The 121,896-nt window shown below is 37.7% G+C and overlaps 2 protein-coding genes across 2 annotated transcripts; both read right to left on the bottom strand.

Annotated features, from left to right (window-relative positions):
• Positions 1 to 662: 662 nt before the first annotated feature.
• On the bottom strand, positions 663 to 116,327 carry LOC306884073 (GDNF family receptor alpha-4-like). The gene is made up of 8 exons (XM_079439725.1): positions 115,899 to 116,327; positions 19,254 to 19,526; positions 18,890 to 18,970; positions 15,290 to 15,635; positions 12,348 to 12,457; positions 10,293 to 10,427; positions 3,544 to 3,725; positions 663 to 1,136 (listed from the first exon to the last, which is right to left on the bottom strand). Exons 1-8 carry the CDS (start codon positions 115,939 to 115,941, stop codon positions 1,008 to 1,010), a joined length of 1,299 nt encoding a protein of 432 aa, XP_079295851.1. The 5' UTR covers positions 115,942 to 116,327; the 3' UTR covers positions 663 to 1,007.
• LOC306884178 (uncharacterized protein) lies at positions 101,313 to 106,121 on the bottom strand. The gene is made up of 8 exons (XM_079439900.1): positions 106,048 to 106,121; positions 105,565 to 105,722; positions 105,276 to 105,360; positions 104,911 to 105,055; positions 103,824 to 104,014; positions 103,589 to 103,730; positions 102,932 to 103,047; positions 101,313 to 102,199 (listed from the first exon to the last, which is right to left on the bottom strand). Exons 5-8 carry the CDS (start codon positions 103,926 to 103,928, stop codon positions 101,894 to 101,896), a joined length of 669 nt encoding a protein of 222 aa, XP_079296026.1. The 5' UTR covers positions 103,929 to 104,014; positions 104,911 to 105,055; positions 105,276 to 105,360; positions 105,565 to 105,722; positions 106,048 to 106,121; the 3' UTR covers positions 101,313 to 101,893.
• Positions 116,328 to 121,896: the final 5,569 nt, after the last annotated feature.

Below are 121,896 nucleotides of genomic sequence, written 5' to 3'. Positions count from 1 at the left end.
CCATGTTTGTCATCACAGGACACTTGAGAATAAAAAAGAAACACAACTTCAGATGCCAAGTGCTCATAGGATGGGGACGCAGAAAACTGCCGTCAGTCACTGGAGAGAATCAACAGACCCTCGTTGTGCTCGTTTTGATTGGCGGACATGAACAGTGAGTAAGGAGATGGGATTAAGCTGCTTGAATTCACATGAACAGGAAGTGTTTTTTTGTTTAACAGGGCGTTTTGTGCTTTTTCCAATTGCAATAAGCAGTTTGATGCAGTATTTCAGACACCCATATTCACAGGTGAAGTATACAAGAACTGCTCGGTGATCAAGGCATTCATCAAGATACTTAAGCTCTTCATATCTGTGCCATTTTCTTAGCAAACCATGCACTCCAATACAGCCACATTACAAAAATAAAGACCGTCTCTGTAACCCATTGAAAGAGCTCTCATCGCAGACACTTTTAGTGCATTACATCAGTTTCCTTTCTCTTACCGCTTGTTCTTGTGCTTCTTCAAGCAGACATCACAAAACACACTTCTATCCGGGTGAATATACAGCACATGTACCAACACCGTCCATTTGAGAGAGCTGGGGAAAAATAGATATTAAATTATGGATGATGAACAGGTGGAAATTTGTTAGGTTTTTTTTTTTGTTCTTTCTTTTTTGTGTGAAAATTGTAGCGTAGGCATGACTCAGCCACCCGTCGACTACCTTTCAGTCGCTTGCTTTGAAGAAAGGGGGTTTTATCTTACACGGGCACCATCTTCAGTTCAAATTAAGAGAAGAGAGACACACAATTATTTAAATCCTTGAAATCAGTCATTGTGAACACCCAGACAATGAATCACTATGTTGCATTGAGGAATGGAGCAGGGTTTCATACATTTAGAGAGTTTGGTGGTTTTTGCGTCCTTTCCAAACAAGTTATTGTGATGCGGAAGTCGAAACTCATGAATACACGCACGCTGTCCCAGTTCTGTGGTGCTTTGATTGGTTGCTTGATTTTAAAGTTAGAGAGCCAGCAGCAGGAAGGGGAGGAGCCACATTACCATGGCCAGGTGGGCCGCTGTAGGACCGGCGTCATGGAGATCAGGGGACGGGAGGGTGGAGTCACCCCACAGTCTGTCTCTCTCGTTCATCTGCAGAACAAAAAGAGCAAGTGAGATCTGTTTTATCATCTCATCATTTCTCTCTGTTTGGTTCAGTCTTTTATAGGCATCACATCACAGACAGATACAGTACTAAATGGATTCATCCCTAATGGACCAGTGGTGTGTAGTAATAAAATATATGAACATATACTCTCAACTTTTAAAAAAGAAGAAAAAGATGCTTCCCATGTCTTTTGTTAGAAGTCTCACAACATTTATTTGATTAAAAAAACACGTAATGTGAAATATCATTACAATTTAAAATAACCGATAACTGTTTTAATATCTTTTACATGTAATTTAGTCCTGTGAAGGCAAAGCTGAATTTTCAACCGCCATTAATCCAGACTTCAGTGTCACGTGATCCTTAGATCTCTCTAATATGCTGATTTGTATTCCACATTTTTGTGGAAAATATTTTTTCAGGATTCTCTGATGAATAGAAAGTTCAAAAGAATATAATTTATATGAAACAGAAATCTATTGTAACATTATAAGTGTCTTGCACTTTGCAGAAAAAAAAATGTCTGAGAGCATGAAACTTTCAAAGTTCAGTTTTAAATAATAAACAATTTTGACATTTTGTTGTAATCACCACTTAAAGTCCGATGCAAAACCAATTGACAACCACAGCATTAGAAAATAACAAAACAACAAGCCAGTCTATAGGTCTTAAAAGGTCTTCTAGTCTGGTCCAGGTCGTATGTCAAATCCCAAATGCCCTCTAAAATCACAAAACCAGACTAATGTAGTAAGCTTGGCCAGGCAGGGAAACAGACAACAGTAGTCATGTAGGCTGGTTTACACTTTCAGCAGGGAGACTAGGGTGTATTCATTCACTAGGGTGTATTTTTTTTGTTTGGTGCGGTTCGCTTTCACACTGCCCTTTTTGCAAGTGAACCAGAAATTGTAAACAAAACCACACGTGTGCCAAGGTCATCCATTCATTGGACAGAAATTCTCAAGCAGGGAAAACAGGAAGTGCAAAAACAGGCTAATCATGGAAATCTTTCGTAGTGCAATTTTAATTTTTTGGGAATTTGCTGTTATGTATACTAACGCAATATGAAGAAACTTATCAAATGAGACAATGTCAGACGATGTAATTACGACTTGCCGAAAATAAAATCTATAGATATAAAATACTTAAAGCATATCAAAATGTTAGTTTAAACATTTAACCTAGATAAATGTGCGCTTCAGGACATCAGTGTAAACAAATTAAATACCCCGTAATCGTTGCTCATAAAGGTAAGAATAATACATCGTTCGGAACTGTAAAGGGTCTATTTTTATTTGTGTGCACTCACAATATCAAGAAAACATAGTGCTTTTCGTTGCATATTTTCCTTACAGACATGATGAATATATCTATAGAAAGCTGTGAATTACTACAAAACGAATTCTAAATATACTCTTTCATTATAATCCGTAAAGATGCATTTCTTTCTAAAGACGCATCCAATGAGGAGATGGCGAGTCAGGATTTTTAACTTCATCTTTGTGACACTGACTCAGAAAAGACTAGTTTATTAATAAATAATTCAAATATATCCGTACCATTTTCCCCAAACACATTCATTGTAACTTTTTATGGGGCTTTGCGGCAAGCTTTAGCCTATTTAGTGCACTCATGTCATGTTGCTGTGGGCGCTATGGTCATGAAAACTCATAATTTGCACGTGTTTTTAAGCATTGCGGTTTAAAAACAAGTGATTTAAGCGATTGAAATTTCCGATTCCGAGCATGCTTTCTGCAATTGGGTCGGATCGAGGCCGGTTCATATTCATACCTTAAACGGACCGTACCAGAGTTCGTTTGGAACCAAACCAAGACCACCTCTTCAGCTGGGTCTCGGTTCGGTTGTTTGGTGCGCACCAGAGTGCAATTGCTGTATTCACACGTGCCCAAAAGATCCGCACCAAAGGGGGAAACAAACCAGTTTGTTTTAATCGAACCAAACAAGACAGGTTTGAATAACATACATCTATGACTTTGTTCTGACAGACATGAAATGCATATCTGACTCCAATCCATTTAGCTGTTTGCACTCTGAACAGCAAAAAAAAAAAAAAGAAATCCAATTTTTACAAACCCAAACCATATCCATATGTGAATTGAAATCCGATTAAAACCGTATACATTTTTCCAAATGCGTTACAGTCTGGACAGTCAGAAAGGATTTTAAGTAATTTTTGCGACACAATATGTATGCAATGTCATACACAATGCAAATCTGTGTTCACTCACAAGAAAGCTCTAACGTGAATGAATAGGGAACATGAATGATCGGTTTTGCCTGGTTTGAAATCTAGCAGGAACAGAGCGAGTTAGATTTTCAAAAGGTCCTAAAATGCATACTGGCACTGAGACGGACCGGGATAAAGGCCTGTACCTGTGTGGGCATCTGTGGACGTAGGATGTTCTGCTCGGTCTCCATGCCAGAACCAATGGTGGAAGTGGTGGTCTCGGTGCTGATAACTAAGATCTGGTTGTAAGTGTTTGTGTTGGAGCCTGGAGCTTGGTTGGTCGCAGATTTCAGTTCTGTGTCGTTCCCAAAAGCCAAGATGGCGTTCTCTGTTTGAAAGGAAGGGAGAGAGTCAGATGAACACGTCTGGAAGGCAGTCATGCCTCAGTTGGCTTTCTCTTTCAGACGCGTCTCCCTTTCAAAATGGGTTTGGATTTCGTCAACATGCTTTCTTACAATAACAACAACAAAACACACTCGGAGGAACCAGAGAGGGACTGGCTTATATCTAAATTATCCAGCATAAATGTTGACAGAACAGCATTCAGGATCATAAACTCAATCTGATTCATGCTCTAAATATAGTTTGTTTATATAGTAGAATATACATCCTTATATTACCAATCGGCTAATCCTGCCCTCCAGAAATATTAAAAAACACTTGTGTTTCTTAACGGCTTGGCATTCGTCCTTATTTCTTAGCCCATGTCTTCCATTTTCTTTCTTATCTTTTATTTTCGTTCAGTGTGTTTTCCCTTGGGAAAGATTGGATGCATAAAATGGAGTGTGTGCTTGAGTGTGCCTCTGTGCATGTGGGTTTGAAAGAAGTTTGATTACTTCTTGTATCTTGATGTTTAAAGCAAATCTTACCTGTACTAAAACACCTGTGTATTAATTTTGAAATATTCCTTTACTCAAAATTACCTTCGATGTTAAACCTAAATACAGATTTCCATTCACAATCCTCTTCATTTCCCCCCTTGGCTATATAGGGTGTCTTTGAGACTTATAGTGACAGGCCATATGAATGATAATAATCTGAACTGATTAATTTCCATTTGTCTAGTAGGTCACTTGTCTGAAATTACTGTGGCATGAAAGTCGCCTCAATTAAGACACAGCTGTGAGGATGGCATGGGATATAACTCCATATTTGAGTCTGATATTCCTTTCTGGTGCTGAGAAAAGGGTTGTGGGGGAAAAAATGAAGATTAGATTTATGAATGGTGAACAGTGGAATGGTTGAGTTAATTTTCTTTCTTAATTGAAACACTAATTGCTTAATCTTTGTGATCTTACAGGGGTGATGGAGCTAGAGAGAGAAAGAGAGTGACTTCCACAGAATACTTTACTGTACGTATAATAGTGCCTCTTTAATAATATCAGAATAGTGTCATTGTAAAGCATCCCATAACCTGCCTTAAATATTTATAATGGATATTGCAGCTCTGGACTATGAGCATTTATTTTAGCATTATTTATAACGTATATACTATTATAGTATTTCTTAATATTTTGAATTACCTTTATTTTTATATTTTCAATTTAATTTTAGTTTTTACTTTAACTTAAAGCTGCAGTCTGTAAGTTTTGGAATTATCATCCTTATGTGGGTTGTGCACCGGCACGGCTCGAGCGCAGATGAATGTAATATTTTGTAGTATGAGTATGTGTGGGCTGTCAGTCATTGCACCGTGTGGATACTGTACTTTAGAATCACAGATTCTACGTCTTGGAATGTATGAGCCAAATAAGAATTTTCATGGGCGAATGTCATCTGAACAAGTAACATGTCTGCCACTTTTGTTCTGACCAAGGAAAAAAAGCATTACAATACATCGTGCTACCAATGGTGATTAAATCTAATGATCGCTTAGATCATATTACATCAAATTGTGCAAATTATTATTATAATTGTTATACTTAATTCTCAAATGTTATCAACATCAGCATTACGTGACTACCTGTATTTAGTGTGTGTTATTAGCATTATTAGCCGCCGATCTCTTTACGTATACAGACCTGATGTAATGACGCAAAGATGAATGGCGGCAAACTCGTATTTCCCGCGGATATACCTACTGTGCCAGTAATACTCAAATTACAACACATTATTACAAGCTTACCGTTGTGAATTGGACTAAGGTAAGGAGATAGTTTTGAACACTGGCTGGTTATGTACTTACTTTTGGATAAGTATGAACCAAAAAAAGGTTTGTTGACTGTTTATCAACACCAGCAGAAAATGTTTTTGCCTTTCTTGAGGTCCTAAAACGGGATCTGAAAAGCTGACTGTGCTGAAACCTTGATGCAAATTATTTTTAATTATGTTCTTGTTAAGTCTAAGTTTAATTATGTTCTTGGGGGAAATCGTGGCCTAATGGTTAGAGAGTAGGACTCGTAATCCAAAGGTTGCGGGTTCGAGTCTCGGGCCGGCAGGGATTGTAGGTGGGGGGAGTGAATGTCCAGCGCTCTCTCCACCCTCAATACCACGACTGAGGTGCCCTTGAGCAAGGCACCGAACCCCCAACTGCTCCCCGGGCACCGCAGCATAAATGGCTGCCCACTGCTCCGGGTGTGTGTTCACGGTGTGTGTGTGTGTTCACTGCTGTGTGTGTGCACGTTGGATGGGTTAAATGCAGAGCACAAATTCCAAGTATGGGTTACCATACTTGGCAGTATGTCATGTCACTTCACTTCACTTCACTTCGTTATTTACTGCTTTTCTATTGTCTATGTCTGGTAAATGCTGTCCTACAGGCCTTTCACCTGGAAACTTCTTGAACACCAATTGAAATGGATGAATTTACTTTCATTTCAGATGTCCAGCACATATCACTGTTCTATAAACACAAAAGACTGTTTAACTACATCCTTCATGTATTTTGAAAGGCAGCGGCAGGTTTATAGAAAAGCGTCGCGTTTAAGTTTACTGTAAAGAATATAATTTCTGTCAGTTAGCCTTCACCTCAGCCCACCTAAAGCCCTCATTATCCAACATTCATATCATAACAGACATAACACATCATAATCAGGGGAGTGTTAGCAGTGGAGTAATGTGGAGGAGTGTGAATGGTGTGAAGTTGATTAGTCTCTGAATGTTTAGCAAAAAGCCACGATTTGATGCTAATTGAAGCTGCCCACTCGTAGCGTTGCTGAATTACTGCAGGGAAACAAATAGTGGCTACATTCACACCGGAGCAGAATACGCACTATATAGAGCCCTGTTCATACACGGTTCATGACAGCTGCATTTTATATCCACAGTGAATTCATTAAAGTATACAATTCAATTATGAGAATGAGTTTGGTTGATATGTGATCTATACACAGAGCCACTAGTTGACAACCAGTGCTACGTTAATGCTAGCACTCTTGGAATGGCATTTAAAGGGATGGAACTGAAAGATGTGATATAAAATCTTGATATTTATTATAGCTCCATTTCATTTTTGTCCAATTTTTGAGTCATGTCTGTTTGTAAATGCAATGATCAATCTCAAATATGTAGAGGCGCAGTGTCACTCTCTATCACAGCTAAAAGGATATGTGTGGATGTTACGACAAGAGACTCCGAAACGGGGAAGCGAAGACAATGATTACAAAGAAATTTCATCAGTGATGCAGAACATTTGGTTAATCGAGGTGTGAATGGCAGCAGCTAATAGTGGGAAGTTTACGGTGAATGTTCAGAAGTGGTGATTCCTCTCTAACCCCTGCAGAACTTTAGAAGCGACTGAACCTTTGATAAGCTCAGCCTCCCGTCGCTCGCTCCGACCCAAAGCTACTGGTAAATTTACTATTCATTTTGATAGCAGTTGCTCAGCTGGCACAGGATGTCTTTGTCCATGGATGCTCAGTTTTGGACATTAATTTTTTTTGAGCCAGTTATCTGCCATTAATGTCATGTGACTAATTTCTCAGAAAAAATATTTCATGACAGCGTTGACTGGCTGATTAATTCACAATCCCTTCACTGGTGGCTCAAGCTAAAAAGATAGCAAAAAAACATGCATTTCTCCATTTAAAAAAAGTAAGGGCGAGTGCAGCCATTTGAAACTTAAATGTGCAAGGCTTCCATTGTCAGCAGTATTTTAGCTGTACTTAAACAGTCTGTTATTCTGCTTGATATTGCAAACTGGTATTTGTTGTTTTATTATTTATTATCCTAATCCTAACGAAACTTGTTTGTAATGCAAATTTTAGTTTGACCATTTCATGCACTTTGTTTTTCTTCTGATTATTTACCTACAGTGGCTATTGAAGTCTCACACATTTACAGAAAATAGCTTATGCACTGCAAAATAAGCTGAATAATATAATGTAATTACATTATTAAAGTAATATTAAAGATATCTTGCTAAAAAATAATCCTGATATTATTATAATATTCTTAGTAGTTGTTTTTATTCATTTTTTACTACAATTTATTCATTATTAGAATACATGGATCATGTGTTTTTCTTGTTTGTTTTTTTTCCTTGCATGCCTTTTAAGAAAGGAAATATTCCTTTGAGAAACTATTAAATTACACCGTAAACGTGATTAAATATTGCAGGCTGCTTCAGAATTTAAGTAAACGCAAACATGAGCACAAAACTCTTCTTAATGTTTTTGCCACTATGGTACAATGAATGTTCTAGTTACTTTCGCTTGAATCAATACATAAATGAATAAACATTGTTATTAGCATTTCACACACATACACTTAGCAGTTACTGCTTACTCACCACCCAGAGACAGGAAATGAGCCGTCACTCTTCCTTCACATTTCTCATCAAAACACTCATCACTCATTCTGGACCGCACTGAGGACACTCTTATGAAACATAAACTTCACGTGTTTACTACATTAGCGAATCACTGAATCACATCCGTCTAATTCCAGTTCTGCTGGCTGTTGGCCCACTGACTTCAGCGCTTTTTTTTTCGTAGTCCTACTGAATGAAGAAGTTCTTGTAATACTTGTCCAGTATTTCATGGTGGTCCCAGGGGTACGCTGATGGTTTGGGGGCTAGTGTAGCCAGCAAAACTACTTCAGTAACAGCTGAGGTGAGGACCAGCCTCAGTGGACTCACTCTCAAAAAGCTCTTTCAGCTGTTTCCTTCCATCCTGTGCTACTTCTGTCCTGTTTGCTACTCTCCGGCTGTCTCCGCTCCATTAGTTTTACTGCAGGGAGCCAAATTACGCTCAATTACCAAGACACCAGAGGCTGCGCTTAGGCTTGAATCAGCACACATACACACCGACCCAGCACTCCGGACCGCCCCAAGACCCTCAGATAGAATAGGGAGGGATGGCTGAAACTGGACGTTGCAATTTTGTTAATGCCGGAAATACCCTTGAGGAGCAAGATCACACTGAAGCGCTTATGAATCAGAGCTAAAGCTAATCTCCAAGATCTCAGGCGTCAGATGCAGCACCACCTCACCTGTGAGTGGAAACGAATGTGTTTACATGGTGTGTTTGTTATTAGTGGCTCAGAGATGCAGCAGGCCATGAGCAGTACACACCGCTGAAGATATCCTGTGCTCCTGATGACTGTTAATGCCTCATTACCGACACGCATTGAAACTTCATAACGTTACATCAAGAGACTTTTCTCTCAGCGCTGCTGAATGCACAATAATAGTGCTGACTGCGAAGAACTGGGCTGCAGATACGTCTCTCTGCTGACTCATGTTGCATCACCTGGGTCTATTTTCTATCAATTGGAGTATATGAGTGTACAATGAGTGTGGAACAGTCCTTGCGTCCATATGTGCATCCTTCTCCACACATGCAAAAGGAGAATGGGCTGTACTGATTATACACTAGGTGAACAAAACCCGGATGACGTCCTGCATCTGCTAGAATTCTGAAGCGAGGAAACAATGGACCCTTTGCTTTCCCGTTGGAGGCCATGGGAGCTCTCCAAATTAAAATTCATGGAAAATGCTATTATGGAATATAGTTAAGTCGTTCCTCATGAGTAAAAGAACCTGAGTCAGGGCCTGTCCCAATACTCACATTTGCTGTCTACTTGCACAACATATTTCCTGCATTTGGCCCTAGTGTTTAAGTGAATGTGAAGATGCAAGTTTTATGCAAAACTTCTGAATACCCGATTACAGTGATGCAAGTGAAGTTTAAAACCTTTGCAAAACATTTAGATTTTCAGTACTTTGAACTTTAAAAAACTTCTGAAAAATAGACCCATGTTAAGTGATTAAAAGGCAAAATATACACACCATATAGTCTAGAAAATTAGTTGCACCTGACTATAAATCACACTGGTAAATAAAACAATACATTTATAAGCCTTATGTATTTTATTTCCCCTAATGGTATTCAGAACAGAACAGCAATGAAAAATATGTTTAAAACAAACATATATTATAGTGGCATTCATTATAAACAACATTTATTATGAACACGAAGACTAAACGTATATTTTAAAATATATATATTTAAAGCAAAACTGAAACTACCAGCATGTGGGATAGGTTCTTTTTTTAACAGTAAAAAGGTTCTTCACATTTAAAATGTTCTGCACTAAGGCAAAAAATGGTCTTTTAAAAACTGTTTATTGAATGGTTCGTCAATGGCAAAACTGGGACAGCCTGCGTACTGTAATCGTGGGTTTTGGGACAGGCCCAGTATTGTTTTCACAGCTCTTGTTAGTGCGTCATGGGTCAAAGAACATATAGGTCAAAGGACATTGCTAAGGTAGTGGATGTGTGGGAATGATATGTGGAAATGCTACTTCTGCCAAGAAGTGATGAAACTGGCTATATGCCACTCCATGTGGTTTGTGTGCCTCCCTCTCATTTTTCCCTGCGAGCACAAAAGGGAATCTCCAGCAATGATGGTAATATTTATTTGTAATATAGGACAGGGGAGAGGTTTTTACTCACTCAAGCAATTGTTGTCATGGAAATGGCTGAGGAAGTGGTTGCACTGATCTCGGAAATTCCCACTAGCCACACAAGAGCACCACGGTCCCACATTGGATGTAGAGTTATCTAGGTAGTTTGGCGTGATTATGCTACCTACAGGGAGAAAGTGAGACAGAAATAACACCGAACAGAACATCAGTTGCCAAACAGAAAGCCAAATGCAGTGCAAGTCTACTAGTAGCAAATAAATGCAGCATCCATCTGTCATATCCGAGTCGTGTATTATGGAAAATGTTTTCTTTTTTAGACAAAAGGCAGAGATTCAAACTTTATTTGGCATTTTACACAAAAAGGATACAAAACAGAGCTTAAATTATAAAAAAAAAAATTGAACATATGGTCAGTCAAAATGAGAAATTTAGCAATTGTCAAACCATTATTTTTAAAGTGAAATAAACATCAAAATTAAACAGAATACATTTACAAAATAAAGAAAAATTGGTGCAAATTAAGCTGTCACTTAGCACTCAGATATTCTACCTTTTTATTTTTTTTACAACAAATGATATCAGATTTGTGCCATTTTACTCAACACTAGTCCACCCTTCTATCAGTGCAGAGACACTTTCACCTTTTTTACGTTAAAATGTTTGTTGCATTTTAAGCAATCCACCTTGTGTTATTCTGTTCGCCTTCAGCTAAAACGAATATGAAAAGCTCTGTCAATCTTTATCTTGTGTGTGGGTTACATAAGTGTGCTAGAACATTGATTGCAGAGGATATAGGTCCGTATCTCTTAGAGCTGTGTCTTTGTTCAGTAGGGAAGGAAAATGACAGTGCTTTTTCACCACGAGAGTGAGTTAGAGTAGAAGGCGACAGCTGAAAGCGGGAAAAGTGGAGGTGCTGCACTCTAGAACTCTATGGTCTGATAGGGAGCCGTTTAAACACATTGATTTCTTTTGTCCCAGAACACAAAAGTGCAACATCTTCACAACCGCTCTTGGAAAATACTGCTTTAATGACTAACAATCAGGGCAGAGAGCTTGGTCTCTTTTTTTCTTTATCTCTGTAATGCCGTGTCTGACTTGTACATTTGTTAATGTCATAAACTCTTTTGTAGCTCTCTTTACCAGCAAATCCCACTCACAATTCTGTCAAACGTTTGTCATTATTGACGTCAATCTTGATGCGTCTACCCTTACATGCCTTTTTGGAGTAGCCTATATGAACGGTGCAGGGGAAAACTTCTAGGGTGCTGACACTCCAATGTTTTGAGTCCATTTGTAATCATATTTCAGGTACTAAACAAAAGTGAGCCTCTAACTGATGACATATAATTTGCATCATTGCACACTCCTGGTCACATTTATTATAGTGAAATGTGTCTCCTAGCTACTTGTCTCCAAATAAATTGCCTTTGGAAAGCAGCCCACGTTGCTTTTCTTGCGTCTTTTGCAATACCTGCACAGACAAATGCTGCGAAGTACTAAACAAAAGTTTAGCAGAAGCTGGAATCTTCTCACCCTGAATCGTAACTTATTTATAGTAGTGATCAGTTGCTGCTAGTTATGGAGGTACTCAAGTTGAAGACACAAATGTACTGCAGATTAGACCCAAAAGTACCCAAGAATCCCAGATGCCATTTTGAAGTGCATTCTACTTTGTCAAGTGAATAGATAAAATTTATATGGACAGACCCTTGATCCCTCAATTTCAATTCCCCACCCCTCACAACTCTAATGTATGATATATATATGAATTATTTGCAGGAGCAGGACTGGACACCCATGACTTGAGCTAGCTTAGTTGTTTTGGATTATCTCCTTTTGTGTTCCACAGAAGTCATACATGTTTGTAATGAGGATTGTAATTGTGGTATATGCACCAATGCATTGTTGATAAGGTTTAATAAACCCCTGAGAGCTTGTATGTGTCTTCTTTTCTTAGAATTTCACTTGTCGGTGGATAAGATTGTAATGCCAAGCTTGATAAGATTGCAATGCCCATAATTTGAATCTCCCTGACTGGTGTATGCGATAAGCCAGGGTGGACTACATTGCCCAGAGTTCTCACCTATCAGGCCGGTGTACGCAACAAGGCAGGCTCCGTAATTTTCTTGCTGGCAGCCGCTGGCAGTAAGCTCGGAGGGTTGGCAGTCGTGCTGGAACTGAGCCCAGCGAGACCTGAGGGAACCACAACAGCACATCCATCATCCAGCCAGTCAGCAAACCCTCAGAAACACGCATTCCCACAAACACTCTCCTCTACCTTGTGTTATAAATGTAGATGGGGCTACATACTCTGTTCTGTTTTGTCCTCTTCTGTTCTGTTTAAAAAGCTTTACACCAACACTCTCCACTCCATTCTCAGTCATTTTCTCTTTTTCAATCCCCCCTATATATAATCTGTACAGTTCTGATCCATTCGTTTTGCTAATCAGAGACATAACTGCAATTCAGAATTCTGGAGAACTGCCAGATACTAAGCCGCCGGAATCTCAGTCGACAGCGAGCATTTACATGCAGGTCACATTCTGCCTGTCCTCTGGTGACCAATCAATCATTTAACCAGGTCAGTCTCAGAGGAATTACCCACATTCCCTGCTGATTTCTTATGCTAACTGGCTGTTGTGGCCGTAAGTGATCTCCTCTTGTGTAATGTGTTGTGTCAGCAGAGTGTTCGCTTGGCGTGTGAAAGCGTGATGGTTGATCGATGGCAAAGACCGATGAAGGCCTTTGTGTTTGTGATGTAAAAAGATCTCATATGCTTCAAATATGACCACTCAAACTCCGCTCTACTGAGAGCCTTGCAGAGTGACTGCAGCTGTCAGACTCATGTGTTTGCTGGATTTACGGTTTTCTGTTTGACCATAGTGAACAGATAAAGTAATGGAGTGTAAAATACTCCTATACTTTTATTACGCTTATGATGTACAGTCTTCTGTCTATACTGTATAACCTTGATTTTGGGCATTATTTTATTTTAAAAGCTGTTGACAGCAATTCATTTTGCATTACATTCTCAGCAATGCCATAAGGGATGCTGTAGCATAAATTATCGTCTTATATTTCCAGTTTTCATATATACTACAATTCAAAAGTTTTGGGGGTCAGTAAGTTGTTGTTTTTTTTTTTAAGAAATTCATACTTTTATTCAGCAAAATACATTAAATATTTAAAATTAATTTCCTTATAAATATTAAGCAGAACAACTCTTACATTGGTTTTCAACTTTGGTTTCTTGAGAACCAAATCTGAATGATTTCTGAAGGATCATGTGACTAAAGACTAAAGAAATGTCTGCTGAAAACTCAGCTTTGACGTCACAGAAATAAATATTTACAAATATTTTTACTATATTTTCATCAAATAAATGCGGCTTTGTTAAAAAGCACAAGACTTTTTCATGAATATTAATAAAATCTTACTGAGCCCAACATTATGAATGGTGTCAACCAGTTTTTTTTTAGCAAGCCTTTTTTTTACAAGTTAAAGTCATCATGTTTAGTAGCCAGCTATATGAAAAACAAAATATCCTATTTGATGTTACCAACATTTAAATGAAATCAAATGAAGAACGACTTTTGGGAGAGTGACAGCCAATAGGAAAGAAGACAATAGAGCTCATGTGATTGTTCTCCTCTCAGCCGTAGATAAACATACGCAATGGAAGAAAGTAGGTTCTGTTTCTCTTTCGTTTTTGTTTGTATGTACGGATTTGATTTAGATTATATTTAGTCTTTTGCCTCCAAAATGTTTGTACTTAGCGGCAAGAAACCTGATTCGCTGACATGGCAACCATAAATGAGAACGCCCACTAGCGACCTCATCGCCAGACATGCAGCGACAAAAGGGTTTTACATCTATGGGATGTTATGGAAAGACTAGTGTGTAAAGGTTGGAGAACTGGTTCTTATTTGGAATGGTTCCATTTAAAAAAAAAAATACTGCAATTTAGGCCCCGTTTACACTAATGCGTTTTAAAACGAAAACTACAGTTTTTCTTTTGCTACAGTTACACCTATCACTTACACTACTCTGGCATTTTCGAGGTCGAAAACAGGAAAATAGAGACTTTTGAAAACGCTGCAGACCCCGTTTTAGTTCGAAAACTCCGGGGTTGCGTTTCAGTCTAAATGGAGCAAAACGGAGACTTTTGAAAATGGCGTGGCTGCCCACATTCGCACTGCGTATCCTTGACGACCTTGTAAACAACAACATCATGCACATTGTTGTATAGATATGTATAGGTAGATTCCCCCCCTATTTGACTGCTTCAAGCACACTCCAAGACGCGTCCGCCATCTAAATAATAGGGAATCTACCTATACATATCTATGGTTGTAGCTGCATGAATGGTCATGTGACGTGTTTTCGGTTGTGTAGTGTAGACTAAGATCGTTTCTGAATCGTAGCGTAAATGCCAGTGTAAACGGGGATCGTTTTCATTCTAAAATGCTGTTTTAAAACGAAAACACACTAGTGTAAACGGGGCCTTGGTGGCATTGCTATAGAATAATTGTTTAATTGGAGTATATTAAAAGTATTGGTAACACTTTATTTTAAGGTGTCCTTGTTACAAGTTACATGTACTTATTATATCAACAATAAATTACTCATTATTACATGCTTACAACCCTAAACCAAACCCTAATTCTAAACCTAACCATATATTAAGTACTGTACATGTAGTTAATTAATATTACTCAGAACTTAAATGTATATTTACACTGTAACAAGGCTACCTTAAAATAAAGTGTACCCAAAGTATTTTTGTGTGATTAAAATAACACTTTTTATGTTACTGATATGACCAGAGTGTTTATCTCATGTGAATTTACATCGTTTTAACACGTCTAACATATTAATTTCTTCAGGTTTAAAACTTTTTTTTTTGAATGGGACAAAATGACTTTGTGCACCTTTATATAATACTCCCTACAGAGCCTCAATCTTCAGGCCCTTCAAAAGAGCCTGATTGTATTTCTAGCAGTCATTTTCACACACAATACCCACTTGCACACATAGTCGGCTTCACAAACTCGAAGTTGTGCCAGGCAATTGGGTTTTTCCCTTTCTTCATAAGAGCACGCAGGTACAATGGTCTGGCGCCGTCGCTCTGCACAAGCCGTGTCGGAGCATGGACAGAAGAGCAGCTCGTGCGTGTAGTCTGGCGGCACACGGTCGAAGAACTTTCTTAGTGCTTTGCTGCAGCGTGCTCGGTTGCAGGGCCCAGTTCGCGCCGATGGGGCGATGCACGCCGACACGTACTCCGTGCGTAGTTTCTGACACGTCTCATCCACATTACAGGCCTTAGCAGCATCCAAACAACGGTTCACTGTTGTCATGCCCACCTCAGACTCTGAAAGGAAGGAGAGAGAGAAGCAGACTTGTGATTCCTGAGTATAAAGAGATTAGCATGTTAGTTACACTTGCCTACTTTGGAGTACAAACAGAAATGTGGTTGGAATGGCTACAGTCGCTGTCCAGTGCTGAAATAGAAACCTGTACTCAAGATAACACAGAATACCAAACCACAACTGCAAAATGTGGCATTACTTACCATCCAACATAACATTCTTTGAACCCGAACCCAAAACAATGCAATGCACCAACACCAATCCCTTCTTATGTCCCAACCTTCTTTTTCATTTCCTATAAGCATCAATGGGGGGCATAATCTGATTGTCAGTCATTCCTTCCTTTCTTTGCTTGCTTGCTTTTTTTCCTTGTTCTTTCCCTGCTTTCTTTTCTTCATTTCCATCCTTCCCTTCTTCCCATGCTCCTTTCCTTCCTTTCTTTGTTTCCTTACATCCTTTTTTTGCTTGATTCTTTCCTTTGCTTTACTTTCTTTGCCCCTTATTTTCCATTATCTAACATAAGCATCAATGGGGCAAAAGCAGATTGTTCTTCCTTCCTTTCTTTCCGTGCTTCCATCCTTCCTTATTTGCTTCTTTCTTTCCTCTACTGCTGCTTATGTTCCATTTTCTGCCTTTCTTTTTTGTTTCACTTTGTTCCTTTCTTTGCCTGTCTTTTTTACTTCCTTCGTTTCTTTGCTTACTTGCTTCCTTTCTTTTTTACTTTCTTCTTTCACAACTTTATTTTCCCCTTGTTATCCATTCCCTAAACCTAGACACCAATGGGACATACGCAGATTGTCCTTCCCTTTCTTTCTTTCTTGCTTCCCTGCTTTCTTTGCTTCCTTCCTTGTTTTTCTTTACTTACTACTTTCTTTTCCGCTTCTATTCCATTTCCTAAACTTAACTGTCAATGGGGTATGAAATCACACAAATAAGATTGTACTAATTAGCCACTAATATCAAATGCAAAATAGTTACAAATCAAGTGTATAAAATGCCCCTTCCAATTTAATAACTAACATTGTCTCCGTCTCTGTGAATTTTCAGAACAGCCTTGTCCAACTGTCAGAGCAGCATGAGTTTTGGAGGTGTGCTCTGGCTCATTGTTCTAATGAGGGTTGAGGTTCATACAGAATGTCTCTTTCTCTCATGTCCTAACGAAGGTTTGAGTTGGTGTGCTCTAAGAGGGTGTGAGTCTGGGTGGCCTGTGTGTGCTGCTAATGAATAGAGCATGAGTGAGAATGAAAGTTGAATGAATCTGGTCTCTATCACAGAGCAGGTCCCAGCTGAGACTGGCTGCTGCTGCTGCTGCTGCTTCATATTTCATATCAGACTAATGTGGGCCGCAGAAAGCCTGCCAGCATTACACTGTCATAGAGCTCACGTTATCTCTCTCTCTCTCTCTTTTTCTTCCCCCATGAGCCGTGGACTTTTTTAACCACTGCCCTCTTCATTGTCATCTTTTTCTTCTTCACCTCTATCTTTTAACATGTCTTATTTATCTTTTCTATCCATCCATCCATTCTTTGCTTCATTTCTTCAGTTTTTCTTTTCTTGTTTCTTTCCTTCCTTCCTTTTTTCCACTCATTTATTTTCTCCTTATTTATTTCCATCCATCAGCCCTCCAATCTTTGTTTCCTTCCTTCCTTATTTTCCTTCTTTGCTTGCTTGCTTCCTTCTGCTTTCCTCCCACCTTCCTTCCTTCACTTGTGTCCTTACTTTCTTCCTTCCTTTTTTCAGTTTCCTTCCTTTTTGTAAATGCTTGTTTCCTTTCTTGTTCTTCCTTCGTTTCTTCTTTCCTTCTTCTCCACTTCATTTACATTCTTCTGTCCCTCCCTCCATGCTTGTTCCTCTTCATTTTGTTATGATCCCCTTGCTGTCTTTCTGTTGTTTGTTCATTCTTTCATTCTTTGCTCCCTTTCATTCTTCTTTCTTTATTTCTTTCATATTCAAGGGATTCTGCTCAGATTCCGTTTGGGCAAGATTACTTTCTCATCCATCATTAAGGGGTTTTGCTAGCTTGTGATCAATACTGAGCCAATATTCTGGATCCTGGTGCTCATTATATTGCTGTATACACAGATCCTAGATGTAAGTACATCAGAGTTTGTTTGGACCAATAAAACTATTACAGGCCTTACACTTCACACATACACTCACACTCACGAATATATATCTACATTATCTACAGTGAAATACTAGTAAAATACGTACATTGAAAGTTTCATGCCACAAGAATGAGAGTGTAAGAGAGGTAAACAAATACATAAAGTAAAGAGCAAAAGTTCCTGTTTGCATAAGTGGGCCTTTTAATTTGAGTCTGTAATTCTGGCAGAAAAGCCTGTTACAAGGTCATTATAACGTTAAGAATATATTAAATTTTTTCTTTTGTCTTTTTACTATTATTATTTCTATGTGTCTATCTCTCCTCCCTCCCCTTGCTAATTTCCACACTTTTGTTTGATCTTTGTTGTCTCTTCCGAGCTAGCTTGTTAAATGCTCGCAGTGTTTGAGAGCTGAGAGCAGCCATCATTAAAAGTCACGCATGAATGACCGACATTACTTTCATTACTTTGAGGAAATCGTTCTCTGTCCTATCCCCAAGAGTTTAAATGTTATTTTATGTGTGTGTGCTTGGACTCAAGTGTGTATATGAGTGTGTGTGTGCATGAGAGGTGATGAGTAAATGGATCATTATGTGCTGCCCTCCGGGTCCATAAAATTCAGCTCATACCTTAAGCACCCCATAAACTAAGTCTGACAAACTGACAGTTTTAGTCATGTGACACCTCCAAAAATAAGTTTCTAAACTTGGTACGGTGCTATTTTGAGTGAACGTAATGAGATGGGAGAGAGATGAGAAAGCAATGAGCGAAAAGCCTTGATTAGAAAATAAAATTCTGAGATAAATCATCCGACCGTTTAGTCTTTGTTAGGTCCATCTGAGAGTCTTTAGCCCACATCAAAATGTTTGTTCTGCTGCTGACAGGTCCCTAATGCATGCCTCGTTTTGTAGGAAACCCAGTTTATCATCAACGGTGCCGATGAACGCCAACTATGTTATATCCAAGTACATTAAACAAAGTGCTCATGTTTTGCTCATGTCTGTTGTAAGCTATTAAGCTCTGCCCTATTAATAACTCTTCACTGCTAATGTTTGGCATAGAAGTGACAAAACACATCGTGATCATTTCAAAATATCAATTCCAACACCACAGCACATAATCGGCAGAGTGTGTCTGTGCAAATCACTGACCTGCAGCGATGGAGGCCAGGCGAACATAATCAAAGCCCCGCTCGACAGGCTCATATGGGTAATTCTCCACCAAGCTCAGCCCTGTAAACGCACACACAAACAAGGTTTTCCGTGGCTATGGTAACAGAATATTTTGTGTCAGTGAATTAATGAGAGCGTCACAGGTAAAAGTTCAGTTTGAAGTAATGCTTCTATAATGCTAAACTGGTTAGCATATTAAAACACAGCATCTAATTGGCATCCATTGAAGTGGTTTCCGGGGGCCGCGTGGGTGTGGGTATTAGAACTTGTAATTGCATCATTGTGCGAGCGAGCGAGTGCTTTGTGTGTCACAAAGAAAAATTATGAATATGGATTTGCTCACCGTGCAGCACGGACTGCTTGAGGCTCCAGTAGATGCTAAGACAGTTCTTCTCTCTCTTCATACCCCGTTTGCACTGGCATCGGTGCAGAGGGCTAGACAGCAGGGCCGTCACGGCGTTCTCGCAGTGGTTGCGCGCCCCCGGACCCAGTTTCACGCTTCCACCGCCAGCGACACACTGCCGCAGCGTTCTCAAGCGCGGACTGCACGCCTCGTCACTGGAGCACGAATCCCCTGCAGTCAGACAGTCCCACCGACCCCCGGACACCAGCACCCCTGCACAGAACACACAGATCTGTCAGGAACACTTTACAGTAAGGTCCCATTAGTTAGCGTTATAGTTGATATTCACATTTATATTTAGTCATTTAGCAGACGCTATAACAAGTGCTATAACAAGTCTCAATTAGCTTAACGCAGTACACATAGAAAGTTTTTTATTATTATTATATAATAAATAAAAAGAAAAGCAGATAGGATAGAATAGAAAAAGAATAGAGCAAGCTAATATTAGAGGCCTTTTTGTATAATTTAATAAAAAGAAAACAAATAAAATACAAAAAGATTCGAAAAGCTAGTGTTAGCTTTTTTTTTTTTTTTTAAAGAATAGAATTAGAAAAGAGAGTGCTAGAGTTAGAGGGTGAAATAAAGATGTAAGAAATGTGTTTTTAGCCGATTCTTGAAGATGGCTAGGGACTCAGCTGCTCTCATTGAGTTGTGCAGGTCATTCCACCAGCAGGGAACATTTAATTTAGCAGTCCGTGAAAGTGATTTTGTGCCTCTTTGGGATGGGACAATAAAGCGACGTTCACTTGCAGAACGTAAGCTACTAGAGGGTAAATAAATCTGAAGTAATGAATTTAGGTAAAGGGGTGCAGTGGTGGATTTATAGGCAAACATTAATGCTTTGAATTTTATGCGAGCAGCTATTTGGTAGCCAGCGCAACTTGATAAACAGAGGTGTGACATGCATTCTTTTCAGCTCATTAAAAATTAATCTTGCTGCCGCGTTCTGGATTAATTGTAAAGGTCTGATAGAACTGGCTGGAAGACCTGCCAAGAGAGCATTGCAATAGTCCAGCCTGGACAAAACAAGTGGCTGAACAAGGAGTTGTGAAGCATGTTCCGAAAGAAAGGGCCTGATCTTCTTGATGTTAAATAAAGCAAATCTGCAGGACAGGGCAGTTTTAGCAACGTGGTCTGAGAAAATCAGCTGATCATCAATCATAACTCCAAGATTTTTGGCTGTTTCAGAAGGAGTTATGGTTGATGTGCCTAACTGGATGGTGAAATTATGATGAAACGATGGGTTTGATGGAACCACAAGCAGCTCTGTGGTTCAAGCAGTTAACTATAAGTTACACTTATAGTTAATGCATTAAAAGCAAAGCTTCCCTAACCTTCAATTTGTTCCAAATCTGTATAAGTTTGTGTCTGCTGAACACAAAAGAAGATATTTTGAAGAATGTTGGTAACCAAACAATTGATGGTAGCCATTCACTTCAATAGTATAGAAAAAAAATACTATGAAAGTCAATGGCTACTATCAACTGGTTGGTTATCAACATTCTTCAAAATATCATGTGTTCAACAGAATAAATGATGACAGAATTTTCGTTTTTAGATGAACTATATGATCTCTTTAACTGACATTATTACACACACTTTTAAATGCTTGATTCTAATTTGTCAGTCTGTCATTCCCTGATAATGACATCATAAAAGGGTACGATTTTAAATCCGTTTCAAGTTTCAACTCAAATACTTATTTGGTGAAAAGCCTTGAGATGAGTGATATGACATTATCCCTTAAAATGTTTGTTATTTAATTTGTTTGGCCGTCTTGTATCAAAGCTGCTTGTTTCATTTATTTACATTTGGTAAGTAGCCATGTAATGTACATCAAGGTGGTGGTTTTTGTTGTAAAATAAACCCCTTCAAATGAATACAAAATCCCTCCAGTTTGTACCAGTGTTCAGATCACCCTTTTGGGGTTTGTTCTCTTATAACAACTGACTGGATCTACGTTGTCCCTTACTTAACTAACAACGAGAATTTCATTTGAAAAAGTACTTATTAATCGTTCACTATTAGGTCATGTTAGCTCATGTCTGTTAAATAATCTTAGATGCAATATTTGATTTTAATAATGCATTAGTTAACATTAAGATTATTAAACACTTTAGAAGTTTTTTTTTTATTGTTAGTTCATATAACCTAATGTAAACAAATAGAATTTTATTGCAAAGTGTTACTGATCTGACATTCATAAACGGCTATACAACATTTATTGCTGTAAACAAAAAGCAATATTATTGCTTGTTTATGTGGGCGACTAAAGGAATAATTTACATGTCTTAACCTATGTCAACCTCATCCACGTTCCCTGCCTTTTCACAGCCATGCCACTTGTTTTCAGGAGGTCAGCAAGCAGCAAAGTGTGGAGGAATGAATGACAAACAACCTGAGCGCCAGATTTGTTCATCAAAGGACAATTTCATCCTTCCTGAAAACTACCTGTATATAATCACATGCGACAAAGCAAAACAAAACTGTTCCGTTTTCTGATTAAAAAAAAGAAAATAGCCCCTATTTAAATTAGAAGTTAATGGCTGAGAATATTTTTGAAAGTCTGATTTCCCATTATGCACTGCTGTTTTATCTCAAGGGCAATAATTGCATCTCAACATCTGTTAAGCTGAAACACCCATGTGAATAACTTCAGAAGGTAAAAAATATTTTCAACAGCTGTCTATAAATTTCCCAACACAATGGATGTACTAGCTAACTCAGTCTTTGTTTAGCTTGCTAAGTGTTTGATGTATGCAGTAAATATCTTCTATTGCTGTTTGCATAATGAGATCTTAAATATCACGATCTCAGCACTGTTTAAAGGACCTGAATGCAATAATGGTCTCTGCCTCAGACGTCCCACCCACGGACAACCCACCATCTGTGCCCTGACCTTTTGGTGCACACAAAACTAGCAAGCATATTTTACAAGTTTGGGTTTTTCCAAGCCAGTCTGTGATTGAAGCTGCCCCAGGAGCTGCTGATATAGTTCTCAGCCGTCTTTCAGTCTGTCCTGTGTACCTCTGTAACTATCTGGTTTGGTTCAGCTACCAAATCGGACAGAAGGAAACTGCGATGGACTGTCAGGACTGCTGAGAAGATTATTGGTGTTCCAGTGCCCACCCTCCAAGACCTGTGCATCTCGAAACGGGCAGGAGGAATCACTTCAAACCACACACACAGGCCACTGCCTCTTTGAACCATTGCTACAAAGAACTGAGCACTAGCACATCCAAGCACAAGTTTTTTTTTCCCCCTCAGGCCATCTACCTCATGAACAATTAAAACAGCCTTATGGGTCTCCCCATAGTGCTGCATTTCTATTGTGAACAATGTCAATTCAACTCAAATATGTATTCAACTTCATGTACATATTCTATACCTGTACATCATTGTGAAAAAGTCATACAGTTTAACATACTTTAAAAAGAGTAACCATTATGGAAATAATATACTTTAAAAGAATATACTGAAGTGGCAACTGAATGTAATGTTTTCGGACACTTAATTGCAATTTAATGAAAATGCATTATAGTTTAAATCAAGGGAAGCCAACCCTGCTCCTGGAGAGCTACGTCCTGCAGAGTTCAGCTTCAACCCCAATCAAATACATCTGAACCCGTTAATCAAGATTTTCTGGGTCACTTGAAAATTACAGGCAGGTGGATTGAAACAAGGCTGGAACTAAAGTCTGCAGGTAGCAGAAGGTAGCCCTCCAGGACCAGGGTTGGCTACCCTTGATTTAAATTTATACTGAATGCAATTAGGTGAACTTTAGATCCACTTAGTAGGACATATTTATATGTAATTTCATAATTACTTATATTGTCTTTGAAATATGGTTAAAGTGTATGCCGAATGAAACAACAACGTTTGTGGTAAGCTGACATGTATTTTAATGCCATTTGTATTGAAACTTGTAGCATGTATTAAATATTTGTAAATATACATTTGCAATGAAGTTGCAAGTAAGACTTTTTTTTAATGTAGTAACCAATGCATTTATGAAATTAACAGTTGGATGTGCCTGAACATTCTTCAGTTAAACAAGGAGAAAAATGAAGTCATTGCATTTGGAAACAAAGAAAGTTCTCAAGGTGAATGCATACCTTGACTCTAGGGGTCAAACAACTAAAAATCAAGTCAAGAATTTTGGTGAAATTCTGGAGACAGACCTTATTTTCAGTAGTCATGTCAAAGCAGTAACTAAATCAGCATACTATCATTTCAATAACATTGCAAGAATTAGATGTTTTGTCTCCAGTCAAGACTTGGAGAAACTTGTTCATGTCTTTATCACCAGCAGGGTGGATTACTGTAATGGTCTCTTCAGTGGCCTTCCCAAGAAGACCATTAGACAACTGCAGCTCATCCAGAACACTACTGCCAAGATTCTGATTAGAACCAGAAATTCTGAGCATATCACACCAGTCCTCAGGTCCTTACACTGGTTTCCAATTACATTTAGGACTGATTTTAAAGTACTTTTACTCATTTATAAATCACTCAATGGCCCAGGACCTAAATACACTGTAGATATGCTCACTGAATATAAACCTAACAGACCACTCAGATCATTAGGATGGAGTCAGTTAGAAATACCAAGAGTTCACACAAAACAAGGGGAATCCACTTTTAGCTATTATGCTGCCCGCAGTTGTAACCAGCTTCCAGAAGAGATCAGATGTGCTAAAACACCAGCCTCATTTAAAACCAGACTCAAAACTCAACTGTTTAGCTGTGCATTTATTGAATGAGCGCTGTGTTACGTTCAAACTGATTGCACTGTATTTTACGTATAATAATTTTCTATTCTAAACTGCTTTAATTCATTTTAAATAATTTTTAAAGTCATTTTAATGCTTGTTTTTGCTGTTGTGATTATTATTAATGATTATTTTACTTTGAATTACCATTGTGAATTACCATTGTGTATGAAATGTGCTATCTTGTGGTTTTCCTGTTTCTTTCACCAAGAGACAAGATGAGACAAGAAGAGAGGAGATTTGACATGATGAGAGGAGAGAAGACAGAACGAGATGAGACGTGACGAGATGTGACAAGACAAGAAAAGACGGCGGAAGAGAAGAGATGAGACGAGAGAAGAGACAAGATGAGAAAAGACGAGATGAGACGATCTGTGTGGGAACCTTGCACATCATATAAGATATATTCCTAAATGAATCGAAGTGTGTTACCACAATAACTAATCTCATTGTGCATAAAAAGAGACTAATCCAGTGTGGAAGATGAACCTGCTCAATGGATTATGTGATAATCAGATTATTTCTTCATGAAATATTGTACTGGTATGGTTGAAGACTGACAAGCAGCCATTCTGAGAACCTTGCCGCAGTACAGCTGCTACATCAAAGCAGTGGTGCCCAAAGCAATTATGGGAAATCATCTAGTTTGTCACTCACATTGGTTCCAATACTTTACACCTCCCATCAGTGTGCTAAAATTAAACACCCACACACTTCAACAGAATACCTACATGGACACACAGAGATAAAAGACACAAGCGCTGCCGTAGAGATGGGGTGAGAGGCATTAACATCTGGTAATTAAGTTGATTAACTACAACAATAAAGGCTCTATATGTGTGTGTGAAAGAGAGGAAGTCTCTCTGGTAGAGGTTGAGAGGACGACCAGCGCTCTCAGATCTTGCACCCTTGGGTAAGAAACTCTCACAGCTCTCGCACACTTCCTCACAATTAGACCTGCATAGAGACCTTGTCGGCACAGAGATGTGCTAATGGTGCGGGTGTGCGAGGGAGAGAGAAAGTGAGCACTGTCCCCTAGAGAGATACGGATCTACAATCCTCAGAGATGCCATCACAGAGAACCTCCTCGATGTCACCCTTTATGTCCTCGATGTCCATAGACAATTCTAGACCCCATTTAGGAGGATTTCAGCCACACTGGTTTTAATCTAGCCACCTTAAAAATCTGTCATTATGTGATTTATTTTCCCTTTCTCAAAGCAGGGGTTGCTGTGAGCTATTTTAGGGTATTGAGCTCTAAATCCCTCAGCAAAAAAAAAAAAAACTTTAAAGTTCATTATCCATTGCTCTAGTAAGTGGCAGAACCATGTTACCAAATGCTGATACTTGTTGGCTTACCAGCCATTACCACTCTCTCACCTATTTTTAGAAAGTCCCAAGTTCATCCATTTTATGTTTATTGTTGCCCTTTTCTGTTTTGATAATAATGACTGTATTTAAATAATGACCAAGTTAGTACGAAGAAAAAAAATGTAGCATCCACTTATATGCTTTCTGTTACAACTACTGGGCAAATGTTGCGCCACCTAATTAATATTTATGAGCCAGGCTTATAATGTGGCCCTCTACAAACATTTTCAGCTCTGTCCTTCAAACCTTTATGTGCTGATATTAATCTCCTGATGATCGGTTGTGATTTTTTTTTTTACAATTTTCCATTTTGTAGTTGCAACTTCTTAAGTTTATATTTTTCTTGGTAAATGTTATGCTGGATATTGCAAAAAAAGTATTTTTGTCTTATTTTCAGTACAAAGTTCAGTACATAGTTCTTATATCTAGATATGTTTATTTGAAAAGTAAAATGACATTAGATAATAAGCTTTATTTTCTTATTAAATTGATAAAAAATCAGTTTATGCTTAAAATGAGAAAAATATCTGCCAATGGGGGGAAAAATTTACTTGTTTACCTTTTGAATTAAGTTATTTTTTCTCTACACCACTGGCATTTTTTTTTTTTTTTTACGTAAATTTAATTTTAAAATAAAAATATAAAAACTAGTGATATGTCACTTTGCATCTCAGATTAATGTATCCTGATTTAAAATGATTATTTATTTGTTCTGTAAAGCAAGAGAAAAATACAGAGTAATAATTTTACTTTTTATAGTGCAATTAATTTTAATGAGCCAGGTTGACAAGGTTATAGTGTCCCCCCTAAACATCCATTTTCATATTGTTCTATTTTAATAGGTTTTCTTTAAACGTTTTATTGTTGATTTTGCACCTGTGACCTGTTATATCTTATGTATCAAATTTGTATATCAGGATGAGACAGATCTCAAGATATATACCTATGAACTAACATCTGATAGTTTGATAGAGAGCTGAGATTGAAATCAAGAATCGTCTCTGTCTCTATGCCTCCCCGGCTCTCTTTTTGATTAGCGATGGTGTTTTTATGCTAAACAAGGGGAATTTGGTTTGGCTGGTTATTGATTGGATAAAGAAATCAAATGAAATGTAGAGGAGTTCATAATGATGGAGCGAGCGGAACAGAGGAATGCTGATGACTCTCTGCTGTGCTCTGAAGAGCCTAAAGAAACTGCTGTCAGATCAGATCTCACAGCAGGCCTCAGATGGATCAATCAAGAGTCCAGCCTTTAAATCCGAGTGACTCCCTATTGCATTCACTTGCCTGTGTAAATCCGGGAACGTGCACTGCGGGTCTTTCTCAGTCCAGTTTGATTTGTCTCATTGTGACTGAGTTGCGTCAGTCTCATAGCCTTGTCACCCTAGCCTTGAAACACTAATTGGAGTCGCACACCCCACCCCACCACCCCCAAATCTGTAATGATTGCTTTTGAATGAAACAGGACCAAACCATAGTGCTTCCACCCGCAGAGCTTAGAAGCACATTCAGTAACAGATTTTTGTTGTTATAATTAATCAATTATTGTTTAATTAGGAGTAATTTATCCCCATCTGTGGACCAACAAGTGGAACAAGCAGGTTTGCATGCTGACCTTACAAAACTTTAAAGTTGTATTTAATCAATTACTTTTAACAGACTCGTAATGAGGCAATTAACTCTATAAATGCAAATTACTAAGGCCTCTAAATATCAGCATGATCATAACTTTGCTGAATAACCTGTTGTACACAATCTACTACTTGTCTTCTGTAATCTCACTGATAATTTATACTTTTTTAGTAAGTAAAAGTCCTCTTAGTGTAATTGTAAAACGACCCTTTAGATTGTGGTACAGTACACTTCTTTTTGCTGTGAGTTTTTTATAGTAAATGTAAGAATAACTTTTATATACTGTAGATCAAGAACATTTACTGAATTGGAGCAACTTGGGTTTACTTAATTATAAAATCATGTTAAAATGCAAAAATCAGATATGATACATCAGGCTTTTGAGGAACAATTATTTGTACATCTCTCAATCATCGGTGTATTGCATTTCATTAAAATGTTTTGCCCCCAAAATAAAAACTACAAAGCTTTGATCATAAAACTAAGCACTGAAATATTATCTTACTAAGACAGATTATTATGAGATATAGAGTGACAATTGATGTTTATATGCATTTTATATTTGTAGTCTGATATACTGTAATAAAGACCATATTGATTTACATTACAAGCTATCATAATTTCATTTTACTTTGTGGCCATATAAATTATTAGCAACTGCACCAAATTGCATATTTTTTTGCTCACTCTGGGCCTCTGAACAAAACAGAGTGTTTTTCGTCTAAAAGTTTAATAAACTGTTCTATTTCAGAAAATTAGATTCTCCTGACTATGATTTCATATGTCAAGCATGTAGCCTGTATTATGGTACAGTAAGTGTATCTTATCTGAATTAAACAGCCAAGTGGATTTAGTTTTGCAAGGATGAGAAGTGCAGATAATTGTCAAGTATGTTGTTTTAGTTAACAAAATCCAATAATCAACTAAATTACCTAAGCTAAGAGTTCGAAAAGATGCCAGGTAAGCAGCCTGAATGCACAAGGACTCTATATTATTGAACTTCTGAAGAAAGGCCCAGAAAGATCAATGTAATAATGAAGAGCAAGATGAGGCCAGCATTACTGCACTAACACCATAACCAGCCAGGTAGAGTCCACCACGAGAGATCAGTCACCAACAGTGACTTTACTGTTGATTAAAAACTACACTTGCTACTACTGAGTCATCGAAGAGGTAGGAGGATAATGTTTATCGATGCAAGAAAGTTACTGAACCAGCGTTGCAGATAATGCCGATATTGAGAGATTCTGTTTAAAAGAGCGGCAGCTCCATATCCTAACAAGAGAGCTCATTATCGAGCCTTCGTCAGGGTCAGTGGTCTACGAGGAGTGTGTCGCTCATTAATGAATTATTTACTCCGGAGTTATTTGAAGAATAGGCAGATAGTGTCAAGAGAGTGGCTTATGTACTTTCCCCATTATAAGGACGTGTGGTTTCTCCTGTAATTTTTTTTTCCTTCTCAAAATCCTGAAGGTTGAAAGGAAGTGGACTGGATGCTTTTATGACCAGAGGCCAAGAATCTCTTAATGACTGCTGATCAGATCTCCGGGATGACCTGACAGTTGATTGGGAGGAGTATTGACAGACGGACTGACAGTGCTATTCTAATGGGAGAGCAGGTCAGTCTTCACAAAACATGTAGTCTGTGAAACCTGCATATGATGCGAACTGACATAGAGGAATACTACAACACAAAACGATGTGGGGAAATACATGTCAAAAGGAAAAGGAATCCTTTAAATGTTTAGTTTAAAACATGTGTGCCACATTCTTAGACGTAATATTTGTTTAATCATTTTGCATGTCCAAATCCATTCATTTTCCAAACTGCTTGTGCTATGTAGGGTCGTGGAGCTGGAGCCTAACAGTTTTTGGCCGTAGGCAGGGAATCACCCTGGAAGGATGGCCAGTCCATCACAAGGCTAACCAATTTTAACAGAACAGCTTTACTACTTTTTCCCCCAAGAAATAATTTATATTCTTGTTAGGCAATTTGCTTCTATTTATTACACACATGCTTATAGGATTTAGGGTTGTTCTGTTGTGGCATTTCATTTGTATTAAGAAATAATAATAAAATATTATGCCAAACCAGTTAAGGTTTTCTGTTCAAGAATTTTATTCTTAACATAAAACTGGAAAACACAGATTGTCTGATTTACTCAGTCTTATTATTTGTGGTCTACACATCTAAAATGCAATTTTCTTCTAAACTTGATTACTTTCAAACAACGTTATTCTCTAAAATGTGCAGCACACTAGATTAAGTTATGTAGGGTGAATGTGAACCAATCAAGTACTCACAAATGATTTTGGAAAATGCTGACATCACTGAAACTGTAGTTCCCAGCATGCTTTCGCAAGGGACTTAATGAAGAGAGTAAAAATGTTGAAATTAGGTATTATTTTAAGTGTTTTTGAGCAAGATGAGAGACTTGATAGTGTTGAATGTTTCATTATGTTGGGATTTAGAAGCATTTCAGTTACACTAGGTTGCCATTGTGGTGGTACATTGTCTTAAGCTAAGGACATATAAGGATGTTTAAGCTGCTTTACTGAAGGGACATTGTCACAACCACATGAACTTTGTTTGTGATTTCACTGTTCCTGCCAGTTTGTTTGTTGTTATGGTTTCTGATTTGAGCTCTTCGTTAAGTTCAGGTGTGTCTAATAAATTATACTCTTTTGGTCTGTGCAAGTTCCTGTCCGTTCAGTTCAATTTGTCTTGTCTTGAGACAATAACGTGTTGTCTCTGTGCTACTCTGTAAGTTGGATTGTCCTTTGTTGAATTACCTTAATGGATTAAAGAATTTGAAACCATCATCTTCTTCGTCACCATGTGTTTAAGTCAAAGTAGCTGTGACGGGCATATAATATTTAGCAGTTCTTAACTAGTACAGTCTTATAATTTAGTGATGAGATACCAAAAGAAGAAGATAAGAAATTGAATAAACGAATCTTGTCAGAGAGCTATCTAAAATCACTGAGACTACTTAATTGGAGCGTTTAAAAATAAATTCATTCCATTATGTTGGAGTTATGTTTGTGTAACTTAGTTGATCCATAGAATCACAGTGTACATGATTAAATTATGTAAATATAACACATTTTCTTTCGTTATAATATCAGTACAGCTGTATCACAGAGACATGTCTGACTTTACGCCACCCAAAAAAAAACAAATCAACTTAAAAATGAATTTCAATTAAAAAATTAAAAACATGCACATCATAGAATCGTAAAGACATTGTAAGCCTGAAGTGCATTTTTAATGTATCATATAATAAATTATTCGATCTGGACAAAGAATATAATTTCTTGTACGTCAAAAATACATTTTCAGATTTTTTCCCTTATTTTAAGCATACTACATTTTGTTAGGCTTATCCTAAAAGCAAGAAAACACATTTCAGGTGGTCAAGATATATATTTTTTAAGATATATTCTCTGAAAAAAATAATATGCAATTTTGCTTAGATATTTTTTTTTTCCTGGAGAACAAGATCAAAATACTGGTTAAGAAATAATTTTTGCAGTGTAATCTCACAAGGCTCCATATAAAGTGAGTGTGTATATGTGTCTGAGAATCCATACAGGGATGGAGAGTCCAATCTCCTGTGGCCACCCAGCAACTGAGCTGTTAAATAGGTCAACAATGTAGGTCAGGTGTCCTCTTAATACGAGCATGTCTGCGCTTCAAAATTCGGATACTACACCTGCCAGCCCAACTTCTTTCACGAAAAAGAATTGCAGTTTATTTTTCGTTACCATTGTTTTCCTGTCACATCCTTGCCGTGTCTGTGCGAGTAGGTGTCTACATGCGTGTGGGCATACTTTCACATCTGGGTGCGTGTACAAGTTTGTAGGTCCACATCTCAGGAGACCATGTCAGTTTTAGGAAGAATTGCACTGCCTGTCAGAAACTCAGACACATTCGCTCGCAAGCTCTATTTACACAGATAGACAAAGTACGGATGAATCTGTCATAAAGCTGTGTTCCATCATCCCCCCTTCTCTGCATCAGGTTCAGACAGGAAATGCAACATCCCAAACACTGGGAAAGCAGCAATTAGCTCCGTCTGATGGGCACTGCTGGGATTCTTAAACACAGGCTCAGAACAGCCTCGATAGATCTTTTCAAGGTAACATGCTTGTTTGCAGGTGTGTATGTTTGCATTCCCGTGCGTGCTCGGAGTGATTATTTTTCAGTCTGAAGAATGAGGCCTGCCAGAAGCGGAAGAGAAAACAGTTATGTTGAAATGACACATACTGCAAATTGCAATCATCTTTTCTATCATGTCTCCAAAGCAGATGTTTGAAAGCAGAAGCAACATCCTCAAGAAGAAAAAGAGCATGGAGTGAAAAAGGGCTGGTGAGGAGCAGAGGACACACACAGATCTGGATTTAAATGGAACCGTTCCTCTGCTTCACTGCTTTTAAGAAAGAAAAGATCAGGCTCTTTACGGTGTCTCCACACACACACTAAGGAGGTGTGTGTGTGTGTGTGTGTGTTCGTGTGTGTGTGTGTGTGTGTGTATGTGTGTGCGCATGTAAATAAAATGGCATATTAAAGGTTTTATCAGTGCCACAGCTCAGTGCCACAACGGACATGGCTGAGATGCTTCATTCACGGTGTGAAAAGGGTTTAACTCAGCTTGCTCGCTAAGCCTCCTCCACGTCTCAAAATGCACACACACACACACACACACACACACACACACGCACACACAAATAAACAAGGCTCATTGTGTGAGAGCTGAATATAAATCAATGTGCTCAGACTGTGAAGATATGTGTTGTGTTAATGGTGCTGTGGGGCAGATTAGATTACATCAGGTTTCGCTTAACCTGATCAGAATGGCTGTTTCATATGAGATGTGTGTGTAATTACTCAAGATCACACACATTTTTTTGCCATTTTTTTTTCTTTGTTTAAAATTTGATTTAAGGTACTGTTGAGAGCAAAACGTGCTAAAATAGGATAAAATCAAAGAAAATCGCCTTATTACTGGGTATTTCTTGCAACAGAAAGCCTTCTTGCAACAGAAATGTGCACAAAGCAAATAGGAAGAGAACTGATAGTATCTAAATGAGGAAGTAATAGTACATAATGTGGGCCACTCTGAGACTGCAATCATTGTTGTTTTGATAGTATTTTCCAGTCTTATCTAATCCATATAATGTCTTTAGAATGACTTACAATGACTTATTACAGCAAATATATTATGATGATCATGATCAAAAGCAGTGGTCACAGTTAATGGCTCTAAAGCAGTGATTCCCACACACACACACACACACAGGGGAACTTCGAAATATTTTGATTTCAAATATTTTTGTCATCTTGTTTGGATGAAATTAAACACTAGAGTTTTAGGTTGCTAAGATTTTTTTTTTTTACATAAGATAAACAAGATTTTCAGCCTCATTTAGTGTAACATTCAGAAATCATTCTAATATGCTCATTTTCTGCTCAAGAAACATTTCTTCTTCTTATTATTATATTATTAGAAATAGAAAATTCAGAAGAACAGCATGTAAAATTGAAATCTTTTGCAACATTATACAGTCACTTTTGATTAATTTAATACATAATAAATGCAGTTGTAAAATAAAGGATTCTGTTATTATCAGCTTCAGTTTGAATTGAAAAATCTAGTGAGTCTGAATGGTGAGTCTTTTCACCAACCGTATTAACTGATTGTGAATCAATGTATAATAATGGCTGTTTAAATAATATTAGTGTAAATAATATGCAGTGTAATATGAGCTTAAAGGAACATATTTCACGTTAATGTACCTTTAATGCAAAACAAAAGTTTGGAAAATCTGCTCTAAACATTTATTGAGGTGTCTCATCTTGCCTCTGATGAGCAGTGGCGGAGCCAGGATATTTTCATAGGGGTGGCCAGCAACCAGCCTGTGGTGGCACAGATATCTTCATGATTTCAATATAAAAATAGTGCCTAAAATACAGCTGAATACAATTAATTTCTACTTAACTGTAATTGAGATATTTGTGAATTATTATATCAAGTAATAATGAGTGAATATGACAATTGTTTGTATTATTCCTCACCTCCTGGTATTTTAATAAAGGGGCTCACTATAGCTTTATTGCTCTGTCAGTTTGGTTCTGGTTCTCAAACCCCCCAAAAACTTGTTCTGTAACATTACATACTCATGGATGAGACATGCAGTTAGTGACAAGAATGTGAAAAAGGCTGGAAAACAACAGCACATAAATGCCAGAATGTAAAATGAGTTATTTTATGCATTTAAATGGTTTCATTTTCGTTTGTACTTTTAAAATTAATGAAAAAATAGCCCGTATTTTCTAGTATAAGTGCACTGTGCTCACATTTACTTGTGCATTAAATTACAAATTAAAATACATTTCAGCTTGCACCTTATTGTGATCTGGAATTGCATGATAGCCTATATTTTAGTATGCATTTGAGAGACGTTCTGAAATGTAATGCATACATGCATGCACAGTTTGCAGCTTTAATCGCCTTTTTGGTAATTTCATGACTTAACTGACGACAGAACTACGACGTATGCTCATAGTTTCTCGTGCGCTGAGGCAAAGCTGAAGTGCGCGTCTGAAAAGTCTCCCGTTTGATGTGGATGCAAAAACAAATACACCGGTTCCGCGTCTTAATAAATGCTTTTCTTGTCAAGAAAAAGGGGACAAAAACTGCAGTTTTGAGCAGGGTAGCCAAAGGGGTGTCCAAGCTTAGATCAGTGGTGGCCACGGCCACACCTGGCCAGCCCCTGGCTCCCCTGCTGATGAGTAATATTCACCACTGTGATTTGGGTGTCGCACCAGTTTGAACTCATGTGAGTCAGCGATGTGGAAAACATTTAAATTAATTTGTGAGTAGTAAGTCTGAGGTTCATCACATACATTTTTTTTAATCTCTCAGACAGGAGTATTCCTCTCGACGTCTCTCCCGGCAGCTTTGAGCCATGTACTCGCTCTCCACCATCTCACATTGCTTCTGGCAGGTGTCTTCCTTTGTATGGCAGGCCATGGTATTCATATTTCATATTACACTCGGTTTGTAATTTCTTTTCCTTCCCACTTCATTTTGCTCAGTGCGTGATTCAGTCTCTTTAGCCCCATATGCTGCCCTCTGGATTATAAAATGAAAATGCATAACGGAAGTATTGAATTTAGGCAAACTATGTCAGTCTGTTTTTCGCACTCTTTCAATATCTCTCGCTCTCTGTCTCTAGCTGTCAAATATGGATGCTGGCAATCTCTCTGCCGCTCTGAGGACACCCACAGAGACAGAAGCTGATTCCTGTCTCTGGCATTGCTGTGGAAGCAGGTTTCTGTGTGCGTGTCTGAGAAAGATACACAAACCGATGTGTGTACAGACAGACCAATGTCCTTGTAATGTCGTCCTACTCTAAGAGTAAAACGGCACTATATCTAACTAATATGTCCAACTTAACTGCCACATTTCTGTCAATGTTGTGGGTCTTTATTGTTGTTGTGAAGAAAATGAGACCGCTTAACCAAATCCAGAGAATGAGTCACAGCGGGTGTTTTAACGGATTCAAGTGTGTTAAAACTGAAATTGCAGTGATTTAAATAACCTCACAGAGTTGTTCGTTTGTGTCAAAGCTGTGGCCCAGTGGGCAATTCTTTCATGACACATAAATAGAGCTGTTGTGTTTGAATTTCCTGATCCTTACGCTTTCCTAATTAGGTTTGCACTACAGTTAAATAGATTCTATTATTATTTACTCCTTTGTTCCAAACATGTATGACTTTTTCTTCTTCTGTGGAACATGAATGTGGAACATAATATTTCGCAAAATGTCTGTGTATTTTTTGTCTGTTACATGGAAGTCAATAGCCCTATTTGGAAGGGCCTAGTTTTCTAAACAATTCTTATCACAAGTCTATATTTATGTTCCTTTTCAGATGGGACTAACATCTACAAAGGCAGGGGTGTGTGTTTTCTAGATGTGGCCATTGCAGAAAGCCATGCAAAAAGTTTCCATGCTTTGCTCTCCTTAATGAATTTCATTATATTACTTTTTCATCGGATGCAGTCTATATTGAAAGGTGCGGTGTGCAAATGGTAGCTCAGGTTAGTCAAAAACAAAGCGCTGGGATAATGTACAATCAGCAATCACAGACATTGACATTCAGGATTACATTTCTCAGTGGACCATTGAGTTTGTTGAAAAATAGTTGGTAATTTGCTATGGAATTTTTATAGAGGTGAGGAAAAACAGACTTTTAATCTTTAGGGACAGGTTAATCTTTAGCCCAATTTGGACGGTAATTGTTTCTCATGGGGACATCTGTACAAATACATTTGCATTGATAAATTTTATTCTCTGTGGAAAATAAATTATACCAAACCTGGAACTATATGCTTCTTACTTGGTCAGTCACATGGTCAGAATGATGAATTGAATAATGGGGGTGGGAGGGATCTTATGTATGTATGTATTTATCTATCATTCAAATATCATACTTAATAATAGGAACATTGATGCACTATGATTTAAATGAGTGTATGTCTTTTATCTCTGAAAATGACTGAAGCAATATCTTATGCACAAGGCAAACATTTAACTATTTGGTTAGTTATAACAATTTCCAATATTTCTGTAGTAAAAGTGTATGTACCATGCAAACAGTTAGTGTACGGTGCTTAGCAGTTTTCAAAAAGGATTTACAAAACAACTTTTGGATTGACCCCTTCTTGTAAAGTCAGAGATGTGGATTTGGATGACATTTGTGAAAAAAAGACAATAATTTGACCAAGATTTTCAGGTGGGTGGAGGGAGAATAACACTGACATTCTGGATTCAATGACACACAAAAAAAGAGAAAGAAATCAGAAACTAACCCCTGTGACTAACACCCGCTGTGACTCTCTGGACTCTCTGGATTTGGTTAAGCGGTCTCATTTTCTTCACAACAACAATAAAGACACACAACATTGACAGAAATGTGGCAGTTAAGTTGGACATATTAGTTAGATATAGTGCCGTTTTACTCTTAGAGTAGGACGACATTACAACAAGGACATTGGTCTGTCTGTACACACATCGGTTTGTGTATCTTTCTCAGACACGCACACAGAAACCTGCTTCCACAGCAATGCCAGAGACAGGAATCAGCTTCTGTCTCTGTGGGTGTCCTCAGAGCGGCAGAGAGATTGCCAGCATCCATATTTGACAGCTAGAGACAGAGAGCGAGAGATATTGAAAGAGTGCGAAAAACAGACTGACATAGTTTGCCTAAATTCAATATTTCCGTTATGCATTTTCATTTTATAATCCAGAGGGCAGCATATGGGGCTAAAGAGACTGAATCACGCACTGAGCAAAATGAAGTGGGAAGGAAAAGAAATTACAAACCGAGTGTAATATGAAATATGAATACCATGGCCTGCCATACAAAGGAAGCCACCTGCCAGAAGCAATGTGAGATGGTGGAGAGCGAGTACATGGCTCAAAGCTGCCGGGAGAGACGTCGAGAGGAATACTCCTGTCTGAGAGATTAAAAAAAATGTATGTGATGAACCTCAGACTTACTACTCACAAATTAATTTAAATGTTTTCCACATCGCTGACCCACATGAGTTCAAACTGGTGCGACACCCAAATCACAGTGGTTAATATTACTCATCAGCAGGGGAGCCAGGGGCTGGCCAGGTGTGGCCGTGGCCACCACTGATCTAAGCTTGGACACCCCTTTGGCTACCCTGCTCAAAACTGCAGTTTTTGTCCCCTTTTTCTTGACAAGAAATGCATTTATTAAGACGCGGAACCAGTGTTTTTTTTTTTGCATCCACATCAAACGGGAAACTTTTCAGACGCACACTTCAGCTTTGCCTCAGCGCACAAGAAACTATGAGCATACGTCGTAGTTCTGTCGTCAGTTAAGTCATGAAATTACCAAAAAGGCGATTAAAGCTGCAAACTGTGCATGCATGTATGCATTACATTTCAGAACGTCTCTCAAATGCATACTAAAATATAGGCTATCATGCAATTCCAGATCACAATAAGGTGCAAGCTGAAATTGGCTGTGTGCTCAGCCCGCTGCTCTTCACACTGCTGACCCACGACTGCACTGCCAAGTTCAGCTCCAACCACATCATCAAGTTTGCTGATGGCACAACAGTAGTAGGTCTCATCAGCAACAACGATGAAACGCACTACAGAGAGGAAGTGGCACAGCTGGCTGAATGGTGTGACACTAACAATCTGTCCCTCAATGTGGGGAAGACAAAGGAGGTTGTGATGGACTTCAGGAGAAACTCCGTTGACCACCCCCCACTGACCATCGACAGCTCGACTGTGGAGGGAGTCAGCAGCACTAAATTCCTGGGGGATCACAGAGGATCTCACCTGGACCACCAACACCATGTCACTCTCCAAAAAGGCACAACAGCGCCTACACATTCTCCGGCAGCTGAAAAGAGCAAGTCTCCCTCCACCCATCCTCACCACATTCTACAGAGGCACCATTGAGAGTGTGCTGACCAGCTGCATCACTGTCTGGTACGGGAACTGCAGTGCTGCTGACCGCAAGACCCTCCAGCGGACAGTGAACACAGCTGCAAAGATCATCGGTGCCCCTCTCCCCTCCATCCTGGACATCTTCCTTACACGATGCTCCAGCAAAACCAACAGCATCGTGAAGGACGCCACCCATCCCTACCACAGTCTCTTCCAGCTCCTACCATCAGAAAGAGGGTACCGGAGCATCAGAGCCCGCTCTGCCAGACTGCTCAACAGCTTTTTCCCCCAGGCTGTGAGAGCCCTGAACTCAAACCACCCCGCCCCCCTCTGAAACCCCATACAAACCCCTACCTCCTGAAACATGGACCACCCCCCACCCCAAACCTTACCACACCAAAGAAAAAACTGTATGGAACATGTGCAATTCGAAGTGTGCTACACACAGGTGAGTGGGCCTGTACAAACCCCCTAGTAACACACTCTCCTCTATGTGCACTAGACACTTTACACACACTGCTGCGTGTACACAATCCCACAAAGACTCAGCAATATATGTATGTTTACATGCTCATGCACTACAAATCATCCTGCACTGTTCCCCAGCCAGCTGCTTGACTCAAAATGTTTCTCTTTGGACATGTACAGTATTTGTGTGTAGCATTCGTATAGTTTGTATTTTTTATCTTTTATTTTTTTAGTTTGTATAGGGTAAATATTTATGTGAAGCATTCGTATAGTTTGTATTTTTTTATCTTTTATTTTTTAGTTTGTATAGGGTAAATATTTATATATAGTATACTTATAGTTAAAATCTGTCAGTAGGTTAGTTGTGTATAGGTTTATAGTATTGTACTTCACTGTTGTATGTCTGTATTTATGTAGCACCGTGGTCCTGCGCACGACATTTCGTTCCACTGTATGTCCCCACATGTATATAAATATTGAAATATTGAAATTATCTTATGTCCCCATAAGAAACAAACAAAGGGCTTTTCTCAAACATCCTCTGGGAAAATTTGTTCCATCCGAATAGATTTAATAGTACTGTTTGGTTACTGACATTCTTTAAAACATCTTTTTGACACCTCTTCAAAACTTTCTTTTTGACAGCTCTTATAAAGTCTCAGAACCATGAAGCCTTATTTTATCACATTTAAAATGAGTTGAGTCCAATAGTTAATTTAAGTGCATAAGTATGCGTTTCTACCATGTGTGCATTCCTCTGGGTTTTTAGTTTACAACTTCCAAAATTGATGTGACAATCTTATCTCTTTTACAACACCCCAGGTGTGGGTTGGTTCGGGGAGGAGGTCACACACCTTTCAACCTAACCAGTATAATTAGTAAGCAAAGTGTGAGAAACAAAGCAAGCCGCACTAATTCTATTAGGCAGCCGGTGCTGCCAATTATGCTGCATGAGAGACTTGATTAGACCACACCTGCCCCTCCCTCCTGCTCTTCCTCTTTTATCTGAGATATTACACAAGGCCCTAATAGTTCATCAAAAACATATTTAGGGGCCTTTGAAAACTAGGACGTGAGTCAGTGCTGGGAAGGCTTTTGTTGTTTAGACAACAGCAAATCAGATTTGACTGCATGTCGGCACGCTAATTTGCGTATCTGTGCATCTAGGTGGCATCTTGTTGTTCCAGCTGTATAAATGATCTGATTCCAGAGTGCCTTGCTTGACTTAGCATAACCCACGTAATGTGGAAGCCTGACAACACAAAGACTGTGATCGCGAACATCTTTTCAAAGTTTCAAGATCAACTGAAGCTATGCACTGCAGCTCATCGTGTTTGATATGCACAGTGTGGTCTTAACAGCTAGTTCTCCTACGTATCTCTGTTGTGGGATTTCTCTTGCTAGTTTACAAAGAAAGGGCAAAAGTTTATGCTCTGAGAGGTGATCGAGTCGTGGAGGTGCTGTCTGACACAGCTTGAGCTGTTAAAGATGGACACAGGGTGCAGAACTGCCACGCTTGGACTGGATGTTCAGGCCTGGATGTGGACAGGCGGAGAGAGAGATAGCGTGGAGTTAAAGTTGTTGAGTGTTCCTGACATACTCCATCAACAGATGTCACTTTTCATGGACATCATGGTTAGTAGTGGAAATGTTCCTGCAGCATATAAACACACATACACACACTAACAGTTATGGCCCGTTCACACCAAGGACAATAACTAACTGTAAAGTTTTAATGATTGTTTTAATGCTGTGAGAACAGGAATGTCATGACAATAGCAACACAGAGAAACAATACTGCTGGAATTACTTTCAGAATTATTTGTTCCAGATGATAAAGCGATAAAAGCTTTGGGAGTCAGAATTCACAGACTTTGAGCATTTAAGCTGCAGACAGTGCATGTTTATAATAAATGGAATATTTTTGTCTCCTAGTGTGGACGCTCTTATAGGTATTGTTAAAGTTATCGTTATAGTTAATCATTCTTGGTATGAACGGGCCTTTGCACAATAAGTTGATAAGTTGCTTTTCAGCTTGGCTGATCTGGGTTGAATCAACAAAAAATGATGGCTTTTCATATCAACAAGGACATTCTGAAAAATACCCTTTTCTTTGCATACACCTGAATATATATCCCTTTTAGGAAACACATGCATACACTGTAATTTGTCATGATTTTGGCCACTGTACTGTTGACTATTAGATTATTTATATTACGCTTGAGACAAAAATATCTTTATCTTCTAAAACACTGTCCTAAATAATAGACAACTTGATGTGGACTTGTGGTCCCGTTGCATTTGTCTACACGTCTGTGACGTCCATTAGACCATAGGGTGTTCTGTTTTTCATTTTATGACTCAAATGGGTGCTCAGAAATAGCCCCTTTGTGGCCACTGGTGCTGACAGACTATGTGATAAGTGTGGATTCGGAGGAACTCTCTTGACACAGAAACTCTGGAAAGAGTCTCTAATACAGTATAAACTCTGTTTTCAGTGAGTTTACACTGTTACGCCAGTAGGTGGTGACAAAAGACGGTCTTTGAGTGAATCATTGAATCATTAATTGAACAGATTCATTTAAAACTTTGATTCATTGAAGAACTAAACAAATTCCTTACGAATAAATCACTGCATCATTCATTCCACTGATTCATTCAAAAACACGAATTCATCCTGGAATGGAACAAGTAATTGAGTAACAGAATCTTTCATTCAAACAATCTTTCATTCAGAAAGAAACACCTCTGCGCAACAGTTGTACCTTTCTTTGGTGGAGCAAAACAGAGAGCGTACCTCAATATTAACTTTTTACTTGTTTAAATTAATAGTTTGTGTAAAAGCAATATATTCACAATCGTGCTGTTTTTCCTTGTTCTTTTTTTTAAAGGGTGAATCACAGCCGTCTTGACATCTGGAAATCTTATTTATTAAATAATTAAAGCAGTATAGAGATGTAAAGAAAGAAGTGAGAGACAGTAATAAGATGATTGAAAAAGGAGAAAGTTGAGTTTTCAGAATGCCATGTCATGCACGAAACTGTGAAAAATGGTCACAAATGTTGGTGTCGCTAAAGGGTAAAAGCAGCATATGTGAATGGCCCCTAACTTCTACACTGGGTGTAGTGCAGGTTAGTAATGATGTCTAATCAGTATGAGTGTGTTGTTATATGAGCTGGAGTGGAGAAATTCTATCTGGACTGCAGTCTCGTATTCAGTTTGTGAATCGTATAAGCTGTAATGAAGGAGCGGAGGTCCCCACAGAGCACTGGGACTTGAAGGGAAATTTATGAACGCAATTTTCCATTCATTTTTGTATAATTCTGTTTATCCAGCGCTATCTCAGTTTTCTCTGTGATCAATTTTCCATTTGAAAATCTCTAAGCAATTTGTACTTGAGTTTTACAAAAATTACTGCTATGAACACTCCCTCCAGTTTATAGGACACACACAGACATTCAAGCAGTGTCTGTTATAGTCTAAAAGCCTATATGTGACCCTGGACCACAAAATCAGTCTTAAGTGTCAATTTTTCAAAATTGAGATTTATAAATAATCTGAAAGCTGAATAAATAAGATTTCCATTGATGTATGGTTTGTTAGGATAGGACAATATTTGGCCGAGATACAACTATTTGAATATCTGAAATCTGAGGGTTCAAAAAAAAATCTAAATATTGAGAAAATCGCCTTTAAAGTTGTCCAAATGAAGTTCTTAGCAATGCATATTACTAATCAAAAATTATGTTTTGATATATTTATGGTAAGAAATTTAAAAAATATCTTCATGGAGCATGATCTTTACTTAATATCCTAATGATTTTTGGCATAAAAGAAAAATGTATAATTTTGACCCATATTTTTGGCTATTGCTACAAATATACCCCAGCGACTTAAGACTGGTTTTGTGGTCCAGGGTCACATATGAGTTATATGACGATGCTGATTTACTGAGTCAAAAAGCTAACCGAGTCGCACACTTTCACTTTCACTAAATGAAGACTTGATGCGGTCTTTCCATGTATGACTCATAATAAGATCTCTTTTCTAATTAACTGTGTGAGAATGCAATCAAAAGGCAGCTTGCAGAATAAATGCAGAATGCAAAAAAGAGAGTGATGCAAGAGAAAAAACTAGGCAGAGAGAAAAAGGATAAGGTGGGGGAAGAGGAGTAGATTTTGAAATCCAGGAATCCATTTTCTCTGCAACAGAACAAACAGACTGAAGAACTTACATTTCCTCTGATGTTCCTGCACTTTCCTTGAACCATTTCAGCATTTATTTCTTTGGACGGCATGTTTGTGACAGACTCAGACAGCAAAATCACTCCTGATGTACTATAATGTTCATGGTATGATGCTTATGTGCTGTTTTCTCCGTGTATGTGTCTCAACTGTCTTTCTGTTTGCTGTCCGTCTGTCTCCCTCAGTTTCCTACAGAGGAGTTAAACGCACTTTTCAGTTTGGGAATTATAGCCTAATCCCATAATCCAAAAACAAACACATCATTCTTTTTGTTTCCCGCCCCCAAGCCAGTCGTTCATTCTGCCTCTATCCCTCTTTTCTTGTCTCCTCTCGTTTTTGCGCCTCTCCTCATCTCAAATACCATGCTGAAGTACAGTCCCAATGGCATGAAACATTTTAGAACTCTTTGAAATTCCTACTTATTTCTGCAGAGATATGAATTCTCTCATCTATTATTCATTGGGATATCACACGTAAACTACATACTAAAATAAGATGGAGTTAGATGGCACACTCAAAAAAATATTTAGGCCTAAATATTCCATTGATTTGCATATACAGTCATCTATTTGGATTACAGTTTTAACAGAATAACTAATAAATTTAATGTGATTTGTCAGTCATGCTTAAATGAAATGGTTAAGATTTCTTCAAAAAACCATGGCATATTTTGTTATTATTTGCATCTATTTGATTTTGTTTATACAGTAATTATTTTTGAAATACATTTATTCAATCTGCTTAGAATCTTCATATCCTTTAGTGTGACAACAATTACATTTATTCGGTTAAAAAGTATGAACATGGTTAAATTGCTAATGGCAATTATTAATCAAAAGCAATATTCAGCAATATTCTTTTTCTTTGATCGAAATTCACATCAATATCATTCTCACTCTGCTCTCTGATGCACACACAGTGTATAAACTACAGCATGATTGTGTTTTTATCCATCTCTGGAGGTTCAGTATAAACAATAACCTGTAACCCATATTGTTTGTGTACCTCTGTGTCTCATTGCTCACGACACGCATGCAAAAAAAGTGCTGCATTTGCAGAAACGACATATATTTGTGTGTGTGCCTGTCTGAGGAAGAGCTGCTAGTAACAAGGCTCGCACGGCTGGATTATACTTCATCAGGGCTGTGAGAGATCGCTGAGCTAAAGGTGTCTGACAGCTCTTCCTCCTAATGCTGTTTATAAAGCTTCAAGTGTCACAACATGACATCCATATCCCTCTAGCCCACCCCGTCCACACACACACATAAAGCCCCTCTGTCACTCTGCCCTCTCTATAAGTGCTACTCAGTTTGCAGTTTATTTGTCACTATTGACAGCTCCAGCAGTGCAGCGGTATTACGGCTACAGGGGATATCTGTACATGTAAGCTCTGTTCCGAAACCTAGTGAGCTTACTGTCTAGACAGCATTTTAAGGCATCACAACCATGCTCCCGGCATTCCAGAAAGCATGAAGCAAAAATAAGGACTTTTTGCATGGTACACGGTCAGCGACAAGCTTTTCTTGCCACATCTTCTGAGCGCAGGGCTTTTCCTTATCCATGAGATGTGGTGTGGAACGTGGAAAAGCAGCGGTTGCTGTGGCAATGAACATTGATGCCCGCTTGTACTAGCAAAAGAAAACATCCCACATTGGCATATGAGGCTGTCTACTGTTGTAAATTAAAGCTAATATAACTAGCAAAATTAACACATTTACAAACCCTGATTATTAAAGGGATATTTCACCCAAAAATGAAAATTCTGTCATTTACTCACCCTCAAGTAGTTCCAAACCTGTATAAATTTCTTTGTTCTACCGAACACAAAGGAAGATATTTTGAAGAAAGTGTGTAACCAGGCTTTTTTGGGGGCACCATTGACTTCCATATAGGAAAAAAATATACTGCATTTCACTAGATTTGTATTTAGGCATGTTTTATAAGCCTGTTTTCACTGAAGCTGGAGAGTTCCTATAAAATAAAGGTTCTACTGCTGTTTCTGTCAAAATAAAAGCTTTAAAGTGCAGTACAAATTGCTGACAGTAAGCAGTTTAAATGCAGTCCAAATTCAAACTATCTCTTTCAAGTGCAGAAATAAGGAAAGAAGTATTGTAATTTCCCTACAGTAGTGTAACGCAAAAATAATACAGTATAACAATGAAATATTCATTTTAATTTATTTTACAGTGCAATTGTTTTACAATATGGCGATTACTGTCATAGGAATAGCAATAATATAAAATTATTATTATTATTATTATTAATTTATTATAATTTGTTTGGCTGCCTAAAAAAACCCCAATAAATATTGTACTGTGGACTTCATATCAAGGTATTATCATATTGAGATTGATCTTGTCACATCCCTAGTGCACTGTTGAAAAAAAATCAAATATCTAGATTAAAATGTATACATTTAATTGGAATGAGAGACTGTACTGCATGTTAGCTTGCTTATTGCATCCAAGAGCTTGATCTGTTTAAAGGGATAGTTCACCCCAAAATGAAAATTTTGCCATCGTTTACTCACCCTCATGTCGTTCCAAATCTGTATGAGTTATTTTGAACATGAAAGAAGATATTTTGAAGAATGCTGGTAATCAGAAAGTTGATGGTCCCCATCGACTTCCATAGTATTTCTTTCCCTATTATGGAAGTAAATGGGTATATAAAAAATCTTCAAAATATCTTCTTTTGTGTTCAACATAAAAAAGAAACTCATACAGGTTTGGAACGACATGATGGTGAGTAAATGAAATTTTTGGGTGATCTATTCCTTTGAGACCACGTCTTGCTAATTAAAAACTATACTTCTAATCACAGGTCGAGAGCTGTAGTTCCAACCACGTAAGTTTGTAATGCTGTTTTGTGAATGTTCATTTGAACTAAAATTTCAGGAAACACAGAACTATTGAACTATGTTGGTAATGAAGGAAACTTAATTGACCATAATTGGCTAATGATGCTTTTGGGAAATGCACTCCTGCAAGGGACCAGTGCTGGATGTGTCAAGAGCACTGCATGCCCACAATGCTTTGGCTGACACATTTATGCTTTTAACGCTTATTGGAGTGTTTAGCTTAGAGACATGCAAACATTTTGCCTACACATCTGGCAGATGCTTTTATCCAAAGTGACTTGCATACCAGTCAAGGAGTACCACTTTAAGAGTTCATTCATGATACTATAGGGGAATCAAACACATGGTCTTGCTAGTGCCCTGGTGTATTTCAACACCTCAACCTTGGTTAGATTTAGTTGCATCTCTCAAGCTTTTCAAATGACAAGCACTATTTGTGCCATGAAGTGTTGCTCTGCAGTATGTAGAGCGTTCCAAATGAGTCATTTATGAAGTTCTATTTCGGTTAGCATACTGCCTATGTAGGCTGCAGACATAGGGTGACCAGACGTCCCGTTTTCACAAGGTTTGTCCTGGTGTCCTGACAGTTCACTAAAAATGTAAATAGCTTATGTCCCAATTTCAGCTGTTAGGCTGACATACGAGTTAGCATCTCTGGTATTGTTTGCAGAGGAAGAAAAACTGTTGTTTTGCTATTGTTACTGTACTTATGATATACACTAAAATGATTGCCCATTTTTTTTTAAACTACTGTACTTAAAGGGTAATTCATCACTGGCAATATGGTGTTTTAATAAACAGGGATGGTGTTTATTAGGAGGAAGGATTTTAGATGGTATTTGCTGTCTATGCAAAACAGGTGCAACACAAAAACAGCAAAAAAGGGCTATGGAAAGACAGGTAGGAAAACTTCAACACCCATAATGAGCTAGACTCGATCAGATCATCTTTGCAAAGGAATACAAAAATGCGGATGTATGATTTGCAGTTTTCACAAAAGCTGGAACTGTAAAAAATCCACAGGATATTGTAAAACATTAACAAATAAGCAGAGATATCGTAGTGCAGGCAGCACAGAAAAATAATATACATTGTTCATTTACTTCTATCAACATTGTAACAATACAACGCTAATTGAAAATCAGCATCTTTACCAAAACACATGCTTTTTGCTGAGACTCTCAGTGCAAGCAGCTTCTCAAATTGGCTTCTTAACTAGCTAAACTGAAGTAATAGAGTGCCACGGGGATTATGTATTTTTGCAAAAATAAAGTCTGTGAACAACAAAAGTTTGTGATTCTTACACATATTTGTTCATCATGGTAATCTTTACAAATTATTATTATGAAACCTAAATGCAGTCACCAGAAGTAAAAAGCTATAGTTACACCATTGTCGCACAACTTCAGCGTCACCCTCACTAAGCTACCTACAACACTTTAAAGTTCACAAGTTGGAAATTTGAATAGTTTGCAGAAGAGCAGGTATAAACACAGCAAGCTCTAAAAGCAGACTGGTGAGTAGATGAGTTTTCCTGTTTGTTGTGATCATTTTTAATGCCCCTGACAGCCTCTGTGATCCCATTCAGCCACTTCTTAATAGCAACCGCCTTTTTAAAGACACATAAAAGCTTCAAATTCATGAGTGGGGTTTAACTGATGTATTTTATATCATAGAATAAAACAAAAATATACAATAACTTCATGACAATGGAACTGGTTTTAGGACTCATTCGATGCTCCGTGACAAAACGTGGAAAAGAGCAGCTTTTTTAGACTACTGATGTTTTTTTTTTTTATCTCATGTAAGTGTACATCATGTTAAATATATTTTTCAAAAGTACTATTCTTTTCTTTAGGGTTCAAACTTTTTAATGAGGAAAAAAATGCTGAGCATACAATATGACATTAATATGACACTATGATAACAACACTGCTAGACATTTTCCCTCATTTTGCTGAAATAAACAGCATCTTTTGCAACTGCAGTAATTCCTGTCATAATTTCAGACAAGGGTAGGTAAACATCTCCCACGGCCAATTCACAATGATACTGCCTATAGGTATGTAGTTTAAAAGACAGGAGGGCAGCCGGCTATATGTTTTGGAACAGATCTTATAGTCTTACTGTACGGCAGGACTTGAGGTGTTGAGAGAAGTGGAAATAGATCATAACTGTCAAGCAGTTATATAAAACTTCCTTTTAAGACTTTCATGAAACTGGTACACATACAGTCAGAGAGATGATAGGAAGTGTCTCATGCACTGAACCAGTCACACCAACAAACACAATGCTAAACATCAACCTAGCCACTCAGACAGAGCCACGTTGGAAGGGCGTGCATGCAGCGTCTGGCTGCTTAGATTCCCATAAAGTCATTCAACACACGTTCAGAGCCCAGAAACTGAATGATGCCTTTGCACATAGAGTTAAACCAGCAGAAAAGGAAGGAAATTAAATGGGGATAATACTTAAAACGCTTTAGCTAAGTGTGTGCAGGCTGTTGACTTTATCTCCAGTCTGAGCTCATTGCTTGGCTGCGTTTGTCTGGCGGTGAAATGCCAGAAAAAAAAAGAAAGTGAGAGTCACACACCAGCACATATAAACTCACCCCGGTAAGAGTGTTATACGCAGACACAAACGCACACATATATACCCAGCGGCACATGCATGGATGCAAACTCATTCACACCCTGTGTGTGCTGGCCTGCAGGAGGAGTCATTATGATTCTGAGTGTGTGAGCGGAGCGGGGCCAAACACAGAGGGTCAGATCTCATTTCCTTTAGAGTTTCTTGCCAATCGATTCTTCTCAGAGAGATATAGAATGAGGTAGAGAGAAATAAAGAGGGAAGTAAGAGCATATCAGAGAAAAAGAAAGATAAAGGTAGAAAGATAAATATGGGTTCATGTGCAAACACATAAAGATCTATGATATCTGCAGTATCATTTTAGTAAGAAGATTATGACTGGAAATATACTTTATGTGCACTGCAAAAAAAAAAAAATTTAACGGTATTTTTGTCTATTTATTTCATGCTATAACTAGTAAAGAGGAAGAGATGATCAGTTCACATGCTGCTTGAACTGAGGCGCTACAGTGATCTGTCATGACAATTGATTAAAAAATAACAAAATGTGAAATCTGAGACTTTGTTTCATACCAAAAGTTACATGCTCTGCCTTGTCTGTTGACGCGTTGTATTTTTCACTGCGTGAGAACATGATGTGTAGTGTGAGAGCGTCATGGCTTGTCGGATGTAGCAACAGTAACTAAGGGGGATGGGTCTTTGCAAAGGGTCAATTGTTTGCCTTATGCTTCCGATCAAGATGCATTTGAAGGGATAGGTCATGCAAAAATGAAAATTCTGTCATCAGTCCTTGTTTACTAACCCTCATGTTGTTCCAAACCTGTATGAGATTTTCAAACCTGAATCTTTTTTTTTAACTCAAAGGAAGATATTTTGAAGATTCTTTGTAACCAAACAGCTAACGGTAGCCATTGACAATAGTATTTTTTTTCTCATACTATGGAAGTTATTGGCTACTGTCAGCTGTTTGAAAAATGTGAGGGTGAGTAAATGATGACAGAATTTTCATTTTTGGGTGGACTATCTCTTTAATTCATACACCTAACCTAAACCTAACCACTTTTCAATAATGTAAAACATAACAGGTAGATAGAAGACTCGGGTAATTACAGCATAAACTGACCAAAACAGTATAGACAGTGTTGCATTCCAAGTCTTCAGCTATACAATATATTTATGTGAGGAACAGGGTAAAACTTAAGGTTTTCACAGCTGAAAAGGTTCCTACTCCACAGTCACATCTCATTCAAAAGACAAATATGAACTTTAGTATGGCACAGTCAGTCACAAGACACGTGATCGCCAAAGGCACGTCACAAAGTTGATATAACGCTTCTTCATTTTTTGAATGTGTTTGTGATTTAAGCGTTACGGCAGTTGGAGACATATTCAAACCAATCCTTTGGCCTCAAAATTGTGACCATTATATCCTGTGTTTTAAATGGACAAATGTTTAGGTTTAGGGGTAGGGCTCTGTTTAGGTGCTAAAAATGTCTAAATAGGGTAGTGTAAATAAAAGTGTAAAATAAAAGTACCTTAGTGTCTTAATAGTGATGTTAAAGATGCTAAAGGCCATACTTCAGTTTTTGACACCTTGGGAGTGAGAATGGGTTGTATTATTAGTATTTTCATGTTTTAAATGAACCCAAATCTCACTAAATTGTGGTAGATTGTATCCAAATAGATGTCCTCTGGAAACAAATAATAATATCCCACAATTTTGGTAAATTCAAGGACATTTATCGTTTTTTTAAGGATATTTAGATCTTTTTATGAAAAACAAGAACACTGACTAAGAACAGTGTGTTTTGTCTGTCTATCTATGTTTTGCTGGAATAATATTTGTGGACTCCAAAGCATCTTTGTCTTCTCCTGTGGAATTAAACTTCACGCATATAACTCTCATGGGATAGCATAACAGATGCACACATTTATCGACTGACTTCCTGTTGGTGACACATGAAAAATGACTACATTTCCTGGACCCACTGGGATTTGGCCACTCAACAGAACTGTAATGGTTTACTGACTCTTGCATGCATTCCACAAATATTGTAAAGCACCCCATGTTTAGGTAGTGGTGCCTTGTGGGTAGGCTTGCAGGGGGTATCATGTTGTTTCATCTCTCACAAAGCAACAGAAGAGGACTTTGATCAACTAGGCACAGCATCAAGACCTGCAGATCTATATATACACAAACGTACACTGCATACATGAAACTTCAGGGGAGGATCATGATGTAATTTGTTTCAGTGGGACCAATAGGTGTTCTGAAAGCCTCAGGAAAATAAGTGAATTTCTCTTTCACAGAGCTGGTTTTCCACTGTCCTTTACCGTATGCCTGATAATGAAATGCCCTGTTATCTTTCTCTGTATATGTGTTATTTTAATGAAGACGCTGGAATTTAAGAATGAGACGCTGATAAAATATTTTTGGGCTGTGCATTTGTGTGTCTAAGAGACTGGGTGGTCCACCTACACGTATTTCCTGAGGGGAATAGTTGAATACCAAACAGATCAATAGTGACAAACTAATTAGATGTATTTGTGTCTGGGCAAGTGGGTGTTTACACATAGCTTTGAGTGATTTTTTTAATGCAATGTTTTCCATTTAAATGTTAATGATTCAACAGGGTAGTCAATGCTTTACATATCAATTAGTTGAGGCTCTCTAAACTACCAATAAATCCAATCCATAGATTAAGAAGACATCTTAACTTCCAGTGGCGGCCCCAGAATGTTCTTTATTAGTGGTGCTTAATAAATCTGAAGGTGCTAATGAAAATAAACATCTGTGCAAGTAATATCTGTGCAGACGGCGGCTATAACCTCTAAATAACTCTAAATAACTAGTGTTACTTAGACACACCTCAGCTTCTAAAAAGGCATGCTGTGCATTTATTTTTTTCTCAGTGGTATTCCACCTTGCCTATCTCAGACCATAGCCACAAATAGATTAGTGATTTGGCTTATCTGCTGCCATCTGCTTTCACACACTGACTTAAAGAGGATGCTCTTTCAGTGCAGCCAAAAGTTTGGACACTCTTGTCTAAATATAAATTATGCCTAAGTATGAATTTCTATCTTCTATAGCAGGGGTCTCAACTCTGTCCTTGAGGTCCACTTTCCTGCAGAGTTTATGCTGCCTTCACATGCTCTAGGAAAATTTATACTTCCCACTTCTGAAGTTCGTTGTGTTCATTATTGCCTCTTTCTAGATAGGTGGCTTGCAGAAGATTCTGGAATTTCAGTCAACTGCATGCCATTTTCGTTGTGTATAAAATGTATAATATGCATGAAATGGTTATTTATATACACAAATATGCAGTGTAGCTGTTGTGGTAAAAGTCAAATAAAAAGCAAATCACTACAGTCTCCCCTGTGCCATTTTTACAGTATGGTTAGAATAATAGAGTTATAATCTATAGCTAAAGATTATGGCCCACCCAACTCGGAAACTGGGATATCTCAATTAACTCCATGTTTCCCAGTTGTAGACTTTAGAGACCATTCATGTCAAATTTCTGACAATGAAACTTGTATTTACAATAACATAGCATGCGAAGGCAGCATTAGCTTCAACCCTGATAAATCTCATTTCTTTTTTTTTCTTTTTTTAAAGAAGATTGTATTATTATAATAAAATGTGGATTTATGTCCAAAACTGTTTAACTGTCACAACATGCTTCACAGTCAACATTTCAACTATCAACAATGTAATGAGTTATGACAGCCTGATATGATGTTTGCATCATGATAGTTCTGCACTCAGTGTTGCTAAGAGTCTGTTTTCAAAAGCAAATCAGCTTTTAATCTATAAGCTAAAGAGAAATGCTGGAATTCTTTCAGTCACATCACATGCCCCCCCCCCCCCCTTTTTTTTTTTGGTGGACTTATATTTATCCCTGTCAGCTGTTTTTAATGCCACAGAGTTAGGCATATGGCATTTACCACTTGATTGAATGGCTCAAAAACGTCTGTAGTCCCATGAGCAAAGATGGCAGATTTGAAATTGCATCCTTTCAGTGCCTTCTGCCATTGAGATGAATCGGGTTCGTAGGGGATGGCTTTCCCCAGATATTACAGACCTCCTTGATTTCCCTCTTCCTTTCTTCTTTCACGCACCCATTTTGATGCTGTGCTAAAATGCTGCGAGTGTTTTTAGCAGTACTGAAAAAAAAAGATCAGTTAAATCTTCACCATTTAACAGCTACTGAGAAACTCTGGCTCATTTAGACGCAACCGAGGAGTGTCCTTCAAACGCTCTGTGATAGAGCTATCTAAAACTGTGACAACAGCAAAAGCCAGCAGAGGGTTTAGAGTGACAATGGAGAGGAGCGGAGGCGACAGTCTCCTTGTGACGATGTCATATGACAGTCTTGTAATGATGATGTCGTCTGACAGGACCCCTGCGTGAGATACTGAGAGGTAGCATGCTGACACAGGAGTCATAATGTTATGGATTACTGCACTGTGCATGTGTGTTTACAGATGGTCCTTCTTACGGTTTCATAGTACTGTGAAGCCTCTGGATCTGCTGTGACCTCTTTTTTAGCATCAGTAGCATATTTTTGTTTAGCATTTGTTAAAAAATGCAAATGAATTAATTAATTGCTCTTCATCTCATTAGAAGCAACATGAAGTGGAATGAGATGGGCTTATAGCTATGTTAACATACTTGTAACACATCTTTAGATTCATTAGCAGATGTGTAAGTGTCTGATGAGCAAGTCTCCTCTGTCGTAACTGGATTTCACCATGGCAACGAATCCAGGTCAGGTAAGAGTGCTAAACCCAAGACGGATTGTGCCTGGTGTGCATCTGAAAGTGTGTGTGGGAATGTGTGAACCACTGTGGTCCACCTTGAGAGGCTGATTCTGATTCATTAAGTGTCTATGAGGCATGGTTAACCATGCAGAGAGAGAAAGATGTTAAGAAGGACAGAGAGTGAAGTAAAAAAAAAAAGCAATTGTTTATTGACAGGGAAAACTTTTATAAGCTGCAACTAAACCTATCCAAGCAACAATCACAATTCATAAAAACACTGCATGTACGGAGTATAATTTACTGTTGTTCTGAAAATGTTTGCTGGTTAATTAGGAATTCTCAAAATTGGAATTTCACATGAGGGTGAAAGCTTTCCCCATGCAGAATTTAGAAAGGGTTCAGTTTTTTTTAAGGATATGCCACATTCCCTGTTGGAAAACCAGCATAGGTATGTTTTGAAGCATGGCTGCTGGTTTGAGCTGGTTTAAGCTGGTCAAGTGCTGGTCATGTGCTGATTCTAAGTTGGTCCTGAGCGGGAGCTAGTTGCTTAGGACCAGCTTAGGGACCAGCACATGACCAGCTAAGGACCAGCTTAAACCAGCTCAAACCAGCAACCATTATTCAAAGTATACCTAACTAGCATATGCTGGTTTTTTCATCAGGGTTGACAAACAAAAATTTGTATGGTTTGAAAGTAGTTTTTATTGATGTATTTTACTACTATTTGCCTAGAATAGATTTATGCAACTTTTGACTCCAGATGAATGTCATCTCTCAGAACATCTGCCAGTTGCTTCAGAGATGTTGAAGAAGGGAATCTGCTTCTCACTCAAAACTGCTAACAGTGGTTTGATAATATTCAATTCGGTCCGACAGATGTTGAAGTTCATCTTGGTGCTCCAACTGTTGAGCTTTTATATGACACTTTTTCGCATTTTAGCATCAGTGTCTGTGAATAATAGTGGTCGACCAATTTTGTTTATTTGACAGCCGCCACCGATAACTTAGAAAAGTCCCTTTTAAAAGTCCCGCTTCGGACAAATCTACCAAACAGAAAAACTTATCAGTCGATGCGGATATTTGAAAAATGCCAAATTTCATCCAATATATTGGCCTTGGTGATATATTGGTCGACCACTAGGAATTACAGCTCATTTATAGATGTTGTTTTTTTTTAAGTTCTCTGTGGTCCTTTTTTGAGGAAATAGGGTCTTCAGTGTGAATATTGAGGTTTGCTGTCACTTTTCTGCAGTAAATCACAAAAAGGAGACAAACAGAAAAATAAAAGGTAATTGCGATGTTTGTTTTTTGCTTTTGTATTTTACAGTAGCCAACAAAAATGATATTAACTCCTATAATAATGGGTGTTCACATTTTGTCCGACCACATTCTACAACTCTCTCCCTTTTTCTCCCTAAAGCTTACACAACTACATTTTGATTATACTTGCCTTATATGTACAGAACTGAATTGAACAGCTGGTTGTTAATGTAGTGATGTTTTTTGCCTTTGGACACTGACAGCTCATTCAAGATGTCCGTTCTTCCTCACCAGGTACAGTGCTGCACAGGAACCATTTTGAAGTTAAAGCACATGTCTATATAATGGCTTTCAAATGTTTTTTTTTTATCTCACATGTTCTTATTCAGAAAAACAAGAGATGACAGTCATGCTTATATGTGTTCAGACAGCATAATAAGATACTGGTCTGATAAGTGATCAAGTACATTGAAGTGCTTCACATTTTATTCACTGTAAAAGCTGCACCTCATCCAGTGGGGGATGCATGAGAATATGAGAGCTGAATATATACGAATAAGAATCAAAATACTGCCAGACTTGGATGCACCTCAAAGCACACACCATTAACTATCATCACCTCAACGTCAGCGATACCCAATGCATTCAGTTGCAACGGTGAGATTTAGGAGAGAGGGTTCAGTGTGAAAGTACATTTTCATTGTTGCCTATAGCAGCCAAAGAGAAATCAATTTGCTTTGAATAATGTTTTACTTGTCGAATATTTGGTGCAGAACGGGTACTTGACTAGTTGATTATAGAGATCAGGTAAAAGAGATTGGATAGAATTGTTGTAGATATTCATTCAAGCACACGACAGATCACTAATAATCACCTCTCCTGAAGAGACCAGATGATTCCAATATGAATATGCCTAATGTTTTGTTGTTGTTGTTTTTTTGTACAAACTTGTTTTGTATTTAAATTAGGGCTTTCAGTTTAACGCATTAACTTAATTAGTTATGAAAAAATAACACTATTCAAATATTTTATAACACAATTAATGCAATGACCACGCCAACTCCATAAATACAGTTATGCACTAAAATTCAAGACATAACGAGTATAACGAGTGCAAATGTGATTTTATACAACAGTTTAGGAAATAAGAATCCAATATTGTGTTATATTTGTTTTTGCTCAGTTTTGCTGAAAAAAAAAAAAAAATCTCTAAAGCCACAGCAGAATTTACATTTACATTTAGTCATTTGGCAGACGCTTTTATCCAAAGCGACTTACAATTGGGGAATACAAAAAGCGATTCATCTTGAAGAGGCAGTCAGACAGAGGAAGTGCTCGTAACACCAAGTCTCAGTCATTGTTCAAATAAGTACAAGCTAGTAGGTGGAGAGAAAGATAGAGGGAAAGTTTTTTTTTTTTTTTTTTTGAGTTTAGGATGAAGTCAAGTACTGCCGAAAGAGATGAGTTTTTAGTTGTTGCTTGGGGTGCAATACAGGGGTGTTGAGTTTCTGAATGAATCTGTGTTTTGAATGAATCTGTGTTTTGAATGAATCTGTGTTTTCAATGAATTGGGTTAGTCAATGATTCAAAGACCCATTCATAGAGAGAGCCATTTACTTAATTCCTGAATAAATCAGCCGTTTGAATGAATCGAATGATTCATAAAGACATTTACCACCACCCGCTGGCAGTTTTAGTTTCATTTCATTAAAAAATAAAAAAAAGGGGGAAAAAAACTTTAAAGAGATAGTTCATCCAAAAAGTTTAAATTATGCCATCATTTACTCAAACCTTACTAGCTTACTTTCTTTTGTGGAACATAAAAGAAGGTATTTTGGCTGTTGGTAACAAAGCGGTTTGGTTACCAATGACTTCCATTGCATGAACAAAAAAAATGTTTCTCAAATTATCTTCTTTTATGTTCTATAGTTTATGTTAGGCCGTTTTAGCCTAAACGTTTATGTGTAACAAATTTTTGGTTGAATCAAATGAAATATTTCTTTCTAAAGTTATATATGTAATTTATATGTATTAAAGTTTTATTAAAACTTTAATACATATAAATACTTTTATTAAAGTTATATGTAATATCTACTTAATACTTTCTCATTTAACACAAAAATAGCTTTAAATAATCTGCGATTAATTCATGTAATTGATCGACACATCATGTAATTAATTAGTTTAAAAATTGTAATCGTCTAACAGCCCTAATTTGAATATATTGTAAAATGTAATTTATTCCGGTTTAATTTTCAGCAGTCATTAGCAGTCCTCAGTGTCACATGATCCTTCAGAAATCATTCTAATATGCCGATTTGAGAAACTTTATCAATGTTGAAAAGAAGAGTGTTATACTTTTATCCAAAGTGACTTACAGTGCTTTCAGTGTTTACTTTTTTTAATTAGTTTTTGCATTCCATGTGAATCAAACTAATGACCTCGGCATTGCTACCACAGTGTTCTAGTGTTTGAGCTACAGAAATGCTGTTCTCCAGCAAAACCTTCTAGTGAGGTTGGCCAACTAGCATGTTCTCTCTGGAGTTTCGTCAAGATTTCCTTGCAAGTTTAACTATACAAAGCCTCGTAGGGACACTAGAACATCAGGGTATTTATGGTGTTCTTTTGTTGTTGTAATACAGCAAATTTTGCAGTTGAGCAGAAAAGGCAGCTTGCTCTTGTTGCCCTAAGACATTATCTCATTACAGGGTGTTTCCTTCCCTCTGTGGAGATCTATGCCTCTCTCTGTCAATGAGAGTAATGGCTTTCAGAAAGGTTTGTTAAGGGAGTATGTGAACAATCAAAGGAGATGAGGAGTGCATATTTTGGGGGAAGTAAGCCATTTCAGCCACTTGGCAAAGTCCTGATAACTTAAATACTGAATTAGACCATGCCCCTTCTTTCAAACTCCACCCACCAAAGACATATCAGCCAATCCTATGCCAGTAAACCCCAACATATAAAACGGAGTGTTTTCTGATTCAAACTAATAACTGATGAGTCTTTAAATCTTTTGGAGCAATTCAAAAAAGAATCAGTTCATAAGACTCGTGTCTACCAATTCCAAAGTATCAAAGGCATGATGCCTGTGTATAAGTTTACAGTAGGAATTTTTTCATATCTCAATCTCATCACATTATTGCAAACCACAAGCTCACAGCTCTGGCAGGTTTTGTTTGTTTGTTTTTTGCCATGTTACTGCAGATTCAGCTACTAAAGTGCGCTGGAAACACAGGATTGGCTGTTCCCCTGACTCTGTTTCCTGTTCACATAGTTTAGGGCTGTTGCACAGACAAGTACTATTCCTCAAGACACACATTTCACATCTGTTAGGTGGAAGGCGCATTCTATACATAGTATTCCAAAATAATAATAATAATAATAATAAAAACACTATCAGCAACTATGGGAAGATGGTTCTTCTACAGTAGGGGATCCCAAACTTTTTTGTCAGCAGAACCTCTCAGACTTTAAATGTCACTGTGTACTTCAAGTAAATGTTTAAAATTAATAGTAAGTACTAATTAACACAAATTTTGATGTTCTTGGTTCTCTGATGTCTCTATATATAGGGCAGCATGACTTTGCCAACAATTATACTGTGATTATTTTGCAATTGTAATTTGAACTGTGATTATGACATTTCATTTCATATGAAAATGTTTTGCTATAACTAAGACTCTACTGCAAATAGAAATTATGGAAATAAGTTACTTTTAAGGTTCATGATTAAGGTTCATTTTTAATGTTCACTTTACGCTTTACAAGAACCAACTAACATTACAATAGCGTTAACTATTGCAGCTAATTTTACAATACGATACATTGAGATACATTGCTATTTCAGATGTATCATGTTTTTTGTGCAGCAGTTTATTTTAATTTTACATTTTGATTTTATTAGCTTTTCATCAATTCACAAACTGCCAGCAGTTCTCTCACAAATCCCCATTTGCGAAACCTTGGTTTACAGTATCTGATTTGACATGCTTCTACAACTGTGGCTGAGCATATCTGTAAATAGGACATCTATTACTGGATAATGTCCTTGCAAATTTCTATAGAAAGACTCTCTTATCAAGTAATAATTTCATGCATTCGGTGGCACCTTGCCTTGGCTGTAGAAATAGTGGTGAGATATATAAGACAAGACAAGAGTCTGATAAATCTGTGCGTATGTGCATGTATGCGTGTGTGTGCAGGTGTGTCTGCAAAGGAAGTGAGAACCAGAAGGCATGAATATGCCATCTGGAGTGAAATAAGGTGATAGTGTTGTTCCTACACACACAGTGAATACACTCATGGCATAAGCAGGCAGAGCTGTGAACTGTCTTAAGGAAGTGTTGTCTGTAAGCTTGCCAAACAGGTACAGCATCACAGACAGAGATAAGGCTCTGTTGTCTTCTGCCTATCTGTCTATCCCCTTGTCTTCAGACCCCTCATCTGTCCATCTCTTCGTCAACATGTCTGTCAGGGTCCTTCCATGTTTTTCAACATCTGTCTAGCAGGCGCATGTCAGATTCTCCACCCAGTGAGTGAATTTAAATATCAAAGCATCATCCTGGGTAAAGTCACATACTCCTGAACCCTTCATGAACATGCTCTGTTATTTCTCTCTCTATATTCACACACACATACACTATTCGGTTGAAAGTAGCTTCATTGTCATTACTGCAAAAGAGGATATTGTTGCCATTGTTGTAATGTTGCCAAGATTAAAGTCTTCTACAATAATCATGCAAATGTTTTTTTTTTTCTTTTTTTAAGAATTTTTTTGAGATGGCTTTTTTAAGGGACATTTAGTTCTGTACTCGTTTGTGACTCGTTGAAGTGTTTTGTGTTTGATATTCCTTTATGCATCTCCTTTATGCAACTCTAATGCAGTTGTTTACATTGATTTTGATTCAGTATGCATATTTTTCATTGGACATTTAAGTGGTGACATTTAAAACGTGAACAAAATGTCCTTAAATTCTAATGTTGAACTGCATTATTATTATTTATTCTATTTACTAAACCAACTCACTGTACAAAATACACTGTTGTCAGCACAAAACTTTATTCCAAGTGAACCCATATTTAATATTTAATTGAAAGCTTGTCTTTTTGTTGTAAATGCATCATTTTGAAAGCTGGACATATGTCATGATTTAAGCCTCAAATTATGTGTTTTCATCAGTCAAGTCATCTTCAGACTAATGTTGAGTGCCATTAGACAACACATACTTCATAAGTGATTGCAATGTAATGTAATCCTCCACTTCCTGGGTTGTGTGATTAAACCTGGAACCATTGTGAAGGATTCCTTACCATTAGTTCATAACACCAGGTTTAATCATACCGTATGTGAGAATGAGGATTGAAGTTCTTCATTAACATGGTCATTTGGTGTGAGGTTTGCTTTGGAATGTTAATTATAGACTATGGAAACTCAATTTCTTATCACCTCTTCTGCCAAAATCATTAGAGCCAGAACTGAGTGAGCAGCTGCTGTAGCACCCCTGGTGCACCTGAGAGCAAGGTGTTTACTCCACTGACTAATTAACATAAAATCCAGAATTTCCCATGATACATTATTCATTATATAACAGTTAAAACTATGCCGTTTAGACATTTTGTTCTCATCATATTTTGCCTCATTACACAGTTAATGGTAAGGTACAAAGGCATCCAGGGTGTTCTAATAAAATTAATTCACCACAATACCATTATACCCAATCTTCTGGATTTTCCTGCAATTCTGTTTTTTTTTTTTAGTTTCTCTAGTCTTCCAGTTCCCAAGCTAATGAATTATCATTTGATACAGTCTGATTAAGGCGTTAAAATTAGTGCTCTGAATAAGCAATTAGAGATGAATGTAGGAAACCTCTCCAGCCAGTGCCAAAACATCATTTGGGACCCAGTGCAAAAACATGACTTCTTCCTTTGCTGTATATGTAGGAAAAATAGTGATTACAGTAAGGAATTTAAGTAACACTTTAGTATAGAGACCAATTCTCAGTATGAACTAGTTGTTTATTAGCATGCTTATTATTAACATAAAATTAGTGTGATATAATCATTTACTAACTGCAAAGTTACACTTAACCCTCATGTTGTGTCATTTTGATAGTCTTTAGCTCAAAAACCTGCAACCTCCAATAACCTCAACCTGGAATCTCATTCACTAACAAATCGCAATTCCGCTTATCTTGGCCCTAAATGCTTTAGCATAGCATTGCATACCGTATTTCTATATGGAAAGTGCAAACAAGGACATTACAGTTCAAGCCATTTTAAAGAGCTGATTCAGATGTCTGGATCATCTGGATCAAAGTCCCAGTAAAGTTTATCCAGATAGTCGTCTGCGTCCTGTAAAACCAAGCACTCAAAAACCAGCTAGCAAGATGGGGAGTTTTGTCATGCAAATTGTGTTAAGCACAGATTTGTGGTGTTACCTGATTTGCATAATTCCTTTAGTGCATCGGGCACTAAAACAACGCAGACAGCACATGCAAATAAATGCCGATTTCAGCAGCCGCAATTCATTCCTAGTGAATTCACCCCTTAGATTTTACCTGGTACATTTTTACTGTTCATATTCCAAACCAAAAGTTCTGTGTCTTCTCCGTGTGTCTGGCAGTAAATACATACTTCTCATTTATCGCCTATTTATAGGGTCCAAGAGCTCCCTAACTGACTGTGACGTGTAAATTCATTATCCTTATCTTCCAAAAAAGCAGGTTTACAGTTTTAATAACCTGATTTATGGTTAAGTTAAGAAGGATCACGGCTGTGGGACAGGTCTTTCAGGAGCTGATTCAGACAGTAGCAGTCTGACTGATGGGAGTCGCTTTGGGCATCACCGATATCTATGATCCCATCAACAGGTCAGGCCGAGGTGGACACAGAGACAGATTGGGCACACTCAAGTGTTCTTACCAAAGACAGACATTACCTCGGCATGGATGTGGGCGTGATGGGGCTGTGTGTGCCACAAATCTTCAGGTAGAAACTCATTCAAACACCAGGACCAAGACCGAGGCGTGAACCGAGGCGTGTGGAGGCAAATCCCAAATTTTGGTACATCGGTGCAGAGGTAATATTTCCAAGAAAAAAGAGCTGGTTTTTATTTGACAGAATAACAAAATAATTTTGTTTCTGCACCTGCATTCAAGTGATTCTCAACCTTTTTTAAATCCTTTTCTGCTGTAATGACAAAGAGTGCCAATAAACTGATTAAAATAATTAAATTACAGAATGTTCAACAGGTTATACACTTTTTACACCAATGGATTTACATGGCTTTTTGTGATAAAAATTGATCACAAATAGCAAATCCTATTTGAGCTTAACATTTATACTGTATATCCCTCATACTGTATATCCAGGTTATCAAAGACAGTGAAAATTCATGTTCTTAAAAACTAATTTTCTTAAGAAAACAAATTAATGAGTAATAAGCCACTTTGGATCTTATTTTTTTGAGTTTTAGCTTGTTCTAATGCTTATTTTATCTTCTTTTACATAATTTCTGTGTACTTTTAAATTAATCATTTGGTACAGTGCACTTATTGTGTACATGTTTTTACATTGTACTAATAATTAAAAAAAATACCTATATGGAATTACATCTGTAATTAATTTCTATAATTAATTCTAAATAACTATTGTCACAGATCGACCAGGCTCTCACTCCAGCCAATCACAGCGAGCACCATCACCTGAGTTCTAATGAACACACCTGCACATCATCATCACCTCATCAAATCACTCCATAAAACCACACACCTCACCACAGTCTGACGTCCGGTCTCGTTCGTACGAAGTGGACTCCTTCATGTTAATGCTGATACCTACCTGTTACTTACCTACCTGTGAACTTACCTCTTGTTCTCTCTCCGAGTGTTGTCATCCGTGTCCTGGATCACTGTTTGTCCTTCCTGGAGCTTCACGACGAAGCGTCGAGGTGTGTGGTTCCCGTTCATCCACGAGCTCCTGTCAGAAAACACCACGGTTCAGTGAAAGTCTCATCCCCATCATTCTACATCTCTGCATCTGATACTTACCGTTGATATCTCCTGCCTTTGCCATCTGATACTTACCGTGGATATCTCCTGCCTTTGCTCATCTGTCCAATAAACCTTACCTTTTTATATCCTGAGTTCTGTCTGCTTCTGTAACACCTATTATGCAAAAATCACTTTTATAATGTGTTAAAACAACCAGCCTATAATGGTAAAAATCCACCAACTCATTTTATTATAATCTAAAAAAAATTATAAACAGTCTCTCAGAACGAGCTGTTTCAGATTCTCCCTCTGTTCACGTCACCGAGGGGAAAAAGTCCTGCCCATTTCTGACGCTGTCCTATAAGCATAGACACAGCCCTGAGTGAGAAGCTGCAGTCCGCCTCCGCCATTAATGATCACTTGCTGTAGCTGCTGGAGATATACAATGTCAGTGCCAAAGAGGCTTTTCAAGTGTTGTGTTTTGGGATGCACTAACGAACATAGGAGTCTCCATGGACTCCCTCCATCTGAACCTGAGGAAGCTGTGTTTCATTGTCTAAGGAAACGTCCCGGAAAAAAATGGGTAAAGTCTCCAAAACGTGTAGGGATCAATACCAACGCTTTGTGCGCGAATGTCAGCTCCAGACAAAGTAAGTGTCACGCGTTTGTTTTGCAAATTGCCCTTCTGAAAGAGCTTCTTGGCACTCTGTAAGGCTAATAATGCTAAAGCTACTATTGTCTCTGCCTGTTTTCACTGGTGCTGCCTTCATGAATGATCGTGAATAGGAATGTGGTAGTTAAAAGTTGCATATGAAAGCAATGTGAGTCGATCGCTTGAGTTTGTTGAGCTCATAATCACGAGTGGGACTCATAAAGTTTGTGATAGCATGCCATGCACCATGACACCAGCTATGTTGTTATTTTTATTCTGCCGTGCTCCTGTCTGTGTAATTCATAAACGTGAATTTATTATGCACAGTTGTACGAGCGTAAGGGATGCTCAAGGGTTCGGTTGGGTACTAGTAGAAATGGTGGTAGGAGTTTCCGGTTAGAGAAACGGAAGCAAGAGAAGGTCTCAGTTCCCGGATTTTATTGTGATTATCTTTACATGCATGAATGGTTACAGGCACTTGCCCATAGGAGGTGCATGTGGGCTTGTGTGTGGTCTACAATGAACACAGAAAACAGTATACAATATAAGATTTGAAATATAAACAATAATATGGCTAGCCTAAAGAAATTAACGTTATACACAGCCACAGTGGCAGTAAATCACAATATCAAATGTCAAGTAATAAAGGCATTTATGTTGCATTACTTTGGCAAAGTCCTTTCCATTTAACTATGTACCGTAAATGGGTGTACAATTTTAGCTTATGTATCTAAATTATGCAGTGGAACATGCGCAGTTTAGCAGCATTAAACTAGTGTCAACATTTGACTTAGCATAGACTGTAAAACAGATAACTTACTTTTAATCAATCACTCACAGAAGAAACAAACATGCAGTAGTCCTTTCTCTTGTACAATGAACAAGTCGATCGCTCCACCCATACATACACTGCCTCCTGACACTTGTCTGGACATGTCTGGACTTGTTCAGCTTTGTCCAAGCATTAAAGTTATAGACATAAAAATACCTTTGGGTAGCGTTGTTGGGCTTTCATACATAGCCGCCCCCAAATGTCACTCGGGACATTTGAACATGTTAGTAAGCCCTACCTAAGTGGCAGGATTGGATCTCTCATCATCCTCAAGTTTGGGAAGTGGGATTAGCCGCGCCACTGGTCTGACAAAAGTTCGGTCCTGAACCCGAACTGCAACCGTCCTTATTTGTCCATCAGGTCCAGGGAAGGTACGAGTCACCTTACCCACTAGCCAAAGGGCTTGTGGAAGTTGAGGGTCCATGATAAGCACTACCTGATCAACCCTGAGTTGGTCATTGTCCTTTTGCCACTTTTGTCTTTCTTGGAGACTTGGTAGGTAGTGATGAATAAATCTGGCCCAGAACTGGTCCGCAAGTACCTGACTATGTCACCATCTCCTGGTTCCCAGAAGATTGCTGGCGTCATACAACACTTGTGGGAGAGATGAGTCATGGCGTCCCATGAGCAGGATGCTAGGAGTGATAGGGTCTGGATCTGAAATATCGGATGATATATAGCCCAAAGGCTTGGCATTCATGATACCCTCCACTTCAATGAGAACAGTGCGGAGGACAGTTTCAGGGACTGTCTGTTCCTTTAGGATGACTTTCAAGGCTTGTTTCACTGATTTGACTTCCCTTTCCCAAATACTACCAAAATGTGGAACACTGGGAGGAATAAATCTGAAAGAGACTTTCTGTTCAGCCAAGAGTTCTTTCAGTTGGGGTGCCATAGCTTCATATGCCTCTTTGATCTCTCTGTTCCCTCCAGTGAAATTGGTGCCATTATCCGAGAAGAGCTCAAAGGGCTTGCCTCTTCTAGCAACAAATCTCCGTAGAGACATCAAGAAGGCATCGGTGTCCAAACACTCGAGTAGGTCCAGATGGAGGCATCGGGTAGTCATACATTTGAAGACTATTCCCCATCTTTTTTCAGTTCGTCGTCCTATTTTTACTGTGAATGGCCCAAAACAGTCCATTCCAGTGGAATAGAAGGGGGGCTTGTAAAGCCTAAGACGAGCTGGTGGGAGATCTGCCATCATAGGGATCTTGGGTCGAGCCCGCCACTTTTGACAATCCATACATGCAAGTTGGTCAGCATGACGTAGTCTCCCTCCAACCCTAATTAGTCCAGCATCTTCATCATATTCTGGAGACAGGGACATTAACCGGCTATTAGATGGTAAGGGTCGGTTTGATGAGAGCGCCTTGACCTCCTCTGGAAAGGAATCCCTTTGGGCTTGTTGAAGGAGTAGCCGCTCTGCTTCAAAATAATGCTCGGCTTCATCTGTTTGGGTGGAAGGCTGAGCCGCCCCATGTAGGGACGCTACTGTAGCCTTTACCAAGTCCTTCCATGTGTTGAACTGGTTTGCGCCTGGGAGTTGGACATCAAGACTAGTACAGAGGTGTAGGCAGAGTGTGGATTTCTTTAATTCAATATCCGGTTCAGGTTCAGCAGCCGGCATGGTAGGCCAGGAGACTTCTGATTGCTGCAAGAAGTCTGGTCCATTAGCCCAGCGGCCTGATTGTATCAACTCCTTTAAGGATTTTCCACGGGTTATGTCATCTGCCACGTTCTTTCCCGAATCCATATATCTCCAGGAGTTGATGTCTGTGAGGGACTGAATTTCAGCAACTCGAGTGCCTACGAAGACCTTATACCTGCAGGAGTCAGACAGCAGCCAGCGAAGGACGGTGGTGGAATCTGATCATAGGATGACTTGCCTGATGGTGACTGTGAGCTCCCTTTGGAGGACTTTTGCCATCTGCGCTCCAGTAAGTGCTGCACTCAATTCAAGTCTTGGTATGGACATTTGTTTCCTGGGTGCTACACGTGAACGCACCAATACAAATGAAATGTGTATATGGCCATTATTGTCTTCTGTGCGTAGATATGATACTGAGCCATATGCCCTTTCAGATGCATCACAGAAGATGTGCAGGTCTCTGGTGGTCATTTCCTCATGCACTTGAAATGGAGTGTAGCATCTGGGAATCTCTAGCTGTTCCAAATTGGGCAGTTCCTGTACCCAAGTTTGCCATCTGTTTTGTAGGCTGTCAGACTCGATGAGGTCATCCCGTCCCAGGTGAAGTTTCCATAGATCCTGAACGAGTATCTTGGCCTGTGTAGTGAACGGAATTAAATACCCGAGAGGGTCATACTGTGATGCTAATACCTTGTAAATATTTCTCAAAGTTGGCTTGAGACATTCCACTTGGCGAGGTCTGTATCCTAAGGAGTCATGGAGACAGTTCCACCACAATCCAAGTGTGCCCTCCAAAAGATCTGGGCTTTTTTGGGATAACCATAGCACACTGCTTTGTGACCTTGCTTCTGTCGGAAGGTGTTCAATTGCTTCAGATCTGTTGCTGGCCCATTGACGAAGATTGAACCCTCCAGTCAACAGCAATTGCCGTAGGCCATCGACAAGAGATCTGGCCTTTTCGGTTGATTGTGCACTTTGAAGACAATTGTCTACGTAGAATGATTGTGTGACTGATTCGGCTAGAGTAGGATCAATTTCACCATTGTCATGGGCCACTCGTTGCAGAGCATATATAGCACAACAAGGACTGCATGTTGTGCCAAAGGGCAGGACCTGCCACTCATAGATCTTTGGCTGCTCAGTCCTTTGCATGTTTCTCCACAGGAAACGCAGGATTGCCTTGTCATCTGGCAGTAGGCGAACCTGGTGAAACATACCTTTCACATCTGCGCTCACCGCCACGGTGTGCTGTCTGAACCGAAGCAAAACTCCAAGCAAAGATGGACCAAGTATGGGACCAGGAATGAGGTGATCATTTAATGACTGACCCTGATACTGGAAAGAACAGTTAAACACAATTCTGTTTTTGCCATTGTGTCTCACCATATGGTGTGGAATGTACCAGGATTCAGCTGACTTCTCAGCTTCCTGAGGGGAGATTTCTGCCACATAACCAGCCTCCTCTAGTTTGGCCATCTCAGTGCAGTATGCTTCAGACAGGTTTGGGTCTTTGGCTAGACTCCGTTCAGTGCTGCGAAGGGATGCCAGTACTGCCTCCTTTGGGGCTTTAAGGGTGACCATATTTGGTCGTTTGAGCAACGGAGTAGCGTATCGTAGAATGCCATCAACCTCTACCCTAGTAGTGCGAGTTTGGAGTAGTGTGAGAGCCTGTTGGTCCTGTTTAGAACGAGTGGCTGCTGCTTCGTTAATGTAGGGTAGGGTGTCAATCTGCCAAAGACGCTCAACGTTCTTGAGTAGTTCAGCATTCTGACCGTCTACAGTGATATTCAGACATTGTTGGTCACAAGGGGTAGGTAGGCTGTACCCAGCAGGGCCTTGGAGAGTCCAACCGAGCCTGGTATGAACAGCTATAGGAGCATTAGGAGGTCCCATTCATATGGGCTGGACTGGCACTAGTAAATGAGGCATGTCTGACCCAATGAGCAGCAAGGGTTGTGCTCGCTCAATCTGTGGCAATGGCAAGGACCGGATATGGGCATATTTGCGTTGGAGAGCAGCTATAGGATAAGAGTGTTCAGACAGTCTCAGGTTCTCGGCTGTGAAGGCATGATTAATCTCAAACTTCCTAGTTGGCCTGTTTAATGGGGACACAGAGAAGGAAACAGATGCTCCGTTTAAGTGAAGTACCTCCTGACGTATTGTACGTAGAGTGAGCGTTTCAGGCACTGCAGTAAGGTTTAACTGTTTCACAGCCTGTGGTAATACAATGCTACGCTCAGAGCCATCATCTAACACTGCATATGTCTCCATGGTTCTGTCTCTGTAGTGGAGTAGAACCTTGACTACCTTCAGCATCACCTTTGGAGATCGGTGAGGATGATCTAAGTAGACCTGGTTAGGGGGAACATTGACTAGAAGAACACTCTGTTGTGTCTGCTGGACTGCTTCATGGAGAATGGTAAGATGCAATTCTTTGCAAGTCTTGCATGCACGCTTCAGAGTACAGTTGTCTGCAGGATGTGCCCTTCCACATTTCCAACACCGTTTTCCTTCCGTTATCCACTTCAATATTTGCTCTGTAGTCAGAAACTTGAATTTTGAGCAAAAGTTTAGGAAATGGTCCTTATTGTTGCAGTATGGACAGTATGGTTGGAACTTGGGAGTCTGAACTCTTGCTCGTCCTTGAACAGTTGAGGTACTGTTAGTTGAGTAAAGGATCGAAGTGGCTCTGTCCTTAAGCCGAGAAGGTGGGTGGGACTCCTTCTTGGCTGTCCTGGGTGCCTGACTTTGGTAGAGAGCTGCTGCCCTATTTGAAATACGCTTAGCCTGAGACTTCAGCTGTAGCCAGGCAGAGAAATCTGGCAGGGTGTAGGTACGGTCTGTGCCAGTCTGGAGAATGCCATGGCTAAAACAGTACTCAACAAAGCTGTCACGATACGACGGTGGCATTTTGCTCAAAAGGCGATCAACATGCGATCCACACCTTAACTCATAACCATTTGGACCTTCTAGAGTCCTGAGCATCCCTACTAATGAATGGATGGATAAGGCAAAGTCATCAAAAGCTTCAGCATCTCCAAACTTTACAGCAGGAGCATTCAACATGGCACCTAACTCACATTGGACTAGTTGGCGTGGCTGTCCATATTTATCTTGCAGCGCTTGTAGTGCAGCTGTGTACGGCCGGGGATCATGCATGTATGCCTTGGCGAGCTGGATAGCACTGGGAAGCTTTAAGTGCCCTAGAAGCACTTGATATTTGTATTGTTCACTTAAGTGCTGTTGATTGTTCATCAGATTGTCCAGTGCCATTTTAAGCAGTGCGAAGTCACTTTCACGACCACTTTCAAAGGATGGTATGACAGGTTTTGGAATACCATAAGCAGAAGCAGCTAACATCTCTAGCCCGGGTGGCTGAGCTTGAGGTACATAGATTGCTGCTTGAGCTGGGAGTGCATGATCTGGAACTGGATGATGGGCAGGGAATGCTACTTGATTGTGAGGATACGGTACTTGGCGTGGCTGAGGAAATACAGAAGCCCCTAAGGTTGTAGGATCTGCAGGTGAGGCCATTGAGGGAAGCACACTGACAGCAGGTGTCTGATGGTAAGTTACTGTTGTCACAGGAGAGGTTGGCTGCACTGTAACAGTTGCTGGGTAAATGGGTGATGGACCAGTGAAAACGGTTCTAAAGTCTGAAGTCAACTGAGCTGTTGCACGTGGAGGTGATGACCATGTCACTACATTGGGATGGCGAACATCAGGAGTAAAGTCCTGGGCACTGAACGTTTGTTGCGCCACCTGTGGAGCTGGAGGAGCCAATACTGATGCTTCAGAGGTAAGAAACACTGGTTGTGGTAAGGAACATCTGTGCATTTCCTGGGCATATGATGTTAAAATATCACTACTTTTAATCAATCACTCACAGAAGAAACAAACATGCAGTAGTCCTTTCTCTTGTACAATGAACAAGTCGATCGCTCCACCCATACATACACTGCCTCTTGACACTTGTCTGGACATGTCTGGACTTGTTCAGCTTTGTCCAAGCATTAAAGTTATAGACATAAAAATATCTCTGGGTGGCGTTGTTGGGCTTTCATACAACAGTATTATCAGATGACTGACTTTGAAACAGAGTATGTTTTCTGTAAAGATAACAGGCTTGTACTAATAGCGGAATGTTTATTTGCAAAGGCTAGCACTGCTAATACTGGTGGGTGAGCTCTTGAAGCTCCGCCCTCTTCTCCCGGAGCAACAGCTCATTTGCATTAAAGCAACATACTCAATATCAGAGTATTTGGGCTCATACCCTAAAAGTGGCAATGTTAACAAGCTATAAAAAAATATCTGTTGGGTATTTTGAGCTAAAACTTCACATACACACTCTGGGGATATCAGAGACTTATTTTACATCTTGTAAAAAGGAACATAATAGGTCCCCTTTAAACCGACCCATACTACCAAACCTGACCCTAACCTTACCCGTATCCCACCTCAGTAGCAGCAGAAGTGTTTTACAATACAATATGAACACAATAAGTACATTGTACTTATGTTTTGATGCAAGTACATAGTAGTTAATATAAGTAAGTGGACCACACTTTAGGGAGTTTAATTAAAGCGGAGATTAATTTATTGGGGTACTGGGGTAATTTCATATCTGTATCTCTGAGAAATAGAGGTGAAAAGAGTCGAGATTGGCAGGAAGAATACGAGACGAGCGAGATAGTATTAAACAGCTGTTAAATATAAAGTGAGACCTAATTTTTTAAGTCATCTTGCAGGCCCCTTGGAAGTTCTCAATCGACCTCCTGGCTGAGAACCATTATTGTGTTCAAATAGATTAGTATTGAATATTTTCCATATGGCAAATATGCCTTGTGGAATTCCGAAAATGGTTTATTCTTTTTATTCTCAACAAATGAATGAATTGGATTTAGATTTTTCATTAAAAACATCACTTCATTCTTGTGCTGGTTGGATAATCAGTCCAACAAGTTATTTTCGTTTTTATTCTTTTATAAAGTTAATAAAAACTGCTTTGCGTTCACAAAGTTAATTTACGCTACAAGGCAAAACATATAAGAAATTTGTGAATGCAGTAACAGAAACACCAAAGACCACTAATGCGGCACACAGTGTCATTTTCATAAGATAAGGACTCGCTGACTAGTCCACTAGTAAAAATAAGTATTTGTGCAAGCTCTAGTGTGTGCAGTTGGACTATGTGAAATGATAAAGTAGGACAGATCGCCCACTTCGTTTTTTTGTTTCTCAAGGGAAATTACAGGCTCAGATACACATATATTCAGTAACTCCCAAATGCACACACGCTAACCACCCGCTCTCTTGTCCCTCTCAGACCTCTTGGAGATAGAAGAGCTCCTACATTCATATCCCTTGCGGTTCAAAGTCGGAAAAGCTTCTCTTTCAAAAGCTTTTCTCATCAGTGAACTTACAGAACACAGTGTGACACTGATGGGTCTCGCTCTGCATTACATTTAAACTTTAATAATACTTTAATCTTTAAAATGAACTCAGTGCAGAGCTGACCTCATATGTTAGTGGGTGACTGCAACTGTCCGATGGTCCACAGTGCCGCTGAGATGAGAGTTTGTGGGGTGCACGTCAGAATGGGTGTCAGAGAGGAAGTGAAATGTGACCACGAGCTGAATCAAATTTACTTCTTGCAGCAGAAATGAACTGAAGTGATCTTTATTTCTGCTGTCAGTGCACTCCCAGGCCAGTCGGACCGTGAGAGTTATTTTAAAACTCTTTCTTTAAAGAAATTATCAAAGCTTTAAAGGTATAGTTCACACAAAATTGGAATTACTGTCATTATTGTTTACTCTTATTTTTATTTTATCTCATATTGTATTCATGTTGCATCTATTTATATAAAAAGTGGTGGCCAAAATGATAAGAACACTAGTATTTTCACCAGCTAAAAATGATTTTAAGTCAGTTACTTCTATCTTTTGCTGTAGTGTGTCGATAAGAAATATCAGTTTACATTTCTAAACATTCATTTCACCATTAACTGTAATAATCCAATGATATTTTTGTTTGCACAAGGAGTCTGACAACAGCCAGTGCTCCACACAGAGATCTGATCTGATCATCATCCAGTCTGTCTGGAATGACATGAAGAAACAGAACAAACCGAGACAGACTCAATCCTGAAGAACTGTGGCAACGTCTCCAAGATGCTTCAAGAGACCTACCTATATAATTTTTTTGTTTCATTTAGTACTGCCCTTCAGAAGCTACAGAAGATACTTGCATGTTTCTCAGAAGACAAAATAAGTTCAATTTACCCTGATCTTCAAAGTTTTCATCTTGCACCAGTTTTCCTTCTGGAGCATCAGTGAGCATATAAGCCTTTTTGTAATAGCTGTATGTAAGTCCCTCAGTTGTCCTCAGTGTGAAAAGATGGCACTCAAAACCATGCAGTCATTGTTGGAAATGCTTCAAATACGCAAAACCAAAGAATTTGTGGTACCTGAAGGATTTTTCTGAAGAACAGCAAGCAATTTAACTGTTCATTTTAATAAAGTTAACGATTATTTTCTCTTGTGGACTAAAATTTTATGTGAAATCTTATTCAGGTCAGTACTAAATAAAAATACATGCATTTTGTATGATCCCCCTTGCAAACTATTGATAGTAATAAATATTTCTTGAGTAGCAATTAATGTGACACTGAAGAGTAATGGCTGCTGAAAATTTGGCTCTGCATCACAGAACTAAATTACATTTTAAAATATATTACTATAGGATTTCAAACAGATTTATCAAGTATTAATATTTCACAGTATTTCTGTTTTTACCATATTTCTGATCACATAAATGCAGCCTTGGTGAGCATAAGAGGTTTCCTTCAAAATCAAAGCCTTTCCGACCACAAACTTCTGAATGGAAGTGTAGAATTTTATTAACTGTGTAATTAAATTATATTAATATTAGTCTTAAAGCTACTTCAACTTAAAATCCTGATGGGTTCAGTTTCTTTACAAAAAAAAAACTAAACAAAAAAACCCCAGCATGCAAGGAATAACATGAGAGTGAGTACATTTTCATTTTCATCTCTTTAAGATTGCTCAGATCCCACTGTAACAAGGAAAAAGATTGACCGGCAATGTAATACTTCTGTTAGGCAAGACATCAACTGTAAATAATGAATTAAAGTATAAATCTTCCGGCAGGCTTTGTGTTCTCAGTAAAGCTTCATCCAGCCTCAGAGGTCTGTTGTACGTATTGCAAAGACGGATGCTCTGGAGGAAGACATCTCAATAATTTGAAGAGCATTAAGTAAACAGCGGACAGTTATAATAATTTTCTGAGCACCTCAGGATGGCGGGATATGGCGTATGAATATGAGCAAGCTTTTACACAGACTAAAGAAATTCCGTCGCCTCTGGAGTCCGCTCAAGCAGATGATGTCTCCAACAAGAACACTTTATCCAAAATACATACAGACTCTCCAGGGTGGGTTTTTTGAACAAATCTACAGAGTTTGAGCTATTCACTGTACAGTCATTGTGATGCACGCATACTTGTGCCTTTCTGACAGAACGTGATGTTTTTGCTTCAAGCTCAGATAGTCTTTGGAGAAAGGAGGGTGAGTGAGAAGGAAAGATGAAAGTGGGAAATATTTTCATGTGGCCCTTATCTCACAGGAGGTAAGAGGCATGTAGATGGAGACAGATAAGAGAAGTAAAACTGGAGTGATTTCATAAGCTGGTGGAAACTGTCGGGTCACTTCAGTACAGTGTCTTACATGTGCAGACATAGAGCAGGAACTCTGATTACTCAAGAGCCTCATCAAAGAGAAGGAGAAAACGAGGAGATTGTGTAGGAGGTAAGTTAAAAAGACCATGCGAAGGTTGATTTTGTAAAAAAAAGAATTAAATACAAAGTATTCTTCTTGGTATACCTGGGAGTGTATGCCAAAAGACTTTACTGCTCTTTTTACCTTCAGCTTTGATAACAAGCGCAAATATGACTGCTAGCGGATGTTTGTGAGTGTTAATTGAGCCTTCGGCGTCTTTCTTTATGGACCACAACATCATGGATGAGATAATTACCTTGAGGTTGATTATTTACACAGAGCCCCATAGTGCTGCATGGTGAAGGAAAGTGTAATGCTTTAAACATCATAACAAAAATCATATTACAATGAAATTACTTGGCGATAAATCACAGCATGGACCAGCAAACAGAATGTACAAGGGATACAGCGTACAGATAAAAATCAATAATTTTTCCTTCATCCTTTGAAATAAAAGGGTTTGATGTGCCAAGAAAACATGTCCTTCTCCTGTTCATAAAGTCCATTTATTGAATCATGGCTGCAAAAATGGTTTCTATGATATTTTGACATCAAACAAATGAATGCATTAATGAATGACCAATCAAAAAAAAAAAAAATTCAACTGTCCTGTTAGCTAATAGTAAAGAACGAAAGGGTCATTTAGGTGTAATTAAAGAGAGTACACTTTCAGGTAACACTTTAGTTTAAGGTGTTCTTGTTACACATTACATGCACTTACTAAATAAATTATGCATAATTACATGCAAGTAACCCTAAGCCAAACCCTAATCATAACCCTAACTATGTAGTAAGTGCATGTAGTTAATTAATATTACTCAGTACTTAAATGTATAATTACACTTTAATAAGGACACCTTAAAATAAAGTGTTTCATAAGTACACAATTAAAAGTTTTACTTTAAAGTACATTTTAAATCATTATGATTCAATAATCTTTTGATGTGCTTTCTTTTTATGTGATTACATTGTAAAGCACATGGTAAAGTTATTCAATATTATATTTAAAGTTAATATATTTTAAATGTACTAAATTGCAACTTCATCATTACAAATGTGTAAGTACAAATATATGAAAATACACGAGACACCTGTTTCCATAGAAGATTATGTTCATTAATATTTTAGTTTGCAATAGATGTTTGTCAGTATTCAACAGTACACCATATAGAAGTAATGACATTATATACTTATATCCTATACAGGTCCTTCTCAAAAAATTAGCATATTGTGATAAAGTTCATTATTTTCTGTAGTGTACTGATAAACAACAGACTTTCTTGTCTGTTCTTGTCTTTCTTGTCTGTTCTTTTCATATATTTTAGATTCATTACAACACAACTGAAGTAGTTCAAGCCTTTTATTGTTTTAATATTGATGATTTTGGCATACAGCTCATGAAAACCCAAAATTCCTATCTCAAAAAATTAGCATATCATGAAAAGGTTCTCTAAACGAGCTATTAACCTAATCATCTGAATCAACTAATTAACTCTAAACACCTGCAAAAGATTCCTGAGGCTTTTAAAAACTCCCAGCCTGGTTCATTACTCAAAACCGCAATCATGGGTAAGACTGCCGACCTGACTGCTGTCCAGAAGGCCATCATTGACACTCTCAAGCAAGAGGGTAAGACACAGAAAGAAATTTCTGAACGAATAGGCTGTTCCCAGAGTGCTGTATCAAGGCACCTCAGTGGGAAGTCTGTGGGAAGGAAAAAGTGTGGCAGAAAACGCAGCACAACGAGAAGAGGTGACCGGACCCTGAGGAAGATTGTGGAGAAGGACCGATTCCAGACCTTGGGGGACCTGCGGAAGCAGTGGACTGAGTCTGGAGTAGAAACATCCAGAGCCACCGTGTACAGGCGTGTGCAGGAAATGGGCTACAGGTGCCGCATTCCCCAGGTCAAGCCACTTTTGAACAGAGAAGCAGCACTGGACTGTTGCTCAGTGGTCCAAAGTACTTTTTTCGGATGAAAGCAAATTTTGAATGTCATTCGGAAATCAAGGTGCCAGAGTCTGGAGGAAGACTGGGGAGAGGGAAATGCCAAAATGCCTGAAGTCCAGTGTCAAGTACCCACAGTCAGTGATGGTCTGGGGTGCCATGTCAGCTGCTGGTGTTGGTCCACTGTGTTTTATCAAGGGCAGGGTCAATGCAGCTAGCTATCAGGAGATTTTGGAGCACTTCATGCTTCCATCTGCTGAAAAGCTTTATGGAGATGATTTCATTTTTCAGCACGACCTGGCACCTGCTCACAGTGCCAAAACCACTGGTAAATGGTTTACTGACCATGGTATTACTGTGCTCAATTGGCCTGCCAACTCTCCTGACCTGAACCCCATAGAGAATCTGTGGGATATTGTGAAGAGAAAGTTGAGAGACGCAAGACCCAACACTCTGGATGAGCTTAAGGCCGCTATCGAAGCATCCTGGGCCTCCATAACACCTCAGCAGTGCCACAGGCTGATTGCCTCCATGCCACGCCGCATTGAAGCAGTCATTTCTGCAAAAGGATTCCCGACCAAGTATTGAGTGCATAACTGAACATAATTATTTGAAGGTTGACTTTTTTTGTATTAAAAACACTTTTCTTTTATTGGTCGGATGAAATATGCTAATTTTTTGAGATAGGAATTTTGGGTTTTCATGAGCTGTATGCCAAAATCATCAATATTAAAACAATAAAAGGCTTGAACTACTTCAGTTGTGTTGTAATGAATCTAAAATATATGAAAGTCTAATGTTTATCAGTACATTACAGAAAATAATGAACTTTATCACAATATGCTAATTTTTTGAGAAGGACCTGTAAATGAATAAAAAAAAAGCTGTTAGGTTCAACTAACTGCATTTAATGTAAAATTAAAATATAATACAATTTTTTTCTTTGCAATTACATGCAATTAACTGTATACATTTTTTATTTACATTTTATTAGAGAGTCATAATGATTCAGAAAGAAATTAATGTTAGTTGCTATAGTATAAATGCTGTCATTTCTAAGCACCAGACTGTACAGTATATATCTCTGATGAGAGTATCCTTCTAAAAGATTTCAACATAAGAAAAAGCTGTGAAGTTTTTGACAAGTCAGTGATGATTTCAGTCTGACCTTAACAGTTTGTATGACACTGATTGTTTTATGAATCTGTCTTGTAATGCAGGTCTGCAAAGAGGGATTTATTGATGGACAGAGCCACACAGAGCCGGCAAACTTACCGCAGCCTGCAAGCATTGTTAGTCATGTCAAAGACGGAAATCAAAAGACTTTAAAGTCTGTGCTATGAAGGATATACAGTATAATGCAAGGTTAAAGGGACAGATTTTGAAATCGACAGCCAATGTGTACATGTTTACATGTGTAAGGCCATGTTTTAGTCCCATGAGTATCTCTAGATGCATTTCACAGGCCAGGCAGAAACCGAATGAGGCACGAAAAAGAGACACTGGACTGAATTTGATATATTAACTGTTAGCCTGATGGAATGTCTCTGTCACCATCTATGTCCCCTCTATCCACATCCTTTCCTCTGACAGCCAGTTGATATCATCAGCCACATTTATATACTGTAAATCCTGTCCAACGTGGCTTAAATGAATGTTTGTTTGTTTGTTTTTCGCAGGTCATTCTCTATGCCAATAACTATAATGACTGTCTTTATTTGGCTACAGCCATTACTGGTTGTCTACCTTTACCAAGGACAAATAATATTACACCACACAGATGGAATAACCCATTACTTTGCGATTCAATTTGTGTTTAATTGCATAAGTAGGATGTGTGAGTGTGTTTTAAGCCTATGTCTCCGGGGTATGTCTACCTGACTGAACTCAGCGTGTTGTCGAGGTGGAATTAAAAAGCCCTTCTGTCACCCGGCCACTACTCAACCAGGAGCTGCTTAATTATTCTGTTTGTGTCTGTCTCTGCCCTTCCATGCATGGCTGCAAATGTGTGTGTATGAAATTGTTGAAGGCTTTGGTGTGTAATCCATTTAACAGCTGTTTAATACTATCTCGCTCGTCTCGTATTCTTCCTGCCAATCTCGACTCTTTTCACCTCTATTTCTCAGAGATACAGATATGAAATTACCCCGGTACCCCAATAAATTCATCTCCGCTTTAATTAAACTCCCTAAAGTGTGGTCCAATGCCCTAGTCTTCATTAAGAGCTATTGAGTTTGATGAATTCTAAGCTAATGTCCCACAACAGCATCCAATTACATTCACAGTCAATGAATCAAGCGAAAACCAGATCAATTTAACCCCACACCACAATTACTGTATAGTACCCGATCTCTTTAATGGCACTGTGTTGGGAGGAAGGCCGACCTTGTTTGTCTCAAACTCGGTTTGTTGTCAGGGGATCAAACCCTTGACGCGCTTAAAGAGTTGCCACGAGGAATAATAAAAAGAAGATAAAAAGAACAAATGGTAAATAAATGGAGAGAGAGGGGAAGAATGAAGCCTACGGCTTTATTGTGCTCTACTTTGATGATGCTGACAGATGCAATAAAACACTCATATTAAGGGAGGAGATCAAAGCGGGCTCACAACGGCTTTAAGAGGCTCAATAAAATAAAACCACATTTTGTACCTCCGAATGAAGACCGAGAGCAAGGTGTGGGAAACTCCACTTTAAACATGATCTGTGAGAAAGGATGTTTAATTTGCAACATGACTTGATGAAAAGCCAGAAAAGGATGGTGGGATGACGGCTGGACATGATAAACGGCGCTGGAGTTTTGACACAATTATACGTTTCAGAGAGTGTCATTATTTATCCATGTTCCCTCTGCAGATTTCTGAGTGTTGGCTAAAATATGGTCTGTTTTCAGATTTACCTTCCGCACCACTTACAGCAAACACAAACATAGTCCTGTGATGAGCATCTTATCCCAAATGTTTTGAACATGGTACTACGATGTGTTAGCACTTTATTGTATCATTAAAAAGGATATTTCACCCAAAAGTAAAAATCATTTACTCACCCTCAAGCTGTTCCAAACCTATATGAATGTATTTCTTCTGCTAAACACATAAGGAGATATTTTGAAGAATGTGGCTAACCAAAAAGTTTACGGTAGCCATTGATTTCCATACTATGGCAGTCAATGGCTACCATCAATACAAATTGTAACAGAGAATGAATTAAATTCATTTAGGTTCCATCATCATGGTACCACAACAGAATACATCTGTAAAGGCAACCTCACACAGATATGGGGAGAAAAGTTTGTTTTCGGTAGACTTCACCAGATCTCGACAGTTATCTCTTGGGGCTATGTTGAGGGTGGGGACTGTCATAACCAGACTTAAGCAGCCATATCCAGACAATTATGATCATAAAAGATACTGTTAGCCCAATTCTTCATCCATTAAGGACAAAGCAACAGCCTATCAAGATAAGAAAAAAGACAGACCTTTTAATTACACATTTGAGAAACAACCTGTTAAGTTAAATCAACAAATAACCATTTAAATAAATAAGGCAGACAGACAGTGGCCATCTGTTTCAACAGGGAGAGTGGTAATGAAGGCACGATCATGCTGCAGGATTGCCTTAATGAAGCTGTATAATAGCAGATTTTGAGCTCATAAGTTTTTATTAAGCAGTCAATGCCACTGCATGATGATGAACATATTCCCAGTGTAAAATGCAGGTTTGGAATTTCTTGTTTTACGGATATGTAATAATTCACAGAGTTCATTTTTAGAACTGTTCAATTTTCTTTTTCTTTTTTTGCCTCTATTTTGCCAAGTGTTCCTAGTTCACATGGATTCAAGGGAGTTCTTTTCTTTGCTTTCCCCCATCTTCTCTGACATGCAAACAGCATAAGGGGCTTGAGGCACAGAGGCAGCCACCGGGCCCCCCTCAAGAGATATCTCACTGGCAGTACAGAGAGAGACGGTGCAGTATGGAACACTTGAAACAAAGTCACACAGAATATTGACGTGCAGTGTTGGGTGGATTACTTACAAATTGTAGTCTGTTACCGATTATAAATTACATGACAAAAATTGTAGTAGCAGCATAATATATTGTATTACACATCTTGGTAATCCTGACTACTTTTTGATTATTTCTGACATAGAACTAATTGTAGAACTGACTAGTTTATGACATAGATTTAAATAGAAATTTTGTACCCAGTTGTCATAAAAATAAAAACAAAGAAAATATATTATATTCTTTATTATTAACAACCTGAAGTGAATTAAATGTCAGGGTTTCTTAAGCTGGGGTTTACGAAGGAACTGCAGTGGGTTTGTTAGTTGATGAAAAGCGATTTAAATACTTTTAAAATAAAAACAACACTTCAACACTAAAAATATCTTCTTCTTTTTTTTTTGCCTGCATGTCATTGTGACCATTAATGGATATCAGAGAAATGTGAAAATATGAATGTAATGTTAAATTACTGAAATTAACTTAAAATCTCAACATTGCATCAAAATAATGTGTGAATATTATGTAATTAATTATGCAATTCATAAAAAGTAGCTTTAATGTGATTATAAACATAGCAGAGGAGACAAATTGTTGAATAAAGTCATTTTTGTTTTCTATACGCACAAAGTATTCTTGCAGTTTCATAAAATTACAGTTGAAACACTGACGTCACATGGACTGTTTTAATGTCTAACTACCCTTCTGTGCCTTGATCCTGGCAGTACCCTTGCTGTCTAAGCACAGTCAAAAAGATCCCGGATTTTACCAAAAATATCTTAATTTGTGTTCTGAAGACGAACGGAGGTTTGGAACGATATGAGGGTGAGTAATTCATGACCGAATTTTCATTTTTGGGTGAACTGTCCCTTTAACTCACAATATTTTCAATTTACAAGTACTTTTGGAATCTGATTACTATCTGATTAATTCAGATTTATTTCAGAATGAGTTATTATCCAGCACAAATGATGCCGCAGAAATGTCAGAACGCAAATGCCATTTCTGTGCTGTTGCATATAATTAAAACAGGTCATGTATAAGTCGATAACTATGTGCCTGTTGCAGTTTAATCAGGTGTAATAATCTGCCCTTGTACACACACACACACACATGCATACACAAACAAGGGAAACGCAGGTTAATTAGGGTAGAATTTGGATCAAATGACTTCGGTTCTTGTCTTGCATGCTGATCATCTGCATGCTGTATTATCATGAGCGAGCGTGAAGCCATGGCAATAACCCACAGTCTATATGTCTGATTTCATTATCTGATGAAATCCAATTTATGAAGCTCTAGTGTTTGTCCTGGATAAACATTTCATGGCTCATGGAGAATTAAGATGGATCTACAGTTTTCAGAAGAGTGTGTGCTCTGTGTGGTCTCCTTCAGATAGTATATTTAGAGAGAACTTTCTTGGAGAGGGAGAGCTGTCATAGCTACTGAATATAGCCACAGAAGTAGCCTACAAATGAATTTAGTTACTTCATCAGCAACACTATATTTTTGGGCAGGTATGTATGTGTATGTCTGTTTATTTGTTTGTTTGTTTGTAAATGCAAGACATGTAAGTCTAGTTGTTTTAAATGAATCATGCAGTTGGCCCACAGTTTAGATCTCAGCTTATTGCAAAGTGGAGACCAGAGAATGTTGTAGCACATTTTTGTAATGCACTGTTTTGTTTGTTTGTTTAATTGCGTACTATTATTTTTTAATGTGTCTTAAATGTTAATATAATATTATATATGCATATACATACTTGTCTGCTATGTATTAATTTGATAATCTAGTTCAACATTTACCCCCCCTCATGTCGTTCCTATATGAAAAAAAAACCTATATGATTTTTCTCTAAACATAAATTAAGATATTTTGAATTGATTGATTGATAGACAGAGTTTTATAGAATGGAAGTCAGAGGTCACCAAAACTGTTTGCTTTCCAACATGCTTTGTAATATATTCTTTATGTTCAGAGAAAAAAAGGTCATGCAGGGTTGGGGTAATGTGAGTGAATTTTAAGTAATTTTTGGGTGTACTCTCCCTTTAAAATCAAATAATATCAGAAACAAATTTAGAAACATAGGCTTACAACTTTAAACACACATCCAGAATGAGTCTGTATGTGTTTGTCTCACAACTGTGTCAAATTTAGGTCTAGACATTGTTCCATTTCGTACAATTTTAGTGAGTTCAGAGGAAGTACATGAAAGCAGTGTCAGCGCTCTCTGTCTGCTCAGCTTGAAAAACTAGTTTGGATGTTATAGATGATACTAGTTCTGTCATTCAACATGACTGCAAATCACATTTTACTTTCTTACCTCAAATCCTTTAATAAACCAAATGAACCTGTCGTCCAGTGATCACCGTTCACTTTTCATTGCATGCTTGCATCTTTGATGTTTTGCTAACTCCTTTTGCATTTTGTATTTTTTGAATCTCTGGGGAAATAAACTCATAGAAGTGAGGGTAGATGATCATCGGATTTAAAAAAACATTAAAGGGATGAGCAGGATGTTTCTGAACATATAGCATTACAGGAGTCCTTTGGGCTGAATTTAGCTATTTTCCAATGCTCTAGATGAAAAACATAATATCAGCAGCAAGAGGGATTTTGCTCATATGTCAACATTCACATCTAAATATAATACTAAGACAATAACTGCTTTTCTGAACTCACAGATACAATCAAATCCCCTGGTAAATCTGTAACTTGATTGGTAATAGCACGTTTCCATGTTCTCTATTTGCGTTTTGATTCAAATCCCTTGAATGGAAGTAGTGCTGACCGGCAGCAAAACGTCTGCTGACCCTGAGCAATCACCCAGAGCAGCATGACCTCTCTCAGCCAATCAGCCTTAATCAGCAGGTACAGAGCTGCATTCCACTCCCCCAACGCTCCTCAAACCCCACGACTGGAAGCCAAGGCCAGAGCATCTGCTGGTAATGACCAGTTGGTTACATAATGCAAGCGTGGAATAAGTATCTTGCTAAGCTTAGCATAGCGTCATGAATATAAACAGGCTAGCTGTAGGAGACAGAAAAAGGCCGGAATTATTTATCTAGGGCTGGAAAAGAGACTTTGAGAGCAAAGGGCTTCACTGCTGAAGTATGGTCACTGCTGTAGGTCGAATCAAGTCCTGCATGCCTGTGCGTGAATGAAAAGAAATGGCATAATTTAGCATAGCAGGAAACGCTAACTTATTCAACCAGCGCAGCATCACACAGCAGGAGAATATTTGCACAGGCTCGGCACTGACGCTGCATGCTAAACCCCTCTCGCTGGTGCAGAGACCACATGGATACGTGAAATCCTCAGACCTTTGTGTGTGATGGTTTAGGGGGAGGAGAGGGGGGTGAGAACAATTTGGTTTGAAAAGCAAGGTACAGTGTGAGCTGAATGCGTGTGCAAAAATCTGGAAATGACAACAAGTGCCATCGTAGCTCAAAGTGGCCAGATCAAGACAGCTCGTGCTCCCGCACAACAATTTATTGCCAGTCTTAAAGCCTCCTGCAGCACATGCAATGCTTGAAAGAACTCGCTCAGTGATTTATTTACTGTGAAAAATAAGTGTGCTTAATTGTAATGAATGTGCACTTGTAGTATACTTCAAATCTTAAAAGATTTGTTTTTTAAAACTGTACTTGATAATAAATAATAAAATATTTATTTTGTGACAGTTTGCATCCAGCGGATATTCACCAAAATGGCGCTACGGTGACTCGGAGACGTGGAGGAGACGAATTGTTGAATAAAGTCGTAATGTTTATTTTCTTTGCGTACAAAAAGTATTCTCGTCGCTTCTTGACATTCAGATTGAACCACTGATGGCAGATGGACTGTTCTGACGATGTCTTTCATACTTTTCTGGGCCTTGACAGTGTTATTTACTTGGCAGTCAATGGGACAGTCACAAACCTCACGATTTTCATCCAAAATATCTTAAATTGTGTTCCGAAGATGAACAAAGCTTTTACGGGTTTGGAACGACATGGGGGTAAGTGATTAATTACAAAGTTTTCATTTTCGGGTGGAGTAACCCTTAAAGTGCACTTAAAGTGAGTACACTTTCATGATGAACAAATTATTTTTAGAACTTTCTAAATTATTGGAGGTTTTTTAAGCAAAATACTATTTCAGTCTTTCCACCTCAAAATTGAATTCAATGTATTACTCGCCATCCAGTTTTACACCTTTAAAAAGTGTTTTATAATAATCTGAGTTTAATTAAAAGTTTTGTATTTTAAATCATAATGTTTTAATAATCATTTGCCATGCTTAAAAGAAGTACACTTATTTTGATGTGTTGACTAACACACTGAACTCCATGTAAAGTACTTGATTATAATTTTAACTGTAGTATTATTAGATAATACATTTGAAGATAATATTTTTTAAATGTTTTAAATGGCAACTTCATTATTACCAATGTGTAATTATATATTTAAATACATGACATACAAGTTTGAAAAGAAACCACATAATTTTACTATTATTATTTTTAGTAGCATTTTTTAAACCATAAATTCTTACATTCAATGGGACATTTTAAATAAAATAAATAAATATTGACGTAATTATGAAATTATATATAAAGATGTGGTTAAATGCTACATAAGTGGGTCAACAAACAATTTTAGTTCAATTTAATTTAATTACATTTAATCTAAATGTAAATGTGCAATTATCTGAAAACATTATATTTTGTTTGCACTGAAATATATTATTTCTGTAATAAATACTCCTTTTGAAAGTGTGCTAAAATATACTTCTCTTTTACGAGGGAGACCGTTACGTGTGCTGCACATTCCCCTCTGCGTTTACAGTCAGCGATAAAGCATGCCAACATAAACAATATTCCTACATCACCCTGATAAAGCAGTGCAATCTAAATATGCAACTGAACATAAAATCGTAAGTGTCAGATGTTAAGTAGATGTAATTCATTACAGCTGATGTATGTATTCCAAGAATGAGAGCTTGAGGAGGCGGCACGATTTGTGAATGGTCCTGTAGCTGCTTATGGGTCGATATTTTATTTGCCTGTTTAGCAATACATATTTCATGCCGTCTTACGTGTACGCGTGTGTATATGTGGTCGCGTGTGTGTTAACCTGCATTATAGCTTGTGTGAATAAGTAATAATGACGAATGGGTTTAGTCCCCTGACATATGGTAATAGAGAATCATTTATTCATGGCGGCCATGCTGAGCATTCTCCTACAACCTCAATAAAACCTCAATAAAACCAGAGCCCGCTGACATCATCTATCACCTTCCCACCAGCGACATTTTCCTGGCATCGTCTCCAAGGCTGGCCTGCGAGGGTTATTAAGGGATTGCACCCTCAACCTTGTGTCCTCTAGGAGGTTCTGGCCCCGTTTAGACAGATGGCTGCGGGACCCCCCTGCACTGCTAACTGCTCCTTACAGACCACTCTGGTCATTTGACCCTGGTAATGGGGGCAGTGGCTATTGACTGCTTTTCTTACTCAGCATTTTCAACTGGCCATCAAGTTATCTGACAGAATAATCAGTGTTTGACCCTGAGTGAGACAAAGCGAACGTGGCAAGCTGTGGGTAAATGTGTTTCCAAAGCATTTTTGTTTTAGAAGTGAGAGTTACTTTAAGTGGATTTAGTAAAACAGCTCAGATCAGGCTCTAAAGAAGAAGCTATGATTACAGTTTAAGGTCAGATCGACCGTTTATGTGCTCCTATACATCCTATCTAAATGCTCTTAATGTAAGCTCGGACAGAAATGGAAGACACTTCCTAGAGAAGCGTTAATCTTGTGAATGTCTCTTTTATAGAGGGCAGTAGTGCGACTGATCACTAGAATGCTGAAGTGTGAATATTCTGGTTTGAATGCTTCCTTATCTGTGGCATGCTGGTGATTAGCTCAGGAAATAATTTACACACTTGGACTGAAAGCTCAGATTAAAGACTAAACTTTTGTTAGTGCATTTACTTGAATTCCTCTATAAAAATGTTTGATATTTAAATTATCTAAATCATCCTGTTAAATTGGGCCTGTTTTCTAAGTGGAAAAACTTTTGGTTTTTGGATGTATCCAATATTCTTTGAAATGCTGATGGATAATTCAAAATGCTTTTTGTAATTTTGACAGATAAAAATAACAAATACGGTCTACTGCATATCCATACACAGTAAAGGACACTAATAGAGATCATAAGTGGAAAAAGTTTTAAAGAATTATAAATACTAATCAAAAGACATTCTTGTGTTATCAATGTCACAATGAAAATATTATAATACTGTATATGATATATGATAATATATATACAGTATATAAACCAACACTGCTGCACCCCTTTATCTAAATTCATTACTTCAGACTTATGTACTCTCTAGAAGCTTGCATTCTGCAAGTGAACGTGGCTTTATTGTCCCATCCCAAAGAGGCAAAAATCAGAGACTTTTAAATTAAATGTTCCCTGCTGGTGGCTCTGCACAACTCAATCCGAGCAGCTGAGTCCTTAGCCATCTTCAAGAATCGGCTAAAAACACATCTCTTTCATCTTTATTTGACTCTCTAACTCTAGCACTCTCTATTCTAATTCTATTCTTTTTTTAAAAAAACTGGCTCCTTTTAGACTTGCACTCTATTAATTTGCTAACTGCTTGTTTCTATAAAAAAAAACTAGTACTAGCTTCTCTAATCTTTTTGTATTCTATTTGTTTTCTTTTTATTTATTATATAAATAACAAAAGCACAAAGGCCTCTAACACTAGCTTGCTCTATTCTTTTTCTAATCCATCTTTTTTCTTTTTATTTATTATATAATTAAATAACCTTGCTACGTGCACTGTGTTAAGCTAACTGAGACTTGTTATAGCACTTGCATATCATTGCTCTTTTGTTGATTTTGATTGCTTCCATTGTCTTAATTTGTAAGTCACTTTGTATAAAAGCATCTGCTAAATGACTAAATGTAATATAAATGTATATCAGTTCTATTATTTTACTAATGTGACAGAAGTCAAATTGTTTTACTGTTCCTAATTACTAAATCAGCTCTTGCAAAGGACATTCTTATGTTGTTAATATCTCAATAAAAATATGAAGTTATCTTATTTTACTGAAATGACAATAGATTTAAAGACTAAAACAGTTCTCGCAAAAGACGATCCTGTAATATTGTCACAATCCTTTTACTTTAGATCTATTTTCACTTCAGTTTAGTAATATAAAGACTTGAAAAAGACATTCTTGTGATATTATTGCCACAATAAAAATATGAGGGTGTAATTATACTGATGAGAAAATAGACATAAAGACTAAAACAGTTCTTGTAAAAGATGTTCCTGTGTTATTAATATCACAATAAAAATATAAAGTTACATTGTTTTACTGATGGATAAAAATAGAGCATAATAATTATTTTGTAGCATTTACCCAGAAAATATTAAGTGCTTATGTTACGTTATCTCAATTTATGGTGACTTATACTTTCGAAACAGAGTGAGTCACAGTTGCATATTTTAAACTTTTATACACTATGCTATGCATGTGCCCTATGACCTCTATTACAGTAAAACATTTTTTCCTTTGTTTTTATAAATAGTTGATTGCATTTAAACAGGCATTTTCCTGTAGGTCAGGAGCATCCAACCCTGTTCCTTGTGGGCCTTCTTCTAGCCGAGTTTAGCTCTAGCCCTAATTAGCCACCTGAAGCAACTAATCAAGGTCTTCACAATCAGCCAATACTTCTAAGCAGGTGTACTGGAGTTTAGCTTCAGGATGGCGGACCTCTAGGTTCAGGAACAGACATCCCTGCTGTAGGTAAAAGGCCTGGGTCAAATCTGAAGCGGTCAAGTGTTTGTAGCCCACTGCTAAACAACATCAGGTCTTTGCCTTTGTCTGCAGGTCCACCTAAGTAAGCGCTGGTAAAACATCTCGATTTCAAATCATCACACACACACACACAGCTGCAGCCCAGTGGAGTCCATTGACCCCTACACTCTAAGCAGAGGATCAGAGAGAAGGTGAGTAGGAGGAAAGTAGACATTTCTCATTATGGTTCAATCCACTAAAGCTCAGCTTACAACAGCCCACCTGCGGTTACCCAGCCAACAGCAAAACACTAACTACACAAACACACGGCAGAATCTGCTGTCCAAATCAGTTCATAGCTACAATCACCTGCTAGATTTTCTAAGGCTTTCAACTGAATGTTAATTTGAATTAATCACAGGATATGACTGTTAACTTATCAAATTAGCATTGCAGTGTTTGCCCAGAAATATTCAAAATCATTCTATTAATGTGGCAAATGAGGTGGCTTTGAAATCAATACATTGGTTTATTTCCATTTCATTGAACATGAGCTTCTCACTGGCTGTCGTCCACAGCAATCCATTTGGTACTTGTTTTCAATCTGTCTAGCAACCATGTTGATTTCATTTAGATCTATATACAGTGGGTACGGAAAGTATTCAGACCCCCTTAAATTTTTCACTCTTTGTTATATTGCAGCCATTTGCTAAAATCATTTAAGTTCATTTTTTTTCCTCATTAATGTACACACAGCACCCCATATTGACAGAAAAATACAGAATTGTTGACATTTTTGCAGATTTATTAAAAAAGAAAAACTGAAATATCACATGGTCCTAAGTATTCAGACCCTTTGCTTAGTATTTAGTAGAAGCACCCTTTTGATCTAATACAGTCATGAGTCTTTTTGGGAAAGATGCAACAAGTTTTTCACACCTGGATTTCGGGATCCTCTGCCATTCCTCCTTGCAGATCCTCTCCAGTTCTGTCAGGTTGGATGGTAAACGTTGGTGGACAGCCATTTTTAGGTCTCTCCGGAGATGCTCAATTGGGTTTAAGTCAGGGCTCTGGCTGGGCCATTCAAGAACAGTCACGGAGTTGTTGTGAAGCCACTCCTTCGTTATTTTAGCTGTGTGCTTAGGGTCATTGTCTTGTTGGAAGGTGAACCTTCAGCCCAGTCTGAGGTCCTGAGCACTCTGGAGAAGGTTTTCGTCCAGAATATCCCTGTACTTGGCCGCATTCATCTTTCCCTCGATTGCAACCAGTTGTCCTGTCCCTGCAGCTGAAAAACACCCCCACAGCATGATGCTGCCACCACCATGCTTCACTGTTGGGACTGTATTGGACAGGTGATGAGCAGTGCCTGGTTTTCTCCACACATACCGCTTAGAATTAAGGCCAAAAAGTTCTATCTTGGTCTCATCAGACCAGAGAATCTTATTTCTCACCATCTTGTGGTCCTTCAGGTGTTTTTTTTGTGTCTTGCACTGAGGAGAGGCTTCCGTCAGGCCACTCTGCCATAAAGCCCCGACTGGTGGAGGGCTGCAGTGATGGATGACTTTCTACAACTTTCTCCCATCTCCCGACTGCATCTCTGGAGCTCAGTGATCTTTGGGTTCTTCTTTACCTCGCTCACCAAGGCTCTTATCCCCCGATAGCTCAGTTTGGCCGGACGGCCAGCTCTAGGAAGGGTTCTGGTCGTCCCAAACGTCTTCCATTTAAGGATTATGGAGGCCACTGTGTTCTTAGGAACCTTAAGTACAGCAGAAACTCTTTTTTTAACCTTGGCCAGATGTGTGCCTTGCCACAATTCTGTCTCTGAGCTCTTCAGGCAGTTCCTTTGACCTCATGATTCTCATTTGCTCTGACATGCACTGTGAGCTGTAAGGTCTTATATAGACAGGTGTGTGGCTTTCCTAATCAAGTCCAATCAGTATAATCAAACACAACTGGACTCAAATAAAGGTGAAGAACCATCTCAAGGATGATCAGAAGAAATGGATAGCACCTGAGTTAAATATATGAGTGTCACAGCAAAGGGTCTGAATACTTAGGACCATGTGATATTTCAGTTTTTCTTTTTTAATAAATCTGCAAAAATGTCAACAATTCTGTGTTTTTCTGTCAATATGGGGTGCTGTGTGTACATTAATGAGGAAAAAAATGAACTTAAATGATTTTAGCAAATGGCTGCAATATAACAAAGAGTGAAAAATTGAAGGGGGTCTGAATACTTTCCGTACCCACTGTATGTTCAATATAACTTGTCAAATCTTCACCTAAGAGTTAAACAGAAAAACAGACAGCTTTTCAGAATATTGAGGATTTGAGCTCTACAGGTTTCTGTTCTTTCAGGGACACACACACACACACACACACACACACATGTTGGGTTTCCATGTTTTATGGGGACATCCCATAGGCGTAATGGTTTTTATACTGTACAATCTGTATGTGCTATTGCCCTACACCAACCCTACACCTAAACTTAGCCCTCACAGGAAACATGCTGCATTTTTAGATTTTCAAAAAACTTTATGCTGTATGATTTATAAGCTTGTTTCCTCATGGGGACCAAAAAATGTCCCCACAAGATTAAGATTTACTGGTATTACTATCCTTGTGGGGACATTTGGTCCCCAGGACGTGATGAATACCAGGTGCACACACACCCACACACACAAACAAGCAGTCTGGACAGAGGCTAAGGGATTGTTAAAATATAGAAATTGAATTTTGGAGCAGAAAAAGGTGAGTGTTACAATAACCTTGTGGCCTTAGATCAACGTTAGAGACAGAAAAAGAGAAAATGAGGTAGAGCGAAACATGAAGAAGGAGGGGGATTTTTATCTCGACCTGATTTAAGATGCCAGCGGTTTGTCCTCTCGTTTTACTCTCCCTCTGCTGTGTCTTTATCTCTGACCCATCCTGCTCTGTGTTGTCCATTTCTTTTTTATACAAACCACGTTTTCCCACCCACATGTTAATACTGAATGTAAAATGTAGATTTTTACCTCGTCCTCCTACCTGATACCACATTGTATTCCATACAAACAATATATATATTTAAGCACAAAGTAAGACAGCAAGAACATTAATATTTGTGAAGTTTTATTAGATTTGAAATGACTTGTTTTTCCATTTTAATATATTTTATAATGCCATTTCTTCCTGTGATGGCAAAGCTGAATTTTCAGCATCATTACTCCAGTCTTCAGTGTCACATGATTCTTCACAAAATATTCTAATACAGAGCTCTGGCATGGAACTGGCGCAGTCTGATAGGTCCAACTCAATCTGACCTAATGTCATTGTTATCATATGGCTCAGCTGATTGGTTTTCTCCTGTATCAGTAGCCAATGAGCTCATTGCTCAATATTCAAATACCTTGCTTTTGTTTGCTGTAGCAGTTTGGCAGTGCACTTCAGAAACCCTCCACCTTCCCCAGCTCCGCCTGTATAGATCTGCTACGAGGTGATCATGTATGCTATATGGGGGTTATTCATGTGTTATATGTGCAGCAGCAGTATTTCCTACATGCTCACAGCAGCATGTTGTGGATGTATTGGCAGTAGCAAGTCTCGGTACTTGCTCTGCCGCAGCAGCGTAGCAGATCTATTCCGCCAAGACCAAATACATTAACATTGTCATGTACATTACCATGCCAATCCCTCCGAGAGTTGTCATGACAGAAATATAATTATCGTGTGCACAAGAAACAATGTTGAATATACTTGATACTTTTTTCAGGATTCTTTGATGACTAGAGTTCATTTATAGAAAACTTTTTTAACATTAGAAGTGCCTTTGTTACATTTAATTGTTGTAACAAATTTTGATTCTTTGTTACTTTGATTCTTATCTTTTTCGAGCAACATTTGACATACATTTCATTGTATCATAGTAGATGTTTTACTAGTTTCCACATGTTTTGGAGAGCTCTTAAAAGTGTAATGCACAAATTTTTCCCTGTCTGCTTCTTTGCTGCAGCTCAGGACAGTCTCTAGTAAAAGGTTTGGGACTGTGCATGTACTGTACTTGTGGTGGCATTAGGCTACTAATTATTGCTATTAGGAAAAAGAGATATATTTTTGATATATTATGCCTCCTTGATGTTTCAATAGTAAATTCATTACGTTAACCGATAAAGAAAAGTGCTTTCAAACGATTTTATTGCATTTTTAAAACATAAATTTTAACGATGTGCTATATTTTCAACAGGGGCCAGCTTTGGTTTTGAAGTCTATCATACGGAGCTTTAAAAACACAGGAGCCACTTTGAGTCTCTGATCTGCCATTCTCTTATATAGTACATCAAGGCTGTCACTGAAAGTGTTTAAGGCTTTTTCAAAGTGGAGTGAAAATACTGAATATTGATTATTTCACAGAAGCAGGGATTGCTGGCAGGTTCTGTTGGCTGGAGTGAGGCTGCGTTGGCGACAGGATTCAGATTGGTATGATGAGTGTAACTGCCTTTGATGCTAAAGTGTTTGCATACCTGTAGGTTTCTGGGCGTGAGTGTGTGTGCCGCTTTTTCATTGCGTTCTCCTCCATTTCTCTCCCTCCTGCTCTCTTTCTCTCTCCCCAATCCTGTAAAACACTTCAAACCAATAAAATGCTGTTGCACTCCTGTCTAGCCTAGATTGAACAGGAGAAACAGGTGTGGTCTGTCTGTGATGAGCCTTGTTAAACACACACTGCAGCTCATGTTGATCAGAACATAGGCTCTGTCTGCACAGACAGAATATCTGATTAAATCCCTATTGCCTCGCCACACTAGAATGCACCACAATATAAGATATATGCTGCTGTCCTTTATTTTGCCACCAAAAGAATCAGCATGCACTAGAAAATACAAGGATTTGTGCAGATGAAAAAAAGTGCACACAAAAAGGTCAATACAATTAAGTGGATTAGCCCTGAAAAAGCTGCAGCTGATTAAATCACAGCATTCTTCTCCTCCCAAAACACCTGGCATGTTACAGCAGGTGGTCGAGCTGGAGGTGGTAGCCAAAAAATTATTAACCAATATTGTTTGTGACTGTATTAAAAAGCTACAGCTGTAAATTTTTCCACAGTGTTCCCAATATTAGGGGAGATCAGGGCAAAGAGAGCCACTGGGCAAGACAAGCCTCCACTTGTTTCTAGGAGGCCAAACACAAAATGGATTATGTGAGAGAATTTTTAGGAAGAAGTAATCTGTTCTTTTTGTCTGTGGTGAAGGAGGACTTGAAGGGGATAAATGATGGTGAGCTGTTGAATTTGTGACAGTTACACCTTAGGTGTGCATTATGTTTGTATTATAGCGGGGCCGTAGAATGCTTGAAACTGATTGGCTGACGAATATTCTAAGGTGTGCAATTATTTTCAGGGAAACGCACGGCAAACGTAGTTCTAGGCAGCTCTTGACCGCATTACAGTTCCATATCACTTCACAAAATGATTTCAGTTATTTCAAAGGTACAACAGCAAAATAACCAAAACACACAATGACACTGGCAAACACTCGACACTCTGATGATTTTATCAGTAAAATAGTTTAGCAACTTAAAAGCTACATGACATTTCTCACAAGTGAGGTAACGGTAACGTGAAGAAAAATAACAAAGTTTCACTGTTAGTAGGGATGCTGCTGCTGAACACTTTTGAGAGACACAGATTCCACAGACTCCAAATTAAACCATGGTTAATTTCCGGAAGGGCTCCGTTACTTGGTCTAAAATGACATTTTGGAATTAGCAACGTAGGCATTGGATGAGGTGTGGAAGAAATTATACTCACAATAGTATTTTAAGTACAAAACCAAGGGAAATGCCTTGAAATATATCATCTGACCAATGTCTTGAGATGTGGTAACTGTAGTATAAGTGGAATAATTGACTCTAAATAAAACTAATACACACTCAAGGTGTAACCCGTCATCACCTTGGGTGTGTATTATTTTTCTAATAATTCAACGGCCCGTGATCAATTACTCCTTACATTATTTCAATGGCCTGGAGTCAGTTATCCCACTTATATTACAGTTACCACACCTCAAGACATTGTTCAGATTATTTATTTGAAGAAATCTGTCAAGTTGTTGTCGTTAAAATGCTCTTGTGTGCAATTTCTTATGCATCTCATCCTGAGCTTCTATTGCCATTTCCAAAACGCCAATATTGGAGGCTTGAGCCATTGATAATGCAGCTATTAATGTAGACTAATGCAGTTATTAGAGAAATTAAATTAAATTATCTGAGTCGCTTAACAGTGTTCAGCAGCAGCATCTAACAGTGCACCTGTAAGTTTAACTGCTTCAACAAAAGTATTCAACAAAACAGTTTTACTGATAAAGTTGAATAGCAGTGCTGACAAGTTTCTGTGCTCATGTGTGTCTGTACTGTATGTGGGCACTTTTCTATGGGAGAAAGAGCAGGAAAAAGAAAGCATGCTTTTTGTAGATAATAAGATGCAATTTTGTTGGAAAAACATGGAAATAGTTTGTCATTTTTATCATGTCGTTTGTTATATTTGTTTGATTGGTAAGTGATTTTGTGGGTTTTGTTTCTTTTGCTTTTGTAGGCTGTAAGGATCTTTGAAGTAACTGAAATCATTTGGTGAGGTGATATCGAAGTATAATGCGGTCAAGACCTGCCTGCAACTACTTGAGCTGTGCGTTTCCTGAAAAATAATTGCATAACCTTAGAACATTCAACAACAAATCAAAATCAAGCATTCAACATCCCTGTAGTGTAGTAATAAGTAATTTATGTCCAAAAAGTGTTTTAGTTTCTTTCAAATTGAATTATTTTATGTCCATATTTTATGTATTTTATGATGAATATCGATGTCGGAGATTGTTAAGATACAGTATATGGCACTTAGATTTATCTTTTGAGTTAAGGCTTTTGCAAAATGGATACTATAGGCTAAAGCCCCTTTCACACTGCACGTTGGTCCCGGAAAATTGCCGGAGTGCCTTCTGTGTGAACGCAACCACGTCCTAGGATTGATTCCGGGATCAATCCCGGGTTGGGGACCTAGTAACATTGCCGGGTTCAGTCCCGGAGCGAGCGCTGTGTGAAGAATGCCGGATCAATTTTTCACCCTTTTACCGGGTGTTTTGAAGGCAGATCAAAGTTCACACAATGGAAAATGCATAAACTGGAATGAAGCAGCGATCGGAGCTCCTCACTATCTGCGCTGAAGCTGAAATCGTTCGCCACTTTAGTTATTTTAAATTTTTTTCATTCGCCAGTTTAGTGAAATTGTGCGCGGCGCATTATACATGTCACATGAAATGTCACGTGTCTTTACGGGATCTTTATGGGTTGTGTGTGATAAATCGGCTTACAGCTTGAAGAAATGTAACATTAAATAGAATTACGATGACAAAAGGTTTGGGGGCAGTAAAATATTTTTTAAAGACATTGATACATTTATTCAGCTACAATGCATTAAACTGATCAAAAGTGACATTACAGACATTTTTAAAGTAAAAGTTTACAGTTTCCACAACAATATTTAACAGCACAGCTGTTTTCAGCATGGAAAATAATAAGAAATGTGTTAGTTTAGCAGCAAATCAGCATATTAGAATCATTTCTTAAAGATCATGTGACACTGAAGACTGGAGTTACAAAGCTGAAAATTCAGCTTTGCATCACAGGAATATATTAAAACAGTTATTTTCATTTGTAATAAGTACAGTATTTTACTCTGCATTTTAAATCAAATAAATGCAAATAAATTAACTTGTGAGTGTAAAGTGTAAAGAGACTTTCTAAAACATTTTTTTTGTTTTTTATCTTACCATGCACACACACACACACACACACACACCAGTCCAGGGAGACCATTTAAGTTTTTACCACTGCATGCTGGGAATGTGGCAGCATTTAGCCATGTTAGCCATCTGTTGAGGGGACATGACTTAGACTCAAATCAAACGCTGCCGCCCACACGCTGTGATGGTATCGATACTCTCACCTCCCGATGATTCATATATCTCTCCAGAACTCCAGAACTGCGGGAACATCACTCTGCATCACACTGACTAATGAACATTGATAGCCCTCGAGGAGGACAGTGGGTAATCCTGGGAGCATGTCGAGGAGACGGGGATCAATAAACTGCTTAATAACTGTCCATCTCTCCAGCCGCTAACACTGATGACCATTTGGTCAACACAACACTCCCCATGTAGCGTTTTGTCTTCATTGTCATGTTTAATTAATTTTAAATGATGATTTTTAATGTTTTTCGCATTTGTGTGTGAGAATGTGCATTTAAAATCTGAGACCGCTAGTGAAAATGTTTTTTTTTTTCTCGTAACAAATTAGATTATCTGAATATCAATTTGTCCTCGTTTTGCTTTAATTGACTCATAGTGTCAAATCTCATGACTTTATCCAACGTGATTTGAGAATGATCCAAATCCATTTTCCATCATAAGATGTCTTTGCTTTCAAATTTTCAATATCCTTTCTGTTTATTTCTAGGTTTTAATTAAATTTTAAATCCCAAATTTTCATTGTGCCCCCAGACTTTTAGATCCCACTATTTATGTACAAATGTATTGCCTTCAACAAAGACCACAGAGACTTAATTAAACTACTTTGTACCCTTCAGTGACGACCATCAAACTGTAGCACCTGTGCATAATAAGAGAATCATTTTAAATATAGATTAGCTCACCTTCTCAATGTTGACACCATTTAGTTCTGTAACTCAAAAAGTTAAAACCGAGGGCAATTCAGGTAGGAGCAACAAATTCACTTTACCTACCTATACCTACCTATACTATTCTGGCCAATCTATACAGTAGCCCCTACAAAGACAAGCTAGGAATGAGTTTTATTGAGTAAAACAGAACAGAGCAGTAAGAATGAGATTGAGAGATCAGGGGAGTGAATTGCCTTGTAATTGCAAACAAACCAATGGTTGAGGGCAGATGTGTGAGGCTGTATGTGTGTGTGTGTGTGTGTGTGTGTGTGTGTGTGTGTGACTGTCATGTAAACACGCTGTTTGCAGATGTGAGGCGCTATAGAGCATGGACTAATACACAAAACAACATTTTTAAATTTTATTTAGTGTATTTGTGTATTTTCACATTTAACTGTGAAATACACAAATCCAAATATTTACCTATTTATAAATTAAGACATACAACATTTTTTGGTTTTATATAGAGCTAATTATTAACAGTAATTACTAATTATAATGTATTAATTAAATTATACTAACAACCCCAAAAACCTACCAATGCAATAAAACCTTTGTGATTAGTTAAATAAATAAATAAATAAATAAATAGAGCAAGACATTTCTGATTAGTTAACACTCTCTGAATAATATTGTGTGTGGGCATGTACAGAAGTAATAGACTGAGAAATGTGGCGGAATTTTAAGTAGGACAAATCAACAGAAGTCCAAGTTCAATTAAGTAAAGTAAAATTAAGTAAAAATTGCTAAGGCTGAGCTGTTTCATCACCATTTTTAAAGGGATAGTATGATAAAAAAAAATCTCTTTTTGCTTCATCTTTAAGAATACAATGTGACGTAAAATGTAAGTTCACTGTGACATATTCTAACTTTCAGAACTTAAACCTCCCTCTGTGAACTATATTGTCACCCAGCTCTAATCTGTTAAATGTGACTATAAGTCATGAAGATACACTCTCAGAAAAAAAAAGGTACAAAAAGCTGTCACTGTGGTGATAGACCTAAGGTGCAAGCTTTAAAAGGTACATCTTTGTACCTTTCCCCCCCATACATACTGTATTATTGTCTTAAAAGTACATTATTAGCATGTAAAATCGACAGTTTTCAATGTACAATATTATGTACAGTATACATTAAAATCATGATTTTCTGTAAATCTGCCTTAAAACAATGCATATTGTGAAAAGAGCTATACAAATAACATTGACTTGACTCACCAGTCCGAAAGGACAATTTATGTCTATAAAAGCAGACTCATTTCACATTTGTGACATCATATCGATGACTAAATTAACATATGACAGTCCATCAGCACATCACATCAACAATGCCTAGGTTTTTAGCTCACCCTGTTACAGTAAGTAATGAATAAAACCATTATGCTGAAATACCAAAACAAGAAGATTTGCGTTGTTCTGCTATTAATCATTGAATCTCCTGTTCAACTTTCTATGCGTTTTTATGCAAACTTTGCAAAATGGCTGTTATTGGAGAATGTGATATAAGAATCAATACAAAGAGGGCATTCCCTTAGAAGTCTTAAAGGTACAGCTATTACAGCAGCAAAACTAAACCTAATAAAAGTCAGAGACAGGATTCAACATGACCAACTTTGGTGCAAACCTTTACAAAAAATGACTAATGCTAATGGAAATCAGGAGAACAATGGAATGATAAAATAAATATATTTAATGACCCCTTTACCAAGTTGGCATTCTCTCGCTGTCTATTTTATCTTCCACTGCTGTATTCTGTATTGCAATGTGTTGTTTGTCAAATATTGCCTTATCTTTTATAAAAGATAAATCAAAAGATAACAGTGATTTTTTTTTTTAGAGTTCTTTTTGTGAATTGGATTCAAAGCTAAATTGCATATTTGAAGCTTCAAGAGTCTTTTATGAAATGTTTTTTTTTAAGAGAAAATGCATCTATTATGCAATCATACAGAATAGGCCGATAGCTTGCCTTCTTGTCAAACTATACAAAACTGTGCTCACTGTTTAATTTTCAAACCAACTTCACAGTGCTTGTTCTCAATAGACATCTGCATTGTTAATGACTGGTTTATCAGCCTCCTTATTTTGTCCTCATTATGAGCCAATCAGCATGGTGCATTTTGTCAGTCTGCTAATTACAGGCCAATCAGCTCAGTGCATTTTGGTGAACTGCTCATTAGGAACCAATCAACTCAGTGTGTTTAGCTGAACTGCCCACAGATTCTGCCACTTGTTGCCCTGATTTGACCTATCGGTCCTTTCCATCAGCTCCCAAATGAACATGAAGGGATCAAAGGCAGAACTATGCGAGGCATATCCAGTGTGGCCTAATCTAATTATGACTGATGCCAAGCCAAGCCTGCTGACTTTAGCCTTTGACTGTAATGAGCATGGTGACAGCTGGCAGTGCACCATATATGTTACATATACAGGAAGAATTAGTCATGTTACACCGGAGGTGATACCCCTTTTGTCTTCGAGTTAAAATGCAATAAGAGGCTTTAATGCATGTGAATGAGGTTTAGTCACACCATGGCTAAAAAGGATGCATGCAGGTTTCATTAGAACTAGCAGAGATAATGTTTATGCCAGACTGCAGGCAACTTTTTATTGTCTGTATTGTGAGAATTCACAGGCGCTTGCCACACACCAAATACAAGTAAAAATAGATTTAGTGAGCAAACAGAGTTGGTCAGCAACTTTATAAGGAAAAGCTGCATTACATGGTTTAAAAAGAACTGCATGAATGATAATTTTAGCCTTGCTGATGTAACTGACAACTTATGTCAATCTGACACATCTTCCTTATCTTTAAACAGCTTATATCTCAGTGAAAGATTCAGCACTGTAGGATTGTTTTTATTTTGTGTTACACCACAAAATCTTCACAATTCTTTTTTTTTTTAAAGACAGATAGAGACAGGCTTAGGTTGTATTGATGCTGCAAGTGAGACAATGACCTGTACTGTTGGTCAATGAATGTAGACTAATAATCAGTTTGATCAGTATTTTTAAACAAAACATTTTTCATGTAGGAAATTATTAGTTCTTTAATATTGTATTTTTACAGATTACTGTGCCATCTGGTACATCTTTTAAAACAATAACGCTTAAAAAAAGCAGTGCAATAAGCAGAAAATGACACTGTTTACAGTTTTACAGACGGAAATTATATTTTATAAAATATATTTTGTAAAAGAATAACGCTAAATGCAGTTTAATGGTCCTAATAAATTAAATGTAATTAATTTTTAGATTAAAATTAAGATTTTCTATTTTCACTAGCCATTGCAGAAAGTTCATTTTGGACCCTGAACACACACTCGTTCAAGCTAAAGGCACATGCCGGCTTTACAGTGGTTGAGGTTCACACATTCTCCAAGCCTGAGTGTTTTGTTCTTCATGAACAAAAGTCTCTCGCAGACAGAAGAGACAGAAAGGCTACAGTAAACAGAACAAAACGTGCCTCAGTTCACACATCACTTTATATCCCCTCCCAGGCAGAGACCATCAGACCCTGCATTGTTGATCTGTATTCTTGTGGTTGCGGCACATGGACTTGACAAGAGTCTGAACCCTGTTCATTTGTATTCACGTGACCGTGGCTCAACCTCAATTCCCCCTTATTCACGGCCAGCCTCCGTAGCACTAACAAGAAGTCTCTGCTTGTGAGCAAGGTGGTAGCGTTCTTCAGCACCCTGCCGAGATAAAATCACTCCAGACAATCTCCAGTCTTTCCCATTCCGCCTGTCGGTATGCCGCATGGAAGTTGTAAAAATGCCAGATTCTTTTATTGAGGCTCTGGTAATTGTCCTGGCAGTTTAATCGTGCCTTTACAAAAGACGGCGGAATGACGGGCCGTTAACATAATGAGCGGCTCTGTCACCTCCTCCTGCGCTTCAGTCCTCTCTGCCCGCTCCACGGTTGTGTGTGTGTGTGTGTGCTTTCCTTTATCTAAATCCAAAAAAGGTCTCAATTTCTCCTCTTTTCTTCTCTGCTCTCTCCAGATGATAGGGGCGGATTGGATCCTGTGCAACAAGCCGACTGAATGGATGACTGACTCTAAATGAGCTTGCACCAAGGGTGCATATTTCAGACCTGATCTCACACATATAGGTCTATACATATCATCAGGTGTGCTAGATACAACAGCACATTAGGACTGGGTGATTTGATGGCAGAAATGTGTCATCCTGAGTAGAGATCTGGTATATACCGCAGTACATATCCATGCACAGGGGCATAAGGAGGGACAACATGTTCATTTTCTCTTACAGTTTAGTTTAGTTTGCACAAGGGTAAATATATACAATAAAAACACGATAAACAAACAAACAAAAAATATATAATACAATCCATATACTGTGCAGGGAGAGGAAAAAAGAAAAAAAAACATACTCAAAATAAACCATCTATGGTACATAAAATACAAGATAAATTATTACAAAGCAGCATTTAAATGATCTTTTATTCTTCTTTTATAACATAGCCTATTAAAGAGGAAAATTTTTTGCTAGATGAGATAAATCATTCCATAATTTAACACCCCTAAATCTTATCAAGGATTGACCTCTACAAGTGAGAACTTTAGGAAAATGAACATTTTAAAGTTGACAAGTTAAATAACAATGAACCTGTGAATTTACTTTAAAATACATTTTAAATGGCTCTGGAATGTAACCCTCACTTGAATATATCTTATACATAAAAACACATATTTGAAGAATATTAATATCATAAACGGTAAAAACCTGAAGTTTATGAAATAAAGAAGTAGATGAAGTATATTTGTTTGATTGGGTTGCAATCCTAACAAAATGCTTCTGAAGAACAAAAATTCTTCGAAGAGTAGTAGGAAAAGTACTCGCCCAAACAATATTACAATATGAAAGATACAGATAAATTAAACTACAATAAAGCATAAGAAGACACTCTGTAGTAACAAGAACACCTCCTTATTATACCAGTAGATTTATGTATTTTTCTGCTCACGTAATCAGCTTGTTCTTTCCTACTCAAAGTCTCATCAATAAATACTCCCAAAAATGTTGTAGTTGACACTTGAGGCACCTCAATAGACTCCATAATCATTTTTGATAAATCCTTTGGGTATATTTTTTTACCACTAAAAATTATAAAACTTGACTTTATTATATTTAACGATAATTTGTTTAAATTAAACCAATTTGCATAAGCAAGTAAACCATTATTTGCATTCTTAATTAATTAAAATTTGAGTGAGAGAGAACTAAGGTTGTATCATCAGCAAACATTACTGGAGTAAGAATATTTGAAACATTTGACAGGTCATTTATATAAATAAGAAATAGTAATGGTCCAAGTATGGACCCCTGAGGAACCCCACAGAGTAGACTTGCTTTGCTAGAATAGCAACCCTTATAACAAACAAACTGTCTTCTATTAAAAATATAATTCATCAACCATTTATATGTAAACTTATGAAAACCATATTTAAACAATTTATTCAATTAAATGTAATGATTAACTGTATCAAAAGCTTTTGACAAGTCTAAAAAAAATACTACAAGCAAATTCTTGATTTTCCAGTGCTAGGGTAACCTTGTCAATCAGGTGAAGCAAAGCATATAAGTAGAGTGTTTTTTTCGGAATCCATATTAATGCTTATAAAGAATAGAATCTAAGTGAGTCTAAGTGAGAAAGAATCCACTTATATACTATTTTTTCTAAAATGTTTGAGAAACATGGCAAAATAGATCAATAGATAGGTCTATAGTTGTTAAAGCATTGTGGATCATCTGCTTTAAACAGAGGAATAATTTTAGCTATTTTTAAATCCTCTGGTACAATACCTGTTTTCAAAGAAAGAGAAAAAATGTGAACTGCAATAGCAGTTCACATAAAAAACACTGGGTTAAAAACAACCCAAATTGGGTTGTTTCTAACCCAACTGCTGGGTAAATATAGGACAGAACCCATATGGGGTTAAACTAACCCAAGAAGTTGGGTTATTAATTTTAACCCAGCAAATGGGTTGTTTTTCTACCCAAAACTTGGTTATTTTTTACTAAAATGATGGGTTAATTTGATTTCATAAATGGGTTATATTTTGAAAGGTAATTTATTTGTATTCCTTTTAAAATCATATTTTAAAATTAAATATACCACATGATAAACAAACAGGTCAACATTGTATAAGCTTTATTTTTTCATTAATATTTTTCAGCACATTACACTTTGTAAATACACTTTACTCAACCAAATATTCAAGAGATCATACAAAATTAAAACAATAAAATTCCATTTATAAACAGCATTCAAAAACAATTTATTTCATTTTTATGGTTTGCCTCTGTAGTTGAAAAACTGTAAATGTTTTAACATTTTTAAAAATTCATGAACTACAAAAAACCTCAAGGTTTAGTAAAACAGTTTGCACATGAATCCATATGCACATGAAGTTAAAAACTCTGAAATACCTCAACAACTGTTTGTTACAAAGCAGTATTGTTTTTAGTCTACGAACCTGTTGTTTTTAGCCTACAGTATGAACACAAAAATAAAACAATGAAATACAGAATTTTTCCAGTAAAAAGTTTTCACAAAAATATTGATAATCATCAGTATGTGCACAAAGTACTACTCTTCCTCAAGCAAAAAAATAAATAAATATATATATATAAAAAACTTAACTGCAAATAAAATGAAAAATAAATTGCTACCTCATATACTTGAACCACTACTTGTTCAAAGAACTTCTTATCATCTACTTGCAAGAATGTAGTGCCGAGTGTAAAAATTTCACTGTTGGGGATTCACTTCCCTCCAACTGAAAAATATTTTGAATAAACTCCCAACAATAGAAACACTGTTTTGGATAGGTTACATCGAAAACATAAAATGATTTGAAGCCTGCATCTACTGCCCCAATGAGAGTGCTTTGCTCCAAAGCTTTTCCTGCAAGGATGACAAATGCCTGAGAGTCAATGAGTCCATTTTCAAGTGACAGGACATAAGGGTAAGGTCTTGATTCTTCAGCCTGCTGGAGGTACTCCACCATATTTGTTCCAACCTAAAGGACAGATAATGCAAATGAATTAAGGTGAAAAAGAATGGGGGTATCGGGGGTGTGGGTATGGGTGGTGGGTTGGGTAGTTAATCCAAAATGTTTATTCAATCAAGGGCCAGAGCTTTGGATGAGGCAAAATACCTGAAAGTTATTATGGCCCACTTTGACAGAGCCACTGACAGGCATACAAAGCAAGTCAAAAGAGTTTCGGTAACACTTTACAATAACGTTTTATTAGTTAAAATGAACTAAGCATGAACAATACTTCTACAGAATTTAATAATCTTAATTTCTGCATTTACTGTTGAAATCACATTGTATTTGTTAACATTGGTTAATGCACTGTGAAAATATGAATGACTGTTGCTTTTTTTCAAACTAACAGTAACAAAAATTCAATAAATACTGTAACAAATGTATTGCTCATTGTTAGTTTATGTTAGTTAACACATTAATATTAACAAATGAGACCTTATTGTAAAGTGTTACCAGATTTCTTATTATAAGCTGTTCATGGGCAGGGTTATCCATTTACATTACATTACATTTAGTCATTTAGCAGATGTTTTTATCCAAAGCGACTTACAAATGAGGATAATAGAAGCAATCAAAATTAACAAAAGAGCAATGCGCAAGTGCTATAACAAGTCTCAGTTAGCTTAACGCAGTACACATAGCAAGTTTTTAAAAATAATATAATCCCAAACTTTTAAATGGTAGTGTAGTCGTACTTACAGGCTGAATGTCGATGAAAGCTTTTTTGCTTTCATCAACGCTGGGCCGGACAGTTTTGTAGGGTGGAGGTGGAAGCAAAACAGGTAGCAGCTTTAGTGCAAGATTTCCCTTTGCATCTGTAGGAAAACAATTTTCCATATATCAACACTACTAAAAACAGTAGCGAGCTGTCATTTAATAATAACTAATATAGAATATAGGGCCAGATTTACTAAACAGAGAAAATTAGCATGAGACCAAAATCCTATAAAAGCATAGACTGAAGTGTAAAGTTCTGCTGTTGATCTACTAACTATGTGCAAATTAAAGAACATAGACACATAATGACCAATATAACCTAGCAAGAGCAGCAGAAATTAAAAACAATGTGGTTTGACAAGCGATATGTTCAGATAAAGGTATTTCAAATAATTGAAGATGATTGGAGAAAATGTTGCTCCTCCCAGCAGCAATTATTACCAAGCACAAAAATGGGTTAAGACCTATAAACTACCACAAATGCATATGCAATAATGTTAGCCTTGGCCGCAAAAATAATGGCCCAATTTTCTTTTCACTAATTCTTCACTGCATATCTTTAGTAAATTCTGACAGTAATATGGTGCAAGCTTTTAGTAAATCTGGCCCGTAATATCAAAATGGTGGAGAAACTTTAACCTTCTGTCATCTCTTCAACGGAACATGGAAGCTTTGCTTCTCGCTCTGCAAAATTCAAGATCCTGTCAGTATACCAAGGGAGCCATTTTTCAAACAGTTTTGAAGCTGCATCCTGGTGTAGTATGTGAAAGTCTTGTGCAATCTACAAGCAAAAATAACAACAACAAAAACTTTTCTTAAAAAAGAAAAAATATAACTCATGTTACCATATGCTAAAGACAGTATGTTAACATACCATTCCTGGGTTAGTTAGCCGAGGAAACTCATTGAGGACCTCAAACATATTTTTTGAGTTGTTTGCCCTTATCCACTGCGCCCTGTACAACGCAGTTTCTCGCATGTACTGTTCCAGCTGGCTGATGGGCTGTGTGTTGTTTCTCAGCCATTGTTTAATTTCCTCAGCTCTCTCTTCAGATATGGTTGATTCTGCTGGACAAAGAAATAATGCTGTTAATCAAATAGAGGCTTACAGAAAAATCCAACATATAAAAGGATAAGTTAAAGAGCTTTTCAACACTTTAACCAGTTAATCCTGGATGTTTCTAAACTCCATGCAAAATGATTCCTGAATTATAATGCTTAACATTTCCCATTACTCATAATTTATTCAGGGTCAACAATTAATCCTGGTTATTCATAAACTGACGTTTTACACTGTACATTTGTAAGCCATGAGTTAATGTTCTTATTTGCATATTTGTGGTGTCTGTGTCATTGTTTGGATAAATGCTGCTTGCGACATATTTACATAACAGCTCTAACATTGTGCACTGCACAATCATATTATATCGATCTCTTCACTCCAACTGATAGTTTTCACGTGACATCACACCCTTATAGGAACGCTATGCTCCATTGTACAGGCAAGCAGATGAACGCAGAATATAAACGCAGCGTGCATAGTTTTACATTAAATAGTGGAATTGTTGAGTAACATCTCAGAAAGAAATGGCAAATCTGCTTTATTCCTTGAAAAAGAGATGAACTGTACCACTTAAGCTGGGCACACCACATACTGACTGCACCCTCTTTTTCACTTCTGTTCATTAAATGTCTGCCAAATTTTGTCAGGGTTTTGTCTCGGTTGTTGTATCGCATATGTATATATATATATATATATATATACATACACACACACAAATATTTACATGTTAAGAAATTTGCTGAAAAAAATGCATTTGAAAACGAGAGGATGCTTCTTTTTTATGCATTATAAACAACAAAAAGTCCCTTTGTCTTGACATCTTAAAATCATTGGACTTTGAGATTGCAGGGATTTTTTTGCATGAACTACTCCTTTAAGAATCGAGTCTACCCATTACCTGGCAGGACTGTCCTGCATGGTGCATCTTCTTTCTCTCCTTGTGGTCTTCTCAAGCGCCTCAGTCGCTTTCGTATGTTCCTCAGTCTCTCTTCAATGAACCCAGTGGCTGGTCTATTATTTCGGCATTGGGCATACCATGTGTCCTGGAAAGACATAAATAATGTATGAACATACAATACACATGAACACAGGGCCTGAATTTCAGTGCGGGATTGTGGGTATTGTGAATAATTCTATACATTCCTCTACACATTGTCACTTATATATTTAAAAAATTCAGCAATTTAAACAATTCTGTATGCCCTCTCTGACACGTACACAGTAACATGTACTATTTACATAGCAACAAATCTTACTACTTACATAACCATTGGCAGTTTTATCGTGCAGACAGGGGAATGCTTGCACCTAGGCTGATGCTAGGCCCTTTTTTGTCTCCGAGCTTGGACTATGAACAAGAAATGACAAAAATAGTGAATAATCAGAACAAACGATTGTACAACCATGACGCGGGCCACAAAAAAAAATGCAGATGGGCTAAGCTACCTCGGCTTTAGGTGATTATGATCCATCACATAAGTGATATTTTAGATACAGGACGGTACATTTTACCAGTCGGAAACGATTAAATAATACGAAGACAAATACAAACCTTAATTTCACCAGAAAAAACGCTGAAGACAGTGTTTGAAAAAGTGCCGTCTAGAAGTCCTCCTGCTGACGATCCAAAAAGCCCGCGACAGATGACCCAAAAATTGGGTTGTTTTGACTCAGCAGCACTGCAGTACGATGGAGGATGGGCAGGTTTGACTGTACGTGTACAAAAGGTGGTTTTCAGAAATGTATTACCAAAGATTTAGCTGTAATGGACAGAAATCTCATTTTAATAATCTGAAAAGGCAAGGAATGCAAGTTTACATTACATCTCGTTGCATAAATTTGAAAATTTATTTACTATCAGACCAGCGGGCATTATAAACCAGCAAAGCAAAACGAACGAATCTGGCGGCGCATTTAATGCCATGTAAACTTGACTGTTATCGCACATTTGTCTTTTTATAGCCCTCAGTATTATGTTATGTGTATAAATAGGTTAAAAAATACATGTTATATGTATAAATATATTGATACGAACCTTATTTCTCCAAATATTACAGTGTGTGTGTGGCATCCACCTCCACCTCGAATTCAGTCAGCCCGCGCTGCGCTGAGCCTGCTGAGTTGATTTGACCCAAGAAGCTGGGTTGATGCGTCTGGGTGGGGGAGGGGGTGTATTGATTCAACTCTCAGTAAAAATGACCCAGAAAATAACCCAGCGGTTGGGTTACAAAGAACTACCCCAAAACTACCCAGGACTGAGAAAATAACCCCCAAAAAATACCCAAATGGCTTAACCCAGCATTTGGGTAGAAAAAATAACCCAGGATTTTTTAGAGTGCATATAGCAGTGGCTGCAATATTGAACATTTCACCTGTTTGACAAGAAATACAGAAATATTATCATGACCAGCTGAAGATAATTTTAATTCATCAATAATTTAACTTATTTCCTGAATTTCAGGTGGCTTAAAAATAGAGATAATAGGAAATTGTCCTGATATATTGTCCAGGGGTACACCATTACCAATAGGGATATTATTAGCTAATTTATGACCAACATTAACAAAAAATTCATAAAATTTTTGAGCTATGTCAAATGGATCATTAAAATAATTTTTGCCATCCACAAAGTCTGAAGGTAATTCCGAGTTGGTCTTTTCTCTTTGCAGCAACTGATTTATTACTTTCCATGTGGATTTAATATCATTTGAACATTTCTTAAATTTTTCACTAAAGTATGTCTTTTTTGCTAATCTAATAGAATGGTTATATTTATTTCTGTAAGATTTATAAACACCTTAGGTGAGAGGAGTGGGATTTAAAATATATTTTCTATAGAGTTTGTTCTGTCTTAAACAAGACTTATTAAGGTCCTGACTGAATTTCTTTGCAGAACTACTGACTGGAAAATTTATTAAAACTAGAACTAATAACAGTCATAAATTGTTGATATGCTCTGTCAGCATCATATTCCTTACACAGATCATCCCAAGAAGTACTATAAATCAGATCCTTAAATTTAGAAATATTTAACTTACTCAGAATTCTCTTTTACTGAATTTCTTTTGATAGTTTAACCCTGTTAACCCTCATTTCAGAACAGTGAAATATAGGAAAATGACCAGACAAGTCTGAACATAACACACCAGATTTAATTCCTTGACTTAGAGAATTTGTTAAAATGTTATCAATTAAAGTTGCTGAATTTTCTTTAACTCTTGTAGGTTTATGAATAAGAGGAAAATAATAACTAGAGGAAAGAATATTTAGGAAATCTGCTGTAGGGGTATCACATTTATTTTTTAGGAGATTTATGTTAAAATCACCCAAAATATAACAATATTTATGCTCATTGTTTATCAAATCAAGTAAGTTGGCAAAAGTATCATTAAAATATTGAATATTGGAATAAGGTGCTCGGTAAATAACACCAACAATAATATTTCTTCCTCCATGACCAATTGAGAGCTCAACAAATAAATGTTCCACATTAATTCTATCTGAATTTAAGGTGAGATCATCCCTAATTTTAAATGTATAATCTTCATGAATAAACAAAGATACTCCACCTCCCAACATGTTCTTTCTAACACAATGAACACAGCTATATTTACAGTCAGGTCCATAAATATTGGGACATTGACACAATTCTAACGTTTTTGGCTTTATACACCACCACAATGGATTTCAAATGAAATGAACAAGATGTGCTTTAACTGCAGACTGTCAGCTTTAATTTGAGGGTATTTACATCCAAATCAGGTGAACGTTGTAGGAATTACAACAGTTTGCATATGTGCCCCGCACTTGTTAAGGGACCAAAAGTAATGGGACAGAATAATAATCATAAATCAAACTTTCACTTTTTAATACTTGGTTACAAATCCTTTGCAGTCAATTACAGCCTGAAGTCTGGAACGCATAGACATCACCAGACGCTGGGTTTCATCCCTGGTGATGCTCTGCCAGGCCTCTACTGCAACCGTCTTCAGTTCCTGCTTGTTCTTGGGGCATTTCCCCTTCAGTTTTGTCTTCAGCAAGTGAAATGCATGCTCAATCGGATTCAGGTCAGGTGATTGACTTGGCCATTGCATAACAGTCCACTTCTTTCCCTTCAAAAACTCTTTGGTTGCTTCTGCAGTATGCTTTGGGTCATTGTCCATCTGCACTGTGAAGCGCCGTCCAGTGAGTTCTGAAGCATTTGCAAGGCAAGGCAAGGCAAGGCAAGTTTATTTATATAGCACATTTCATACACAGTGGTAATTCAAAGTGCTTTTACATAAAAGAAAGTGAAATAGACATTAAAATCAATAAAAACATGGAAATAAAAATAATAAAAACAAGGAATTTTAAAATGATATAGAAAATGATTTAAAATAAATTTAAAGAAAATGATTATATCTAAAATTTATTGCAGTCAGTTCGGACATATAGCACAGTGCTCATTCAACAAATGCACAGCTAAACAGATGAGTTTTGAGTCTTGATTTAAATGTGGCTAATGTTTTAGCACATCTGATCTCTTCTGGAAGCTGGTTCCAACTGTGGGCTAATAATAGCTAAAAGCAGACTCCCCTTGTTTTGTGTGAACCCTTGGTATTTCTAACTGACTCGATTCTAATGATCTGAGTGGTCTGTTCGGTTTATATTCAGTGAGCATATCAGCAATATATTTAGGTCCTAGGCCATTGAGTGACTTATAAACGAGTAAAAGTACTTTAAAATCAATCCTAAATGTAACTGGAAGCCAGTGTAAGGACCTGAGGACTGGTGTGATATGCTCAGATTTTCTGGTTCTAGTCAGAATCCTGGCAGCAGCATTCTGGATGAGCTGCAGTTGTCTAATGGTCTTCTTGGGAAGGCCGGTGAGGAGACCATTACAGTAATCCACCCTGCTGGTGATAAAGGCATGAACAAGTTTCTCCAAGTCTTGATTGGAAACAAAACATCTAATTCTTGCAATGTTTTTGAGATGATAGTATGCTGATTTAGTTACTGCTTTGACATGACTACTGAAACTAAGGTCTGTCTCTAGAATCACCCCAAGATTTCTGACTTGGTTTTTAGTTGTTTGACCCCTAGAGTCAAGGTATGCATTCACCTTGAGAACTTCATCTTTCTTTCCAAATGCAATGATTTCAGTTTTCTCCTTGTTTAACTGAAGAAAGTTCTGGCACATCCAACTGTTAATTTCATCAATGCATTGGCAGAGGGAGTCAATGGGGCTGTAGTCATTTGGAGATAAGGCTAGGTAAATCTGGGTATCATCAGCATAGCTGTGATAGGCAATTTGGTTCTTCCTCATTATCTGACTTAGTGGGAGCATATACAGGTTAAACAAGAGCGGTGCAAGAATTGAGCCTTGTGGGACTCCACATGTCATGGCCGTCCACTTAGACTTATGCTCTCCTATACTCACATAATAACCTCTCCCTTCTAAGTATGACCTGAACCATTTGAGTGCCATCCCAGAAAGCCCGACCCAGTTTTCCAGTCTCTCTAGAAGTATGTTATGATCGACAGTGTCAAACGCAGCACTAAGATCTAGTAGTACCAGCACTGATATGCTGATTTGGCTGAATATGAGCAGATAATATTGCCCTAAACACTTCAGAATGCATCCTGCTGCTTTTGTCAGCAGTCACATCATCAATAAATACAAGAGAACCAGTTCCACTGGCAGCCATACATGCCCACGCCATGACACTACCACCACCATGCTTCACTGATGAGGTGGTATGCTTAGGATCATGAGCAGTTCCTTTCCTTCTCCATACTCTTCTCTTCCCATCACTCTGGTACAAGTTGATCTTGATCTCATCTGTCCATAGGATGTTGTTCCAGAACTGTGAAGGCTTTTTTAGATGTCGTTTGGCAAACTCTAATCTGGCCTTCCTGCTTTTGAGGCTCACCAATGGTTTACATCTTGTGGTGAACCCTCTGTATTCACTCTGGTAAAGTCTTCTCTTGATTGTTGACTTTGACACACATACACCTACCTCCTGGAGAGTGTTCATGATCTGGCCAACTGTTGTGAAGGGTGTTTTCTTCACCAGGGAAAGAATTCTTCGGTCATCCACCACAGTTGTTTTCTGTGGTCTTCCGGGTCTTTTGGTGTTGCTGAGCTCACCGGTGCGTTCCTTCTTTTTAAGAATGTTCCAAACAGTTGTTTTGGCCACGCCTAATGTTTTTGCTATCTCTCTGATGGGTTTGTTTTGTTTTTTCAGCCTAATGATGGCTTGCTTCACTGATAGGGACAGCTCTTTGTATCTCATCTTGACAGTTGACAGCAACAGATTCCAAATGCAAATAGCACACTTGAAATGAACTCTGGACCTTTTATCTGCTCATTGTAATTGGGATAATGAGGGAATAACACACACCTGGCCATGGAACAGCTGAGAAGCCAATTGTCCCATTACTTTTGGCCCCTTAACAAGTGGGAGGCACATATGCAAACTGTTGTAATTCCTACACCGTTCACCTGATTTGGATGTAAATACCCTCAAATTAAAGCTGACAGTCTGCAGTTAAAGCACATCTTGTTCGTTTCCTTTGAAATCCATTGTGGTGGTGTATAGAGCCAAAAATGTTAGAATTGTGTCGATGTCCCAATATTTATGGACCTGACTGTAGATAATTTAAACATTTCTCTAGAGTTTTCATTTAACCATGTTTCAGATAAAGCAATAATAGAAAATACACAATTTTGCAATTTAACGTAGATTAGACTCTTCTTAACACAATCTTCAAAAGAAACATTTTACTTTAGGCAGGATTCCTCAGATTCCAGTTTGATTGAAAACCTTATACAAGTTCAGAAAAACACAGCGGCAGCAATCTTAACCAGAGTCAGTCTCAACCACTTTGACAGTATGTTGGTTCTTTGTCTTAGTTGAATCTGTAGCATACTTGCATTGCTTTATGCTGCTTATAGGGTCTTAATTCATCCCCATCCACAATTTAAGGCATTAAAAGGTCTTAAATCATAGCAGGAATTCTTAAATCAATAAAAATTCAATAAAAGTTGTATGCATTGCAAAAGAAAGGTGCATCTTGCTCAGTATTTTTGTCTTGTTTTCCAACACAAATATCTAAACATCCTTAAATAATACACATTTTCTGGAGAGGCACATGGAAAATGTCAGCTAATTGTTCTTGTTTCTATCAAAAACTCACTTAATTTTGATTAATTTTGACCATAAACAAGACATATGTCATTTTGCTTCACTGGAAAAATAAATAAATAAATACAGATGAAGAACTTTTTTGCAGTGTGATCTGAAAGCACAGTAAAAGTTATTTCCATATTGTAATGGAAAGATGTTGGAAGTTGTATTTTCAAACTTTTAAGTGTTGCTAATACAACTCATTGTGTTCCCAAGACATTTACATTAAGAGAACATATTGATGTCTTGGGTTCCTTTAACTGTGTTCCTTAACTTGGCTTTATTTTCTCTTAAAAAGGTCTTACATTTACCTTCATCAAACCTGCAGAAACCCTGTGTCTATGTTTTCATTTAATAAATAAATAAATAGGCAGGCAGATGAGCAGAGTCTCCACTTTCATATGGAGAATCGCTGTGTTGGAGAATTGAATGAACTCATAACTTGAATAAACCCTAGCATCCATTATTGACAAATACGATTTCAAGTCTGTTTGGGAAAAAATAGAGCTGCTCAACAAAACAATATTACTGCCAATAAATGGCAGAACCGAAAAGCTATAATTAAATAGTTATAATGAAAAGCTGTACTGCAATATCCTCAGATCTCATACATGGATCTAAGAATAACTTAAATGTCAGTGGATGTAATATTTAGTAGCTCATCCCAAGAGGAGGGAGCTTACTGCTCAAGCTAATAATTCTACCAACACACTCTCATTGCAATTCACATTATTTTATGTTTTGGCGAATCTGTGGCAAATCGGCGTGTTTTTGTATTATCTCATTCTCATTCATACATTTTCATATGATCTGCTTATGCTCTACTGAGGGTTAGATTTAGGGATTGACCTCCTTTTTTCCCAAAAAAATTATACATTTTCATACCAACCAAAATGTATGAATTCATACAAAATCACCAACTTTTTTTTATTTTATTTTTTTATTTATTAGACTGGATTGATTAAACATTAATAAGTAAGGGTAGCTGGCTTGTTAATCGCCAAAAGACATACTAAAGTTTAAAGCTGTCCCAAATTCATAACAAGGATGAGGTCACAAAATATTAATTAAAAATATAGTTAACCAAAAATTAAATTTCTATAATTTTTAATTTTTCACCCTCAAGTCATTTCAAACCCACAAAACTTTTATTCTTCTTGGAAATACAGTTAAAGATACATATTTTTATGAAACCTGAGAGATTTTCGTCCCTCCATTGAAAGTTCAATACACTGAATGAACTTATTGACAATTCAAAAAGTTCATAAAAATATTCAAATCACTCTGAAGAGACATCACTTTATACAATGAACAAATTTAATTTAGGCTTTTGTTCACATATAAACAATTGATCAACTCAAATAGAGCTTATCATATATGGTAAACAGAAGCTCAAACGTTATTTGTTTGTTTTTGCAAGTCATATTTGATGTGCTCTATATGTGTGCGGTTATCAATTGTTTATGTATGAATAAAAGCCTTTTTACTGTGTTACCAAATTAAATTTCTTCATCATATAAAGTGATCGAAGATTACAGCTCAATTTTCTTTTGAACTTTTGAAAGTGTTAAAGTTTGGGGTGAATACAAATTTAAAGGAGAGATGGAAATCTCTCAGTTTTCAGTAAAAATATCTTAATTTGTGATGAACGAAAGTCTTATGAATCTGGAATGAAGTAAGGGTGAGTAAATTATGACAAAATTGACATTTTTCATGATTACTCATGCCATTATATAAGATTTCGGTCAAAGATTCCACCTTTAGACCAAATTCTGTGCGATGAGTCCTTTATTGACGAGTCCTACAGCCTTGTCTGCTCACCGCACATTAATACTCATCTATCCTGCCTACTTATCCCCGGCTGAATCAAGTCAATCCCAGTCAATATTCACTCACAGGGACAGCTAATTAAAAAGTCACCCCAAAAATCATGCCGAACGAATAGACTAAGAGATGTATGCGGAGGATAATTAGCAGGGTGAAGACAGAGAACCTGGACAGGCCAGTAGGTGAGGGGATGGGCCATTCAGATTAATGCTGGTGAGAAACAGCAGCCGTGCCAGAATGAATTCATATCCCAGCGTGGCGCAGTGAACAGCACCGCATAATGTAATCTGCCACAATTCAAGGTTACTAAATGTGCGGCTAACAAATTTATTAAATCCCCTAAGAGCTTAAAGGGCTAATTGAGCATTAGTCTAGGAAAGGTGGAATTCATTTGCCTCACATGCATGAATCTCACACTATTGTTAACTGTTAGAAAGTATGTAATAATCACTTGTATTAACACTTTGAGAAAGGGTAATTCAGATTTGCTCAAAGACTCATAACTACGCTGAAGTCATAGAATGAACACTTCAAAAAGTATGAAGTAACACGAAATTATATGCTAATCATTCTTCTCATCTTTATTCATTCATAACTTAATCATATTTTATTCCCACATTTGACATGATTATGCTGTATACTTGGTAGCAAAGTTTCTCCAAATGCTTACACTGCAACAAAACAGTTGACATAGACCATTAACGTTTCTCCTTGGACTGGAACCGTGATGGCTGTCAAAGTGAAGTGTGACACAGAAGGACACAAACCAATCATCGCTCACATTGGTTGTCTCTCCCCTGCAGGAGAGGATGCTTCATAGATTGACCCAAAATATTTGCTGTTAGCAGTGTATTGTGTTTCCAAAAGAGGTAAAATGAACTCACGCTGACTTCAAAGTGCTAAGAATAAAATGTCCCCACATGGATAGTAAAACCTGAAATCACCTAAACAGCTTAATAAACATACTGAATGTGTCTTAATGAAAATGTAAAAAGGTTTGTGTGAAGGTTAGTTTTGGGTTAGGAGATAGAAAATATCTTTAGACCGAAGTCAATGGAAATTCTCAACCACCACCAAAACAAACGTGAAAATCAGTGCAAAAGTGTCACTCTCCGTCAATGACTGTATAACATGTGCCTCTGGCTGTCTAGCTGGTGGCTATATGTCTTTCGTCCTCTGCTTGTGATCCTCAGTGGAAAACCAGTATGTGTCAGAAAGAGAGAGAGTATATACGTTACACTGACAGTATGCTCTTATTTTCAAGACTAGCTCGTGATTGAATGTCTGTTCTGGTTTTACTCCTGTTTTTAATCCTGTCCCACTTTTGGCTTTTGCTCACAATCCTATTATAAACCTGTTGTGGCCTATTGCTTTCTTGGCAACAAGGGGTATTATGCACCTTTTTTATATATTTAATGTTGCACCAGTGGCTGTCTTGGTTTTATTTGCCCTAGGCTAGATAACACCTTAAAACAGCTTAGCACTTCATTATGTAAGGGTAACACATGTTTTGGCTAGTGATACAATTTTCAGATACCGTGCAAGGAAACCCCGGTTCAACATCCCAACTAAATATTGAATCTTTTTTAGTAAATCAAGCAAAATTGCAACTGAACTTTACAGACAATGCGTCTTTGCTGTATGTCAAAGAAAGCTTTGACATTTTGATAATAACTATTTATGTGTTCCACTGAAAAGTGGCATATGCACGCTGTTGCAAACTGGGTTGCTGGATGATGATGTTTTCTGGTCAAAGTAAATGATCTGCAGTACTTCTGATAATTATCAAAGATAGCTACCTTTTTGGGGGAAGCTGTAGTCAAAATACACTTGAAAATATAAGGGTGCCCAATGACATGACGCTACTAATGATGATAACGTCCCCCACACCTCCCACTTTCTCTTTGTTCATTTTTAAGTTTGGGTGAGTATATACTTAAAAACATTGTGACATTGACATTTATCTCATAAATGTAACCCATTTCTGTTCCATATTCAATGTGGAAATTTCAATCCAAAAGCACTAAATGAAGCACGACTCTAGCTGTAATGCTTCAGCGAGGCTATTAAGCATCATGCAATCTAAGAGGGGAAAACAGGACTGTCATCATCAATCTGAACAGTTTTTTCCCCACCATGGCATGCTAAAAAAGCTTGCCTCAAAACGCCTGCTTTCAGCCTGTTTCCCAATGCACAAGCGATTCTCTTGAGACTGTTTGACAAAACTATGTCTCAGTGGAATACACAAATGGAACGACAGGACGACAGGAGCCAGCGGCATGGGGTCTAGTTAGGAGGTATCCGTCGCAAACGCTTTTGACAAGAGCTCATGACTACACAGTCTCAGGCTGCTGGCTCTTCATAATTCTTTAAAGGCATTTGCATAGCTGCAGTAGGATGCGTCCTGCGCTCTACCTGCGGACCGCGCGAGATGCTACGATGAAGCGCACAGCTTGACGGACAGGGTGTCAGGCTGCTGCTTTAATGATGGAGGTAATGTTCCGTGAATTAGCGCATTAAATACAAGCGACATGTAATCTTAACACACAAACATAATCGCATCAGTAGGGTCGTCCGATCAGTCTCATTTGGTGTGCCAAACATGATAATGACACTTAAGCGCGCACTGACAATCTAGCGTAAATCAAACCAGAGATAATATTAATGTCCCAACAGCCGAAACACTGCAACTTTCGGTTAGAATAACTTATAGCAACATTGCAATTGCGAAAGAAACAAGTTTAAGTTCAAACGCAGCGACACATAGAGATGATTCGTGCGTCTGCAGGCAAAGAATGGATTCATCATTCCCTTCACATCCGCAACAGCTGCAACTGAGCTCATCCTCTGTTCCCCTCAAATCAGCAGAATTAATCGGAGGAAAACTCACCAAAAATTGCCAGCTGGAACAAGTAGAGCCCAATGAGGTCCATCCTGCTTAGAGCCAACAATCTCGAGGCAGTAAAAGACTTTCGCGACTGCCCGTGTCCACTGGCACCAAAGTTGTCCAGAAAATGTCGTACTGCGTTCAGTGCTGATTTCCTCCAAAAATGCGAGACGCAATCCAAATCATTTCATAGGAACAGAGCACGTCGAGAATCATCTTTTATTCCCCCAGCAAATCTGGCGCCAGATCGAGGGAAACAGTTGCGCAAAATCAGTGTCACGAAACGGCACTATTTCATTACCAAGTTTGGTTGCTGCGTTAAAAACCTCATTAGCACTCAAGACACTAATTGAAGAGAGGTGCTGGTCTTCCGGAGTGTTTTAGTCTGGTGCTGCGTCTCTGTCTAACTCCTAAGCGCAAGAGAACTGCACTGACACCAAATCACTGGACGCGTAAAAGCACCGCGCTCTGCCCTCCAACTCTACTGACAGCAGAGAGCAGCAAATGTGAGGAAAGCGAATGCAATTAAATGTCATACTCTATGGAGTAAAAAAAAGTAAAAAAAAAAAAAATTATTTCCAAATTTAGAATTGCATCTAGTCTTTTGTTACAAGATAAAATGTTTCAAAAACAGAAACGGACATTTATTACTGTGTATTCTGTGGTATGCTAGAAGGTCACCCACATCCATGGGGAGAGAAAATATCATTTAATTTGGAAAGCTTTCAAAAATAAAACCAGATCTGTTCATCATTTGAATGCTACACTGGTTCTTGAGAAGTGGGACACAACATGTATCACTTAAATTGGCAACAGTTGCACTGAAATGAATCACAGATGATGACTAACAAACAAATAAAGACAAATTAACTATATCATTTCCTTTTTTTTAATAATAATAAAAAATTACATTATCACTCCATACCACAAAACCACATGTACTTGTATATTATTGTCACCACTATTATAAGTCAACTTCGTCACATAATATAGAAACTGTTTTTTTTTTTTTTTTTTTTAGTTTTTAGATTTTCTACATTTATTTTGGTTATTTTGCTTTCTCACAGAACAAACATAAAAAATACTGTGATAACAATAAAATAAAAACTAGAACAGTTTAGGGACAAATGCACACAAAGATAAATTATTATTTTCAGATTTTTTTAAGTCTCATTTTAAGTTGGTCATGTTAGTAGTGAAATGTGTTTGTCAGCAACAATAGAAGATGATGCACTCAAATATAGGTGAAAACCTCTAAACATGTTGTAGAGATTAATCCAAAATAATTCCTTGATACACATTTTTTTTCACTTGTGTAGACTTTTTTCCAAGAATCAGTGAATATTTATTTGTTTAGTTTGTGTTCCATGCCACTACAACAATTTCAACAGAGATAAATATTCATTCAGACTGGGAAGCAGAGCTCTCAGCCTCATTGTAAATAAGAAATGAGTGACATCTCCATTAGGTTTGACAAAGGTTGAAAATGTGTGTGTGATTGCTTGAGCTGTGTTCGATCTCACTGTATGTTTCTTCTTTTCATCACTTTTGTTCTCAGTGCTGTGGCACCTTTGAAGTGTGGATACAATAATTATGATATAATACCTGCTGCAGGTATTTTGACTGACAGGGAAGAGAGAGTGAACAAGTGAGAAAAAGTGAGAATGATAGATTGCTAGAGAGTGAGAGAGAAAGTGTTTGGCCAGTAAAATGTTTGCCAGCAGGTGTTTGGCACAGCATCCTCTCTCACATGCTGGAAAACTGTGGAAACAGGCATACTAACGGGCCATCTGTTGAGAGAGAAAGAGAGACAGAGAGACAGAGACATAACAGAAAGTCCTTTTGCGCAGTGCTGACAGGTGATGACTCTACAGCACATCCTCTTTACTTTCATCCTGGTTCCGCTCTCAGAACTTCTGTAAAAGACAGAGAAAATGTAAATGTAAGGTGTATGCAGTTAGAAGAGTAATAAATGTCAAATGCGATTGTATATATAGCATGTTGTGGGTTTTGAAAGTTTGTTATACTTTTTATATTATTAAGTCTAGTTGAAGGCTACAAGTTATTGTGCAAAGAGTACCCAGGATAAAATGTACAGATCATGGGGCAAGTTGTCACAATAGAACCTGTCATTAAACTGCAGTACAAATAGTACGATTGTAAAAGGAGAACTATACATGGTCCCCTCACTATAGTTGGTGAAAACTTTGTATGTAACAACAGTTTTTGGAAGTGATTTTTTTAATTTACAGTGAAAATGCACAAATTGTCATTTCATGCATGTTTTTTTCATTGAAATAAATTTTCTTCTTAGCATTTTCTTATGTACATTAGGGTTTTATGTTACATCTTATGTTGTTGAATTAATGTTTATTGCAATATTTTAGTGTCATTTGTTACCATGATGTGTTTTATAACTATACATTTTATGTGTTTAAAACTATTCAAAACCACCTATACAAAACCAAGCAATTATAGGCCTAAACAAAAAACGGTAACACTTTATTTTAAGGTGTCATTGTTACACATGTTATATGTACTTACTATTATAATAACAATAAATTATGCATAATTACATGCAAGTAACCCTAACCATAATAGTAAGTACATGTAGTTAATGAATATTACTCAATACTTTAAATGTATAATTGCACTGTAACAAGGACACCTTAAAATAAAGTGTAATCCCAAAACCTTATACAGTACGTACAGCCCTTGTAACAGCTTTTCCATGTGACAGCCATCCTATATCTGGAATATCTTGAAATTCATGGTTTGGAATGACAAGTTGCTGTTATTCAGTTTTTTTTTATACATTGCCAGCGGTTATCATCTCAGCCATTTCATCTCAGCTTAGTCTGAACTTTAATCTCCTGTAATTAGTTCATCTATCAAACGCTTGCACCTTTGGGTGTTATTTGAATGTATATACATAATCATGCAAAATTCAAATGTACATGCTTTGAATTTGTCTGTGGCCTCAACCATCTTTCATCCATCCAAATTCTCCATTCTCCGTCATATGATTCTCTGGTCTTCATTTGGACTAAAACGAACATAAAAATAGACATTGGCTGCATGTTTGGTTTTAACATTGGGATCTTTCAGCAGAGGCTACAGGAACAAAATGGTTTGGCAACATTTCCACACATATTACTGTTTTTATTCGTTTTTCAAGTGTTTGGGAGTAATAGTAACCTACAGTACTAATTTACTTCCTTTTTATGACCTCAGGCTATCAGTATGACCTGAGTTTCTGAACATAGATTCATTATTATGGAAATGTGGCAAGTCAGTCATTGAGTTTTTGACATCAGAAATCCAAGGATTTTGTAACAAGATGTTCTGCAGCTTATTAAAAAAAAAAGTTATTATATTGAGTTCTGAAAATCTTTTTCTTAGTTAAATTAACTGTATTAATTTAAAGGAAAATGTATTCATCATTATATGATTAAATACATAAGGTAACACTTTTGTCATTGTTTTCATTATGGTTGCCCAACTATTTTCTCTGAGAGGTATAAAAAATGAATAGTGAACTAGCACATTCAACTGAGTGCTATTAATCACTACATTGTTAATCAGTTTCCTGTTGGTTAATAGCAAAATGTAATTTTTTTTTTGTTTTTTTTTTGTTCCTGTGTAGGTATTCATTAAACAAGGAACAGGATTGTAAATATGGAAGCAGATTGATCTCATTAATAATTCAAGCAAAAGACAGGATGCACAGATGCATATCCCAATTCACATGCACAGAATATATATATATATATATATATATATATATATATATATATATATATATATATATATATATATATATATATATATATATATAAACAAAAACCAATTCACATGCACAAAATAAGAATATATATTCATAAAATACGTTTCACAAGCGCAAAACACAATTCACAGATGTACAACTGTGTACAAAAATTTTGAATGTTTAAAATTCACGAGTGTATTATGGACTGTGAATGTGTGAATCGCCTTGGATGTGTGTGTGTGTGTGTGTGTGTGTGTGTTTGAGACTTGTGGCAGCGAACTCCTCCCACTAAGGACCCTCGTACTCTTTAGCCAATCAGATTTGAAGCTGTCGATCGACCAATCATAACCCGTCCTGGGCGTTCCTACCTCACAGTTCAACAGAGGTTTGTGCAGTTGATCGTTTGATTTTAGCTAACTAGTCTAGTGGAGATGTGTTGTTTTATTTTTGTATGTTTATCGAAGTTTAAGAAGTTAAAGCGGTCTTTTACACACTCGTTAACGTGACCAGTGTAAGCCAGCGGCTGCTGTTTAGTCCAGAGTGTGTTATGATTTAATTTTGATCGATTCTTATGTTTATTTAATAAAGATTTATTATTCACTTTGGATACCATACCACATTAAGTTCATAAAGTCAATATAAAACAAAAAATAAGGTTTTGACTGATGTGACATGTTGTAAATAAATAAATTATTATGAAAATAGTTTTTGGATATTTTTCAAACAGTCTTGTGTTTTTGTTTATTGAGGACATGAAAGAGTTGTCACAGCAGAGCTTGTCTTGTGTCTCAAGTCCTGCCATGGCACGCATTCTGATGGTGATGTAACTTAAGTATATAATAACATGCACACATTGGAGACCATGTACATTTCATTTAAGTTTGTTTATGCAGATACTATTTATTTCAGAATTGTGAGGCTGATGATGTACAAATTTCTGAGACACCCGTGACCCTACTATTCCTACTTCACCCCCTACCACAAGCTATGAGGTGCTATGAATCTAGAAGTTTCATTTGGACCTGTAACTCTTTCAAATCAGTCATGTCGCAACCCATCCATTTTGACAGTTTCAACAGATTTTTTTAAGTCATGCACTATTATTACATTCATTGTAGAGTAGTACCTATGACTTCGCATTTGTTAAGGCTAAAAGCTTTGTTATGCATTGTTAAATGTTCGTTGTAGCTCTGGTTTTATGTCAGAATTAAATCATTCAGAAAAAGCCAGTTGTTACATTTGCTTTATAAGATAAGTTTATTAAAGTTTTCTGAATACTTTGGGAATAAAATGTCCATGAAATGACCTGACCATGATTAATTGTAATGTGCCTGTAACATGAATTATGAATTGACAGTTATGAGGGAGTACAAACGTAGCACAACTACAGCTGAGATTGGCTCGATACCAGTTTAACGCTGTGCTAGAAGTTCTTCAGTCAAAGGGTATTCAAACCACAGTTACACTGAATGGCTGTTATAGTGTCCCATTTAGAGTTTTTAGCATTCTTTTAAAGCAAATTTCATGGCCAAATTATAAATACATTTCCAGTATTAGTGTAATAAGTTATATGAAAAGTTAATGAATCAAAGGTTTTAGATCCAGTCTTCTCTATGTCTCACTGTCAGGACGTGCCAGATTTTGGTCTGTTATTCAAAGCTAACACCATGGCATGTTAACTCATACCCTAGTCCCAGACTAAAATGCTTGTTTGAGCTGTCTCAACTAAAAATATGTTGCATGTGAATTGGGATATGCATGTGTGCATCTTGTCTTTGCGTGAATTATTAATGAGATCAATCTTCTTCCATATGTAAAGTGTTACTGTACTCATAATAGAAATGAAGCTGGATCTGTGGATGGAGGAAGAATTGTTGTAAGACTGAGGCAAGTGACTATTTATTTACCATGGTGTTGTGATTGACAGGCTCAATAAATATGCTTTGTTTGAAGTCCATTTAGTTCAACATGATATCATTTCTGAAAAAGCTATTCAATTTCATTCGGTTCCAGCACACATTTATCCAGAGTAGTCTAAATTTATGAATATAATTACATGTGCATGACAGGAATAAACCATACCAAGTAAACAAGACAGGTGCACAGGTTGATTTCATTGACATGGATTCTAATGGAGCTTCACATAAGAAGTTTAGATCTTAGTTGCACTTTAAAATATTAACTTCACTGACTCTTGGAATCACATACATGGAATATAAAACTATAACCAAT

Source organism: Barbus barbus (assembly GCF_936440315.1).
Source record: "Barbus barbus genome assembly, chromosome: 18".
Lineage (NCBI taxonomy): Eukaryota > Metazoa > Chordata > Actinopteri > Cypriniformes > Cyprinidae > Barbus > Barbus barbus.
This window is presented reverse-complemented; position numbering and strand designations above follow the sequence as displayed.

Coding starts and splice junctions, on each gene's coding strand:
- LOC306884178 (XM_079439900.1), bottom strand. CDS start 103,928: ATGCGAGAAACTGCGTTGTACAGGGCGCAGTGGATAAGGGCAAACAAC. Junction 103,048..103,588: donor CGTTGAAGAGATGACAGAAG/GTTAAAGTTTCT, acceptor GTTTTCCTACAG/ATGCAAAGGGAAATCTTGCA. Junction 102,200..102,931: donor CTTTCATCGACATTCAGCCT/GTAAGTACGACT, acceptor TCTGTCCTTTAG/GTTGGAACAAATATGGTGGA.
- LOC306884073 (XM_079439725.1), bottom strand. CDS start 115,941: ATGGACCTCATTGGGCTCTACTTGTTCCAGCTGGCAATTTTTG. Junction 18,971..19,253: donor CAAGCAGTCCGTGCTGCACG/GTGAGCAAATCC, acceptor GTGCGTTTACAG/GGCTGAGCTTGGTGGAGAAT. Junction 3,726..10,292: donor CCATGACAACAATTGCTTGA/GTGAGTAAAAAC, acceptor CCTTTCAAACAG/AGAACGCCATCTTGGCTTTT.